At 33.9% G+C, this 119,755-nt stretch overlaps 3 protein-coding genes and 2 pseudogenes across 10 annotated transcripts; 3 read left to right on the forward strand and 2 right to left on the reverse strand.

The window, feature by feature from the left end:
• Positions 1-9,578: 9,578 nt before the first annotated feature.
• Positions 9,579-11,513, reverse strand: LOC148598255 (serine protease inhibitor Cvsi-2-like). Its single transcript, XM_088561438.1, has 3 exons — positions 11,356-11,513; positions 10,354-10,488; positions 9,579-9,727 (listed from the first exon to the last, which is right to left on the reverse strand). The coding sequence occupies exons 1-3, from the start codon at positions 11,393-11,395 to the stop codon at positions 9,639-9,641; spliced, it is 264 nt and encodes an 87-aa protein (XP_088417564.1). The 5' UTR covers positions 11,396-11,513; the 3' UTR covers positions 9,579-9,638.
• A 965-nt stretch (positions 11,514-12,478) lies between these two features.
• LOC148598256 (C-type lectin domain family 17, member A-like) lies at positions 12,479-19,518 on the forward strand. Of its 3 annotated transcripts, XM_088561966.1 has the most exons (6): positions 12,498-12,577; positions 13,752-13,872; positions 14,475-14,554; positions 14,834-14,930; positions 17,840-18,065; positions 19,345-19,518. In XM_088561966.1, the coding sequence occupies exons 3-6, from the start codon at positions 14,528-14,530 to the stop codon at positions 19,385-19,387; spliced, it is 393 nt and encodes a 130-aa protein (XP_088418092.1). In that variant the 5' UTR covers positions 12,498-12,577; positions 13,752-13,872; positions 14,475-14,527; the 3' UTR covers positions 19,388-19,518. The 3 variants fall into 3 exon arrangements, with proteins under 3 accessions (XP_088418089.1, XP_088418091.1, XP_088418092.1); XM_088561963.1 differs by lacking the exon at positions 13,752-13,872 and having other exon boundaries at positions 12,479-12,577; positions 19,345-19,512; XM_088561965.1 differs by lacking the exons at positions 13,752-13,872; positions 19,345-19,518 and adding an exon at positions 18,407-18,523 and having other exon boundaries at positions 12,479-12,577.
• Positions 19,519-27,648: 8,130 nt separating this feature from the next.
• On the forward strand, positions 27,649-30,916 carry LOC148598257 (uncharacterized; annotated as a pseudogene).
• An 8-nt stretch (positions 30,917-30,924) lies between these two features.
• On the forward strand, positions 30,925-35,174 carry LOC148598258 (uncharacterized; annotated as a pseudogene).
• Positions 35,175-39,731: 4,557 nt separating this feature from the next.
• On the reverse strand, positions 39,732-98,473 carry LOC148598259 (solute carrier organic anion transporter family member 4C1-like). 6 transcript variants are annotated; one of them, XM_088559904.1, is made up of 12 exons: positions 98,154-98,473; positions 61,309-61,624; positions 59,297-59,572; positions 51,067-51,234; positions 46,943-47,045; positions 46,363-46,484; positions 45,246-45,509; positions 43,118-43,316; positions 42,059-42,209; positions 41,118-41,287; positions 40,443-40,507; positions 39,732-40,086 (listed from the first exon to the last, which is right to left on the reverse strand). In XM_088559904.1, the coding sequence occupies exons 2-12, from the start codon at positions 61,520-61,522 to the stop codon at positions 39,782-39,784; spliced, it is 2,037 nt and encodes a 678-aa protein (XP_088416030.1). In that variant the 5' UTR covers positions 61,523-61,624; positions 98,154-98,473; the 3' UTR covers positions 39,732-39,781. The 6 variants fall into 6 exon arrangements, with proteins under 6 accessions (XP_088416030.1, XP_088416032.1, XP_088416031.1 ...); XM_088559906.1 differs by lacking the exon at positions 98,154-98,473 and adding an exon at positions 76,795-76,895; XM_088559905.1 differs by lacking the exon at positions 98,154-98,473 and adding an exon at positions 70,233-70,359.
• Between the last annotated feature and the right edge of the window lie 21,282 nt (positions 98,474-119,755).

Raw genomic sequence — 119,755 nt, forward strand, 5'->3', positions numbered from 1 at the left:
GCTAGATATTAAAAATCATTTCAAATGAATTCCATCTTAATGAATAGATCGGTGCATGATGTCTAGTAAACATAAAATATGCAAAAATACCTCTTCTGTCAAGATCAAATTAATAATTGTCAATCTTTGATTTTTATCCATCAATGTTTGCAAAGAAATGTATATTGATAATCTTCTAAACTAAAAAAAAAGAGTTCGATTTGAAAATATTGGAAAAGTTGTGCAGTTATTAAATGGGTTGGATGCAATAGACCAGAATATTTGTCCTGTGGTACTGAGAATGATCAAGTGTTCTCCTGAACGAGGCCAACGGCCAATGGGGAATATGTCAAAGAGACAACCATTTGACCAGGAATAGGAAATTGAACGCTATATGTTTATGAATTGGCAGACGAGAGTTACATCTACGTTTTTACACACGAGTTTTTTGTGTGTCAATGCCAATTCAATGAAGCGCTTAGAAAGCTTAGATAAAGGTCATTATGTGGTCAGTGCAATAGACTCCTCAATAGTACATCGACAGTGCAATAGATCGCCCTGTCCTTAATCAATTTTGAAAATAGAGAAAAATATGTGTATATTTAATAACAAGATAAATCTTATAATTAGGTAATTATATATATTAAACAGAGAATTACTACTATTATTATTTTTTTATTGAGTCAATTGTTAATTTAAATATAAATGTGCTTGAACATAATCATTATCAGTCAATGTACTGTTATATATAAAAAAAAGAGACCAAAAAAGACAAAAGTGAAATTAAAAACATATTCTACATTAGTAAACAACGCGTCATTTAGAACAGCCATGTTACGCTTACCGACACAAAGGGCCAACAAAACTGTTGTCGGGAGTTTCATTTTGCAAGCTATAAATCCCTTCCGGAGCACCTAGTCAATGCTCCCAGTTTTAGTGGAGTCCGAGTTGCTCATTTGCTTTTGTTACTTTGTATGTATGATTTAAGTTACTCTATATTCTTTATTGTGTATGTCTGTTTTCCATGTCTGGTCTTTGTCCCTGGATTACATTCTTTTGGTTACCGCTATAACCTTGGTTCCCTTGATTACTCTTTGATAAGAAACTGGTTCTGCAATCTGCGATCTTGTACATTATAGGTTACAATGCGTTAACTATTATAGTCACGATTTTTGCAAACGGTCACGGAAACAAACATTTGCAAGACAAGTAAACTTTTGCGCAGTTTGAAGTATGATAAGACTGTAAATACTTGACTGAAATAACACATCTGTTAGTGGGGTGCAGGGTTGAGGGCGAGAACACAACTAATATATACATTAAAAAAGATCATTCAAATAAGAATGGTCTAATATTAATACACCAGTTTTAAGCTTTAGCTATTTAGGTGTACATATATCAAGGATTTTATGTCATTAAAATAGCAGAAGTGCTAAAAGAACTTAACGTGTATGGCTAGTGTGACCTCCATAAGATCAGACATGTTATATTCGAGGAATACACGTGTTTTTGGAACTAGATGCTTAGTATTTAAGCACTTTTATAGGACACATACGTATCTATGCAATGATTTGATGCACAGAAGCTATAACCTGCCTTAACCCCTTGACACGTTCACGTGTTTCCCATTTTAGCGTATCTGATTAGTTTATCGTGCGTTTTCTGAACGTTTTGTAACGTTTGCACATCGTTTAGAGTAAAGTGAACGAAGAGACAATTTAATATGTCAGAATGCCGTTGTTTGTTATATTATGTATTATATGAACTTGTTATTGATATTTGATGGGAGTAATAAGATTAGAGAGTTCACTAGTCATTGTTTTACCTGAGGGTTCATGGTTCTATCCAGCTTAAGGGCTCCGGGATTTCAACATATTTTACCATTTTATCGTCATACTTTGTTAGTAGTAGATTGATTTATTATGTCCGTGTTTTTCCTACGTGAAAAGATATCTTAGAGTATGAAGCGTGCAGACATGCTGAAAATGACGCAAAACTTGCATGGTCAATGCAAGGGCAACACAAAGATAATATAGATAATGCATTACAGTAAGGTATGAAGCTTTTAATGTGAGTAAAAGACGACCCAATGTCGGTACCAAGGTCCTGCCAAGAAAGCCCACAAAGTACAGGATGACATACATGTAGAGCCTAATTCATAGTTTGAATGTCAATATTGGCATAAACCAGGTCACAATATTAGTAAATGTCGAAAAAAGACTATGGGACAAGAAGAATGCTATAAACCAAGCAAGAGGCAACCTATAGTTAAAAAAACAACCAAGTGAAACCAAGAGGTCCACAATAAACAAACCAGAGAAACTACTGAAAGCTAAAAGAGTGGGTCAACCTTCAGCAATGCAAAATGAAACTGGACCCATTTTATTTCAATTAAAAACTAATCATGAAGGAATGTTTGTTAAGTCCCGTTTACATGACATTCCTATATATTGTTTGATGGACACAGGTTCTACCATGAGTGTCTTAAATACCAATTTCTTTAAAGAAATTGCCTGAATGTGACATACCATACAAGGCTTAAGATGGCCGATGGCAGTTAAGTGACCCCTTTAAGTATAGTAATCTTACCTTTGACAATTGAAAATCAAATAATCACTCAACCCATTTTGATAGCTGAAGTTGAGACTCCTGCTGTACTTGATTTCATTACCACCAATGAATGTATTATTACATAAGACCAGTATACTTTACCTGCTATGAGTGAAATAAGTGTCAAATCTGAACGTATTTATGGCATCCCAGAAGGTACAAACACTATAATTGACAATACAACAGAATCACTCAAACGCAGAGGTTTAGTAGTTGTAAAAGCCCTTTATAAAACAAATTGTGATGACTTTCTAGATATTTTCAATGTCAGTGACAACATCAGATGTTACAACATAACTTCCATGACAGCTACTGCAGAAATTTTTCCTGGGAGTAGCATCATGAATGAAGTAGTAAAAACAAACTTAATGAGAATTATGCTGAAGTGTTCAATGACATTTAAGATAATTGTAAATCAAATCTTACCCAAGTACAGTACGAAAAAGTGCAAAGCTTTCTTGTAAAATATAAGGATGCATATCAAAGAGTAATCAAGGGAACCAAGGTTATAGCGTTAATCAAAAGAATGTAATCCAGGGACAAAGACCAGACATGGAAAACAGACATACACAACAAAGAACATAAAGTAACTAAAATCATACATACAAAGTAACAAAAGCAAATGAGCAACTCAGACTCCACTGAGCATGGACCAGGTGCACCGGCAGGGTAAGCATTCTCTGCTTTTCTAGAAACATCCGCCGAATTGCTCATAAAAAGTCTAGTCCGGGGTAGACAAACGAGGAAAGGACCCGTCTAATAAATCAGTTTTCATGGTGCGGAATAATACACCATAACGCTCCACGAGTTCAAGATGACGACCATAAAACTTCTGTAGTGATGTCTTTAATCTTGTAGCAAAATAATCTTATTCCAGAAGCCTATTTGTTAGAGTTCTAGGGCGATACAAAAATTCTGCGTAGTATGACATTCGTTTAACACAATTAGTTAAGCATGAAATTAATACGGGGAATGCTGCCTAATTTAAAAAAGCACCCAGACGTATACCTTGAGCACAAAGACAAGAAGTGGTGGCTGGAAAAGAAAAAAATATATATTACAGAACAATATAATTCAACCAAGCTTCTCACCCTGGTCAAGCCTATGTTAATAGTACGCAAACTTGATAACTCAATTCGAATCTGTATACTGTGACTGAAAAGGATTAGTACTCTTGATTTAGATAGCAGGTATTACCAGCGTGCTATGCATACTTAATAAGTACCCAAAACTGCTTTTGGGACTGCCCAAGGTTTATTACAGTTCACGAGTATGCCTTTAAGACTAACCAATGCAGGTGCTACATTAAACATCTCATAGAATGTATTCTTACAGGATTGCAATAGAAGATTTGCATTGCTTGCCTTGACGATATACTAGTATTCTCTCAAACCTTTCACAAACATGTAATAAGGTTACAAAAAGTTATTGATGCTTTCCATCAAGGTAAACTTAAAATCGTTCCTAAAAAGTGCAGTCTTTTTTTCCAAAGCGTGTTGCTTTTAGGGCATTTTGTTGACAGTAATGAAATTGCTCCTGGTCCTTCCAAAATTTCAGCAATAGAAAATTGGCCTACCCCTACCAGTAAAGGATATCATACTATAAGCGCTGTATTAAAGACTTTGCTTAGATAGCAAAGCCATTGCACGGGCTTCAAGATGAGAAACATGTCGCTTTCAAATGGGACTATTGAATATGTTTCGCTCAGAAAAGCACTTACCTCAAGTCCAGTACTCATATACCCGTCTTTCACAAGTAGGAGATGAGGACAAGGAACATGTATACGTAGTTGCTTACCATAGCAAGGAACTTTTTAACCATTTTCACCACTATGTATATGGTGTTCATTTTACCATTCGAACAGACCATGGGTCACTTACTGGGCTGTCTAACTTAAAACAAAACCTGAAGACCAGCTTTTTCAAAATATTAGGTATTTACCATTTTACTATAAAACATATAGTTTGTCTACTGCATTGGTTTGCACATGATTTGTCGAGACGACCATGTGGTCACTGTAGTCGCAGCGACTTGAACGAAGTCTCTAAACAGAAGCTACTTGTCAAAAAGCAAGCGCAGTAAGAACAATCGCTATTGCACAAATCAGAGCAATTAGAATACCTTCACCTTATGATACTGATAATTGTTCGTTGTCGAATAACTGACTGAAGGAGCTTGGGAATGCACAAACCAATGATTCAATTATAAACACTGTACGCATGTAGTTGAATGCAGGGTATTCTACATTTAAGTAAAATTCTCAAGACATACTAGAATGATTGGGACAGACTAGTTCTGATTGGAACCAAGTTTTGAATATACTCTGAATATAAAACCAGAAACAGTCCTTTTCGCCCCCAAAGTTCAGGCCTAGTAGAAAGGTTGATCTGTACCATTGAAGATATGCCTTCTCTAAAAACCAAAAAGACTGGGATCACTATCTACCACGTTTAATATTTGCATACCGGTCTACATTATATTACTTTTCCCTCCATGCCCGTTTTTTTACGTTTTTTGCGGGTGCGGCGCAGGCAACATAACTGAACTGAGGGGCGTGGCCATCCGATAACCGGCCAACAATTTCCATAGTTACCTTGGGCTGTAGGACGCCATATATAAACAAATGCGTAGTCTACAGAAGAAAAAGAACGTTGAAGAGGAGAAATACTAAAATAGTGAACATGTGTTCATTGTACATGGTCAATCTTTCAGATTTTCCATGTATATCTAATCATATAAAAATAATGACTGTATAAAATAACATATCAATCGAAAACACAACTTCAACAAACAAAACCAGAAACCAATATAATTATGTATTACAGCTGTAAAAATACTTTTACCACATCGGCATGAAAAATAAACACATTTTAAATGTATGACAATGTCTAATATCTAAACAAATGCAAAAGGGCTATGATAAAAGAATTATAAAATGTAAAACAACAGCATGCACAAATACTTCGAACGTGTTTAAAGTGTATATGTGAATATTTCGTTGACTCCGAAAGTAAAAAAACTATTTCGTCTGAGGTATCCTGCTGCATTTTTTTTTTTTTTTTTGTTCTTTTCAATGTTACAACAGATCGGTAATAATGATTTTTACATCAGCATTGTTGGAACAACTCAAGAGCATTTTCGTTAACAGACAAAATGACGACATATAGCTTTTAATACCGCTGAGATCTGTTTGACATACTTCTTTTACATTAAAGGAATTTTAGAAAAGCTAAGCTATTGTTCGAGCGGAGGACATTGTGCGATTTCACGACAGACCTAAAAGTATGCCAAGTAAAAGTTGTTGATCTTTTACAATATCTGAATGAAGAAAACCCCATTTATCCTATTTGGTTGGATATGGGGCTGTTAGAAATAGGACAACCGAGGAATGTGCAAAGGCGACGAGAAATAAGGTGAAATTGTTCACAATGTTTTGTTTTTTTTATTTTTATTAGGCTTTTTGTTGATTTTCTTTATTTCTCTTGTTTTTTTGTTTTGTTTTGTTTTGTTTTGTTTTTTTTTTTTTGGCTTTTTTTTGGCTTTTTTTGCTTTATGTTTTTGTTGTTATTTTTGTATCATTATAATTGTTTTGTTTTTGTGTCGGTTTATCTCTGTTTCAAACAACAATGGACGCATGAGAGAAAAAAATATATTTTTGTAATTATGAGGACAAATTTTGTTCTAAAAAAATTTATAATCCAGCATTTATTTTATATAGAATACATTTTTATTTACATTTTTATAATACATTATTATTTTTTTCAAATGGGACACAAATATTATGACATGGAAAATAAAGGAATGAGACATTGTGCATGGTGAATGGGACACAGGTAATGGGACACAAGGAATGAGACAAAGAGAATGATACACAGGAAATTGGATATAAGAAATATGACACATGGAGTGGAACACCGGGAATGGAATACGGGGAGGGGAACACAGTGAATTGGATACATCGAATAGGACACCGGGAAAGTAACACATAAAATGTGAATAGGCCACAATGAATGAGACATATGAAATGGGACACGTAAAATGGTACAAAAAGGAAAGAGACTCAGGAAATGGAGAACTACGGAAGGCAACAGATAACAGACGGAGAAGATTGTTACCCCATAGAAGAGTAGAACGGAAATATCATATGACAAAGGGGAATCGGGGTTCGATTCCAACATAATCCAATGACAACGAGCGAACAAAGTAAATTTAAAAACACAACACAGAAAATACAATGAAAAACTATTACACACGCATGGAAACAACAGTAAAAACGAGAAATGACATTATTAAAATGACTACGGGAATTGACCACGTTAATCGGTAGATTAAGAGTCCTTTGCTGTTCTGGAAACCACACTAAGTAACGTCTTGGATAATTAAAAGAGGAAGAAAAATCTATTACATTTAACAATCGTTTACAATGGTGTAGATGGATGCACCATAAGGATCCACGTGTTCATGCTGACGACCGTAGCACTTTTAAAATGATGGCTATTATGTTGCGGCAACATAGCATTGTAAAACCATATGTCTGTGCTGAAGGAATTTTGTAATAACTTAATTTATCGGTGTTTATCTAAAACAAACCTTCGTTTTTCTCATGTTTATTCATTGTTAAAACATCTGCTAAATGTAACCTTTGATTTCAGTCGTCTTTTTTACGAAGCGATATTGTCTATATAAGATGTGCTCTTTGTACTCAATGGCGTATCCAGATATTTACATTGGGGTGTTCTAGAATATCAATATATACTGAATATTGCATGTCAAAATCTGCATATCATGCCATATCAACTCGATACACCTATCTCAACCCTAGGGCTACTGGTCCGCAGTGTGATATAGGTGGAGGGTAATTACGGCATGTGATACAAATTTTGATATGTCCTTTTCATTATATCATATATATCAACTATACTTATAGCGTGTTCTTAGTAGAGGTGTGGTATATTGTGTGTGGTATAGGTCCATGGGTGTGATAAAGGGTATGTGGTTTAGGTCTATGGGTTGTGGTATAGGGTATGTGGTAAATAGGTCTAGAGGTGTGATATAGGGTAGACGATTTAGGTGTAGGGTGTGATATAGGTTATGTGGTATAGGTATAAGGCTGTGATATAGGGTGTGATATAGGTCTAGGGGTGTGTATTAGGGTATGTGGTAAAGGTCTAGGGTGTGATATAAGCTTTTCGATAAAGAGTAAACAATATAGGTTTTAAACAAATGCATATACGAAAAACGTATATTTTAATCCAATTAAATTATATAATCTATATTTATTTTATATTCTAAGTTGTGTGTTTATTTCTCGATAAAGATTTTTCCCTGGATTTTATTATTTTGATCCGTTCGAATCTTAGTTTCGTTGATTACTCCTGAATTTCCAAGAATCTCTTGTCTGTTTCAGCCTTTTATAACATTATTATAAGTAGGTTAAAAAGAACAATTAGCACCAAATGAAGGAATTTCAAATACTAATTCGACTAATTATTATTATTAATTTTTTTTTTTTTTTAATTTCTAGGTGTCTATATTTTTAACAACCAAGTAATCAGAAGTAAAAGATTGTTGTTGTAAGAATGAAGCAAAATTGGTAAAACAGAAACATGCATGACAAAAATGCAACGATCTGACCACGTAAATTCATTTAAGGATACTCAGGATACTCATTAGATTTGTTTAGAAATTGTTCAACAGAATGTTGAAAAAAAAGTTTTTTTGGACAGAGTTACCTGCCCTAGAAAAGATCATTTTGAATGCATTTCAGTGAAATTACAACTCAATGTACAAACACAATACGGAAAATCTTACATATTTGTCATGGTTATAATGGTTAAAATAGTCAAAATAAACTTGCAAAATGGTTGGTTTTTTCGTGCTATGTTTTACCAACTGCCGTATTCTTACAGAAACTGACATTCGAAAACAATACAGATTTTCAAGCATTATGTCTGATGTTACCAAATTTCGTCTTCTTAAACCTATTAGATTTGAACCTCTTCACGATGAGAATGAGATATTTATACATTTTCTATCAACCAACAGGAAATATATGTTATTAACATCAGCAATTTCTTCATCAGAAAGAAGTATTTAAAAAAAACACCATATTCTAAAAATCGACGTGTTCTTATTGCCTCTTACAGCTACACAAAGACAATAAGTAGTACAGTTTTCAGCTATAAAATGATATTGCAGAATTTAAACATTGACGAATGCTTAAAATCCCCTCTAACATGCGGCTGTGCTTCTTCTCTCTTTAATTACAGTCCTTCAGGTAATGTTATCACTGGCGATTTGAATATCATTCATGTATTGTCCATCAACAATCCTTCTTTTGGTAAATGGTTACCATCAATATAGCCACCACAGCTCAAGATAAAGGAAACTACAGTTATAGTCTGTTATGCACCTTTTTTGGACCTAAATCATTTTAGCACAAAGATTTATGATAAGAGAGACGACCTTACTTTTAATATCATTAATTTTCCTTACCTGTACAGCAATATTCCTTCACCTCATGCTTATGGTTTTTATATATCAAAATTGATTCGCTACGCTAGATCAAGTACTAACTACTTTGATTTCCTTGAACGCCATTAATATCTGCGTAACAAACTCCTGAATCAAGGGTATGAAGAAATATTTCTTACCAAATATTTATTTAAATATCAGTCGTTGGTTGAAGAAAATACTCTGTTTCTTCTAAAACAATGAGTAAACCTAGATTTAACCCACCATTTTGTTTGAAGTGCCTGTACCAATTAGGACCATTGCGCTACCAGTTGCCCGATGGTCTAATATCTATTTTGCTTGATTTATCCCGCATCTCAAACAATTAAGCAATCTACCCACGAGTTACAGTGTAACCTATTTTATCTTAAAGCAGTTGTACTTTTGAAATTGTTCTTCTTTTTCCTATTTTCGTTTGGATACAAAAATTGCATCTTTCGTGGGCAAAAGTAGAATTAAGCTAAGACAAAGCTATGTTCTGTATTTTTTCACCATGTTTTATTACTCCCTTCTTAGATACCTGAAGTTCATCCTTCTTATATAATGAATGTACATCTGCAATGTCCATCAATGCAATGGGGATGACGGTTATGGTCACAATGGCATTCAGAAGCGGCTGTGCATGCTGTTGAAAAAAAAAGAATAACAAGTGCACTTGATACTTCACATATACCGGTTGAAGAGAAAACTTAATTCGAACTCTGAATTTGTAAACCCTTTATTTTGATCAACTCCCCTTAAAACATCAAATGCCTGAATTCGATGCCAAACCTTTACTTCATAGGAATCATTTAATCAAATTGCAACGGATGTACTTGTCAGGTTGGAAACTCGGTTTAAATTGCAAAACAAATATTTTCAATTGCCAGAATACTGTTTGAATGCAGTGAAACAAACCGCACCGATTTTCTTTTTCAAATCTTTGGGGGAAAATTTCATGACAGTCCGGAAAACTTATTTTGTTTTTCAAATCCATTTTTGTCCATTCATTGTTTCTGTAACCATTATTTATTACAAATACGGAGTATTTTTGGCAACACTCTTAACACAGTAATTAGTAAGCAGACATTTGAACTGAAAAACAAAATACCTCTGCCAGGATTTAGGAGGTCATACATACGAGTTGCCACAAGAGGGAAACAGTATAGAAAACTAGATCCTTAAAGGAATGTGTTTGTGTATTTAAAGGCAACTAGATCCTTAAAGGAATGTGTTTGTGTATTTAAAGGCAAGAATATGCGGTACACGTACCACTTCCACCACTACTTCCGGTTCCAAAGGTTGAGCATGTGCATTCGCCACGAATACAAGCAAGATGATGACTGTTGTCAGAACACTGAGTTACCTTACAATCGCTTGTTTGTCGGCAGTTTTCTGCCATGATAACTGAAAAAATAAATTACCTTTAACAAACAAGTAAGAGAATAGTTTACATATGTTTACATGTACGTGTAAGCTCAAATGAAAGTTACTAATGAAACGTAACAACGATTTTAGGTATACATTTACAGGTATTGACACAGTTTCGTATAAAATTTCGAAAATACTCAAAACGTTCTAGATATGGTGTATGAATGTAGTACAACATTAAAGTAGCCGTCCTTATAAAATCAGACAGGAGGTAATTCATGCACGTCAAAAACTCACCGAATTCAGTTTTAGTTCTGATTCAGAATCAGTTTCAGTCCAAATTACAATTCATTGTTTTTCATTTGGCTATTTCGCTTTTGAAATATAAATAATATAGATAGTGTATGGAATTGGCACATTGCAAGATATAGTGATTTTTTTCTGATTTGGTTGATTTTTTAGGGAGATGAATGTATGATTTCCTCAAAAATGGCAGATCTGAATACAAAAACGATTATTGTCAGGTAAAAATATACCATATGTAGACTGAAAAGGCATTGTTTCTTTGGATGGTTTTTCTACACCATTAATCACTTAACCAAAAGTAGTGTCTTTAATTTATGCAGAGTGATACTTAAATATATATATATTCTGTCAGGTTAAGGCACGTGCATTGTCCTTGATTACGAACTGTAATATTAATTTCTTTAGTAAGAAACTAAAAACAATTTAAAGGACAATCATTATTAGAAGAAAGTTGTCAGGTTTAAAATCAAATAGAGAAAATAAACACGAACGAACAACAAAAATTCTACATAAAGTTAACGAATCATCATTTTGAACATATGATACCTCATTCATATATGACCCAAAAACAAATAAAAATAAACATAATACGCTTACCGGCACAAAGGGTCAACAAAACGGCTACTTGGAGTTTCATTTTGCAAGCTTAAAATCCGTCAGATAAGAAACTGATTCTACAATCTTGGGTCTTGCCTTTTATATGTTCCGATCCGTGACCTAACGTAGTCACGAATTGTTCGAATTGTCACGGAAACAAACATATGCAAGACAAGTAAACTTTTCACATTGCGAAAGATAATAAGATTGACAATACTTGTATTAACATAGCATATCATTTGGCGGGGTGCAGGATTGAAGCAAAATATATACACATTACAAAATAATATTTAAAAATTAGTTTTGTCCAAAATAAATACACCAGTCTAACATGTAACCTAAAAACCCAAAATAGAAAGATGACCCAAGCCCCTACCCCTAATAACAAATAATGAAATAACCTATCTTACCATTCTTAATATAATATCATGTCTAAAAGAAGAAGATTTCATAAAAATTAAAACGACTTAAAGAAGATGGCATCACAAACTCCTTTGAATTATGTACGAGGGGGAGATGTGGGGTGGTCTCCTCATACATACTTAACCAAACTATTTTTTTATTCTTAAACGGGAAAGATTATCTTTTGCATTTGAAAACAACGTCAATATTTTATTCTAACAACATTAATGTTTTTAGTCAAAAACTATTTGTTTTCACAATTTCATCTGAAAATTGAAATTAACCCATTTTATGAAAAGACATTCTACTTTATAGTATAGGGTGAGAACATATATTCACGTTTCATTCGTGGCTTCGTGATTTCGTGATTGCGTTTCATGGGAAGTGTGCACTGAATAAAATATTTGATTTGAACATTTACATTCCTAAATAATTATATCGTTTAGGTCCCTGTTTTAAAGAAGATATTTGAATTAGGCGAGTATATTAGCAGTCTTAAAAATATTTTTAGAGGTGAAAAACCATGCAAAATCTCGGGCTTTGGTCAACTATGGTCATATTTGGGACTGCAGAAATATTTGATTTGAAAAGGATAAAATGAACAACATAAATAAATGAAAAACTAATTGATAACATTTAGCATTTTAAGAGGTAAAATGACAAAAACCATCAAAGCGCATGACACTTGTGACATTTTCTTATCAAATATGATATTAGATTGCAATATTTGACCTATACAATTTGTATCGTAGCCACATAATGGTTAGACAATATGTTTTGGTTCTTTCCACATTAGTGTTGTCGATTTCTAACAGTTTCGGTAAGTCCATCTTAACAGCTAAGAAATTCGTGATGTATTACACTTAGTTTTGTCTGTTTTTTTTTTTTGTTTTTTTTTTTGTTTGTTTTTTTTTTTGGTTTTGTTTTGTTCTGTTTTGTTTTTGTTTGTTTTGTTTTCGTCCACGAATATGATAATCAATGGTGTTGAGACAAACAATCTAATTTGATAATGTTTGCACTGTTCTTTAGGATGTTGGCTGATCAGATAACAAGGATTTCACTTGAGGGGGAAATAATACAAAATCTTTCGTTCCAGAAAAAAATTAAAACAAAAACTGATGGGTCAATGCGTTCATTTTTTAGATATAAGCATTTGGAATTTTGGTGGGAAAAGGATTTCTCTGGATTTTCCACTTGTTTTGTTTCAGTAGTTTTTCTTCTATTGAAACCCCTGAAGAAATAACAAGAATTTCATATAAACTCCCCAAATAACATTTTACGAGGGTTTAACGAAATTTAAAAAAAAATGAGGGTCACTGGTGCACCGTGTTGGGAAAGATGCCACGTTCCTCGCACGTTATAAAGAACCCTACTGTGGTATTCTCCCCGAGTAGGGACCATAGGGCTCCGCCACAGGAGGCTAAATTGTCCGACCCTTCCCACCCCTCCCTATTTCCAGTGGCAATCAAAATTTGTCGACCCCATTGTCCTTGTGTCCCATCCCATTTTTCATTTCATCATCATTTCATGTTCATTTTATCATCCACTTTATGTTCATCGAATGAATATAGCTGAGATATTGCTGCTCGAGCTTTAAACCCCAACAAACAAACAAACAGCAGTTAAACTTTAGAAATTACGACATTAATGGTTGGAAAACATATCGTTGTCACATTACTTTTTGGTGCAGCCAAATCAAGACAGTGGAAGTAATTACAGCAATCTCATTGACATATGAGTTGATAGATAAAACCTGCATACACTAAAGTCTATTGAGTGTTACTACACATGGAAAGAGAGTCAAATATGAAGAAACCAACGTTATGGTGTTCGTGATAGAGTTTAGTTGAAAGGTCTTCTCTTTAGTTAATTTAAATGTCGCATGCGAGATAAGCTTCAGCTTACACTTTTGGCAAGATATCTTTTCTAATTGAGAGAACGAAAGTCACCAAACTTAGATATATTTTGTTAATAAAGCATTATCTTTATAACAGGAGCTGATATTAAAAAACTGTGCCAATTAGCGTTCCCTTCCCTTAGTTTAAATCTTAGGAAACCAACTGTCTGCTGCATTAATTATTCACCAAACTGCTTCAAAGTGTTGTCAATCAAAAAGTAATGATTGTATCATCTGTATATTGGTTGCAGGCAATTTGAAAATAAGTTTTCACAAAGCAAGATTCCTTGTGGCCTTAAACTTTGATTTAATTAAGTACTAGATACAATATTCTGTAGATTCAATATACTATATTGCTAAGCAATCCGGGGTTTATTCCAATGCCTCTTATTTAGATTGAACAACTCGTTTATAGAAATAAGCACAAATGTGCGTACAGATACCGTACTTGTATTGGAAGAACTTCCCAGTATATGGTATATGTGGTGGGGGCAACTTGGATGTGAAAAATGGGAGTATGGGGATGAGGATTTTAAAAAGGATTTTAAAAATGAATTAGTTCTTAAAAGTATTTTTTAATATGAAAAATGCATAAAATTTAATTCAAATGATCAAAAATATATAATTCAATTTGATTATAACAAAATAATCAAACGAAAAAGCAATGGCAGATGGGGATGTTTCTATAGGGAATGTGGAATAGGATTGAGACTATGATGGGAAATGTGGAAAATGTGGGGGTGCTATATAGTGTAAATGGGGCGTTTGTACCATTCAAGAGCTCTCAAATTTATAATTCTCTTTTTCTGATATATTGTAGCCTGTCAAGCTGGATGGATATCGTTTGAGGGACGGTGTTACCTTTTTTCCAAAATGACTGATACCTGGGCAGGGGCATTGGTTAGTAAAATAATGAATTTTACAGTTGTTAGATGATAATAAAGTTGTTTTTAGTGGATGTTATTTTTAAGATACTCACTTTAACGTATCTAAACATTCATTTGTACGATACTGTTTGTACATATTAATAGTTCGTGTCTTCAGTTGATTGTCAATCATAGCTGTTTCATATACATGTATTAGGTACTTTTTTTATATCTATATCTAATTAATTGTAAAAAACAATATTGTGACTGTTATTGACTTGCACACGAAAAGTAATATTACAATTTATTTCAGAGCATTTGCAACACATTTCATTCGAAGTTGGCGGAACCTCGAACACAATCTGAACAGAACTTCATCTCCGGCGAGTTAAGTCATCTTAATAACCTTGGTAAGAACGTTATATCATGTACACGTATATTTGTATGTACGTTGTATAGTTTCTCATCAGATAGTTATTGTCGTACTGGAGCGTTATGTTAATAGCTTTATATTTTGTTATAGACCTTCATAAAGTTCTTCTGAGCAATACAGAATCTTCGTTTGCACACTAATATTTTGCCAGACTTTATATAAACCAGATAAACTTGGATAAACCATCACGGTTGGAAGTTTGTCATTGGACTTATGTACTATTTATTGTATTGTCTCTTCGAGGCTTGGACTATATGAGATGTATTGAATTTTCTATTCGACTCTGGGTCGGATATAGCAGCTCTATTTCCAGCAAATTCAAAGATGAAACTTGTAAATGTGAACTTCGACTGGTACAATGTATGGCCTAGAGTGTAGATCTAGAAATAAGTCTACTCGTCTTTGTTCTGTTACCGTTATCTTACGATGTTTTTTAAATACTGTTCTGTATATTGTTGTCCGTGACTTTCCCCTAGTTCAATATCGGTAACATTACTGTTGTCACCTGACAATGAAGAGTTTGAAGAGGATCATTATGCTTCTTTTATTTGTCATTTCATAAGCTCTACAGATTTGGTCACGAAATTAAAAAAATAGAATTCCCTCTTATCTTCATTTGATGTTTCTAGGGAAGACATGACTGTGGTTTCTCTTTTTTATGCATTTGAAACCTAAGCTCCAGAAGTGTTCACACAATGAGCATTGCAATGATCAGTCAGCAAAGTGTATAATCATATCCCTTTCTAAGTTGATAACGTCTATTTTACCACCAGTGCAGAGTGACCGCCAACTTTTTTAGATACTTTTCACGATAGAAATGGTGCAATAAAAGGTGCGAGTTCTGCAAGAGATAATGGTAACAACACAATTACTAAATTATTTTCTTTAAAAAACTTGAAAATGGTTACCTCTCTCTGGAATATATTTATAGAGGACGAAGTACTAATTACGGTTTTAATGCAAATTTAATTCATAGCTTGGAAGCACTGGGGGCACGTCTATTGGAGCTTCCTACATTGTATACAAATTAAGTTCGAAGTACGAACGCTAAATAAGGGTAACAACAAAATTACCGAACATTAATCCGATCCGTAATCAAGTCGAGTCTTGAATAATTCTGAACATATAGATACTACATAACCGGAATAGCTTGTGCCGCAATTTTTCTGACTTGGTACTAGGCATTTCCAACGAATAATGGGTTAAATCTATATTTTTAAGCGCGTCAACCCTTCCCTTTCCATTTTGGCATGAATATACCGGTGGTAAATAAATATCATTTACATGACATAGTGTCATAATCAGTAAATTAGAGGTTATATCAATACAAAGAATAAGTTACAAAATCTGTCATTACTCGTTTTTTGAAGAATAAACTGAGTATTTTTCAACCAAGGACTGATATTTCAAAAACAATTTAAACCCTTTAAAAAATAACTAAAGCCTTGGAGACACATTTTCTAATGCCCCGATTCAGGAGAGTCTATTACGCAGATATTTATGACGTTCAAGGAAATCATAGCAGTGAGTACCCGCTATTGCGTAGCGAATCAAGAACTTTCTGTGAATTTCAAATCTTAATCTCGTTTTTTAATTTAGTAGCACAAAAATGTTTATTTTATTTATTTACTTATAGCATGTATATATTCCACATTCCGTAATCAAAAAGACATTATGATTCAATGCTGCTAAAAAAAGCCACAAGCTTACTTTTAAGAAAGCTCTTTCTGAATTAAGGAGGTAGACTGAGGGTAAGAGACACAAGTCTTACAAATCATTGGAACGTTTGTATTCACCATTTTACATCGATCTCATGTAAGCATTAAAGTAACTCAGACTTATTTCATTTTGTTTCAAAACTTGAAAGGCTTTGGTGAAATTGAATATGAAACAAACATATCAATGATTTGAAGAGATATTTCCCTTACTTTAAGTCTACCTCCTTACAATAACAAGTAAACAAACAATAAAAGAAATTTCTTTGATCGACCACATTTTTGCCAAATATGATGGATTATTGTTTCCACAGAAATATGCATCAAAATGTTATCATTTGTGTTCATAAACTGGTCGATTTTTTCTTAACACTAGTTAAAAAGCAAGGTCGAATCATAATCCATCCAGTTGAACACGAAATGGAACATACCATCAATATCAGCCCTTTTCATATATACCGTTAATTATGTTCTTTCAATATCACTGAATAACCCTGTATGCATTGACTGATTTTATCGCATCGAACAAACAGATAAAACTTTGGACACAATGTAAGCTATAAGTACATTGGAGTGTGTCTTATCATTACTTTCATTTCGAAACTGACGAACGGTGAAACATTTAAACACTAAATTTAGTCACAAACTCGACGTCATTGAATTTGTATTGGCATTTTCCTTTCCTACGTAGTATCATTCTGGGTACCCCAGCGTGTAGAGTGATTGTCTTCCAATACATTCGTTTCGTTGGCAATTGCGATAATTACACCGGTTTTCGAGGTGCGATTCGATGATTCCATTTTTTCTATTTTGGCAAATGGCATCCTTCTGTCAAAGGTACTCAACCTCTTACTCTGGACTTGCCCTTCATCGAAAAACACCCAGGGTTTCTTGCAAGAAACAGAAATCGGTTACCTTTCCGGAGCTTCTACGTTCGCTCCAAGATTTCAGTACGATTTGTTCTGTTTGTTTTAGATAAGCTAAAATGGGTTGTGTAACTTGTTAATCACGCGTTTATTTTATTTATTTTGTTTTATTTACATTGTTTCTCTTAGTATTTTCTATTGTTTGAACATTTATATCGCTATAATCTTATTTCTGTCGTATAAACAGCAATGTTCATTGTTAAGTAGTTCAAGTTCAAGTAATCCTTCTCAAAAGTATTTTGCAGGAAATTTACAATATTGGCTAGGGATATCTGATATCCCTGTCGAAAACCGATGGGAATTTGCATCTGATGGCGAAGAAGTTACTAATGGCTTTTGGGGCCAATCTGAACCCAATGGTAATCTAAATGAAAACTGTGTCGTTGCTGAATTAGCAGATGGTCGTCATGGGGCCTGGGCTGACTATTCATGCAAGACAAATAGGCACTTCATTTGTGAAAAACCTGAAAGGTGAATATTATAACTGCATCTTCGTTTGAATAAAAATAATTTATTCATTTATTTTTTTTTCTATAATCACAAAGGAACTACGTACTATCCTGGTCACAAGTGTTATCAGTGGTAAATATATACTTCTTAAAATCAGCAGCAACACGTGATATGTGTGTTACACGAGCGATGTACTGTTACCATTGCCACAATTGGAAGCAAATATAGTTGTTCAGCATATTACAAATAGACCTTTCTCTGTCAATCCACTGTATCTGTATCTCACATATAATTATAATTATCTGCTTGCTAATGAAATTGTGCTACAAAATGTTAGCGTTTAAAATACTGTATTTTTGTAGTGGGTCTACTGAAGTCATTGGGTAGACAGCTGAAAAGTCTTGCAAGTTGTTTATACGACTCTGAGTGACACAAAACCAAATCGTTGAAAAAAAGTAATAAACATCGGTCAAAAAGAACTCTGTCTTTAATTCGTTACCTGGATCATGACATCAGAGATATGAGTTAAATTAGAAAAAAAGAATTACCCCTATAAAGTTACAGGCACGTTCCTTAAAGATGGGTATGTATAAGGTATCCTTCGTTTCAATCATTACTGTCCCATTTTTTTTCTCATTGAGAACATAAACTTATTATAAGATAATCATTAAACATTATTTCACATGACCTAAGACATGGAGAATGTGGGTATAAATTCCTGTCGATATATTAAGAACAAATAGTTTGCTCTCTTTGTGTTGATTAGGTGATAAACGATGTCGTTTTTACCAAAATTATATTGATATTCCTGGTTGTAGCCCGTATATTATGGTAGGCATACACAGAGATGGACAACTTCTTAACAAATGGAAGTAGCCTAGGTTACATTGGCAAAGACTCACCATACAATCTTAAACTGAAATTTTCTATAAAAAAAATCCCTTACTCTAATATGATCAATCATATCCTTCCGATTCAGTGGGTATGTGGAAATTGTTTATGAAAGTAGGTTCTGGTCTAACATATTTAACTGCTGGTGTAGTATTATTGGTTGTTTTAATTTCGATGAATTATTACAAAAAAATGCAATTAAATGTTATTCCTCAGATGCTTCTGACCTGAATGAAGGGTCACCCATTTCGTGTTCAGTTTTACGGTGGACAAAATGTCTAGACGACCTTTCGTCATCATTTACAACCATCATCGTCTGGAGTCATTGTTTGTCGTCGATTTTACTTACTGTAAAAAAAAACTCTAAATCCCTTCGTGAATTGTATTTTTGGGTCGTTTTTTTTTTTAGGGGATTATGCTTATTTTGCGTAGAAAAAAACCGAGAATGCTGATTGGTGGGCAAGATATATTTCTACATATATCCTATTAACTACCAGAGATTATGAAAGGTATTAGTCAGAAGAGAACGTTTTCGTTTTGGTCGACGTCGTGTCAGTTCTTTGTGGAAGTAGTATATTTTAAATTGTTTCTTCTATTTAGACTAAAACAGATATAATGAAAATTAAACGTTTAACAGTCTTTTTGATAGGTCATTCGAGTGTTTACTTCAAGGTGCATTACAAATGTTCCAACAAAAGCCATAACTGAATTAGCTATGCCTTTAGTAGTATATCTTCGCAATCGTTTAATATAGATAGGAGATTTTAAATATACAAACTGGTATATTTTCCAGAACCCACAAAGAAGGTACTACATGCAGATATATACACTTGTCAGAAAAAAACTTTTCTTTAAACAATAACAAAATGGCTATTTTTTATCGTTATTTTCTTCGCTAAAACGTGCAAGTGTCTTCATTAAAGAACAATTGTACTGAACTCAGACTTAAAAGACTAGGTTACGTCTCCAAACCCTCGAGTTTGTTCTTTTGTTCGGAATGACGACCCCACGCATCCAAAAATATGATATACATTTTGATATTCTTTTGGCGACTAATTAAATGACTTTACTCAGCATTGTCTTAAAATCTACAAAATCTTCATTTGTTATGGATAATGTGTGATGTTCGAAAAGCTTCGTCGTATGTGCGAATAAGTTAATCAACTTATCATTACAATCAATCAATTATACATTAAACATATTTAAAATTCTATTTTTTTAATCCTGTTTGTTTTCTTACTCAAATTTAGAACGTGAAGAAGTTCAAATGTGTACTATTTCCTTATGGATTCTCTCTGTAGAAACACTAATCGTGCTAATCAAAACATAGTTCAAGACAGGGTATTTATTAAAAATTATTTAATTATTATTTATTTATTTATTAAATTCTTTAAAAAGTACATGATGTCGATCATACATGGATTGTTTAAGTACGTGTTGCGATGTCTTTTGTTTTTCCTTATCTTCAGTTTTTATATGTAATTGATTTTTTTTTCTGTTACCTACATAATGCATGTACAGAGTAGATCGTCCAAGATTCATTTCGATGCTTCGGTATAATTTTCTCGACATTTAATAATTGAATTGATGAAATGCAAGAGTGATGCCGCGATCTTCTATATATCATTAAGTGTGACTAAACCTAAACAGTTACCATGTGCAAAAACAGAAAATTTATGATCCTACCATTTTTTTTGTAATTTTTACAATTTAAAACAACAATATCCATGAACACTGACGACCAACAAATGAATGGGCACTTATAGTAAAAATAAAAATAGCCTAACCTTTAAATGAAGGCAATAAAGTTCCAAGAAGATTCAATGCATAATAGAAATATAAACCATTATTTATTCACAAAAATATCAACATAACAATTAATCAAACAACAGGTGTGCTATCCGATTGAGGTTTGGGTGTACTTATATTATCAAACCGATTATTGTCCGGGCTTTTTATTAGTTCTGTACACGTGACCTTTATTGGCGGCTTATACACTTTCTACGCCAATGAGATCATTAAAGCTGTAAAAACCTTAAGGCAGACTAAGTTGGCGCTTAAAGAAGCCTTTTTATAAATGTAACACGATTCTTTACCGCCACAACCATTCTCCTGCCATGCGAGCCACGTACTGTAAATAATAGCACCAAAAATATTGCACCAGGACCAGTGCCTATAAAAATAAAAATCATAATAAGTAATATAAAACCCTTTGTCGGATACATTTTAACAGAGATTTCATTCTTAAATAATAAGACATTTAAATCCTTTTAATACTTTTGGTACGGGACGGTAGCAGACATGGAATTTTCCAGCGGAATTATAAAATATTCTATTATATTTAGGTTCCCAAAAACGTGTCTGCTCCCTTCCGTTCCAACATTGACAAACTCCGCCCACTTTGGTCTCTATATATGTACTTACGATTCAAAGTGTCAACAAAACAGGTTCTCTCATGTAAAATGATCAAAACTTCAATAAAAAAAAAGATTTTTTTTTCGGATACAAATATTGCAACAGTATGCAGGAAAATAGTTCCGGAACCGAACTAGGTAGGTGTGAGATCCACGATTTAAACCTGAAGGCCGTAAGAAGCATCTGAAAAGCAATACTCCGCGATACCGCCAAATCTTCAACTTTTATTGTTTTGCACATCGTTCTGACATATTAATATCCAAATAAAAAGAGAAGGTTTGCAGAGTCAGAGGAAATTCGGGGTCTGACTAGGGTCTGCGCTACAACATTTGAAATCAATATTTGTCACATTTGATTAGAATTTTGATACAGACAATGAGAATAGATGATAGTAACAAAGTTAAATACCAACCTAATAATCAAGTATAAACCACTTAATATCCAGACCAAATGTCCTATGAATGTCATTAATGCACCTGCAATGTATGTACAACATACATATAATTTATATTGCTACTTGTTTTGTGCTACAATATTAAAATCATCACTATTTAAAGTTTTATCATGAACTCGCGGGTTGTTATGGCGTATCCTGCTGCGCTATAAGAGACGTTTTGTTCATTTTCAAAGAGGATTTTTCTTTCTTATATCCGGACGTCAATCGACCGGTGCTTCTAGAAAATTATGAGATTTTTTGCAAGATACAAAAATACTTGTCACAAACATTCAAGTTGTTTTTGGACTGGAGTTGCTATTCTATTGTTTCGTGTGGTTCGGGCAAAAGAAAATGTATATTTATGTCAAATTTCCCCACCTGACCATTAAAAATGTAATTAAACATGCAACTCCATTGCTTGATTCTTCTAAGCATCTAAATACTTGTTATTTTTCACATCTTACCTAAGAGTAGCTAAGGCAGAAGGTGACTGTATAAAACGGAAAAATATGGCAAACAATAACGTTGGTAGAAATACGTAGAATAGGTAACCGTCACAATTGCAACGTCTAATAGAGGCAGTTATCTCTATTTGGGCATAGTGATGGAGGCAGGTACAGTTGGTGTAAGTCTATAAAAGATAAGAGGGTTCTTTTAAGTATTTCATACGAGCATTAAAAGGTAATGTAAATTTTACCTTGTCTCATCATTCTTTAAATAGTGTTATCAGAAAGGAACTGTAAAACAGTCAAGAATTTCAATTCACATACTCACACTGACAGTCAAGAGCCAATACAATTTCCTTCCAGTCCACTCGAGAATTTGATGTATAGACAGTTTATAAAAACTAATTCATCAAACGTTTCTAACGCATTTCACCTCTGAACAGTTACTGACCATTATTCAAGCAAAAACAAATTTTAATATCAGGTTCGTACAATAATACTCAATATGGACGACGTGTTTTCCATGTTTCATATCCATGTATTTATTTTGAGCGAAATGTTGTTTGGACACATGTACATGTATAAGAGCATTTTCTCACCATTCTTTCAATTATATTACACCAGCATACAAAGCCGAAAACAAGATTATTTTTTGGTCTGCAAAACGCTTTACATCCAATCTTTGTTATCAGAGGTGGACGTAGAAAAGAAAAACAGTGATAAAACCTATACTGCTACCACAGTCTCCAAAGAAAAAATTGTGGAAAACCACAAATTTGTGCTATCCTCTTTTTTTCTCTCTACCAAGGACGATGATTGTGATTTACTGTCTATGTACTAGAATACTGAACTCCAAAAGAATCCATACAAACAACAATTCTGCTGCATCTGCAAAATGTACCACCAAACCTCTTCAAAACTTTTAACTTCTATACTCACAACTGTCAAAGAGGGTCTGCAGTCCTACCACAACACTTGTTACTCGCGTAGTGGTATCAATTCAATGTGGATCCTGAAAAATTCGAAAGATCTTTTGGAGACAATCAGTTCAAGACTATTATCTGAATATAATAGCGTTAAAACCTGTGATTTTTCAATAATGTATACTTCTTTTCACCATACCCAGTTAAAATCCCGAATTAAAAAATATACATCGTTGTTTCTTCCAAAAAAGATGGTACACCTAGGTACAAATATATAGTTCTTGGTAGAGATTCCGTATACTTTGTAAGGAATAATTCCAAATCATCTTCTAAATATACAGAGGAAGATGTTTACAAAATACTGGAAGTTTTAATCGACAACATATTTGTCCATTGTGGTGGACGTGTTTTTCAACAAACGGTCGGCACGCCAATGGGAACAAATTGTGTTCATTTGCTTGCTGACCTACTCCTTCACTCTTATGAGGCTGACTATATAGTTGATCTGATCCAAAAAAAAGAAAATCGTTTGGCTAGATCTTTTCATCTCAGTTTCCGCTATATAGATGACGTATTATATTTAAACAATCCTAATTTCGGGAATATGATACATCGCATCTACCCCAAAGAACTTGAGATAAAGAATACTACAGACACTATGCAGTCAGCCTCATATCTTGACCTATACTTAGATGGTAAAGGAAAACTATTGACCAAAATTTACGACAAACGTGATGACTTTTAATTCAGAATTGTCAACTTTCTTTTCATTTGTGGCAACATCCCTTCAGCACCTGCGTATGGAGTGTTCATATCACAAATCATATGTTATACCAGAGCTGGCCGAAACTATGCAGACTTTTATATCGCGCTAGAACTCTAATAAATAGGTTTATGCAACAGGGTTATTTTGCTACAAGATTGAAGTCATCACTACAGATGTTTTATGGTCGTCATCATGAACTCGTAGATCGTTATGGTGTATCCATCTACACCAAGAAAACAGATTTATTCAACAGGTCATAGTTCCTCGTTTATCTACCTCGGACGACTTTTTATAAGCAACTCAACGGGTGAAGAGCAGAGGACGCTTACCCTACCGGTGCACCTGGTCCATACTCCCAGTTTTCAGTGGAGTCTGCGTTGCTCATTTGCTTTTGATACTTTGTATGTATGATTTTAGTTACTTTGTGTTCTTTCTTGTGTATGTTTGTTGTCCCTGGGTTACATTCTTTACCTTGGTTCCCTTGATTACTATAGCACAACATTTGCGATTACTCTATAGCCTTTATACACACATGTACATACAGCATGAATTTCTTACAACCAGCAAAATTTCATGAAAAATATTTTACTGTATTATCATCTGTACAAATTGGCTTATAAAACTCAGAAGTATACATACAGTGGCTGTTACAAGAATGAGCAAAGTTTTGTGAAGACAGCTCACGGAAACAAATATTCAAAAAAATTGATAATTTGAATGTAACAAGTATGAATTTTATTAAAATAAGAGAGGCGTTATCTTCTTGTATCAGTGAAGCGTCTATATATAATCTAGATCAATTGCTTTTGTGTTTACATTGACAACTGTTGAATGTCCATTTTTTGCCATGTGACAAGTGTGATTTCCCGACCGAGAATTATAATGTAGATATGTAATATACTGAGAGTTTTTGTCAGCAGCGCAAGCTTTATCGAATATGACATTTTTATTATATTTTAATTAAACTCAGTCTTACAAATGCATATGGCTCTACAATTTGCAAAATTTCGGTTGAAATTTTACGGGTTTTTTTTCAAGATATCCTTTACGTTAATGTATGTCCACACTGCTTTATTAGTAGCATTAATTCAGGTGAACTGAGGCAAAAGGAAAGTTAAGAAGGTACATGTATAAATGTATAAACGGCGAACGTACAAACTGTGAGGAGTGGTAATTATGTTTTAGCGAATGTCTAAATCTAACTAAGACTCCAATTACTGTGATGTATTGTACTCAATATTAACCCCTGCTACTGCAACTTGTGGACACCGTAGTAATTCCAATACATATATACCATGGCCGCCACACAAACTAACATATGAAGCTTTTTAAACATGTTTTAAAGATTGTCATAAGCCTGATTGATAGGCGCATCCAAGGGAGGGGAAGCCATTCAATTCTAGACCCGGCGTTTTAGATTGCTATAGAAAACCGTTAAATTTGCATTCAAACAAGAGAGGAATGAAATGGATAAAATGGTTGAAAACTCTTTTCCTACTAGTATATGCCATCTTCTCAATTAAAGCTTCTGGTGTAAGGGAAATAACAATATTTAGTTACTTTATAACCTTTACAAATAGAAGGTATTTTTCATTGATGATTTGCAGTACAATGCATATATGATACGGTATTTCAGGGTATTTCCCTTTAGCTACATTTCACCATAAACTTCATCTACTGGGACTCATTTTAAAAATATCATTTGCCACAAATGTGCTGGACAATTGTCTGAGGCAAACTTTGCCTCATTTACAAGTGAAACCAGATCTACATGTAAACATTTGTTTTTTTGACACAACTTCAAGAACAGCTGTATGAACCAACTTTGTTAATCCATCATTGACAAGGGAGAACTCCTTTCTGTCGTACATACCATCAAGCATAGATGCCCAAGATGCTTTTATTCCAACATTTGGTATCAATTTTGGCATAACTGTTGTGATGCCTGAAATAGCAAGTCCTCCCTCTATTCCAGCCAGGGTCGTCAAGACAAATGTAGGATTTGAATTGATGGTACATAAACATGTGTAAACAAACCGCCCCCAGAAAGTGAATAAAAATATTTAATATATTAAACCAATATTAACATTTTTGTCCTTTACTTTAATGTCCACACTGCTTTATTAGTAACATAAATTCAGGTGAATTGAGACAAAACAAAACAAACTTCTGTTTGAAGTTCAGTTTAGAGAGTTTAAAAAAAAACACAGATCCAAACATATGCATGTACAAGGCAGACAGGAATTGTTTTCTGAATCCATATATCTTGATTCGTACTTATTTAATTTATTGATAAAATGGAATTAAGTCATGTTAACTCGATTTGTTCACACGCAAATCTTGGAAATGGAATTCATACCTAAACGATTCATATGTTCATTAAAACTGATTTTTTAACGTGTCATAGTTTTACTTTGCTCTTTCGTCTACCCCGGACTTGCCTTTGTATGGGCAACTCGGTAGGTGTTTCTAGAAAAGCAGGGGACGCTTACCCTACCGGTGCACTTGTTCCATGCTCCAAGTTTTCAATGGAATCCTGGTTGCTCTTTTACTTTTGTTACTTTGTATGTATTATTATGGTTATTTTTGTTCTTTGTTGTGTGTGTCTGTCTTCCATGTTTGGTCTTTGTCCCTGGATTACTTTCTTTTGATTTCCGCTAAAATCTAGGTTTCCTTGATTACTCCATCAATATATAATTTAATTCAAAACTATACATGCAATTACTTACAATCGCCCCTTTTTACATTTTCATCAATTTGACCGTACTTGCCAGTGGGAAATTCACTATTCAAATTGAACTACTAATTATGAATGCAGGGAACAGAAGATTGTAACACAGTTTTTTTCATATTCAATCTGGAATTAAGTATTTTGTGGAGTGTTATTACTTTTCAAAATTATGTTCGTTTCTGTGTCTAAAGTGAACTTAAGTGAATAAAATATAATAAATGTCGAAAATAAAAGTTTGATGGGATTTATTAGTGAAGACATTTGTCAAGGATCTATTTTGTGAGGAAAAATCTGTTTCATTGTTGCGGATTATGGACCTTCGGTAATTTATCTCTTTAAATTGATCTAAAAAAAGAAAGGTTTTCTTTACACGTGTCAACTTTTGTCGCTGTGTAATATGTAAATAAGGTTTACTTTGAATTATATTTGAAAAACCCGGGCGTAGGGCTAATAAGATATTCGTATAGCAAGTTGCATGTATCTCTATATCCGAAACCTTTATTTAGATACATTTTGATTTGCATGTTCCAGTATTACATTACCATACCTATCATATGCATGTATTTTTAACGATACCATTATGGGTGGTCTTGAAACCTATAAAGTGTTATTACAAAAATATAAATAACTTGTATATACAACTTTTTTTTTACCAAATTCATATATTTCCATTTACATAAATAATTCAAAAATTGTTTTGCTTTTACCCGTAACAGATTGATTATCTATAATGTAGCATTTACATGTACATTGTCGAAAAAAGAAAATATGTATACCCGAATACCAAATTTTTATCGATAAAAATATAAGATAAGTACGTGGACATATGTGAATTGAAATTGTATTTTTCGACTAAAATTGGAAATTTTAATATATCCAATTTTAAATATCATGAAAATAGAACGTATACTATTTTTCTCATTTTTACGTATAAAAGCAGTCTTTTGATTATTATTTGTTTTACTATTTTTAGTAACCCAGTATTTACAAATCATCATGGGTAGAACACAGAAAGAATGTCGTATTTTTGGAAAGGGATTGGGTATCCACAAGAAAATTAAACCTGAGAAGCATGTAGGAAGACCAGTTTACCAAATCAAACATTAAAAAAATCAGACCACCTAAAAGTTAAAATATTACAATCTGGAAAATGCACCGATTCTACATCAACAAATTGAAGACCCCTGTTTCAAAATCCCCATTGTATGCCATTCTTTCATCCAAAGACAGTCTGAGACTTACCATTAAGGAAATAAAAAAATTTAGTCCGAAAGAATACCGATTCATCAACCTTGGAACTTAGCAGACGCATGTATCGGAAATAACAATGCGTGCTTCTGTGTGCCCAGCTGCATTTAAGGTTGCAAGTGAAAGAAAACCTCCAATTAAGCTTGAGACAGAAGTAAGGTCTTTAGGGTTGGCTATTGTGATTTTGGCTAAGTGCCTAGACTGTATGAAGTCCTTCGAACATCAGTCCAGCCCAAAAGTGCCTGGTTCACGCCCATTTGACGTAAATGTTCGCGTCGTGTGGGGAAGCATGGTTACTGCTAAAGGTCCAGCTCACCTAATCGAGTTTTGGGCTACAATGAACTCGCCAGGTTTGTATCAGCCGTTTTTTGCTGTCATCGAGGCTGATATTGGTGAATTGTGGCTAGATATTTTGCAAAGGGAAATGCTCTCTGTTGGGCAAGAAGAGAGAAGGCTTGCAATGGAAAGGAATGACTTTTATCAGGAAATCCCTGCTATAACAGTGCTAACCGATGGTGGATGGTCTAAAAGAACCCACAAACATTCCTATAATGCTGCAGGTGGTGTTGTCATATTTATTGGTAAAAGAACAAAGAAACTTCTACACATTGGGGTACATAATAAATACTGCTATGCATGCAGTACCGGCAAAACTACTCCTCATAAATGCTATAAAAACTGTGATCAAGACAGCCAGTCCATGGAAGGAGATATTATATTAGAAGGCTTCAAAACATCTGAGACAATACATGGCTTAAGATACATGCGAGTTGTATGATATGGGGATTTGTGCAAGTGTGACCGCTCAAACCTGGAGAAACTTGTCACGGACAATCTCCTTTATAAAGGTAAGCACAATCTTACTAAAACTATCCGTGTCCGCTTAGTATGCGCCCTTAGATGTGCCATCCGGGTTACAGACAATAAGCGATAATAACAAGACCATTTAAGAAAAAACAATAAAATTTTTATTCCCTTAGCTTTCAATTGGCAGAAATATGTCGTTCGTCGCAACCGAAAAGGATGCGAATATTGCCGTTTTTAATATTTTATACAGGAATTTTAGACCATTATTGAAATTAAAACTGTTTGCAACTTAACAATATATAGAAATAAGTCATTTTCAAGTAATTGAACTGAAATCAATACGTCACAGCCAAACATATGATGTCTATTTTGACAAGTTTTAAATTTTAAACCATAATATAAGACCATAAAGGTAATTTCAAGTGTTAGCACTCATTCAATTTGCAAAAAAAATATCTCAGTTTAAAGAGTTTGGTCTGCAAAATATGTATCACAGCCATCAACATAATAATGATATAGACAATTTTAACGTTTCTTACATTTATTTTAGACTAATAGGTATATTAAATGTGTCATCACACATACACTTTGCAAAAACATGACATTTTGAAGATTTTTGACTGAAATATGAGTGTCACAACCACCAACCGATACTAATATTGCCATTTTAAATATTTTTAACAATAATTTTGGACCACTATTGAAATTGAAATTGTTCACACGCTTACAATCTGCAGAATTATGAAATTTTTGCGAAATTTGACTGAAATTGATGTGTCAAAGCATCACACATGATACTTTTCTTATCATTTTAACATTTTAAACAATAATATAAGACCAGAGAGGATATTTTAAGTGTTCGCATTCATTCAATTAGCCAAAAAATGTCTCATTTACAAGAATTTGGTCTGAACAATATGTATTACAGCCATCAACATAATAATGATATAGACAATTTTAACATTTCTTGCATTAATTTTAGACTAATAGGTATATTAAATGTGTCATCACACATACACTTTGCAAAAATATGTCATTTTGAAGATTTTTGACTTTAATATGAGTATCGCAACCAGCAACCAGATACTAATATTGCCATTTTAACAATAATTTTGGACCATTTTTGAAATTAAAATTGTTCACACCCTTACAATTTGCAGAAATATGCTATTTTTGAGAAATGGGATTGAAATAATGTACCACAGCCCATATATAATACTTATTTTAACAATTTTAACATTTTAAACGATTAGTTAAGACCATTAAGGTAATTTTAAGTGTTGGAACTCATTTAATTTGAAAATATATCTCATGTTCAAGAATTTGGTTTGAAATATATGTATAACAACAATCAACGCAAACCTTATCTGGACAATTTTAACATTTTTAAAAATAATTTTAGAAATCAAATTCATTCACAATTTACACATATATCTATATTTTTTAAGAATATTGTGCATGATTATTTCTCATGCAGCTCGGAGTGTCGATAATACATGTAAACAATGCAAATATCGCGTGATTTCGGTAATTCTCAAACTTGCAAGCGAGATTCTAAAATCAATTTTGATTGTACAAAACTTTTGCATCCTAATCCATTATATGTGTGTTTTATAAAACATTTACTTCACTTTTTCTTTTCGGAATGGGGAAAGGCATTTGACGACGGGAAATAAATCGATGCAATAGGGGATGGAGCAATGGGGAATGGGGTTATAGGGAATTAGGTAATGGGGCTATGAGGGATGGGGCAATTTGGAATGGGGCTATGGAAATGGAGCAAGGGGAAATGGGGAATGGGGTATGGGGCAAGTGGAAAGTTTATCCCATACAGGGACTGTAGATCATAGGAACTTTCCGAAAATAAATATGACAGAAAGACAGCTGCTAAAAAATTAAGTAAAGACATACAAAATTAAGTTCATCACGTATTTGGCAGACATAGTAATTGTTCTGATTTTTGTAGAGCGAACGATCAAACATTCACTACATGTACAAAAATTTCAAGTGATATACAATTAACTGATGATTTGGATGATGAGACAATAAATGAACAAAGTGAATTTCGGACTGATGGTTCTTCTTTAACATCACAAGAAGAATCAGGAAACGGTACAGATATTGAATATAGTAACGTTGAGCAACATATTATTACATGTCTTCTTTTCAAAGGATAGCTGAAATGTATGATCGAGTGATTAATAACAGCACCACAATTGCAGCAATCGTCGTACTAGAAATGGCATCCTTCAAGAGGACACTGCAATTGAGGAATACAAACTGAAGAAGGCAAAGGAAGATGAAAATGTCCAGGTCAGACGCTGTAGATTAGTCATTGACCCAACACACAAATTCTTAGCTGGAAGTCCAGATGGGATCGTTTATAAAACTGTTGAGGGAAAAACGGAAATAGGTCTAATTGAAATAAAAAAAAATGTCTACATTCAACACCAATTACTCTATGGCAAGCAGCGAAAAACAAAAACATTCTGTTTTGAAATTGTTGATGGAAAATTACAATTGAAAACTAATCATCCATACTTCTATCAGTGTCGTGGGCTATTGAACATATGCGACAAAAAAGGATTAATTTCATAGTCCGTACTCTTAATCCACACCAATGTTTATTAATTATTAATTGAGAGAATTAAAAGACATTCCAACTTATGGGACAAGACAATGTTACACAAGCTCGATGCATTTTATTTCAAAGTTATTTCTACCAGAAGTAGCTTCACCAAGAGATGGACAAAGCCCTGGAATAAGAGAAAATGTTGTTTGGGAGAGACTTTTTTTTATATATTTACCTGTTTGTAAGTACAGGATCAATATATTCAAAATTTCAAGTGAAAGGTCAGTCACGTACATGTAAACATGAAGAAGAAAAGATGTGTATGAAGAACAGTATGAGAGCATTTACAGAGATCTAGGTCATTTTGCGCCAAATGTTTTCTGAAACTACAATTACAGATTACAGCCATATACAGATTACAATTTGTAAAGCTTTTAATGTTGAAGAAGGTATACTGACCTATTTGCATATACATGTAGCCGTAACGGCTAAATTGAAAGTAATTTTGATTGAACATATTTTGTCATTGAGAATCTGCAATCACATGCCGTTAATTTGGAAACAACCAACAAGACACTCCTGTTCTGGTTCCCTACTTTGGACAGGTGCAAAAGAGTAATCAAGGGAACCAAGGTTATACCGGTAATCAAAAGAATGAAATCCAGGGACAAAGACCAGACATGGAAAACAGACATACACAACAAAGAACATACATACAAAGTAACAAAAGCAAATGAGCAACTCAGACTCCACTAAAAACTTGGAGCTCGACCCGGATGCACCGGTAGGGTAGGCGTCCTCTACTTTTCTAGAAACACCCGCCGAGTTTCTCATTAAAATTCAAGTCCGAAATAGACAAACGAGGAAAGGAAAACTATAACCCGTTGAATAAATCAGTTTTCATGGTGCAGATGGATACACCATAACGATCCATGAGTTCATGATGACAACCATAAAACTCCTATAGTGATGACTTCAATCTTGTAGCAACATAACCCTGTTCCAGAAGCCTATTTGTTAGAGTTCTAGCGCGATACAAAAAGTCTGCGTAGTTTCGGCAAGCTCTGGCAAAATGTTGTTGGATTCAACTAGTTTTAAACATGTATCAGGCCAAAGTTAGTGTAGTATTTGTTTCCCCTCCTTATCTGACCCTATGTCTTTGAAATTGGGTAGGTAACCATGTTTTGTGTATATTGTATGAATTTGATTATCTGGTTCTGTAAAAAAAAATAATGGCTGCTTGAACATTTTTTATGGGTTTGTAGAGTAAGAGGAAACAAACTTGTTAACAATGTATTTTATATGAATAATTCTTTTTCAGTATACTCCAGTGAACCAAAAGAAACACAGAGCAAAGCGGCGTCGTTCAAATTCTACATCAACTTAGTCTACCTCTAAGAAATCAAAAACATTGACCATAGATGCACAAATTGAAGATGGACCACAGGCAGAAGTTCACATTAATCGGAGGTAAGTAAATACAAGCAATCAAATACATGTCATGTGTATAAGGAAATAAAGTAGCAGTAATTTCTATAGGAATCCTATACAATAACCAATGATACAGTGTACTACATGTTATGTATCAAACTATACAAATATATACATTGTATGTACAGCTACACCATGTACATTTATTAGAACATTTGGAGACACATATTTTGAAAATGAATCAATTTCGTTATTTGTATATACATGTAAAGATATTATGTGATGTCCTCCGAAAAAAATTCCAGTTGCAAGTCGGTTTATTTCTTAGGAGTTTCCGGATGATAACTTGGAGAAAGAATAAATGAAATCTTATGAAACTTTGTATAGTTGTTTATGAAATATAGGCTAAGTTACATTTACAGTTTAATAAACAAAAAAAAATATTTTCAATTTCGACTTTATATTCACTTTTTGCCATTTCCTTTTTTCAACAAAAACTTAGCAGGGTATCAATAATGCCCTATTTTTATAATATTGAACAGTATGACACAAATTTGTTTATTTTTACAGTTTGCCTCAAGAAAACCTCAAAGAAAAGCGGAACAGTTCAACATCTACTTGTAAGAAGTCAAAGCCATTGACCATAGCAGCTAGAACACAAGTTAATCCTAAATAAACAAATAATGTCCAGCTGTTTCAGTTCCAGTATAACTATTTTGATCAAATGCATTTTCCAATAGATAGAAACTTATTTCTACACTTGTCTGAACTGAAGGTCACTGTTGGTTATTGCAATCACTTGGCATACAGTTATCGTCATCATGAACTTTTTCTAAAATCTTTTTCTCTGAAACTTATTAACTGATTTAAGCAAATTTTACATCAATAATCATTAGGATATTTATATCAAACTTGAGACCAATCATTACTTTTAATGGAAGAAAGGGATGACACTGTATTAGCATTGACATTGGTCCCAAACACACCTATCAGCAGTACTTGCCATTTTATGGGATTTTCATTGTACTGAAAAGGCAATCAATGCACAAATTGTATTTTTGTTTTTCTACCAAATGCATTTTCAGCATTTGATATTAACTGAAGGCAAAACTAAATAAACTTTTTCTTAAAAAATGCAAGGAATATTAAAACCACATCTTATTAAGTTTATTCTCATTACATGTGTCAAGTATGCATATTCTGCATGCATCTTTGTCTTTTGTGTGAAATGATAAAATAAAATTTACCAATATCTTATTTTTTTTTTTTTTTTGACAGTGTGTATTCAGAAAAACCAAAAACATCAAAAAGAAGGCAAAAATGTTTAAAATCTTATCCCACAGAAACTAAAATATGCCCAGAAATCCCATTTCCTGATCGCACAAGGTATGTAAATTACATGTTATTTGGCTTTTGTTATACATAAACGGATGAGCTAATGAAAAGTATAAACCATTTTAACTTTTAAATGTGAGGACGGGAGTATCAGCCTCTCATATCACAGCTGTTTAGTTTGATTTGTAGGTCAGTATGGTTGTCAATGGTCAAGGTCAGACAAACGTTTTCATACATGCATATGCAGAGGGTGCCTAGATTATCTTCATGTTTGGTATGATGAATGGTACATGTTTGAAGATTTAAATTATATAAATTCATATTCTGTATCTTTTAGAAGATCTGAGCAGCAACTGAGTTTTTGGGTAGAAGAATCTGTCATGAGTGGGTAGTTGATGAAGAAACAAATACGAAAGACTGGTTCGAAGGCACTGTTTTGTCTGTTACCTCAGGAATTGACGGGAAATTGAATTCTACATATAATGTTTTGTATTAAGGGTACGCTCCAGCATATACAGTAGACAATTTAGTTGAGGATTTCCAATCTGGATCCCTACAGTTCTAAGACTTTTACATATAAACAGGTGTGATATTTTTTAGCCAAGTTGAAACAAAGTTGAAGTTTGGTATTGCGATACTGAAATTACAGGGAGCGGACATGCTGACATAAAAAATTGATTGAATTTTACTCAACAGTTTTCATTTGATTCAATCAACATCACATCAACAAAAACTCTATTGATTTTTCTTTCAAGGCCACAGTCACCTAAAAAAATGTTTTCGGGTCAATAACTAGAAAAATAGGTTTTCAATCAGATTTCTGGGACAGGTATCTCCTAGTTTTTGAGTAATAGAGGATTAAAGGGACAAAAATATTAATTCAGTTTGGTTTTTTTATATGATTTGAAGGATACTTTTGTCAAAATGTAGAGTAAACCAAAGGCTTTGGGACATTTAACAAATCATTTACTGTTTTCCCATTTAGTGAAAATTATTTGATAAGAGGAATTTTATGTAGTGATAAAAACATAGTTTTACTCCACTTCTTATTTTGTTCATTCTTTTTCAGACGCAATTCAGAAATAAAGATCCCACTGCACCAAACTTTGCACAACCTGGAGATGAGTGATGAGACCATCCTACCTGGTGAAAAAATAAAAATATGATATGCGATTTTTTTTTTATATTCTTGAATAACATTATGGGCCTCTAGTTTGAAAAAGCAATTGATTAGATTTTTTTTTTTTTTTTTTTTTTTTTGCATTTCTATACATGATAAAGGATATATGTATGCATTTTATGTTTGATTTTAACTGATATTGTTTTTGCTCATGTTGCTGGTTACACTGCTGGTTTTCCATAGTAAATAATAGGTTGTGAATGTGAAACTGAAACAGGAAGTTACTATTTATAGAAAAAGTAGTTCCAATCAATCAAGTCAAATATGGCTTGTTATTTAGCACCAAACATATTGTCTAAAAAACCTAATATGATTAGATTTTTACTTTTTATTGTGAATAAATGCTAGCTCCCACTAGGTATGGCCTTCATTAATACTCCTGTGTTATTTTTACAGGGAAATGTTGACATAGGAAAACTGAGGATTTTTTCTTCACCAGAGACCCTTTTAGGACATAGGATAGATTTACAATAACTTCCATATGCTTGTAATCAGGACAAAACTATTGTACTCTTTATAAGGAAGATTTTGATTATAATATGACATAATTTGTGAGAATATAATGCAAAAATTTAAGTTTGAAAATTTATTTGTTTCTTCATTTAGCGGATCCTTAAGCAAGCATTATTCCACGTTTTCTAAAATTGGTCTTTATAATATGAATTGAACAGGTACCAACAAAGCACGTGATTATTCCCTTTATAATTGACCGTATTAAGAACATGCCTAGTTGGAAAGACAAAAAATACCTCGTCCTAAATCCGTAACAGATGTTGTTATGATTAGTTTAAAGAAAACCAATGGAAAATATTGAGAGAAAATTGATTATCAACAAATAGAATGTCTTTTGGTTCGTTTTATATATTTTGTTATCGCATTCGACTTCATGACCTGAAATTTTCACACAATTTCTTGCACCAAATTTCTTCTCACTTTTGAAGTTTATACAATGTTCAAACTTTTGTAAATTAATTACATATTCTACAATTTTCATATAAATTGAACATTAAGTTTAATATAGTATAAATGATCATTTTCACAAAATTTCTGAAACCAATATTTTTTTTCTTTTAACAACATTATTTTCCACTTTTAAATTTCATATAATTTTCACATTTTTCTAAATTTACATACATTCTTTCAATGTACGATATTTAATCAAACATTAAGTTCTTTGATATACAAACAATCATTTTCCTTTATGAAACATTTATATTTTACCTCTTGGACATTTTGCTTTCACCTCACTCTGTTCGTGTGGGCGACGTTCTCCCTTTGCTGTTTGACCTTCTCACGTTGTTTTTTTTATCCGGAATTTAGATAAATCCTATTGCCCACTGGAGCTCTGTTTCCCCTTTTACGGTCACCATTCCTTTTCCTTTGTTGTCCACTTTTCCTCCTTTTCTTTGTGTCTTTTCCCCGTCCATCTCCATTTACTTGTTATTGAGTTTGATCATTTACATTGTACTATTTATCATCAATGTTTTAATCTGTTGATCTTTCTTGATTCTTGGGTGGTGACATTGATATCTGAGCTTCAGTTTGCTGCCTACCGGTTTATTTTCTCTTTTGTCATATTCTGATCCTGAGTCTCTACAGTTGTCTCTTCTTCAGACTTGGACTCATCAGATCTTTCTACTTCGCTTCCCGATTTTGACCTTCAATCTTTGTTTCTGTTAATGTTCTTGAACCCTGAGCAGTTCATCATTATGTGTTCAGATTGTGAGCACAATTTGCATATGCAATCATTTTGGCATTTCTTGATATTGTGACCATTTTCTTAACTGTTATTACATAGAAATACACTAGTGTCCTTCAGTTGTCCCTGATGGTAAATTTTAGCTGTATATATTCCAATTCTAAGAGTCTTTGAGAGTGGCACAGCAAATGGCCGACAAAATAACCATTCTCATTCCCGTCCAACAGTTTGTAAGTTTGATGTCTACCCTCATGTACTTTTTAGTATATTCAACTATTTCGATATATCTCAAAGACAATCGTCAGCGGATAATGGGATACAGTATACTTTGCCGAATATAAGGAGGTCATCCAGCTTTCTAAAATGCCTATGTCGCACTATCATTACAATCGTGCCGCGTATAGTGACTACCTCAGTTAATAACTTGTCCCGATCATCTTTGTTGTCTAAATATATACGTATATATAATTTTATGATTCTCTGAATACCGTGAATGATATGCGGTTTGATTTTGTTGCCAATTGTTTGTCAAATTCTAAATGGATGAGCCAATCATTTTTGTGTGATTTTGTATCGCCAAACACATCATATTCTCTGCGAAATATCGGTTTTACACCAGATAATTCAGTATTGTTCTTTGTTTCGTTATAGTGTTTACCGGCAGTCCCGGCCTACGACGCCATTTTAACATTGTTTACATTTTGTTGGTTTGGATTTTTTCCACTTTTGTTTAGAAGTGGTTGTTCCTTCATTTTGCTGTTGTGTTTGCTTCTGTTGATCCTTATTGATGCCTCTATCGCTTTCTACAGATGTTGCCATTTCACAAAAAATAAATTACATCTCGAACTGTTCTGTCATTTGGAGAAATGACCAATACATCAGCAAAGGCCGACCTCCCGGTTTTATATATAAATACTATTGTTTAACGCATAGTTCAAAGTTATTTTGATGTTACAAATTAAATTTTATTTAAGTTGGGAATCAAAATGAAATTTAATGTTCTTCTCTCCAAAAGTGCCGACAACAGGGAAAAAAACTTTCTAGTACTTAACAATAAGTGGTATTATAAATACCCCCTAGATCACGTGTTTTTCGTTCTTTTGTTTTTGAATAAGATCAAACGAACACTTACTATAAACTCTGGAGACCGGCTGACGTCACGCGTGTTTATATAAACTGTCCGGAGTCATTCAATTCAATAACAAATCAATACAATAACGTAGTTCACTGTATTTATTAGAAGCCGTCCTTGATCTTTATATTAATAATATTTCTGGACAATAATCTCAAATGTCAGTTTCTTTACTCATGTTACTTTCATTTATACGTTGGTCTTCTTTTTATAGCAAATAATCAACAACTGTACGGTAGTTTAACGCTAAACACGGTATTTCTACGATGAAGTGTTAATGTAAATCCATATATAATCTTGTGACACATGAATATTTGTACCCTCATTTTCAGAATTAAAAGATATTAAAAGTAAGTCCAGAATCAGGCGAAATGAAAAAGATCGGAAACGTGCATGCCAAAAACCAACCAATCTGAAAATATAATTTCACTCAATGATAATTTCTCTATTTGAAAAGACTATTATTTGCTCTCTAAATATGTCTCACTTGATTTGCTCAGATTATATTCAATAGACTGTTAGAAAAATGAGGTATTTGACAGAGTTGTCTGTCTTTTTTAAAGTTATTTTTCAGTGCATTTCAATGAAATTATTACTCATTTTACCAAAGTGATATGGAACATCATGTTTTTTTTTCCTTGATTTTGATGGTGGAAATAGTCAAATTAGATTTTCATATTGTGGGGTTTATCATGCCATATTTCACCCACTGCCCGATTCTTACAGAGGCTGACACCTAAGATGCAACAATAGTAACTGGAAATGTGTCAACTAATATACAAATGTAATGTTACATTACAAAATAGCCTAAGTGTAGACAATTATTCCACGCCATAACCGCATCTGTGGTCGTGTGGTAGCGTGGACAAAACTGTTCAGATATTAATAATGCTTGAAACTACATTTAAGCTTGTTTTAACAGGTTAAACGCTTTTGCTTAGCCTTCAAGAGGAGGCCGTCGTAACCTGCCAATCCCCTTGCCTGCGGCGGTTAAACGTTTGAACAGATTTTATAATGACTTGACCGCTGAGTTGATGTCTAATCTTCTACTGATATTATACCGTCCGAATCAGAAAAAAATTCGATAGTTGAAGTCATATGTCTTTTCCTTGTAAAAATGGAAATTGGTTTTGTGCTTATGCTTTGAAATGCTATTTTTGAAATGCTAAAGGTCCAAATGTGTAGTATTCCTTTGAAAAGCCTCCATGTAGACAACAGGATATTCATTACATTTCATGCTTACCCTACCGGATCATGTAATGTCACTCATGGATCGATTGAAGTGCATATTGCAAATGTTTTTTTTATTTATTTTTTTTGTGCAATTTCATGCTTTCCTTATCTTCAGTTTTTATATTTATTACTTTTTTTTAAATCTATTTCCTACATTACGCATGTACGCAATGTAGATTGGTACAATTTAATAAATTAATTGATGAAATGCAACAATAATGCCGTGATCCTCTATACTTCAGTTTGGTAAACAATAAGAAGTGTTCATATAACCCAAATGAAAAGTGACTGAGGAGTAAACATTTGTAGCTTTACTGTTTGAAAATCCTAATTCGTGAAAACCATACCAATATATGAACATTTACAATAAAAACACATATGGCCTAACCTTTCAATGAAGGCAATTAAGTTCGAAGACCAAAAACGAAAATTCAATGCATAATACGAATATAAACAATTATTTATTCACAATAATATCAACTTAACAATTAATCAAACAACAGTTGTGCTATCCGATTGAGGTTCGGGTGTACTTATATTATCAAATCCATTACTATCCGGGCCTTTTTTTATTTCTGTACACATGACCTCTATTGGCGGTTTATACACTTTATACGCTAATATGAACATTAATGCTGTAAAAACCTTAAGGCAGACTAGAATTATGAAAAAGTTGACACTTAAAGAAGCATTGTTATAAATATAACACGATTTTTTATCACCACACTCATTTTCCTGCCATACGAGGCACGTACTATCAATAACAGCACCAAAGAATATTGGACCGGGAACAGTGCCTATAAAAATAAAAATCATAATAAATAATACAAAGATCCTTTGCCGGATACAGGTTAATAGATATTCTACATTACTAATATATGTATTACAAATATAAATGTCTGCTATTGTAAGAATACGAGGCAATCAGTAATAAACAAAAACAGCAAAAGTGGCTTTTGTGTATTAACCAATATAACATGTACAAGGACAGTAAATACCAATACATTGTCGACATCATCACCTCAAATAAATATTGACTTGTATGGAGACCTAAATCAACCATGGAAAAATACATCAATGAGCTGCAACCACTATTTAATTACTCTGATATAAACAATGACAATAGATGATAGTAACAAGGTTAAATACCAACCTAATAATCGAGCTATAAACCACTGAATACCCAAACCAAATGTCCTATGATTGTCATGAATGCACCTGCAAATATTTATAAAACGTATATGCAGTTAATATAGCAATTTTAAGTCATCACTAAATCAGTTTTATGGCAGATATCGTGTATGGTGTAACTTTCTGAACTACAACAGCCAATTTGTTGATATTTTCATGGTATTCTTCTTTCATATATCCGGACGTGGTAATTTAAAGCACACTGATGGGTGTTTTTAGAAACACAGGAGAATCATTAAAACATTAAAAACATACTTTTCGCAAATCATTGAATTTGTTTAAGCCTTTGTATTAAATGTAAATAGGTAATAAAGCCTTCAAAAAGTTATTTCAAGTAGGTTTGTGCATGGTTCGTGTGCTTCGTGCATTGGTAACATGTACATGTCGAATATACAATTCAAAACTGAGCTTATCAAATATAAATTACCAATGACCATATTCGTATAACCATATTTCTATGGAATATTTTTTTTATTTTTGAATTTTTTTTTCAGATTGCTCCCCTTTGTGTCAACTGTAAAAAGCAGGGTCAAATCGGTGATCCCGGTTGAATTGGCTAATTTGCTTCAAAGAAAACATTCAACTCCATAAATGGATTATCCTAAGCATCAAAACTTTTCCTTTGTTCACCACTTACCTAAGAGTAGCTGATAAGGCAGGAGGTGACTGCATAAAACGGAAAAATATGGCAAACAATAACATTGGTAGAAATACGTAGAGAAGGTAACAATCTGATTTACAACGTCCAATAGAGGCCGTAATCTCCCTTTGGGCGTAGTGATGGAGGCAGGTACAGTTGGTGTAAGTCTATAAAGAGAAGAAGTGTATTTTAAGAAGAAAAATATAGTTTATCTGGTAACTTGTCTCATCATTCGTTAGTTTTATCATAAATGACCAGCAGACCACTGAAGAATTCCATATTTGTTCTATTTACACTGAGAGTCAAGAGCAAGTACAAATTTGATCTTAAAAATAGTTCCTAACAAGTTATTCGCAAAACATAGCAAAAGAATTGTACCTCTGAACAGTTACTAACAATTATTCTTTAAACTGAGGTTTTTCCAAACAAAAACAAATTTTAATATCAGTTTCGAACAATGCCACTGAATACGATTAACAGCAGGAACGACATGTTTTCCTACCTGTAATAGTTCTAGAGTGGTTGCCCTTTTGCATATAATGGGCCAGAGATTAAACTTTAGTACTTCTTGACTTAAGTGTTAATGTCTAAATAGATTAATAAATGTTTAATATACATGTACTAATTTTGACCGAGTAATCAAGGGAACCAGGATTCTAGCGGAAATCAAAAAGAATGTAATCCTGGGACAAAGACCAGACATAGAAAATAGACACACACAACACATATAATGAAGTAACTAGAATAATATATACAAAGTAACATAAGTAAATGAGCAACTCGGACTCCAGTAAAAACTCGGAGCATGGACCAGGTGCACCGGTAAAAAATGTGTTTTTGACACGTGAATAAAAGCATTTTCTCAACAAAACATCAGTGATCCAACACAATATTTGCAATAGTGTCGGTCTCACATAACTACGCCATCGCCTACGTACCTCTCCATTCAGCATGGATTTCTTACAACCAGCAAAACATGGTGAAAAGTATTGAACTTTATTATCATCTGTACAAATTGGCTCATAAAACTCAGTAGAACACAAACAGTCACTGTTACATGAATGAGCCAATTTTGGTAAAGCCATCTCACTAAACAAAAATCATAAAAAAACTTATTTTCTTTATTAACATGAAACAGGCGTTATTTTTCTTGTATCAGTGAAGGGTCTATATTAAACAGAACAATGTTTTTTTTTGTTTTACCATGAAATGCTGAGAATAAATGCAGGTTAATTTTTTTCATTTTTCCAAGACATTCTTTGCTTTAATGTTTGTTCACACTGCTTTATTGGTAGAATAAATTATTGTGGGTTGAGAAAAACGAGGCAGTTAAGAAGGTATTTGTACAAATGTACAAATGGTGAACGTACAAACTATGAGGATTGGTGTTTTTCTGATTATGTTTTATTGAATGTCTAATTCTAATACTGCTATCATTATGATGTATATACATGTATGTGCATTAAACCCTATCATTCTTCGAGGTACATTTCAGAAACGTTTTCATATACATGTATGTTAACGAAAATTTGTGTTGAAATCATTTATAGATACAAAAATTATTTATAATTCATGTGTTGTCTGATACAGACAAAAATACATTTCTTGGACAATCCGAAATGTTTTATTAATTCTATGGAAAGGATTAGTTATTCTTTAGTACAGTGTGCTTAATATCTGGATACATGTATTCCTAATGGTACATGTATTTTTGAATGTATAAACATGTATCTGCAAATGTATGCTATGAGGAGGCAGATATAAAACTCGTTAAAAGAAACGTGTCTTTATTTGACTTTCTATTACAATAAAAGAACAATTTTTGAAAAACATTGATTGTGGAGAGACATTAAAATTGGTACCAATGTACATGATGTGCATGTAGGCCTAACAATAGTTCTGAGCAATACATTTGAAATGACCTGTCAAGGTAATATAAATGCAAGTCTCTGACCATGGGTTTCAAAACCATAAAGACATCATTCGCATGTACTTACTGTGATATATTGTACTGGATATTAACCCCTGCTACTGCATCTTGTGGACACCGTATCCATACCAACAAATCCAATACCATGGCCGCCACACAAACAACTATATTAAGCTTTAACATGCCCTGTATTTTTAACTTCCGTCTTTTACAGACGAGACCACCAATAAATTGCCCACCTGCTGCGCCTGGGACAGCCATTAAACCTAAAATAAAAAAACGACATATTTCAAAGAACGCCATGAGCCTGAATGGCAAAATAAAATAAAAGTGTATTCAAAAATTAAATTATAGGCGCATACAAGGTAGGGGTGACCCTCCCCATCCCTCTGGAATCGATAGTTGAGGTTGTTAAGTAAAAACGATTAACTGGGCATTCAAACTAGAAAGGAAAGAAATGGATAAAAAAGCAATCCATAAGATGTTGAAACCTCACTTTTTAATCATATTTATTCTTTATGCCATCCTCTTATTTAAATATTCTGGTAAGGGAGGTAAAAATATCTAATTACTTTACAACCTTAACAAATTGAAGGTATTTTCTTTTGTTTTCAATACCTTTTGATGGTTGGTTAAGTTCTTATTTTGTAATCTTTTCTGTATATTAGATGGTACACCTAGATACAAATATATAGTTCTTGGTAGAGATTCATCATACTTTGTAAGAAATAATTCCAAATCATCTTCCAAATATACAGAGGAAGATGTTTTACAAAATGCTGGAATTTTTAATCGACAACATATTTGTCCAGTGTGGTGGACGTGTTTTTTAACAAACGATTGGCATTTCAATGGGAACAAATTGTGCTCATTTACTTGCTGACCTATTTCTTCACACTTATAAGGCTGACTTTATAGCTGATCTGATCCGAAAGAAAGATTATCGTTTGGCTAGATCCTTTAATCTAAAGTCCCACTATACAGATGACGTTTTATCTTTAAACAATCCTAATTTCCGTGATTTGATACATCCCATCTACCCCAAAGAACTTAAGATAAAGGATACTATAGACACTGTGAAGTCAGCCTCATGTCTTGACTTAGAAATCGATGGTAAAGGAAAACTATTGACCAAACTTTACGACAATCGTGATGACTTTTCATTCCAAATTGTCAACTTTCCTTTCATCTGTGGCAAAACCCCTTCAGCACCTGAATATGGAGTTTTCACATCACAACTCATACGTCATGCCAGAGCTTGCCGAAACTACGCAGACTTTTTGTATCACGCTAGAACTCAAACAAATAGGCATCTGGAACTGGGTTATGTTGCTACAAGATTGAAGTCATTACTACAGAAGTATCATGGTCGTCACCATGAACTCGTGGATCGTTATGGTGTATCCATCTGCACCATGAAAACTGATTTATTCAACGGGTCATAATTTTCCTTTCTCGTTTGTCTATCCCGGACTTGACTTTTTATGAGCAACTCGGCGGGTGTTACTAGAAAAGCAGAGGACGCTTACCCTACCGGTTCACCTAGTCCATGCTCCCAGTTTTTAGTGGAGTCCGAGTTGCTCATTTGCTTTTGTTACTTTGTATGTATGAGTTTAGTAACTTTATGTTCTTTGTTGTGTATGTCTGTTTTCCATGTCTGGTCTTTGTCCCTGGGTTACATTCTTTTGATTACCGCTATAACCTTGGTTCCCTTGATTACCCTTATATCTGATTCATATTTTAGGTTATTTCCCTTTAAGCTTCATTTTACCATAAACACCATGTACTAGAACTCATATTTAAAATGCAAATGTACGATTTGCCAGAAAGGTAGAACGTTTTGTTTTAAAAGAAGTATGATGGCTTTGATGGTAGATTCTCAGAGGTTATAATGGCCTCATTAACAGACGAGACCTGCGTCCAGTTTCATAAAACATCTGAAATTGAGATTTTCCTCAAATCCTTCCTCAATTCGAATTTCGACCATTCAGATCACTTAAAATATAAGATTCCAGGAAAAGCAATGGACTAAAGAAATTCTCAACTTGATATTTTGTTTTTTAAACCCAGGTCAGTAGGAAGTTATGTAACAATTTTGGAGAAGTTTAAGCTATGCTGTATATGCCATGATATTCACTGATTTTCTGTCATCTCTCGATTATGGACAGTGAAGAAATCTTCTGTTTTGTACCTACCACCAAGCATAGATGCCCAAGATGCTGTTATTCCAAACTGGTTTTGTATTAATTTTGGCATAAATGTAGCGAAGCCTGAAGTAGCGAGACCTTCCCCTGTTCCAGCCAGGGTTATCAAGACAAATGTAGGATTTGAAATGATGCTCCATGTTGCTTTAGGAAAATCTCGTAAACTTGTGTTGGTGGAATCTTTATCAATCAAGTCTTTGGTGTCTTTTCCACCATGGACTTGGGACACTCTAGTTGCCCGAACATGTTTGGCAGCTGAAAAACATTTACATTATGATATAGATAAATATATAGTGAGACGTGTATAAACAAAACTCTAAATATACCGGAAACTTGCCTAAATAATATATCCACATATATCCTTTAAAATCAGTTACACTGATACATATTTAATTGATTCGTGTAACCAAAACGCCCACCTAAACTAAATAACAAATACTTCTGTTTGAGATTCAGTTCAGAGAGGTTTCACTACACACAGTTCAAGAAATATGCAGGTACAATCTAGGCAGACGACAGTTCAACGTGATAACCGTCTGGCGTTGTCATTATCTGTAACAGTCTTTATGAACGAAAATTATTAGGGCAGTTGTTTTTCTGAGTCCATATATCTTAACTTTATTGATAAAACGAAGTAAAGTCATGTTGACTCGATTTGTACACAAGAAAATCTTCAAACGGAATTTATGCAAATAGAGCTTCACGTGAAATTCGCATGAACTTCACATGGCATTAATATGCATCAAAAAATATTTTACAAGAACACTCGACACACATGAACTTTGTCGCAAGTTTTATTTGCTCCCTTCTGATGACATTTACTCATGTGAAATTGACGTGAAAAAATTGGTAAGAATTGTTTACTGTCTATGAAATTCATGAGAAATCACATACACTAACTAATAACTGACTGAGTTTACATAACAACCACACGAATATTATATAAAGTTAGCATGGATATTATTATCAACGTAATGCTTTGTGTTGTTTTCAACTTAATATCATGCGCAATTCATGCAAGTGAGTGGTATGTAATTTACGTAAAAACTGTGAAAATATTTGCTAAATAATGTATATATATTCATGATATAACAACATGCTTACTTACTTGGGAGTTCTTTACCGAAACCAAATAATGGAAAGGAAAATATCATAAACAAAACAAATGAACACAAAAAACCAATCCACCAAGCCCCGACCCAGCGGGGATCGTCTGCACTCAGACCAGTCCTGAAAAACATAAACCATTCGAATTTTATTCATCTTGCATTAACACATGTTTGCAAACTACACTAATACCAATTTTGAGTCAAATGAAACTAATGTTACACGAACTAAGATAAACCTGACTACACCGAACCCTGAATAAAAGCAAAACTTTTTAAAACCAGACACATTTTGAACTCGCTTCATATTGGTTTAAATGTGTTTGAACTTGAGTAAATAGAACATCTGTCTAAAGCGGATAATTTGTCCAGCCAATGGAATTCGGTAAAGATAGGCTTTACTGTACTTGCACAGAACTTCATTTCCTCGTAGAGCAAGCTTCTGTTTCTCCTACATTTGTTTCTGCTTATATTTTCTCTGCGCATGATTTTTTTCTTCATTAATAATGTAGAATTCTCAATATGACAAGATTGTTATTTTTCACGCAGTGTGTATTCATTGTATTTATTCTCATTACGTACCCATCACTGTCTGCAACATGGTAATCGACATAAATGTTCAGGAATTGACCTCCAACTATATAACCTAAGGCTGGTCCAAGTGTAGCAAAGGCATACAGCACACCTAAAATAAAAAATATATAGTTCTACAGTGCATGTTCTACAGTAACATGAACATGTGTACAAAAAAAAATGAACGGGTAACAAACAGCATGTCTCGTTAACTAAAATTGAGATTTTGATAAAAATTAGAATTTGATCTTTATTTCATAAAAGATAGCAGAAATGCATCCTTAGATCTGTTGTGAAAATAGTAGTTGCTACATGCATCGGAAAAAAAACACCGAAGATGCAAACGGACGGACAGATGGACGTCTGAAAATCAAAATTGAGGGTAACACATAATACAATGTATAGCAGGGTATATAAGGTAATATAATCCGAGAAATATCGGCTTTTAAACTAATCATCACTTTAATGAGTTTCATATATCTCTTTTCGCGATAATTTGCCTTATTCAAAAAACAATTGCATATATATTTAATAGTTATTTCGATGTCAATTTTATTCAAGTCGGAAATCAAAAATGAAATTAAATATTCTTTCCTAAAAAAAATACCGACAACAGGGAAAACAAAACTTAAAGTTCTCGTACTTTGACAGTAAGTGGAATCACTAATAACCACGAGAACTAACTGTGTGTGGGTTTTTAGTGTTTTAGTTTTAAAATGATCAAAAACCAAACACTTAATATAAACTCTCGTGGCTAGCTGACGTCACGCGTGTTTATATGAAATTTCCGGAGTCATTTAATGGCAAACAACTTACGGTGCAAAAGTTTGAACAGGCTTGATAATATCTGACTCACGAATTTACCGCTGAGTTGATGTCTAATTTTCTACTGATATTAGACCTTCCATATCAGATAAAGAATTCCATAATTAAAGCTAAGTGTGAGGTTAATTAGAGAGACAATCATAATTGACCGAGTAACCAACATGAATATAACCTAAATCATTCATCTAAACCTTGTCCTATACAGCCAGACTGTCTGACTTTCATATTCATTAAGGTCAAGGTTATATCAACAAATTTATCAGTCCTGTTGACATTCTAATGTACAGGTTCATGTAAGAGTTGTGCCCACTATCGGCATGGAAATATTTTCTGAAATCGGTGTTCGCGTTGTCGTGTTAGATATACCCCCTCTCATCAAAACTGATATCAGGCGGAGTGTGGCAATAACAAGCAAATAGCTTATATGTACAACGTCAATTGATTGATTGTGCTTTGTCGTCCAATGGCAGATGTTACATGCATTTTAGAATTGTTAACCCTCCTGTATTATTCTTGATTTCCGATGATATACTAGCATCTATTAACGATACAACATGAAGTTGCACATGCAAATGCGCTATGGGTATATCCCAGCTCGTGTAGGGCATTGGTATTAATGCATGACAGCTACCAAAAACCGCTAACAATTTATGTACCATATATATAAAACCACATACCAAATTTAAAATCAATCCATTCAAAAGGAAACAAGACAGCTGCGATGAATACCGGACGGATGGACGGACGGCCTGACATGGTGATTCCCTAGCAAGAAGTAAACACTGCCCTAACATTTTTCGTTCATAAAGACTGTTACATTTAATGACAACGCCAGACGGTTATTACGTTGAACGTTTAATTTACAACAATGTCAATTAGTTTAATATTAGAAGAGACATTATCAATTTCACGAGTTACTGTCAGTTCAATTAAATCGTAACATCGTCTTTTTCTGCGCTGCAGTGACGGGAGGAGTACAATCTAATATGCAGAGGTCATTGTTTTTTATTCACTGTCATTTAGGGATTGTAAATTAGGATAACCAGATCAGAACAGTGCATCGGAAAGGAGCATCGCGGATTAATTAATCATAAAATTTTACATCCCTTATATCCAAGTAAATAGTTCAGCGGAGTGATACATAATAAATAGGTAGCGTGTCATCAGCTCTGCATAGCTAGTCATTTAAACTACTAAAGAACAGCGATTCGTACAAAAACAAACCAATCATTGAGAAAAATAAAGCCTAATTGGATGGAACCCTTGATGATGGAATACAGTGATTTAAGAGAAATTGCTTCATAAATAAATTAAACCGCGACATGTACCCTGAACAAGAACGAATGGGTTTATTGACGGTATTTCATCACTTAGGCTATGAAAATTGAGTATTACCAAATTATGAGGCTGACTTTTTATATAATGTTTGAACAATAAATTGCGTTCTAATTATGTTCTCGCTGATCACAACATAGATCATCAATGTCGTACTTAGTTAATAGCATTTCCAACGTTTTCGACCCAATTTATCGCGGTACATTAGGTTAACTTGTCTGCTAGGAAATTCATCGTGAAACGCCTTTTATTTTCCGAATCCAAACTTTCTGGGAAAGTGCATCGGTAAAATACTATCAAATGCATGTACTGCATGTTAAAGATTTATTATTCGTAAATGTAAGAAATATCCATTAGTAAAACTAAACACAAATACTTTAATGTTCAGTGTTCTAGGATTCCACTTTCCCGTTACCCGAGGCAAATGCAGCTTGGTGCGGGAAAAAAAATATTATGCCCCTCTTTACCTTGGACAAGCATAAAGCTTGAATTCTTTAACGAGTTTTTTTAAGTTTGGGAAGCAAACTTCAAGTGTAGGAAAGTTAATCTTCATTTAAAATCTAAAATTTTGAAAAAACCTAGAATACTGCTGTTGGAGCGACATCTAAGCTCAATACACGAACGAAATACATGTAGAAACAAACGAAGCCATGAAAAACGGAAACGAAACATAAAATTCGCATATAGGTCGGAATACACGCGATGAAAAAAAGTGCAAAAACACATGAACATGTATTTACATGGAATACTATACGTAAGGACCGACAAACACTGGTATTTACATGTAACTACACTTTGTAGTAGAAAATACATACATTTGTACATAGATTCTACATTGTACAAATATCCTATTCTAGGCTTAATGTCCCAGACTATACATGGATTGGATATACCCAGGTATCTAATTTAACTATTGGGAGAAAGGTTATGTGTTTGTTTGAAAAAAGGGGCAATTATCACCACTAACAGGTTTTAAGCAATTTGCAAGTATTTTCAATTGTTTTTTGTTTTCCTCTTTATGCATGGAGTGCAAATCAAAATAAAATACCAAGGCCGTTAAACTACTGCATACATCGACAGTCACTGTATTTAAATCAAAGACTAACGCATGTGATTATTTTTTTTTAATAGCCCATAAAAAATATCGGCGAGACCATTTCAGAAAATCCAAATAAAACTATGTGTTAACTTTACCGTCGTGCCAATCATCTCGCCTACAGTTTGGCTTTATAGATGATAATGCGTGCCAACAACCAGTAAAGCTAATCCCTTTTGGTGTAGAATTAAAGACGCATCCTAAACTTAGTGCAATAATCTTTACATTTAACGACCGTAGGCCCACTTATTGCATATTTTTATGATTTTTTAAAAACAAGCAGCGGATAGCGTTGAACACGACATCGAAGTAAATCAAGTAGAATTATAAATCAATTTTATAGTTTCTTCCTCCTAAATGTCGAGCAAATATCAAGTTTATACTTAAAACATGCATAATTGATACATCAAATTACATTCTTGGCTAGAGCATGTTATATACGTATATGGTCTCCATATTTGCGTTAACGGCTTATGACATGGCAATGCAAATTAAAAGCTACTCAAAATTCCCAATCATCCAATGACTCTAGAGACACGTGACTTAGAATGAATTTACACTGTATCTGGCTCCTATTCTTTAAGTTTCCAGTGATCAAATTGATTGCTTAATTGAGCAAATATTTATTAAAACACACAAATTTCACACGAATGAAGCTTCATGTCATTGTATTTTATTGACCAACAAAAAGTGGGGTGTTCTGGCGACTGAACTCACTTTTTTGTTGAAAAATATGATTTTCAACCAGTTACAATGTAACTGAGCCCTAATTTTAATTCTTTGTTGTGACCACACCGGTAAAAATGAGTTATGTAACTTATGAAATTAAAAAAGAGTAATATATACATGTACAAACTCTATACATTGTAACACTTACCTACATACATAGGCGATGAACTGGCAGGGACACTGTCATCCATTAGGGCTACACCTACAATGTACAGTGTGGTCCCGCCCACTCCATGGAGAGCCTGACCCAGTAAGAAAATATATAAATAGTTCTGTAATTGGGAATCGCTTGAACATTCTAATTCGAGGTTTGGATCTGAAAAAAAAAAGAAAATGTATTAATGTATTAAGTACCAGTCCATATAAAATTCAGACATAGCTTATGGTAAGGTGATTCATGGAGCTGAAAACCCATGGATCAGATGATGCTTATTTGGTCTTCATATGCTATATTTTATGTGACAATAGTCCCTTTCTGTATTCAAATCTGTACTCTTGAGAAATCTACACTTCAACCTCCACTAAAATAAACCATATCAAAGCGAATCAAGAACTATAACTCTTGCAAAGTGCTAATTTCATGTACAATCTGTATACATTTTACCTTAAAAGCGCAATCCCCAAATGAAAAACTAAGACTGATTATGTAATTTATAAAGGTTTCTGAACAAGAAAAAAACTGAATTCGGTAGGCTTTTGACATGCATTAATCACCTCCTGTCTGATTTTTTATAAAGACTGGTACTTAATTGAAACAAAAGAGAACTGAACAAAATGTTATTTGAAATTTTACCTCAAAGAATAGTAAAGCTCAACGCGGTTAGCATCTTTCCTTGAAGATTTGTTTTCTTTGTCAGCAAGTTACATACACAATCAAGTTCCTTAAGTTTCAAATTATTGTTCCTATTGTGACAAACTGATCTGCCAAAGGCCAGGAAAAAAGCCTTTCATGCAAACAGCCTGTGTGAACCACTATATATATATAAAATGCAATAGCTCACCAAGGAACGTGAGATATTGTGTTCCCCCTCCCATTAATTCCATATTTAAAGGGAGTTATGTAATCGTTTTCTTACCAATACAATAACGCACTACAAAACATACTTTTTTTCTCCATTTTCCCACATTTTAAGAAGTGGCTAGTAACTTTGAAAAACTGTTGGACAATTTATTATATTTAAACAATTCTCGGTGACTACGTGATGTTACAGTACAGCTCTCTACAAAATAGATTATTTTGCACTTTCCTTTAAAAAATTAGGTCACTCTCTATTTCAAGAGATCATTTTCCTTTTGTTAAACAAGACCATTAAAGGAAGATCAGAGAAATACTACATCATCATCAACTCCGTTAAACCCTAACAACTGTGTTAATTCTTAAGGAAAGGGAATTAGATCCCGATACATAATGTTATTTTATTACCCTTAATTCCAACATTAAAATGTGTCTTCTTATAAGCTAAAAGCAAAGTCTTTTGTCTATTGTAATCATAGTATGGTAACTTAAGAGGCGAATCACCGCAATTTTAATTAACTCTCTCTCTTGGCTTTTTCGCAACGTTCATTGATACTTTTAAGTATAGGTCTTTATAAATAGCAGACAAGTGATACATGCATGTCAAAAACCCACCAATAAATTCACTTTTAATTCCTATTCAGATATTGTTTAAGGAGGTAGACCTAAGGTAAGGGACACAACTCTTAAAAATCAGTGGAACGTTTGTATTCAGCATTTTACATCAATATCATGTAAGCATCAAAGTAACTTGGTTTGATTCCATTCTGTTTCAAATGAAAGCTTGATATGCATTGGTGAAATTGAATATAATACAAACATATCACTGGTTTCAAGAGTTATGTTCCTTAACCCAGGTTTACCTCCTTAAATACTATTTACATGTGTTCCACGTGTGTTTTTTTTACTCGTACGACAGCAGGAGGTTTACATTAAAAGATGAAATAAACGGGTGTCATTGAACTTTCTGTAATATAGCTGAGAAACGTTAAGACTTCGGTTCAGAGGTTGCGAGTTATTTTAATTGAGACGGTTACGAAGTCACACGATTGAAAAGCAAGATTATATCGCAACTTCGCTTGGGTTCGTACCATTTCGGACTCACTCGAAGTTTGCTGATGTTAGCCAATTCACGATCTATTGCGTTAGTTCTAAAAAGTATATTTTCGAAAAAAGGATATACACTTATTTTGCTGGTAATGTACAAATATATGATGTCAAAAGATGAAAAATATATAAAAAAAAAATAATGAAATGTATAGTATCAATCATCATCCTTGCATAGGCTTCCTTCTTCTTCAAGCTTCAGCTCACTAAAATTAGTGATTTTTTAAATTCTCTCCTGAACTAAGTCGATAGATACATCAACACCAGGGTTTATGGTGAAAATGAGAAAATCACAGATTGATTGGGAGTTAAGTTTAGTAAAGCAATGAATTCGATTGGTTATTGAAAACAAGTCAACGTCTATGATGTCACTTGTTACACTTCACATGTGCCTTTTAACCATCAGAAATAACCATCAAAGTGTTTGTAAAATTAACCTTTTTAAGATATTGATCGGTCAAATTTAGTTAAAATGCACCATAGAAAAATGGCGGGAAAATGTTCCCGCACTACTTCCCTATATAAGCAGTCAAAAAATATCTATGTCACAGATGCTTCAGAATAATCTTTAGCTTTTTGGTTGTTATCTAGATGCAGTGAATATATTTTAGGCAAAAATTACTAAATTGGGGAAAATGATGTGCCACCCATTGCCTGATTCTTACACAGAATGGTGCTTAAATTCCTTATTTGATAAAACCACTATCACACATGTTCCTTTCTCCTAAATATCATGTGTCAATTTATTTTATCTATGTATTTATTGTTTTGTGTTGTTCTTTTTGTAATTTATGCATGTATTGTCAATGATTTATACCATCTATTTTTATCATTATTTTGTGCTACTTTTGTTAGGTACCGTTTCACAAATTAGTATCTGTGAATACCATTGTTCCAGATGCGGATTGTACACAAAAATGGCACTTTGCAGAGTTGTCGTACTTGACTTTATTGATTTAAGATGGAGATGGACATATGTTTTTTTTCTCTGAAAACAGATCTATCCGCAAAAAGAATTATTACGTCTACTTAAAATTATGCCGCGTGTACATTAAAAAAGCATCGTTCGTTCGGTCGGTTTGTTAGCACCATGGATCGCCTCTACCTTAGGCACTGTCAGCAGTTTATATGGACTAGTACTTAAGTACAGACAACTCTGTTTTAGAAACAGGCAAAATCTTATGATTAGTGATTCATGCATTTTTGAATTCCACACATTTTTTTTTCTATTGGAAAGCCTTTAGTAGGCCTCAAAGAAACTGTATTCAAAAATAAAAGAGCAAATTAATGTTGCCCACTGGAGATATGAACACATGAAATTTGGTTACTCTCTACTACAGAAAAGTACGGAAAAAATTCCAGCCATTTTTTCAGACTACAACCAGTCCAATAATATTTCATGATATACACCAGATCCAAGGAAATGGACATAGGACGAGCTGTTTTGCGATGTAAAATTTGGGCAGTTTCGTTAATAACTAAGTACATTTTATTTTGAAATATGATAAATCACCCCTGCCTGGTTTTCACACAGAACAATTCTTAAAAGCTTAAAGTCTGAACTATTATAGTCTAAATATGGATTGTCAAAAGGTAATTTACAATTAAAAGCGTATTGATTGGAGAGATACGAAGACAGTGTACGTGCATTAGGTGGCATCATAACTGTATATACAGAGTACATTGTGCATATACGTGAACAATTACAACCATTATTTCTAATTTTAGCAGAAAAAAAAATTACATTTACACGGCACTTGTAAAAGCTTTCTAAAAACCAGTTTTAATAAAGTAAAGAGAACGAAAATGGTGACACTTTAAATGCTTTTGAGCTTATTCGTGTGACTACCAATTAAAAGAGTAATCAGGGGAACAAAGATCCCAGCAGAAATCTAAAGAATGTAATTCATGCACACATACAAGACATGGAAGACAGATACGCACAAAAAAGCATACAATAACCAAAATAATACATACAAAGTAACAAAAGGTAATGATCATCTCGGACTTCACTAAAAACTAGGAACATGGACTAGGTGCACCGGTAGGGTATAACTAATAATTAATGCAAAGTATACGTGAAATTCGCAGCATTAGTAAGTACAAGTGTACCAATCGTGTTTTACTCATGTACATGTACGTGTAAAGTTGATACATGCTTCACGTGAATAAAGTGAAATTTAATTGAATATTACATGAATATCACACAAATTTCACATGACTATCACATGGAATTTCCATGAGTGTTACAATGTACATATAAATGACGTTCATGAGAACATCAACATGAATTTCTAAATGAAAAAAAAAACTAACAGTTCAGAATTTATTCAAAAAGTTTATAGTTACATGTACATGTACAAATATGTACCTCCATTAATTTATCATCCTATAAACTCAAAGTGCATATATATGATGTAGCTGTATTTGGCTAATAGTTTTCTATGTTTCAACTGACTAACACCTAAGAAACAAAATCAGATCATGTTCAGTTACTCTACTTGTACGGTTTAACTTCCCATTTCTATGATACATATGGGATGGGGAATGGAAAATGGATGAATGGGGATGCGCAATAAACATGTACATGTACATGTATCATTCAGGGCATCGCTTCACAAAGCTTACGTAAGACTTACATGTACGTAAGTCCCATTAGTTTGTTAATGATTTACGTGAATGTAAGTCATACGAGTGCCAGATAGCCTGGGTAACACGAAGGAATTTCCTCGCGTACATGTACATTGTAAATGTAAATTGGGCACGTTCCATGCATGATCATTGACTATCCCACAAGTTAGGAAGTAAAAGGTCTATACAAATACAGGTAAATGTCTAGTATACTCTTTTAAAGCGGTATATATATTACTCCTTTCTCAATCTGATTTTTTCTTTAAAGAAAAAGAGAGACGAACAAGGCAAATTATTTCCTAAACCACCAAACGCATTAATAAAAGCAGCTAAATAGTTTACCAGAACAAATCAACAAATCAAATTGTCAGAACGGACAGACGGACACCGACCCTTCGTTTATATTAAGCGACTTATTAATCAGCGTGAATCAGAATATTGTTCTGTACGACGCCTACGGTTATTTGTCACAAGGACCCTCCTCTGACATATTGATTTTAGATAGAAATACAAGGCAATATGTAGAAATATTGGATAAAAACAAAAGACAACCGAGTGGTGATATTTAATTCAAATAAAATTATGGTAATCACCAATCGACGTTCTTTACAAATCGATCTAATAATGACGAACGTACAAATTTTGTTGCTTGAAATACAATAGGCTCGAATCAAATGTTTACTCTTCATTTACACATTGCATTGACCTTTCCTGACTTTAATTTGTATGGTCCTGATACTGCACGTACTTATACATGCAATAATAATGTTTTCTTGTTTTTTTTCTTTCATTTATTACAAACCAAACTTTTCGAGAATAAAGGGTCATCTCCATCCCCTTTTGGATCCTACTACGATGTATAGTAGGATCGTAACAGAATCGTACCATGACTGAAACTCTTTATTGTCTTTCTTCCAATGTAAAGTATTGAAGTAAGCTGACATACACTGTGCATGTATGTATTGAGTTAAACGTAACTCGAAAATAAACAGTAAAACACCAGACTCATTCTACTCTATGTTTCATATAAGTGACATTGGACAATTTTAAGAGAAAACGACACGTTCAATAATCTAATGCATTATGCATAATTATATCAGAATAAAATAAAAACTTTGACAGTCAGAATCAGTGATACGCTTCAGTTCTAAAATTCAAATGAACCGCACTTTGAACAAAACTAAACTTACAACAAACAATGCAGTGATTCAATGACGTCCACTTTGATTCAAATTGTCCTATATTTCTAAGTATAGTTCAGCAAACTGCCATGACTGAAACTACTCAAGTTTAACTAAACCTTTGTGCACGTGCCGTGTACTGTTGTCCCAAGCTCCGGACAGCGTCTGAAGTTCGAAATCCACTCTAGATGCTGCAGCTGGTAGAGCCCTCTCAGAAAATGCAAGAATCTTGCAAAGTCGGGAAAAAGTTAATTATTTTACGCGACGTTATCCAATTGTCGAATTTCGAAAGGCCTGTCTGCAGAGGTTAGTGAGAGACAAAACTTAGCTGCGTGGAGCTTGCCGTTGTCCGTGAACTTGTGTACCATAAACCGTGTGCTATGAACCGAGTTCTGTGTGATTGGGAACGTTCATTGATTCATGGAATGAACATGACTTGTATAATCGTCTTCCATGTGATTGGGAACGTCCGTTGAATCATGGAATGAACATGACTTATATAACCGTTTTCCGTGTGATTGTGAACGTTCATTAATTCATGGAGTGAACATGACTTGTGTAACCGTGTTCCATGTCATTAGGAACGTTCACTGATTCATGGAATGAACATGACTTGTATAACCGTGATCCATGTGATTTGGAACGAGTACACAATTTATATTCTAGTTTGTACTTCACTATAAAATTATATATGTATTCAATGTATTTAATTACATATACCTTCCAAGTCAGGGTATTGAGTCCACCTTCGTTTGAGGGAGCGAAGGTGGATTCAAAACCCTGACTCGGGAGGATGTTTCATGACATATTGTAAAACATATACGAAAATCTTGCAATGTATGTATTGATTAAACCCTCTCTTTATGATATTATGATTAGAACATGCACTTTTATAGATGATAACACTAACAATGTATTGACTACATGTACACGTATGCGTTTTGTTAAATAAAAGATCGTTCAAAACATCATACAATGTACCACCAAGATGAGACACCTTCTATATAATATGCACAGTACTAGTTGATCAATGTAAGAAAAATTAAATAAATGACTAATTTCACGAGTTTGCACAATGTGAAACGTAGGTGGCAGCGCTGTGACGACAGCATTAAATCAAAATTAAACTTTAATTTCGATTGCTATCTGACTCAGACGGTACAGTAATGTGTGCTATTTTGGTTGAGAATAGCACATCAAATGATACCCATAAATTCAACTCGTATCGACTACAATGACTGAAATAGAAGTGTTTGTGGGAATTCCTTTATTTCTCTGGTGAAAATGGTTAACGAGAGAGTCACAAAGTCCTTTGCACCTCGTCGCATTGCATTACACTTCGACTTTTAAATACAGTCTCTTACTTTGAATAAACAAGCCATGCGGGACTCCACACTTACACATTTTAAGTCAATTTTTGTTTATACAGTGGATATAAATATAGTATAATTAAGATACAACCCACTCCTTCACGTTCACGTACCCCAAAACAGAGTGGGGAAACGCTCTCGGACCCACGTTGGGTCTGGGGGAAGACCAAAGCGTCAATAGAGCAGCCCAGCTGCAAAGATATACTATGAGTTTTTCGGTCAGGTATCCCGGAGGCTGCATGGGCTTCGCTATCTCCAACTACTAACAGACATCTACTAACACAATCCCCGTAAGGGGCGGTCGTGCGAGATCCGTAAGGATAGTTATGACTGTAAAAACCACCAATCGGTAATACAACACACTTATTGTTTCATTCTGTCACTGCACTGCACTTTACGTATACCGGTATGGCCGAATAATACTCATCTGTACTTTTCGTTCAAATGACCTTTTCTGATCATTGGATTTCAACTTTCATGATTGTGGAAACCTTAAATGTACATGTAAGATCGATACAAAAAAGCCCGAGGATTCTGAAAAGGTCATCTGAACAGGTTTTAGAATACAATGTAATTGAATTATTCGTGGAGTGACAGAATGTGAACAATCAACTTGTAGGGCGAACTTGAATAGGACTGCTCAAAGGCGGATCCAGGCCCTACGCACCGGACACGTACGCTCCCGTTTATTTTCGGTAAAATATGTTTGAATTGAAAGAAAATCACTGAAAAGTGACGCAGGTCTAAAAAGCATCAAATCTGCTTTTTATTTTGTTTACCAGAATAAAAAAAACCCAACACGATAAAAAAAGGAAATCAAAATCGGAAGAACAACAATTTGAAACTTATACATGGGTATTAATAAACACTTTTTTACCCTTTTTTGACCCTTTATTCTAAAATGGTAGGGACCGCAATCTCCAAATTAAAGAACGTTCCTTTAGTGTTAGTAAAATCGTATCAAAATTTCATAACAATTGATTAACCACATCTGAAGTTATCACACGAAAAGACGACGACTGCGCTAAATCATTTTACGACCGCATAAATAAAAATAAATAAAATTATTCTTACCTTTACATGTTTCCGCTTTATTTTGACCCCATTCATAAGGCCCCGTTGTGAAGTGTGGTAAAGCCATTAGAAAAGACCCAATTGACATCACTACGGCGGCTATGGCTATCAGCCTAGGTTTATTTTGACCTGATCCGAAATAACTAATCACAATTCCCAAAATTGCCGCTGAGACGTCATAGGCACTTGAGATTGTTCCAACGCGGGAACTTGGAAGCTCAAATCTCCTCTCAATAGTAGAGGTGTTTACATTGTTAATACCATTTACAACAAAACCTATAAATAAAGATAATAAAAGAATTACAATAAAAACTTTGGTAAGAACGGTTTCGCAATGATGATTCCGCAAATTCATGATTTATATTATTTTGTTCAGTTCCGTGTAAATTTACATGATACATGTAGATACTTCATCATAGTTCAGTCAAAATGAGTATATGTCGTATGTTTTTACCGCTATGAGCTACATGTCGGTATAAAATGAACGATCGAGACTACATGTATTTACGAACAGACATGAGGGCAATTCAGTATGTGTATACATATTTATTATAATTAGAACTACTCAGTCCTTCTCGCTATCTAAAGCAAATACACTGTTTCCACTAGTAGAAGGAACAAAAGTAAAACCTCCTATGCATTGAAGAATTTCTCCAGAATTTATCCAATCCGGTTCTAAAATTATAGTTAAAATAGTTCCTTAAGCAAATATTTTTCTTTGCTTCTCTGATTGCGACGAAACACTAAACTATACTAGAACTTTAAGCGCTTTTTTGTTGGATGGAACTTAACATCTTTTGACAGCGGATTACTACATTTCCGACAAATACTTTCTAGTAAGATGGATATTTTTTTACATAGAATGAGGCGGGAATGGCCGGGTTTTCCAGATTAAAGATATTCTTTAGAATATTGTTTTAACATTCCAATACATGTATAATCTTGAGAGTGATACATGTATGAAAGCAAATGAAGAGGGAAGTAGAACAAATTAGGTTTGTTTGTTTGTTTGTTGGGGTTTAACGCCCGAGCAGCAATATTTCAGCTATATTCAGGCGATGAACATGAAGTGGATGATAAAATGAACATGAAATGATGATGAAATAAAAATTGAGATGGGACACAAGGATAATGGGGTCAACAAATTGTGATTTCCACTGGAAATAGGTAGAGGTGGGTAGGGTCGGGCAATTTAACCTCCTGTGGCGGAGCCCTATGGTTCCTACTAGCGGGAGAATACCACAGTAGGGTTTTTTTAACGTGCGAGGAACGTGGCATCTTTCCCCAACACGGTGCACCACTATGGTTTGCGATCAGGTTTTTCGTATTATAGCCTGACAACCCCAGCATGTAACACACCAGGGGTACCCCATTCCACAACCTGGGGCACACAACCCAGTTGCTCTGTGGGCAGAGCGCCCTAGCCTCCGGCTAAGGTTCTGGGCACTGTTTAGTCGCCTGTTACGACAAGCTTAGCGCTGCTGCAGGCCTATTCTTATAACACCCGGACGTGCACGGGGCGAACAAATTAAGGGTACAATTTATAATAAAATATATTTCGATACAAGTAATGTTTTGAAAATGAAAAAGTAAACAAAAGCTTAACAACATGTGACATTTATGATCAATATCATCTCCTGTTAATAAAAAAAAAACAGAAAACATCTTGTACATGTAATTATTTTAATAAATTCTTAACAAGATTTCAACAAACCTTTTTATTGAAAACATTCAGTTAAAAGGGCAGACGTAAGATCAAAAAGCTTGACTGATTCGATTTTTTCTGTAAAATGTTTCCTCAGCAAATAACTTCTTAGATAAGTTAAACCATCAGAAAGTAATACTAAGCCGTTATTTTTGCATGACGTCAACAAATCTAATTTCTAGCAATGCGTACATGCCGCCAGATATGATTTGCTGAAACTGACAAAACTATTTTCAATATGTTATATTTGTTGCTAATTAACCACACAGTGCTTAGTGGTGTTTCAACACATGACGTCATAGCTTACCTTGCACCATGGATAAACAACAAAGGAAAAATAGTAATGACTTCGGGTTGTTCCAGTACTGTAACCAGTCAGGAGAGAAACTGCAATACCCACACCGGATATCTGGATCTGAAAACGAGGCTTGGCGGTCATTATCGGATCTTTCTAAATAAGGTAGATTTTCTTCGTTCATTTTTTCCCAACGACCATTTTGTTTCGCCGATTCGTCCGTCATGTTGTCGGGAGAAATGTCGTATCCTGCAGTCAAGGGAAGTAATTCTACTCGTTTGTCGCCATCTTCAATGGAACCCACCTCCTCGTCGCTGTGTAACTTAGTCTAAAAGATATAAATCAGAGATTAAAAGCCCGAATAAACGTTTCAAAGCTCAGTTACCAAAACCCTCAAACTCTTAAGTCTTCAACAACCTTCTACGTTGTAGCATTTAAACATGTGCCAACTCCTTCTTCTTTCTTTAATTTTATTTCTTTCGTTCCTCAATTTACTGATGCTAGGTTGAGACAAACTAAAGGTGTTGTTTTATAAGACATATGCAGGTACATAATTTGGTCAGGAGGTTGGTGCAGATCCCCAAAAATACATGTACCGGGGCATCGCTGATATGCATTTATTGAACATATACATTTACATGTAGTATAATATAATTAGGATATTTGAGAAATTGTCTTGACGGTAAAAATATTACACGATTTGTTCAACATTACTGATGTAAATGGATGTAACAGAAATCCCATAATATTGAGAATAAGAATAAAATACATTTCGTAAATCATTCCCGCCAAACAACATTGCAGTGATTGCGTACTACACATGTACACTGTATAATGGACGGCTAAATTTATTGCATGCAGAAACTAGTACAATTGATGATAACCTTTTTATACTAACTTCAAAGCTGGTAACTGGACAGAAAGCCAGCGAAAACTATCTTATCTTAGTCCTTTCAAGACGGGGCAATTAATGTATTTTCGCCTAGTGTATGGTTTACTAGGGACCTAAGGACAAGGGTCCGTCGTGCACTAACATTTATTGGCTCGATTTCAGTTTTATAGTTTTTATTACACGTTATTCTGCGTTATAAGACCTTGTTTAGCCCACCTTTCATTTTGAAATGCCGGTACCAAGTCAGGATCTTTCCGGTGGTTTCCAACTTTCCGATTTTTAACCCTAATATTGTCATTGGTTTTATCAGTTCGATAATTTTATTTTTACCCTACCTGAAGGCGTGCTGAGTTTTAGGGTCTGTTTTCACCGGTTCGACAGTCATACAAATGCAGACCTTTTTTTTATCATTATTTATTAGCATCCTCAAATGCAACACTACATGTACATTGCCAGGTCTGGTTTCATACATGTAAAACATCTCAAATATAGAATTTAATTTCTTAAATTAAAACACCAAAATACTTTGACAAATCAGATACGTGAAACTCAGGTTTGAAGAAATTGGGAAAATTCAATACACATAAACAGTAATGTATATCTGTACTGAAGTGAATATTTCCTCTTTTACTTGACGAATGCTGTTTAAGAACTCTTTAAAGGATTTCCTCAAGAGGAATGTGATATAAATGATACTATCAAAGTTTATTCTAAGTTCATTGTACATCATTGACTGGGGTTTAAGTGAGCGCATCTTTGATTTACAGCAACAAATACATGCTCAACTGACCGAAGGCCAACGAGCTGTCAGAAAGGCGAATCTCGGTGAGCAGTCCTGTAAGAGTAATCAAGGAAACTAAGATTATAACGGTAATCAAAAGAATGTAATCCAGGGACAAAGACGAGACATTGAAAACAGACATACACAACAAAGAATATAAAGTAACTAAAATCGTACATACGAAGTAACAAAAGCAAATGAGCAACTCGGACTCCACCAAAAACTGGGAGCATGGACCAGGCGCACCGGTTTGGTAAGCATCCTCTGCTTTTCTAGAAACACCCGCCGAGTTGCTCATAAAAAGTCAAGTCCGGGGTAAACAAACGAGGAAAGGAAAACTATGACCCGTCGAATAAATCAGTTTTCATGGTGCAGATGGGTACACCATAACGATCCACGAATTCATGATGACGAACGAGGAAATGTAAGATAATGTGATAATAATGCAATTGCCCTGTGGTCTATGCAGAGACATCGTCAATTCAAATTAAAATTAAGTAGCACGAGACAGCCCCTTGACCAACAACGGAATTTGTACAGTTGATCGAAAGGGCAGAGTGCAGTACACACAGTGAGCATTGTAAACAACTAAATCTACATATTTTAACTAGAATTGGTCATAATTATCACGCCCCTAAATACTCTCGGACATTAAATAAAACGATATCTTTAATTCTATGGCTGCAAGACATAATTTTGTATACCAGTCGGAAACACAAGATATATTTTCAACTCGTAACACGATTATGAAGTACATTAAGTTTATCATACACACTTAGTAGTTTATCAATTTGGGTTACACCCCAAAACAAAGTGTATTTTAATTGTTTTAAAGGTATCCATCCGTGTAACAAATTAGTGAATAAAATTTTCAGTTAGATTAAAACTTGACGGTAATAAAAAATGAAAAATCCATTAAAGTATCCCAAACAAGTTAATAAACTAATCAGGAACATGCCTGAAGAATTCGGGAGTTTGGTAAATAAAAACAAAAGTGTCGATGGCACAAAACAAGTATAGACTATAGTCTAAGAGATCAAGGCACTACATAAAATAAAAATATGTAACAAAATGAAACATGGTTCAAATAACATTCCATGGTCTGACACCGTTTCAAAATAGCAGCTTACATGTATTTAATTGTCACATGGAAGTTAACGTAAAAAAAAATAGTTCACCATTTTCGCAGTTTTAATGTCGGTTGAGCTGTTCGTATTTTTGCCCATTTAAAATGTGTAAAGATTGTTCAGATTTCTGTTAAAACTCAAGAAAATGGTTTGTTTACATTTGTGTAGGTTACACGTGTATGAAACGCATGTTTAACAAGCCACAACAAATTTCTAGTGTAACTTACCGAAGCCATTGAGTTCATGGTCGTGATTTTTTTATTGAGAAATATTTTCACTTAATCATTCTCTTTTCCTCACGTAACAATCCATTCACAAAAGTAAGCACTTAATTGATATGTCTCGAATTACATAATTCAACCGTTAAATATTCAATCATATCGCCATTTTAAATATACACAAGCTGGTGGTTTATTTTTAACACGTGGTTAATAGCTACAGGCGTGTTCTGAACGTAAGGTCGGTGTGCATTGATTACGCTTTCGGATCGATAGTGTCACTAAAAGATGACTATAAATGGCCTGGAGTTGCGCAATTTTGAAAGATATTTTTTTACGATAAGTGATTTAGATAATTTCTTAATCGGGACATTTCCGGATTATGTTGACAGATTTTCACATAGATAAACATTGGCGAGTTTTTTTTATAGAACTTCCAAAATTGCATAATAAAATGTTGATGGTGTATTATATAAGAGTTTATGAATTTTATTACTGCATGTGGTATATGTAATTATGATACTAATAAATTGATGAACATTACACAGAACAATGTCGTACTGTTTACATCGGCAGGTCAAAATATTTTGAAAAGGAGCAATTTCTCATTTCTGTCCAAATTTTGCGTAAAATTAACCAAAAAATTAAAAAAAGACGTTCAACCCATGGAACCCACCCTAGATTCTTTTTAGGTCCACCAATATATGTCCCAAGACATAAATAAGTGTGTTACATTTACATGTATATGCAATACAATAGCATTCATTATCATAGTATACATGTATATATATTTTATTTTATGAAAATATCGGTTTTATGCATACAAACATTATTCACATGCACGTTATCAAAAAAAAAAAAAAAAACTTTCGTGGAACAATAAGTGCATTTATGCGACAATTCTTGGCAGTGCGGTTCTTATTTTTATTCATTTTTTTTACATATATTTAATTTTTTGGTTTTTTGTTTTGTTTAGTTTTGTTTTTAGTGTTGAGGTGTGCACAACTTGTAACAGATGAACAGATAATGGGTGACAGTCATTCCTATATAGTCTACCTCAAACATGACGTTCCATAACAAAATTTGGTCTATGAGATTATAGACACATTTTGTTCATCCAATCAGAAAACGTGTTACTTGCCAAATAATAAAATAACTGCTAGTTACTTGTTCTGATCACAGAACAAAGAATCTGCTTTATTGTTAATCCCACTCATAAATGTATAAACCGCTTAAGTGTATCAATTTGAAACCACAACCAATTTCCTTCCTCGTAAATCGCCTTTTATTACAACAATATTTATTTCAGAAAATGCATAATAAAGTGTTTTGTCATCATAGTTCACCAATTCAGAACTTAAACATGATATTCACAATTTAAGGGGACTCGAGTGGATTATCCAAAGGTCCGTTTTTTTTTTTTTTTTTTTTTTTTTTTTTTTTAAGAATTAAACTGCTCAATAATTAGTTAGGAACCCCCTTTTAAAGATCCGTCACTGAAGCCACCCTATGTTCAAAATCCGGTAAAATACATTAGAGATATATGTACGATACATTTGTCTTTAAAAATTTTAACTCAAGCACACATTGAATCCTGATTTCAAATCAACATATGTTATTGTAAAGGAGTCTACGTACTTTATAGCTAGAAAGTATCTACACACCGATACTCGGATAATTGAGGTATATGCACTACAATATAATTAAAAATTAATTTATGGCATGATAACGCATCGATATATCTAGATCTTGGCACACGTATACATATATACACTTACATGTACATATACAAGCATAATACAGTATGGTTTGTACGGACAGCACCGTTGTATTTCATACGATAGTGCAAAATTAGCGTTGTGATAATTTGTGTCCCTTTTCCCAAACACGCATATCCGCCTTCCTAATTGCACAGCAAAACTGACATTATAGAATTCCCTTACATATTTGTAAATTTGCACGAGGGTTGAAGCTTTACGACTTGGAGACAGAACCTGCACCAAGCGCTACGTGCCACGCGCACACTCCTTACAATACTTACGAACTTAATCCCGTGTCTGTCCATTGATTTCCTCTGATTAAAATGCATTTTTGTTAAGAAAATGACCAAAACGGATCATACATGTTCATGTAAACAGTCCAAGTATAAAAGGAAGTTTACAGTGTTAAATGTACGTTACACTTGAATGAAATTATGTTAATACTGTACATGAATGAGGAAACGTTCACTTTTGTATTCAGATATCTAGAGCACACACACTGTTTTATTTAAATGTAAGCGTTATAATAGACCCTTTTGTCTTAACTGTATGTAGTCGGTGTGCATGTCGCGAGGTACATGGGATAAAACAAAATAAGTATGTACTGGGCATGCACCAAGATTACCCCGTTTTTAAATCTACTGGAAGTGGTTAACTTGTTGAGAAAAAAAAATTCTCCTACATTGGACTGAGAGACGGTAAGATAGTTACAGCAATATAACGTACGAGTTCATTAAATATCAGATGTAACGCGCTTTCTGATTGGATAAAAAATTGTCTATCATCATATAGATCAAATTTTGTTATGCGACTGTGACGTAATCGACCTTTTTGATGACTCGTTAATATTTGATACTAAAATAAAATTACAAGGAATGACTGATATATTTTTTCGGTCTATTTGAAATAACCTCAACCTTTTGGTATCGCGCTAGAATTCTAACAAATAGGCTTCTGGAGCAGGGTTATGATGCTACAAGATTGAAGTCATCACTACAAAAGTTTTATGGTCGTTATCATGAACTCGTGGATCGTTACGGTGTATCCATCTGCGCAATGAAAACTGAATTGTGCAAAGGGTCGTAGTTTTCCTTTCCTCTTTCATCTACCCCGGACTTGACTTTTTATGAGCAACTCGGCGCGTGTTTCTAGAGAAGCAGAGGACGCTTACCCTACCGGTGCATCTGGTCCTTGCTCCCAGTTTTTAGTGTAGTCCGAGTTGCTCATTTGCTTTTGTTACTTTTTAAGTATGATTTTAGTTACTTTATGTTCTTTGTTGTGTATGTCGGTTTTCCATGTCTGGTATTTGCCCTGGATTACATTCTTTTGATTACCGCTATGATAATGGTTCCCTTGATTACTCAATGCGTATAATAACCGACTCTGCGGGTTATTCATAGTGTGCACCATGGGCACAGGTATTATTTCTTCATAGACCGAAACATTATCACAGTCATTCCTTAAATAATCACTCCGGATGAACCGAGGACTTTTATAAACGTTAAATACAAGATACCAATACATTTATAATATATAAACCGTGAAAGAGGCTGTCGGAACATGCATTAGTTTTGTGTATGTGTTCTGGGGGAGTGCTTAACATTTTCTAGAATCAAAATACAGATTACAACATTTTGCTGGATAAACGATTTATTTTCGATTGACGTTAGCAGGGGCAAACTATTTTATTTCCCTAATGTGTTGCGTTCAAATTTCAAAATAAACATTGTATTGTTTACTTTGCAAACTTAAATAGGGTAAGGTATTCCTGGTTCATAGATAAGGTTTATGAAATTGACAGGAACAATGTGAGTATGGTTCAGCTCGAATCAAGTTGCAGATCCAGAGATTTTGAAAAAAAGTAGTTTTAGTTTCTAGATTCTTTACCAAATTTTGCGCTTAATTTAAAAACAAAACAGGGTTCCCAGAGAAAGCGTAACTATGTCAGTTCTGTTTTTATTGTACACTTACCTAAACCTTCCTTAATACTTTGCAAAGTAAAACAGATATGAACAGTAAGTATTGATAAATACGGAACCATTTCCAACTTCATCTCTTCGTACATGCTCCCAAGTCAGGGTTTTGAGTCCACCCTCGCTCCCTCAAACGTTTGACTTGGTAGGATGCTCTCCGTGCATCAAACGTTTTTGTTTAACTGACACATAATTATAAGTACCAATTAAGTAGACATTTACGCGACTGATTAAAAAGTCAATAAAATCAGTGTATCATGTACACTGTACATGTACAAGTGTCTTTAAGTACAAATTCATATAAAAATCAGACACTGCCTATTGAAGAGGTGATTCAGGCATGGTGTAGAAAAATCCATAGAACAAACGAAGACTCTTCATATAATTATATAGATTTACGTAACGACAGACCTTTCTGCATTTTTTTAGAAAGTCATACATTCATCTCTAACTAAAAATCGACCAAATCAAGAACGATAACTCTAACTTGCGAAGTGCCAATTTCATATAAAATCTATATTACTTGTATCTCGAATTGCAAAAACAGAATGACTATCTACATGTATGACTCGTTATGTGGACTATAATATTTTTCTGAATTAAACATAAAAGACATGCATGGCTCATCTCCTGTTGGATTTTTTTAAAGACTAATACTTTGAAGGCAAAACAAAGTACTCACGTTATTGGCCATAAATGTACTGTTAATTCCGGATCCGTCGTCAAATATAAAATATTTAATGTTTTCACGCAAATATTTCCAAGTCGAGAGAAAATAAACAGTTAAATGTACTACGGGACGAGTAACGTCACTAAGTCAAACTGTTATACATGTACATGTATGTACAAGTAATGCACTGTTTGACATGTACAAGTAACACGCATACTTCGAGGACGTCGATGTATATTGGACAGGACTTTCGGAAATACCTGCAACGGATTTTATCTGTGCCCAAAAGCAAGACTATTCCTGACTTGCGGACCAACATTTTGTCAACATTTATCTCCCTTTGGAGCAAGTAGGGAATTATAAATCAATCCACGGAATTAAGACCCTGTTATTATATGAACATGGACAAAGGTGAATAATAAGACATAATGTGTTAAATTTCTTCTCTTTTTTGTATTTTATACCTCCTAATCTTTATCTTGAATTTTGTATTGGTTAGTTTGTCGTCAAATATTAAAAATATTTACATGTATTCGCACAAAAAACAGAAAAAATATATATCCTTTTTCATGTAGTTTTGGGTGGTTTGAATAATTTCTCCACACGAGATGGTAAATGACATTTTTGACATGCGAACTTCAGCAAGCATTTTAAAACTTCCAATTTTACTATTGACAGTGGAGAAATAATTCGTACCACTCGTTACTGAAGGAGAAGAGCGACAGCTAGGCATGCACGTGCCTCACCTACCGATAATATCAGTTCTAACCCCTCAGGGGAACTGTCTGAAGAGTCGTTTCTAGGACAGTTCTAATAGTGTCATAGAACAGTTCTTATGCCAGCTCTTCTGACAGTTCTGGCAGTGCCGGCTCCACGACAACAATTTTATTATTAGAGCCGGCTCTACTGGTAGAACTGTGAGAAGAATTGTTCTTCTGACAGTTGTAGGAAAGTTTTGTAGAGTAATCAAGAGAACCAAGATTCTAGCGGAAATCAAGAGAATGTAATCCATGGACAACAGACAAACACAACGAAGAACATAAAGTAACTAAAATAATACATACAAAGAAACAAAATTAAATGAGCAGCTCGAACTCCACTAAAAACTGGGAGCATAGACCAGCTGCACCGGTAGGGTAAGCGTCCTAATTAATCTCATCTGTACACAAAAAAATGTTGGCTCTTTTCATATTGACTCTTCACGTTTCAAAATGGTTTGTTTGACACAATTTCTGAATTAAACAATATTGTGAAAAAAGAAACTGTTGTGTCAAACAGACAAAATTTGAACGGTCCTTACGTGTCTTAAGAGTTCATATGAAAAAGTGCCAATGAATTGTGTCTACTGGAGCCTCATACGTTTACTGTAGTAACGTTCTGTAACATAAATTTGTATATAAAGCTTTATTTATTTCTAAAAGGGATGGGAAGAAAATATGTTTTATCATCTTTACCACCGAAATACAAACAAGTATTCTGGAAAAATAAGTTGCATAAATTGTAAACTGGGCCTACCTTTTGACTCTTTTGGTAACATTCTTCTTTCAATTACTAGAAGGATTATAGTATTACAGTATGTTTACAAGTTTTTAAATCTAAAATTAACGACGTGTGAAGGAATAAAACAAATTCAAGTGTTGACTGAAGGCCAAGGCCATTAAAATGACAGCGATGTTATCGTTCGCTTCGTTCATAGATACATGAACAAGATAGTGTCTCTAATAAATATTGTCTTTAAAATTACATGTTAGAGGTTTTATCGGAATACATACTTATGTTTGTTTAGTGTTACATTGAGGTTTTCACTTGGGTCATGGTTGTGTTTGTTTGTTTGTTTGTTTGTTTTTTTTTTTTTCAAAAATAAAGACAATCGCTGTAGACGATATATTCCCAATAGACCCTTTTGTTGTAAGTTGATGAACATGTCAATATACGCATCTGCAATGTATGGCTTAGGTATACGTAGAAAAAAAAAGAATTTTCCTCGGAGAAGTCTAAATTGAGCTCATGCTCTTCACCTGCTCATCGACTATCCCCTTCCCGTGTTCATCACTATTCGACAGTTAGCATAAAAGGCCATATTTCAAAGGTATATTTTTCTGACCCTTATATGCTAACTCTTCCCTGTGTCTACATGATCCGATGATGCAGTGTAGTGAATAGAAACGTCACATTCTGAGAGGTATGGTGTAACAGTCTTCTTCATTTTTTTTATTATGATCACGTGATGCAAGGGATATTTCACGTTCATGAAACCTACGTTTCTATGTATACACGTATGTATATTGACGCTATACTTCTAAATTTAGATCCGGATATAAACCGTGCCGTTCAGTTCCGTAATTACTCTCAGCCAATCATGGAGAAGCGAAGTAGACAAAAAGAATACATTATCTACACATGCAATATATAAATTAACGACTTTCACTCAGTCATTATAAATTGACCTCGAACTTCGTCCCAGCAATATAACCTGAACAGATCCATACATGTATATGACGTCCTCGGTCAATACAATCTGAACAGGTCCGTATATAATGTATGTCCACGCTCTAGATTTACGAACGAGGAAGTATCACTCGGTTAACAAAATCTATATTTTATATAACCTAGTTGGTCTCAGTATCGTATTAATTTTCCCATAGACTTCTATAGTGAAGTGCATATTTTTAGGATTTTTTAAAAAATATGTAAATTGATTCAATAAAACTTTCACTTATGTAGCATTTGTAAGGACATGTGAAAAAATAATTTCCCGCAAAGAAAATAGGGTGAGTCCACGAAGATCGGACAGAAAAGTAGTCTCGAACTATAAATAGCCATTTTCCCTACTTTCACTTTCGTTTTTCACTCACCAAACCAACCTTTTCAGTGGAACATTTTTATGATATTATGTTAGATTTTCTGTTAAAAAAGTTCTTCATCTTACAGTGTGATGTTTGCTCTATTTTATAAGTCATTGTTCATATCTTTTGACAAAATATTAGTTTGTAGAGAGGCAAAAAGAAAATGCACTATATTTTTATAGCATCCATGTTTTGACGTACACCTGCTCAGGGATATGCAATACGATACTGGTACCAGTTGGCCAAGCGGTCTAGAGCGTTGGACTTTCAGGCGGTGTTGCCATAGATGTCAGAGAAGAGAAGGTTTTCGAATCCCGCTTAGGACTGTTGAATTCGAATGGTGAGCTTATGCTTATCACTCTGTTTTAAAATAAACTGTGTGTATGCATGATGGATGCTATAGATTAACAAAAATAAAAATGGGTTCTTGAAGCCTTATCTTCGTGTGGGATTATTCAGTTTGATAGGGTTTAAGAGATGAACTGGGACCGATGCATAGTTAATTACTATCTATATATAGTAGTTTTGGCAAATAGACCGCCCTTATTATCATAAAACCAAGTCATCTGCTTACTGCAGTGTTAAAGTACATGTATTCCCCACAAAATCAAGAAAACCTTCAAAAGAAGTACATTGTATACAGTGTATGCAACATGAAAAAGACTTGTATCACTAAATCAGATTCGACAATATTCAACTGGACGCGTTTTTTTGTTTTGTTTTGTTTTTTTTTCGGTTTGCATAGCTGATATTTTTTTTTGGGGGGGGGGGGGATGTGATATTTTTTGGGGTGATGTGGTTTGTGGGTATAATTGTATAAACAGTGAATGCTGAGTCTAACTTTTCAAAAGTTCATTATTATACCACCTCTTACAAGTGGATTTAATTCATATTATTGAATAACTCTGTCCATCCAATTTCGTAAACAAAGTCTAGACTCCCAATGGATTGATTTGTTTTATACATGTATGCACGTTTAAGTGAGCATATTAAGCTGTCATCAAAAGAAAGCCATTTTGCTGTCCCACATCGACTTCCTAATTTATGGAACTTTCCCATTTTTACTAAATGATAGAGAAAGATTTCTTCACAAAAATCTCGGCTCCCACGGGACGGATTGCTTTCAAATGTAGCTTGCTGCTTTACACAGATGGGGCATGCGTTGTTAGCGATTCTAGTTGTTGTCCGATGTCAACTCCCCTGTACGGCGTCGAGAGCATTGGAATATACATGTACTTCACATGGCAACGCGTGCAACTCCGTGTTAATGAAAGCTTGCTTGGAAATTTTGTTGTCAAGAGTAGACTTATCAACATTGCCAATACACACAAGCACCGGGAGAGCTAAGTTTAACTAATTACCAAAAAAGAAAAGAAAGTTTATTCAAAGTGATATCGCTAAAGTAACCCAAAGAAAAAAACGAAAACAAGAAAACAAGAAAACAACAAGTAAATAAATAATGAAATTGTAAATTAATCCTACCTTTTGACTGTGAAACCAGTCTAGTTCTATTACTAGATATGTTATTTGTTCAATTTGAAATTGAATTTTAAATTTAAGTTGACTCAGACCGATGATGTGTGAAGATACCGGTTTAATTTTTACATAAGCATTGCCCTTAGGTCAATGCTAGTAAAATATTATGGATTTCTAACTGTGAAATGTTCGAATTCATGTATTTTATACATGTGCTTGTAGATACAAATATACATGTACATGTAATTTAGATGATCACATATGATAATCGATTTCTTTTCTGTATATAGATTTTCTCATGAATATTATTCTTTCTTTCTTGATTTTTTTCCGTCAATTTATTTTCCTCTCTTTCTTTCTCTAAAATTACTTTGCGGGAAGATTGTCGTTTTGTTCAGTTTTTCTTACAAGTTCCATTGTATAGTATGAAATTGTGTTCAAGATATCGATCACTTATTTCACTTTCAATTTAACTTGTTGACTTTCACAGTGTGCACAATTCGACAAAATCAAAGAGTTCAGTTTCTCACGGGATTTTATGTTTTCTTGACTGATTATATACCCTGTGTATATATTCAATCTACGAATTTCAATTCAGTGAAGCAATTGAAATTCTTCGAACCACGAAAAAATGATACAAATGTACAAATAACGTTATCAGAGGCGGATCAAGAAATTTTCAAAAAAACTCTTTAAAAGTCCATTATTATACCAGCACTTAAAAGTGAATTATATATTTGAATAACTCCGTCCTTCCGATTTCGTAAAAAAATAATCTTGACTCCAAATGGATTTATTTCCCTTTATACATGTATACATGTATAAGTGAGTATAAGCTGTCATCAAAAGAAAGCCATTACCTCACAGGGCAACGCGTCCAACTCCCATGTTTATGAAATTTTGCTCTGAAATTTTGTTGTCAAGTGTAGACTTATCAACATTTCCACTACATCCAAGTATGAAAGCTTATTTGGGTCATTTTAACCCAAGGGAAAAAATAAACAAGTCGTGGCCACGACTTAACAACTAGATAGATAGATAGCTTTATTTAGATTGAATATCAACATACATTTTTACTATTACATTCACATGTTATAAATGCATCCACATCACTATATAAATGACTTTATATTATAACAAACACATTCATGCATTACTGAGTCACATTTCTAGTGATACTTAAAATATTGATACAGGGAAGATATATAAACGTATAGAAAGGTCTGAAAAATTCCCAACGATGTTAGAACTGTCAAATTCGCGATGCAAATTTTTGGTCGTTCCCTCCGCGGGAGACGAACTCGTACTGCTGTGACATCTATGGCAACACCGCCTGCCCAAAGTCCAGCGCCCTAGACCACTCGGCCATATAAAATATGTCTGTCAATTTGATCTGATGGAGCAGTGTAGCAAATAGAGTCGTCATTTTCTGAGACGTTTGTATAATATTGATTTGTTGTGACATGCATCATTAATTTGATCCTCTATCCCACATATTGACATCTAAATGAACTGTCCCGTATTACCATACATCGTGTACTAAGTTACAGCCCTAAATTAATCCTACGAGGAGGAATGACTCGGTCAGCGAAAGCTATATTTTTTATACAGCCTAGCTGGCCGAGTGGTATAGGGCGCTGGACTTTGTGCAGGCGGAGTTGCCATAGATGTCACAGCAGTACAAGTTCGAGTCCCGCGGAGGGAACGACCAAAAATTTGACAGTTCTATAGCTATATGTTTTATATAGCCTAGCTGGCCGAGTGGTATAGGGCGCTGGACTTTGTGCAGGCGGTGTTGCCATAGATGTCACAGCAGTACGAGTTCGAGTCCCGCGGAGGGAACGACCAAAAATTTGACAGTTCTAACATCGTTGGGAATTTTTCAGACCTTTCTATACGTTTATATATCTTCCCTGTATATATTTGATCCGATGGAGCAGTGTAGCAAATAAAGTCGTCACATTCTGAGACGTATATATATATATTTAGGCCAAATGTTTAAAATCAAAGTTTTAGCTATACAAGTATGTGATAAATGTTGATATTTAACCTAGGATGGCCCATAAAACCTTTACCGCTTATTTCCAACGGGGTCATCTATTCCCTACTTGCGGAGCTCGGGATACAGCCATTTTTTATCCTGTTTTTTGCAGAGTTACCTCCCGTAAGAGCAGGTTTAATTTCGATGTCTCTCTAATCGATGTTCGGATTCGGGTGCAGAAAAAAGAGGTAACTCAAATGAAAATGGAATCCCCAGCAGACAAACACAACGGTGTTTCTAAAATTTACAGGGTGTTTCATTTTGTTGGTGTGTTACATAAGGATGATTTTCCTTTGTATCCCGGGTAAAGAAAATTTATGGCAGAGTCAGTAGAACGAGAAATTCCCTTTTGAATTTCGAGATTTTCTAAAGTATCGTCGATATCGAATGGAAAACCTTACGTGTTCCGAATAGATACCTGCTACAAAGGGAGATAAATTTTGACAAAATGTTGGTCCGCAAGTCGGGAAAAGCAATTAAGGCTAAAAATAGAAATGAATAATGTGACTGACACATGATTTAGGCAGGACTAGTTAAATATAGAAACTTTAATAATAAATTTACATGATGAAGTCACTAACAAAATTTTCTTCATTTGATCAAAAAGATACTGTTTGACACCAGTTTTGAAATTATTAATATACATGTATTTGACGTTTGTTTTTTAATTCCTGTGGCACAGACTTCCAATCTCTTATAGCATTGTAATAAAAAGTATTAGATGAATGACAGTTTACAGATGAAACAAAAAAAATTACATTCACTGTGTCTGGTATTATAAGTATGGACATTAGACATCTTAACAAAATTGTTTTTCACATAACTTGGACATTTGTTAATATATGTTATATGTGTATGGTTTCTAAAGACGCATTTGTTTAACTCTAAACTCAATCCAGTATCTACAAATAATGGATAATCTTTCATCTTCTTATTATCACAACCTTTAATATATCTTATTATTTTGTTTTGCAGAATTTGATGTTCTTTCTTAAGGGTTTTATTTACACCAATATACCCAGAAGAACAAGCTGGGTCAAAATGATATTGTATAAGAGCCAAGTCAAAGTTTTTCTAGCATTTTCTGATTATTTTGCATTTCTATAAAAAAAATTCAATCTAGCATTTGCTTTTTGTATAATTCTTTTGACTATAATGTCACCAGAAAGAAATTGATCAATATTGATTCCCAGATATTTAACACTATTTTGAGCTATAATTGTGTGTTCATTACAACTTACACTAAACTCCTTTATTTTGCGAGGTTTTCTTTTAGAACCAAAAATTATACGCTCAGTTTTGCTATGATGGAGTGACAGGTTATTTTCAACTAACGATTCACTACATGATTTTAATTCTTTTTTTTAAATTTATTAGACATTATATCAGTATTTCTGTGCGGAAAAGGTATTGCACTATCATCTGCATAGAGAAGCAGTCTGCAGTCGGACCCCACACTGGTTGACAAGTCATTAACGACTTTAACGACTCGTGGCCACGACCTGTTTATTTTTCCCTTGCATTAAAATGACCCAAATAAGCTTTCATACCCAAGCACCGGAAGAACTAAGTGTAACTAATTACCAAAAACAAAAAAAAAACAAAACAAAACAAAACCACATGTTCATTCAAAGTGATATCGCTACAATAACCCCAAGTAAACAACGAAATCAACAAACAAGTAAATAAATAATGAATTGAAAATAAAGCCTACCTTTTGACTATGAGAACCAGTCTAGTTCGATCACTAGATATGTTATTTGTTCAAGTTGAAATTTAATTTTAAATTTAAGTTGACACAGACCGATCATGTGTGAAGACACTTAATTTTAACATAAGTATTACCCTTAGGTCAATGCCAGTAAATATCGGGAATTTCTATCTGTGAAATGTTTGAATTAATGTATTTTATACATGTGCTTGTAGATACAAATATACATGTATATGCAATGTAGATGATCACATGCGATAGCCGTTTTCTTTTCTGTAAATAGATTTTTCCATGAATAATTTTCTTTCTTTCTTTCTTGATTTTTTTTTTCGTCAATTCATTTTCCTTTCTTTCTTTCTTCAAAATTACTTAGCGAGAAGATTGTCTTTGTTCAGTTTCTCTTACATGTTCCATTGTATAGTATGAAATTATGTTTATGATATCGATCATCGTAGTTTCCGTACGAAAACTATCATAACCTATTTCACTTTCAATTTTTAGTTTCGTGAACATGTGTATCCGGGAGAAAAGTAACTGGCGAGTGATGTTATTCAAATTGTAAGAAAAGTTTCCACACTTATTTGCAGGTTTAACGGCAAATTTCAATCATTACATTTTTGCAATAATTTTTATTGTTTTTTTAACAAAAGAATTAAGGTAAATAATAATAAGGTCAATAATTTCTAGATGGGAGATAGGTAATGCTACAAGAAAAGCCAGTGTTACCAAATGTATATGTACATGTATATACATGTATGCATACTAAGCGAAGAAAATCTGTTTTAAGGCCCTTTCGTGCGCATGCTCAGTTAGTACTTCCGTGAGGTAAATGCTAACATATTTACGGGAAAGTGTTTCATATAATGCTCTGAACTACTGAACTACCACACATGCCCCAGAAAAATAGCACGGACGGGCCTAATGATCTTTTCGTGTAACTGTCAGGGTAGTCGATGAGTATGCGTGACAAATACTTCAGTGAACCAGGGTAGAAATAATGCATTACGTCGTATGCTCGTTGAATACCTTACAGTAAACACGAAAGTTTCTATGTGCACGTGTTTATGTTCGTGACGTTATCTTTCTTTTTTTTTTTAATTTACTTTTTCACAACTCTTTTTGTTAAAAAGACTCATTATGTAGAAGAAGATTTATTCAACCCATTGGAGCCCTTGATATAATCAATGAAGAAATCCTACACTCCTTGAAAACTTCACGTTTCCCATTTTCGCCTTCGTGTATCGTTTGCCGTGTGTTTGCTGAGTGTTTGTGCGCGTTTGCATCACATATAGCTTTGCGTTAAACGCACAAAAATGCAATTTATCGCATTAAGAAATTAATTAAGCAAAAGTTAAAGCATTTTCGAAAGTATTTATTCCGGAAATATTCATAGTTGTCGGAACTTGGGTAAACCTTAGATTACAGATACGTTTGATGTCGACGTTCTCGTTCAAAATCATCTTCAATAAAAATCCCCAGCCATCTCAACACTTGGTCTAGATGAAACCGGCAAAAAGTCAGCGAAACCCATCAGCAATGTCACAGAAGCCTCCACAAAACAATGAGAAGCGCAACAAATTGACGTTATATGCAACAAGGAGACGTGACGTGGGAAATGATGAAACGCCAGCACAACCACAAGGTGAACTTTCTCATCAAAACTCGTCTGTTATACTCGCCGCTAATCAATCCACAACATCCACCAGTTTGGCAATGACAAAAGGACCACAAGAAATTCCCACGGGATGGCCTGCTTTGACCGGTGGCGAACATGAAGCATTGACTGGAGTCCAAGTGGTAGTCAAATTGAATGTTCAAACCCAATCCCCAAAGCAACTAGAAAGTCAGGGAGCCACTGCTGATGGAACAATGAAGCCCATGGCGAGTCAGGTGTCAACACAATGCGATCCAAATATGGGTAGTACAGGTACGTTTCAATATACAGCAATTTTGGAGGAAGCACAATACAGGGGTCACCGGGCCGGGATGTCATGAATGTAATGTAAGCCAAACACCAGATTACGCAATGGATGTATTTGATCCCATCGGTGCTCATATTCCAACAAAAATTAAAGATAAATATGGGCGCGCAAATATAAAGACATTTCTATTTTATTAAAATCTACAAAAGATTCGGCTACATACCCTCATTAAAATGTGAATAATTCAATAAATGGGGACCAACTCACAGAACAAAAGCACGCCCCTTTGACAAACATACATGTATCGACCTCGGCATTTAAGACATTCATGGGGTAATGTTGGGAAAATGGCCTAACAAGGGCCAGGAGCTTTTGTATATACAATGTTCGTCTCGCTGCTATAAGGCGCACACCACTCGGTTGGGTATCATACGACGAGCAGTATATATCCTCCGTAAGGTCAGATTTCCACAGTTATCATGGGGGATTATTGGTATAGAACTGTTTGTACTTTATGTGTGCACCACGTCACTCGTCCATCAATGGCAAGATCCCAGTAGTAATAAAGGGTTTCGTTCTTTTCGCACCCGCTGGAGCTCGTTAAATAACTTCATTGACCTAGAATTTTGTCCATTGAGATACTCCAATGTTGATGATGCGGTAGAGATGATGAAACGTGAAACGAATAGGGAAAGGCAGAAAATTAGCTTTGATTATGACCAGTTCGGTTTTGTTTTTGAGGGAATTTACTACTCCGACAAATGTTTGCCGATGGGTGCGTTCTATTTTTATTATTGGCTCTATATTTTGAAATTGTCCGCGGCCCTTCATTGGTGTACTCAAACACAAAGTAAAAATGAAAATATAATACACTATTAAGATGGTTATTTTCTAGGAGCAAAACACAAATCTCAATGTCAAACCACATTAGATACTTTCAAAAACGTTTGCGATTCATGAGGGGTCCTTTTAGCTTACGACAAAACCGTGGAACCGACATCTATTAGGAGTTGAATACGACACCGATAAACTGGAGCTTTGACTTCCGGAGGAAAAACTTAGCGAATTAAACTTACATTATATAGCACTAGAGCATGTTCCATCTGCAAAAAAGGTGTGATTTCGCCAACTTCAATCTCTAATAGGACAGTTCAATTTCGCATGTCAGGTAATTTCACGGGGTCGGGCTTTCTGTAGGCGGTTGACCGATGCGACCTCTAACGTTTAGAAACCCCGTCAGAGAATTAGAGTTTCAAACGCCATGTGCGAGGATACTAACAGTTTGGAAATCATTTCTATGTCAGTATAACGGCGTTACCGTCATGCTCGATTCGTCTTGGACACGGACCGACTCTATAGAGATTTACAGCTAAAGTGCTGGGGGCAAAATTAGTGGTTTCGGAATATATTTTCAGAAATGTGCACAGTCTCTCTGGCCGCAATATTGAGTTGAAAATGGTATCTTTAAGGACACTACTTGTTTTGAGTTATTTGCCGTATTGGTAGCTATGCATATTTGGGGCCATCTCTTAAACAAGAAAATTATTTTTAATATTGATAATATGTCTGTGTGTTGTATTTACCAGGAATAAAACGTTTAATTCGCCTAGCGTCATGTCTCTTGTTAGAAAACAGATTTTTGGAACTCTTACATTTAACATCATGATTACGATAGAACATACATGTATCCCTGGTTCATTGAATGAAATTGGTGATTCTTGATCTCGTTCGGATTGCCGAAATTCTGAACCCTTTGCCCAGGAGCAGACGAAAATGGAGAGGAAACTCCAGACCATCTATGAATGCTCTAGATTCGGAAATCAATAATTTGAAAAAAAGGTCGGTGGCTACTAATACCTGGAAAGTTTACAAAACGGCAGTCGAATCTCTCAAACTTTTAGAATCCTGTGTCAATTAGACGATGTTTGGCCAGTACCCCTTAACCACATACTGCACTTTATCACATATCTTTCTAATTGTCAGTTTTCCGCTTCGACTTCTACATACATATCCGGCATCAGTTATTTTTATCGAATTAACGGATATAGCGACAATAGCAAATCGTTTATAGTTCAGAAAATGTTAGAGAGATTCCGAATGAAACACCTATAAAACCCGGATATATATGTGTCCTCATTGTGATCGGTCTATTGAGTCGATTAATTTGCTCTCTCCTGAGCGTTTTTCATTCGATATTCGAATCGACACTCTTCTCATCAGCCTTTAGTTTAACATTATTCGCCATGCTTGGTGACGGAGAGATCGCAACCGATAGCAAAGCGCGAGACAACTCACAAGGAATACTGCATACGATTCGATATGATGTATCATTTCAAAAATAAAATTACACCGATGCATTACATTTCAATCATTACCGACCAATTTTCCTGTTCAAAAAATCTTATCATTTGAACACAGAGAAACCATTTTATTATTTTTTTGTCCGTTAGGACTATTAAAACGATATTAGAAATCTGTAATTGTGTGCCACAAACTTCAAACCTATATGTACATTTCGACGAGAGCAATTTGACACGTTACCAATATTCTTCCATGTTGTCAAAAAAGAAAAAAACATGTGCCCATACATGTATGCGTTCTCAAAAACGAACGATAGACGCGTTCATTAAATCTCACGACTGGAGCGTACAATGTACGTATACAGTCATAATAGAAGTGTTTTTTCGCCTCTGTTTCATGTGTGTCACGTTCAGGCAATGTTTTGGGATTTTTACGTATTTGAATCATCCCACTGCTGACACATTTTTCATAATTAAAGAATGTGTCAATATTTGTAAATGCACATCACGATATTAGGCTTATAATCAAATTATATCAAAATAATTTTGGAAATTTCGTTTTATCATTTGTTTTATCAATTATAAAATGATATATACAAATATATCAATAGACGCCGTGTTTCAGCACCTAGAGTTCTCATGAAATATAAAACAAAATGTTCATTGACCCGGTTAGGTAGAAGAAAAAATATACGTTCGATACATCCGCACAATTCTAGAATTTCTGTGTTAGGAATTAAAAAAAGCACCACGGATGAAGATCTTTTAAATCATTTTTTTTTTCATTCTTGAGAAACTTATAGGACCTGTCTTTTTCTTGGGTGTAAAACGTCGAAATTACCATTACAAAATATAGGGGCAAGAGGCCGTAGGCCATGTGAGCTATTGCCATCACTTTGCGTCCGTCGTCGTCGTCGTCGTTAACAATTTCTTCAAACATCTTCTCCTCTGAAACTATCGAATAGATTTGCATGAAACTTATCATGTCTGTAACTTAGAATATCCTGCACAAAATGACCGTTTGGATTTTTGATCGGTTAAAAAACATGACCGCCGTTTCTAAAAATAGAACATATGGGTCAGACAACAGATTTTTGCATATGTGTCCAAAACCGTGAGGTAAAGCCAAATTCTGACATGGTTAAACGTATTTAGCATGATGAGATCTATCTGCAGTCAAATTTTGGTGAAAATCTGTTGACCCATGTTGGAGTTATTGCCCTTTTTGGACGTTTTTTTGCTGTTTTTGATGTTATTACTTTCAAAAATCTTCTCAAAAACTACTGTACAAAATTCAATGAAAGTTGGTATTTTTAGTTTCTAGGGTATCCTTAATAAAATGACTGTTTGGATTTTTGATCGGTTAAAAAATATTTCCGCCTTAACCAAAAATAGAACATTGGGGTAGTACAGTAGTTTTTTGCATATATCTCCAAAACCATTCGGTTTGGCTAATATCTTTCAATTGCTGAAATATCCTTATTATAAGGCTTACAAAAGGCTCCGAGGGATCAAAGTCGTCAGACGACTCCATGTAAGAGTTATTGCCATTGAAAGGCAAAACCAAATACGTATTTTTTTGAAGTTTTCAGTCAATATCTTGAAAACTATAATAGATGGAATAAATCTTTCGATTAATCACATGATCCTCATGATAAGTCCTACCAAAGTCTCCAGGGTTCAAAGTTGTCAGACGACTCCATATAAGAGTTATTGCCATTGAAAGGCAAATAATTACGCTTTTTTACAGATTCAATTAATATCTTGAAAACTATAATAGATAAAATGAAACTTTCGATTGATGAAATGATCCTCATAATAATTCCCACCAAAGTCTTCATGGAGTCAAAATTGTCGGACAACTTTTTGTTAGAATTATTGCCCTTGAAAGGCTATCATTTAATCAGGTGGGCGATTCAGGCTCCTGTGAGCCTCTTGTTTCTAATTCAGTTCTAATCCCTGTCCCATTCCCTCATATAAACCAAATGGTAGTTTCAGCCTAATTAAACTAGCGAAAGAACTATAAAAACATGCATAATGAAGGGATTGTTATTTTTGTTTTAATCAGCGAGATGTAAGAATATAAAGAAAGACAGACAAGTTGAAGTACAATAACATAATTCGAATTTTTTATTCATATGTATATCGTAAGTGAAAACGGACAGTAAAAGCGTTCGTTTATCATGCGTTTAAATGCACTCTACGATCATTCGTCTTTCGTGCGTTCGATACAAATTGCACTACAGAATATTTCTTTTATCGTGCCTTTGGTGAGCGTATTTCGTGCATTTTCGGAGCGTTTAGCGAGCGTCTAGGTCCATGTAGTGTGCGTGCGGAAAACTTAAACGTGTAAAAGAGTGTTATCGTTAGATAACAACCTTAAATACAAAAAAATACCAGTTTTATATACATGTATTGTAAATTTCGATATGCTGCACACGTGTTTCAAGGAGTAACCTCTCATCAGAAGCATTAAAATCAATTATGTAGGAAGATAATAACCCAAATATTAGTTGTATACAAGAAGCACTCTTAATCAAAACTATCGAAAGAGGAAGCCAAATCCATCACCGAGAGGTTCTACCATACATGTATGCAATGCAAGGGATGAAGCCTCGGTGTTTTACGTATTTTTAAAATCATGAAGAAATCAATTGACAAACCAAATAAACAGAAGTAACATTTGCCTACCTGTTGACTGAAATGGTGACTGTTCGAATGACCACTGGTTATAATCAAACTGCAAGTTATATTTTACTTTTGAATATGATATATATACTATAAATTAATCCTAAAACACTACATATTTTGCCATAAATAACCTATATGCGACTACAATATCCGGGTTCCCACTATCACGTAACATTTATACGTTGTACACTGTATGAAGGAACGTGCAGGGATTTTATAAGTTATAAATATTATATAGCATGTTTTGTTAAATGTATTCGTAAAATGTACATGTAGATACATGTACATTTATTCTCAGCGATTTTTCTTGTCGTTGAAGAATTTTTCTTTTGTGTTTTCAAATGTATATAATTTTCTATTTGCAGATTTACTTTTTGCAAAAGTGAAGTCAGACACAGAAAAAGTGTTTTAGTGAAGTTTAGGTTTCGTATAATGTTTAATAACATCGAAACTAATGATTGAATTTATAATTTTTTAATTTATTATTCTATTTTTTAATAGCAATAATGAATAAATAAAATGAATTTAAACTGATTAACTCTTTAATATCCTTTCGAAAGTTCTGTTCAAGGTGTACAGACTAATGGGTTGCCTTGAGGGGATTCACATGTGTACATGATGTACATACTGATGGGTGGCTTGGGTCATTAACATGTGTACATGATGGATGTACACACTAATGGGTTGTCTTTGGGGGATTCACGTGTGTACATGATGTATACACTGATGGGTTGGATTGGGTGATTAACATGTGCACATGATAGACACACTGATGTGTTGGCTTGGGGGATTCACATTTGTACATGATACACACACTGACGGGTTGGATTGGGTGGTTAACGTATGCACATGATAGACACACTGATGGGTTGCCTTGGGGTATTTACATGTGTACATGATGTACAGACACTGATGGGTTGGAATGGGTCATTGACGGGTGCACATGGTAGACACACCGATGGGTTGGCTTAGGGGATTCATATGTGTATATGATGAACACACTGATAGATTGGCTTTGGGGATTTACATGTGTATATGATGTACACACTGATGGATTGGCTTGGGGATTCACATGTGTACATGATGGACACACTGGTAGGTTGGCTTGGGTCATTAACATGTGTACATGATGTACACAATGATGGGTTGGCTTTGTTCATTGTCATGTGTATATGGTGTACACACTGATGGGTTGGCTTGGGGTTATACATGTATACATGGTGTACACTTTTACATAATCAGTTTCTTTATTTCTGTTTTATCAAGGGACTCAGACTTCTTTGAAATTATTTTAGGTGTGTTTTCACAGTGGCCAGGTTTAGTGGGCGTTGTGATTATGCCAAAGTACGTGTAACCCGGCCGCACTTTTTGCATCTCTCCCCAGTCAGGAATTTCTGGCCTCTGTATGTCTTATTTTGTTTTACTTTCAGTTAAATTTTCTTCATTTCTTTACGGGCAATTATTTCGCTGTACCAGTGTATAATTTTATATTGGGACCAGCTGTAGCCTGTCCTGTGGTATGACGATTTCCTCGTCGTTCATTGAAAAGCGATTAGTGGCATTGATTTGACATTATTTTTATCCCGCTGGGGTTTTTGTCACTTTGACATATTCGCCAAATCCATTCTAGTTATATATACAATGATATTAATTTTACATGTAGCAGACTAACAGAATCCATAAAGGTATCTGACATTTGCAACTTATACATGCATACACTATATGCATCTTCTATGGCAAAAACTTTGTATTAGCACTTTATAAATATTCATCTAACGAAGTCACATCCGAGATAGCATGCCTACGTTGGATCAACATCCAAACTTGCTATTGCATTTCATATTTCTCTTTAAAGAATGTATTTATAAAAGCTACATGTATAATCATTTGCAGATAAGTGGATTTCCATTTCGATTTTGTTTTATCAAAACCATGGTATTGGAAGAGTAATCAAGGGAACCAAGGTTATAGCGGTAATCAAAAGAATGCAATCCAGGGACACAGACAAAACATGGAAAACAATCATACACATCAAAGAACATAAAGTAACTAAAAGAATACGTACAAAGTAACAAAAGCAAAGGAGCAACTCGGACTCCACTAAAAAACTGTGAGCATGGACCAGGTGCATCGGTAGGGTAAGCGTCTTCTGCTTTTCTAGAAACACCCGCTTGAGAATTGTGGGTTTCCACGATTGTCCAACGTAGAGCAAACGTTAAATCTACACATTGAATCAACATTGAAAAACATTGCAATGAAATGTAAAAATCAGTTAAAGCTGCATTCAAATTATTTGGAAAGTAAATATAATTATGGTTGTACAACATGTATGTCAAGTTGAAAAATTCACACAATAAAAATGCCAAAAGTAAGACATTTCTAGGAAAGTACATGTACATTCTGTGTACGATTGTTACCCGGGCCAACGTCGGACTATTTTTCGGCCAGCATATGGACACCGTTGGGTCAAAGTTGGACATCCAACGTATACCCGACCTATGTATGCTGTCCAGCGCAACCAACCTAAGACCTTACTCTTTAAAATGCATACCGAGTGCAAAAGTTTTATCAGTGTAAGGTTGCACTGTACAGATGCAATTGAACTGCTCATTTTCGTACACAAAATTGACTCCGTATAATTTAGTAAAACTTAAACATAAAAGGTGAATTTTGTGGAAATATTAATGGTGGGTAGTAAAGCATTCGTGTATTAATAGATGCCATATTTCTGAAGATAAAGTGGTGTACAATGCATGTTTGAAGCTTTCCGGAAATATTCAGGTCATTGCCGCCATTGGTTCTCTCCCACTGTGTTCTCTCCTCTGTACCAGCTCGCTGTTTTTTTTTTTGTTTTTTTTTTCAAAAATGCAAAATTTCGCACGAACTTTAAGAATTAAAATCATGAACAAATGAGAAGAAAAAGTTACTTATTTTATATATGTTTTACAACAGAACAATCACTGTCTTTTGACAGATATTTTAGGGAAGGCACCCACAATTTGCATTTTAACTGATATCTTTTTTCATTATGTTGCTATACCTACAGATGTTAATGACAAAATATGAAGGAGTATTAATCATTTTCATGAATCTGTATAATATGAGGATTTGAAAAACATACTTATTACAGAAAAAAATGTTGTATTTCCTTTCTAATTTAAGTTTGAAATTTTTATCTTTGTTAATCCCCAAATCGCCATTTTAAGAGTTTATATATTATATTTGACACCAGACTCTGCGGAATGAGATTGGAAAAATAGATATATTTTTATTGTGATGAAAGTAAAAATATTCTTTAAATTTTGAAATAACAAAAAATGGGAAAATTAATTCCAATAGGAAAGATTGATTCTCATTTGGAACATCGACTTTCTCATTTGAAAACCAGTTTTGCCACTGTAAAGTCACATTTTCACAAAATGTGATAAAATTATCTGCTGTGGCATATCTATAGAGTGGAATCTAACGTACGTGAAAAAAATCTTACCGGAAGTTTTGGTAGTATTTCCGACTCTTTTAAATTAACGTACATGGACAACATGGGGTGATTATCGTCTCTTCCTGGGCATACTTGTACATACATGTATATGTATCGTCAAGGACATACGTGTGGGCAAATCGATCGATTTCACTAATTTATATAACACCATCAGGCTGTCAAATAAATAGTAAACATCTGCATGCATGCAGTTATTAATGCTTCTAATGACCTCATGTTTATCGTGCGTGGAATGGACACTTGCACTGGCATTTGTTCTTGTACAGAAAGATCTGACCTAACTGTGTATACCCCTCCCCGTTTAAGTTGGAAAATAATAACTACTTCGTACAACATATGGACTAAAATCAGCAAATGATAGCATGACATCCCTTTCAAAAATGTCTGGATCAGAACCCCCAATTCGTTTCTTTCCCAGCAAATGTGCCCGTACATGTATATACATGTACAATGTAAATGTACAACGTGCTTCCAATTCACTTAAATAACTTCCTATATTGTATCCAAGCCCTTTTCTAAATCGGACATATGCTTAGAGGTAATAGGAGTTTCGAATGAGATAAGTAACCATCATGTAGGTAGGTTTAGTTAAATCTAAAATTTTTATTTGTACTTTGTGTTCTTCCTTGTTGACATAAACTTTCACACTATCGTGAGCTCTCAAGTGACGGTCATACATACATGTACATGTACGATCAAGATCGTGAACTGGACATGGTCACTTTGAGGTACACATTCAAAAGTCCAAGGCTGTAATCAAGGAAGATTGTATTGAGTGCGCTTGAACGACTTCTCATAATATAGTGCTACATCAAAAAGAATTTTTATAATTTTTCCGATGAAACATCGTTCGTAAAATACTTACCTGGACCCCTGCAATGGCCTTACCCTTGACCCATTGCATGCCTTAATAGCCCCGGACCCTCGTCGTTTTATTGTGCACCTTATCCCCTAGTAAAGCCTGTCCCGTTACTAAGCCATATCTTACACTGTTTTTTTTCATGATTTTATAGAGAAAAAGATGACAGTGATGTTAGGGTATATTTATGTTTCTCACCAAGATACAGAAAATGCATTTTATAAAGAAGGTCTACAGTAAAATTTAATTTGGAAATGTGCATGTATATGAATGATTATTTTTTAATTACTTATCATGATAAACATATTCTTGACATTAAGGAGGTAGACCTAGGGTAAGGGACACAACTCATGAAATCACTGATATGTTTGTATTACATTCCTTTTCACCAAAGCCTCTCAAGCTTTCGTTTGAAGTAGAATAAAATGAATCCAAGTTAATTAGGAGCTTACATACGATTGATGTAACATGCTGAATACAAACGTTCCAATGATTTTTTAAGAGTTGTGTCCCTTACCCTAGGTCTACCGCCTTAAATGAATATCGATCTACTACATATTGCAAAATTGCCATTCTGTGACTGTCACGATAATCAAATACACGTCAGGTAAAGGATGAAACGTGGTATAAAAACAACCACTTTGGAAGTGTTCTTTGACTATTTGCAGCTTGAGAATTAACAAAATAGAATGTTTTTTTTTACATACAAGTTTCTAATTTTTCCTATTGTACCCGATTCTTTCAAATACTTAAGTAGCTGTCCTTGTAGGTTTTGTTTTATTATATTTTTTATTTTCATTTTTTACAGGTCTATATAATGAAATGTATAATTATTCATTCCAATCTGTCTGCCCTTAGAATATAATCCACATTGAAAATCCAGCAGTTTCTATTGTGTTTTAGTGTCATTTACAGAGTAATCTCCCTTAATTTTGGATTCTACTGTGCATTCTATATATTTTTTATCTCCTAAGAACATAGGTTATATGAAAAACTAAATGTTATTTTTTTTTACTGTGGCCATTTAAACAAAATATAAAAATAAAAATATGTAGGCTTTTCAACCATGAATCACATTTTGCATGATTCTTTGGTGGAGTGCTACTTAATACTTACACTTACCAAATATTAAAAACATGGTAGGCACAACAAGGCAATTTTCACTATTAGCTACATCACCATGACAAAAGTGAGTCCCATTTAACCATATTATAATTAGCACATTTGTCAATAACGCAAAAAAAAAAAATCAAAATCACTGTAGTGCTCACTACAGAATTTCTTGGTCCACCAAAAGTATTTAGTGTACATGTACTATGCATCCACCATTGGTTCGTGTATTTACCATGCATCGAATGTTAAAGGTTAATGCGGACAGACAGTATAAGTCGTGTCAATGAAATCATCGAGTTGAAACAATTCGTCTTTAGCAAATTAATTATGCATTCGACAGATGACAAATATCCAAATCTTAATGTTTCTGTTTTACCAGACAACAAACCACTTTCATTGAATTACAAATTTATTTATTGTAGAGCCTTCTGTGCTAAATAAGGACATTCTTTTTTTTCTGATATTGACAAATATTTCACGTTCCATCTATTTATTTGAAGTACATCAATCAAGTAAATGATTGGGTCCAGACGATATTATGTCATTATTGGCACACAATACTGGTATCATCAAGACCCATGACTACTGGTCAATCGGAACGACTAGGTCATTTCCTCCACACTAACATAATTGTCTTCTGTGTAACAAGATAGGCTGATCCAACCGTAAATTTTCCCTAACAACCATTTTCTCATCTCAAATTTAAAAAAAAAACGCTTAGATTACTCGGTCCCAGATTTCCCATTGCTCCCGTCCTGTGTGTTTGAAATTGTAATTCACCGATCCATTGAGAATAGCAGCCTCATTCCAAACATTGTAATTGTGGTTTCAAGGACTCTTCCCCATTAACACTAACATGTGCAGTACATGAATCCCCCGCTGTATTTTCCTATATATGCAGAGTAAAGTAAAACCTGTCTAAACTGAACAACGAATAAACTGACGACCTGTCCAAACCAAACTGAATAATCTGACGACCTGTCCAAAACAAACTGAATAAACTGACGACCTGTCCAAACCAAAATGAATAATCTGACGACCTGTCCAAACCATACAGAATAATCTGACGACCTGTCCAAACCAAACTGAATAAACTGACGTCCTGTGCAAACCAACCTAAATAATCTGACGACCTGTCTAAACAAAACTGAATAAACTGATGACCTGTCTTAACAAGGGTTCGAAGTTCCTTCATATAAATTTCAAGTAATTTTGGACCTGTATTAACCGATCACCTCCAAAAACCGAACAATTTCTCTAGCCTCAAAGAGGGTTGCACTGCAATGTACATAATACGTTTTTAAGTATCTGGGCCGAGGCTTAAATACATATATGTATGCATGCACCAGTCAAGGCCACCTTCTACAAATTTCTATTTCTAAATCAGAATGTCAATGACAGCATATAATTCCCCCATATCTGTCGCCCGAAATCTAAGTTTTACATTAAACTATTCAACCCGCTTCAAAACGAAGGACAACCGCTTTCCAAATTCTATTTTCTATTAACACAATCTTGTCAATGACAGCTTTTAATTTTTTTATTCACTGCAACATACATCGAACAATTAGCCGATGTCAGTTTTCAATTTTCTCCTATTTATATCAATTCAGCACTTGAAATAAAACACAAAACATCGCATGTATAGCATTTCATCCTAGCGTAATGGCAATTAGTAAATTCTCATCTGGTATTGACAGATATTTCACGTTTCAAGAATAATCTTCTAAAATTCATTTTCAAAGCATTAATCAGAAATATCCTTGGGTTTTTGTTAAGTGCCATGTATTGTCAACTCCACGTGTTAAATGTGTTGTTACTGAACTCTGGATTACATGTTATGCTTTGAAATTGCAGGTACAAAAACGTGTCAAGGATCAACTTTAACGCTTTACTTGTTAGTGTGCTTGGCAGAAATGGGAAGAAAATTTCATTTCTTTCTAATTTTCTAATATTTAAAAATGGACCGGATTCTCTACAAGTTTGCAAAAATGCAGTATCGGTGCTTGAAATTCATCCTTTTTTTTTTTACTTTGCGAGCTATTCTGTTTCTCCCTTAGCAAAATACTAGTAGTGCTAAAAAGATGAAATTTGATACATGTATTGTAAACACCATGTGCCTATATATTTAATGCTTGCATTGCAGTACATTTGTACCTGTGTGGGATAAACTTCTTGTATGGGGTATGGGTATTCTCCTCTGGGGGTAGGAGAATAGGACAATAAGGTATGTAGTTTTGAGGAATGGGGCAATGAAGCATATGGAATGGGGACTATAAAGAGGACGATTGGGAATGGAAAAGAATAATGCTCCACTTTTGTATCTATTAATTACAGTTCTATGATAAAGCATCTATATATGTATTTCACTTTCCTTACCAGAATGGGGGATTAGATATTGTACAATGGGGAACGATGCGACGCATTTGGCAATGGGGCATTGGGCAATGTGCAATGGACAATGGGGTGCATGCACATTGTATAGGGCAGGTGGGAAGTTTATCCCATACGGGAACTATAAATAATTACAATGTACATCAATGAATGTTTCCTACCAAAACGATTCAAAGTAAAACGAAGCTAGTACAAAATCAGCTAGAAAACAAACTGTGTACAAAGCTCAGTAGGAGATACCCATTACAGAAACCATAGTACACAAAAATGATTTAGATAGAAAAAATAAAATAGGAGATATTGTATTGTGGGATAAAGATTGTGTGCAAATTTCATCAAATCTTTTCAGCAGATTCAGGAGAGTTTCAGATTGGAATTGGGAACAGACTGAAAGATGAAGGAAGAAATACAATTAATGAATTGTTCAATATTGTTTTACAGTGAAACATGCGAAAGATGTTTTTTTTCGGGGAGGAGGGAGGACGAAAACATTGTTTAGGTTTAGGAATGTGTCCGGTTTATACAGGTTCAAAATGTATTGCTACTGAATTGAGGGACTACAGACATGTCAGAAGAAATATGGAGTAGACAGGTTTCCGAATTATTCAGGATCCTGTTAAGACAAGTTTAACTATGGAAATTAAGTGTTAGTCTCTGTAAGAATCAGGCAGAGGGTGAAACATGGTATGAAACAAAATCATTTTGATAGTGTAATTAGACTATTTGCACCAACAAAATCAAGAAAAAAAGACAATATTTTCCACATCATGGTGCATTGAGTTATAATTTCATTTAAATGCACTGAAAATGAACATTTCAAGGGCAGATAACTTTGTCAAAAACCTCATTTTTCTACGATTCTGTTGAAAACATTTCTGAGCAAGTCCAATGATGCAGAGATCAAATAATGGTCTTTTCAAATAAAAAAAGCATCCTTTAGTGGTATTTTATTGTCAGATCGGTGGGGTTTTGACATGCACATTTCTGATTTTTTCAAATTTTGCCTAATTCTTACAGATACTTACACTTCGGTAAATATTTCATATTTCACAATGTACTGTTTTTTTTTCTTCTCTTTTCTTATTAAGATAGTGGCACAAAATAAATAAAGTCAATAACTACCATATTTCAAATGCTTGTCATTCTGTATGCATTTAGGTCTAAACCTTAATACTTTTTTTGGCTTGTATACTTGTATATTCGATCGATCATAAAACAACAGAATATTAAAAATATCCAGTCGGTATGTAGAAGACAAATAATGAAATTGCTCTTGGTGTAAAAAGTCTAGCATTTCGTCTATGAAATATAAATAATTGTCACCATAAAATCGACAGCGCTTACAGAGGGTACTCACAGGGAGAAATCAGTAGACGAAAGAAATATCGGCACTTTAACGGGCCAATAGACTAATAAGTAGCTGTCTTTGTAAGAATCATTCAAAATCTGAAAAATGTGATACACCCTAAAAAAGGCTACATATTTTTATTTTTGTAATTAAGTTGTTTTATGGGTCTATACTATGAAATGTGTAATTATTCATTCAAATCTGCCTGCTCTTAGGAGATAATCCACATTGAAAATCTAGTAAATTCTATTGTATTTGAGTGCCATTTACAGAGTTATCTCCCTTAATTTTGAAATCTACAGTGCATTCTATATAATTTTTATCTCCTATGAGCACGGGTTATATGAAAAACCACATGTCAAATTCTGTTTACTATAAAAATTAAAAACAATTAAAACAAAATATCAAAAAAACTATATAGGCTTTCCAACCATGAATCACATTTTGCATGATTTTTAGGTGGAGTGTTCAGAAGAAAACAGGAGAAGCACGGACACTATTGAGACTGGTGATCAATATTGTTTACTATTGCCGCAAATATCTGAAACTCTTTCGTCATTACCATATAAATCTCAGCTGTTCACCCTCCTGTATTTCATTAGACAAAAATGCATATACTACATGAACTATGACTTTTAAATTGTCCTGATTACATGTACATTTTAACTGTTATTTATGCATGTACATCATTTACATTTACAACATACATTTAAAATTAAACAAGTACATTTTGCACTTTATCACTTTTCCTTTTATGGATTAAGCATAATGTACATATATATACTTAATGTAATCACACATATGATGTATCAATTTTGTACGATTAGTTCTTAGTTTTTATGAATTAAATTAAGTTTGTAAAAAAAAATACTGAATCAACATCAAACGAACGCAAACTGCAACTAACCATAAACCAAGTATCAACACGTTTCCAAAATAACTTTTTTTTAAAATTAAAATCTGCGCTGGTAACGGTTACGAATATTACGTGAACACGTACATGTATACAAAATCTGATAAGTATGATATGTACATATAGGGCTACACATTTAATACAGCAAAGTCGAGAAAAAAAAATACAAAGCAGTTCAAAACGAACAAAACACAGAAAACGAAAGATATAACATAACTATACACATGTAAGTAACCCGCACTCATAACAAAAAAAACGAGTTACATGTATGGTCAACGTTGCATTTGAAAAGAAGGGGTGTTAGCCTATATCTATATTGTTGTTTTTTGTTTTGTTTTGTTTTGTTTTGTTTTGTTTTTGTTTTTGTTTTTGTTTTTTTTTTTTTTTTGGAACTATACATGTTTAATAGCATGAATGTTTGATCCACTTCACATGAAGCAAAAATAAAATAATAAAACGAAAATGTAAAACAAAGAGTGAAGAAAGGAAAAAAAAGAAAAGAGCAATCAACGGAAACAAGACTCAAACGGCAACTAAAATGAATGCAATCCAGGGACAAATATATACAGTCGACAGAGCCAATGAAATGCACAAACTACATTCCCGTTGTTGCATTTTTGTTGCACATGTAAGAAGTAATGAAAAGTCTATTACTTTTGCACCACTGGCTTTTAGAAAGCTACAAAAACTGTTTAAATCGAACCAATTTGTTCGGTTTACCAATTAAAATTGATTTAAAGGGACTTTCAGGAGTGTCCGGTTTAGACAGGCTTCCAGTTTAGACAAGCTTTCGGTTTAGACAGGCTTTTGGATTATTCAGGATTCAGTTTAGACAAATTTTACTATACAATGTATTCGAGACGACCGTGAATCATATTTCACGTCTTTGCAAATGGACTGAATTTTCATGGTGAGTGGCGGATCCAGAGGTGGGTACAGAGGGTTGGCACCACCCCCTCTTTGTATTGGAAAATTTGTCATTTTCAGGTATAAAATTGTCTAAAAGTTGCAAATAATGTTCTACCACCTCCCTTTTTCTGAAGAAAATCAGCTGGCATGCCCCCCTCTCCTTTTCAAAGTGTATGGATCCGCCCATGCATGGCTGTGTGAATATTCCATATAAACAGAACACTCAGTGTGGCGTTTAATTTTAATTTTTATAAATGATTCAATAGTTTCGGTTTACATTTACAACAATAAATCATTAAATGAGCATGGATACACAAAGTGAATTTTATTTTGCTGATGTGACCGCTGATTTACCGATTATGACGCTACAGCATGCAAATGCTATTTAGTTACCACGAGTATTCCCGCCGCAATGGAAGAGGGAGGTTTAGCGCTGTAAAAGCTTAATTTAGGCCACAATTTCGTTTAAACTGCCTGTACCAAATCAGGACCATTGCGGTACCTGCTGCACCGGTATTGTTATTTCTATTTTGCCAGATTTGTTTTGGACGACTTAATTATGGATCGGATAAGTGCTTGGTAATTTTGTTGTAACCCTTATTTACTAATATCTATTAATACGAAGCATGTGCGTAAGTAGCACTCTACAGATTAAGATGTGTGTAATTTTGTTCATGTTTCGTCAGTGCTATTTTAAGTAATAAATAATTAAAAGCAAAACAAAGCAACCAGATACATATTCAAGGGTTCCAGGGGTCGGAACCAACCTTTTGTTGGAGAATGTTAATTTGTGCATAATTATGGTAAAAATGACCGAATAATTGGCTGAGATCCCCCTTTTTCTCGACTCTACCCCTTTCCAAAAAGTCAGAAGTCGACCCTGGTTAATAACAAAACAAAAAAGTATAAATACAAAGAAAAAAAAGAAAAGTATTTAACTTTTAAATTTGATAGCTATTGGCCATGGTTTTGATTCGAGGTGGACTGTTATTTTCCCCCGAGGCATATGCCGATTTTAGCACATTAGCATTATCATTATTAATCGTTCATTTCTGTTAATTCACAATAGTATATACTTCACTAAGTTGACAGATATTTATAATGTCTATTGTCAAGTGTTATTGTTCCTTTTTGCCACAAGTATGTAACACTTTCGTCACTATCATTCAACTTGGCGAAATCGTTTCCTGTTTTTCATTGACGATAATCTACTACAATGTACATTAGTTTGTACACACATATATATTCATGTACATCGCTACGACTTTAACAATGTACAAAAGTACTTTTACATTATACATACGATGTATGCATGTTACAGATGGATAGTTTACTGGAAGAATCATATATACATGTACATGCACGGGTAACCTTGCGTTTGAAGTCGCAAATAGGATTTGCATCTGATAAGATAAAGTACTTGTGTACCCATTCATTTAATATACATAAATTCTAAGGCCGGTCCGTTTTAAATTAAAAAAAAATACAAGTAAATGTATCTAACGTCTTTTCCAGCGATACGTTCGAAAATCAAGGGATACCGAGAAAGTATAAACAGAGAACGACAAAAACTAAATATTCTGATAATTAATAAGGAATCCCGACTTAAAAAAAAACAAAAACAACAAAAAAACAACTATATAGCTATAGGCTAACACCCTTCCTTTTCAAAGTGTTTGCATCCGGCCCTGAAACAAATGGTGGGTAAACCCGGTCGAATGAATATAAAACACCTGTCCAATGCATTTCTTCTCGTTGCAAATCTGCCAACATGATGAAATAATGGAACTAGACCAACCATTTCTTACAAACACAATTGACCTATGACCGCCATGTGTCAAATGCCACTTTGACAAGTGCAACAGGTAATACCACCTATGTTGAAGTTCCCTACTCATATATTGATGCTTATTTTGCAATAAAGCAATGCACGATTTTATATTGTTCATTTAGCCATAGACAACATGATTTAACAAAAATGTAGCGGAGGTTGTGCTAGTATACTTCTGGGTGCGTACCGTCCTCCATAGTTTTGATGTAGTATGCAGAAGAAATTTTAATACAGGTACGTGCATAAAGTAGTTACATATATACTTATGGATAGAACCACCTGTCGTATGGATCCGCCCAGACTGCAGTATTAATCCAAACTATGGTTAAATCAATGATTATAAGCAAACATTAAGTCGTCTGTGAACTAAAATAATGGGTAGAGTATGACGACCCATGTGGGGCTGGGGTGGGTGGGGGGGGGGGTCTCCGAAGGTCTGAAAAAACCCTTTTGTGCTAATTGTGGGATAGTCAATGAGCACGCGTAGATCATGCTCAATATACACCTCCGCGAGGAAAGTGTTTTTGTTCTAACCAAGCCCTACCTTGCGGAAGTGTATACTGAGCATGCTCATCAACTTACCACTAAAGGGTCTGTTCAACCGGACTTTTTTTCAAATTCTTTAAACCCGCGTTTATTTTCTTTAAACAACACATTGTCAGTACTTTAATATATGAATACATGTATGTTATTATATTATGGTGTGACTTATTTTAAAAACTATTTCAATACATAACGGGATTTCCTAGATTATTACAGGGTCGGTAAATGTATAATTATAAATGTAACTTTTATAAAACGACAACATGCAATCTTCAATTAGATGTTACATGTACGTCAACCTTAATTCACACAGCGCATATTTCGGTTAATATTATTGTGCATCTAGTTGCATTGATATTCAGAATCATACACGTTTAATATGGTTCTGAAAACATTAAATCAGAACAAACACTGTCTTTACATGTGCATGGAGTTACAAGAATTTCGAACATTTTTGGCAGCAGTTTTTAGCACAAACTAGTAAATATGCATACACTGTCTAACTGGCATGACGCTTTACTATATACAAACTTTGAACATAAAAGTTTTTTACTTAAAATTACACTGAAATTCTAATATTTAATCCAGTATTGCAAACCTATTTTAAATATTAATGTTGCGTTTTTATTTAAATCAGATTATTCATTCTTATCTAATTCTTAAATATAACTAATTAGTATGTGCTGCACATCTTGTGGTACACGTGTGCATAAACTGTTCATTGTACCATATATAGTATTACAAATGTGTTAATACATCTATAGAGCTGAAAAGTCAATAACATTATTTTTCGTCATTTTCAAACTATGCACGCGTACATATGCACAGAAATGTAACAAAATGAATATATATTTCTATTACATGTACCCAACCTTATCTATCTAAACTATTTTACACTTATTTGCATATATGTATTAGTTTTGTCCTGTCAAAATACATTGTTTTATTCACAAAGGCAAAAGGCCGACACAAAATATGCAACTCAAAATATAACAATAAAACAATTTCCATAGGGAGATATTAAGATTGTCAACACTTACCACAAAAATATTGACTGTTCAAGAATTAAAATCGTTTACAGTTTAATCCATCATCACACAAAAACAATATGTATTATATCTGTATACATCCCAGTACACTATAAACATCCTTATGTGCCCGGAGGGAAAGAATGACATGATCGTACAAATGAATGTCAATCATTCTTGTGAAATCGATTAGGACACTCCATAACCGTACATTGTACAGTTCGATCTGATTTTTTGCCTCTTTTTGTATTGTGTTTGCTAGAATAATTGGAATATGGATTCTGATTTAGCTTAGGTTTAATCGCCCATCCCTAAATTGCTCAATTCCCAATACGTGTCACTTTATCTAGCTTCTTCGTCCCGATTAACGATATATTGTGTGAATTAGGATAGGAAATCGACACTAAAGTCTCATAATACACAACAAGGCGTTTACAATCTTAAATATATAATTTTACAAAATATTTCAACCGTCTCGCTTCCGTTTATTTCCAAAATTCAGAATTGTATACGGATATGCAAAGGCACTAATTGTCTTGTTCATCTACGGGATTTAAAAATATGGGCCAAGGTTTTGGTTGACCGAGACTATTTAACATACATATGTAAAAAAAATGCCTTGACCCTGGATTTACAAAAAAGAGAAATAAACAGCCCTAAAAACAACAACAAAACAAACAAAACAAAAAAATCAAAAACAAAAAAGACAAAAAACAATAAAACACAAACAAACAAACAAACAAAAAACAAAACTAAACAAAGCAATTTGAAAATGTGCAATGTTTTTTTAAACTAAATAATATGTATTAAGGAAAGAATAAATCCCTGCTATGTAAACGATACTGTGCCTATCAATTTACATGTTAGTGAATAAGACGTATCAATTGCTCCATCCTGTCACTGCATGTAGGATCTGACAACACTCCGTTCTACTTTCGGTTCCGTTTCTTATGACTTTTCTAATCAGCCAAGCAGATTTTATCTTTCATGATTTTGACAGCATTATTCAAATGGGAAAACCCTGAAAACTGAAAAGTTTATCTGAACAGAAAGTTGAATGTGGGCGTTGTAGTTTTGATACGTCTAATTTTAATTAAATTAAGTGTTTTAATGCCATATTGACATTGATGACGGTCCTATACATTTCTTTATTCATTTATTTCATTACCGCTGTAGCCTTGGTTCCCTTGATTACTCTTTACTAATTCAAACACTAAATTGTGAAAGAAATAACTGTTCTCGGTCGTCTCGACATGCATTTTTAACTAGTACCGTCTCTGGGCTGCACGAAATCATATCCCATTTCAGAAAATTCGGGTATTAAAATCAAACTCAAATTTCAGACAATATAGCTGAAAATGCAACCCTGTGTGTTGGAACATATTACCCGAAAGCATAATGTGCCTCTGGTGCCATTTTACATATAAATATTTGTTTTAACAATAGAAAATATTTTCCTTTTAATTACGTGACGACTATGATAAGTTATGTGTGTTTTAAGTTCTTGTTTAGTATTGAACATATCCTTTCGATCAGTATTTGTTCTCTTACCCAAGACTTTCGGGCATGATAAATTGGTTCGGTTTACACATGTGTTCTGTTTAACCAAGTTCAAAATCAAATCAAAGTAAGAATAATCACTATGAATAAGTGAATACAGTCACGTTTAAGTGGGGTAGACCTAGAGTAAGGGACATAACTCTTGAAATCAGTGATATGTTTGTATCATATTCAAGTTCATCAAATCCTATCAAGCTTCCCTTTAAAACATTATGAAATCAGTTACTTTGGTGCTTACATGAGATTGATGTAAAATGCTGAATATAAACGTTCCATTAATTTATAAGAGTTGTGTGCCATACCCTAGGTCTACCTCCTTAAAAAGTAAAAAGGAACTACATACACATACAATATAAATAAAACGTGAGCAATTAAAGAATATGGGTCCAAATTTTCGGCCTTGTAGCCTTCGTTAGGGGCAAAAGGTATTGAAAAGAAAACAATTGCTGATTAACACCGCAGAGAATCAAAACACATTTAAATTCGGTTTACACAGATTTCACTGTATGTATTTATGATAAAAATCCTCCTTTCGATAGGTTTATGAATTTATCGCTTTGAATGTTGTTCCATCCAAAGATGAAGGCGACGAATATATAATAGTTCTGAAGTGTCAGTCCCTCTAAGAATCAGGTAGTAGGTGAAACATAAAAAATCCCATCATTTTGATTGTGTAATTTGACTGTTTGCACCACCAGAATCAAGGAAAACAGACAAGATTTTTCAAATCATGCTGGACCATTGAGTTACAGTTTCATTGAAATGTACTGAAAATGAACATTTCAAGGGCAGATAACTCTATCAAAAACCTAATTTTTCTAACATTCTGTTGAAAAATTTCTGAGCATAGCCAGTGATACAGAAATCAAATAATGGTCTTTCCAGAAAGCAAAAGCAACCTTGAGTGGAATTATATTGTCAGATTGGTGGAGTTTTGACATGCATGTTTCTGATTTTTCCCAATTTAACTGATTCTTATTAATACTTATACTTAAACTACAATAGTGCAAACAAGATAGTTAATTAGTGTCTTCAATCGCAATCAATAGAGTTGAAATATTCTCTGGAAGCTTCGAATGTAATAGCTTAGTCGCTAGGAGGACATACTCTGACAAAGGTATACAGTCACGCTATCGGAAGACTAGGCATCACCATCAACGTAAGTTAGATACCTCGAAGAGCTTACTACAAGAATCCCTTTAAGGGACGACCAGGAAAAAACCTCAATACTTGTAAAGTAGTGAAGGTTGAGAAGCATCAAACTTATATGTCACATGGGGGAGTGACGAACAGACAGACCGACACATTAATATTGTATAACAACCAAACCTTGATGCAGATATATAGAAGGTAAACTGACATTTCAAAAGAAATATTTTCCTCTATGATTGACCCTGTGTTTTTGGTTTTGTGTGACAAAGTCAGGTTAAGATGTGGTAGTACATCCCCCTTGAGCAGATGGAAGCATAAAATATAAATGATACAATAATTGCATCCTACTTCGCTGAGTTGTAAGGCCATAATTTGAGCTTCACGAGAAATGTACACAATGAGTCAACATAGAATTCATTGGCATTTACTGCATATGTATTTAAATATATATATATATTATAATGAAACAAAATACGTTAACATGTCTATACGAGAGCCAGGAGAGCTGATTCTGCTAGCAGAATGATGAAAGCATGTAAATTTACCTTGAACATCTTTAGTATATGAACAGAGATTGATGCCATTTCTTGTATGACTGCCACTACTATATTTCCCTTCAAAAAAAAAAATACACGAAAAATTCTAAGGTGAATGATTCAGAATAAAAATGTCATAGTAAGAGTAATCAAGGGAACCACGGTTACAACGGTAATCAAAAGAATGTAATCCAGGGACAAAGACCAGACGTGGAAGAGTAATGAAGGGAACCAAGGTTATAGCGGTAATCAAAAGAATCTAATCCAGTGACAAAGACCAGACAAGGAAAACAGACATACATAACAAAGAACATAATGTAACAAAAATCATATGTACAAAGTAAAAAAATAAATGGATAACTCGGACTCCACTAAAAACTCGTTAAAAATACAATACGGCGGTCTAAATATCAAGCCTTCGATCAGAACAACAATTTATGTTTTTTTTATATACACAAGCCTTGATACTCTTATATTAAATGTTAAAAACAATTTAATGATTGTAAAAGCTGACCTAATTAAGGAATAGATGAATGAAAAGGGACGTCGGCCGCCATTATTGTTTTTGTTTAACCTTGATCCGGTACAAATGTGAAATTCTTGGTCATGCATCCATTTAATCATCATCTGAATTAAGTGTTGCCCATTTATTTTGGTTACTTTGTATGTATAATATTGGTTATTTTATGTTCTTTGTTGTGTGTTTCTGTTTTCCATGTCTGGTCTTTGTCCCTACAATTTTGGTATCTTTGATTACCCTTTTAATTCATGAACGGATTTTTCGGGTGTACTGTAAACCATAATGGCGAACTGATAAAAAGACAGTTATACCATATATGAAATGTTGAGCTGATCTGAATATGTTAGTCAACAACTCTTGACCTGACCTTGATGATATAAACGGAATGTAAGCCTTTATAGCCGTCGATTTCACGATAAGTAAGTGCATTGGACTCTTTTGAAAGGACCATTAAATTTTACATACATGTAACCTTCAATTTATAAATTTGTTTACTAGTCTACGTAATAGTTTTATTTGCATGGTCCCTATTGGTTGAATCTGAAAGCTGATGTTTTGTCATAACTTTTCGACCAATGTTTGTGTACGTTGTTAACCAGAAACTATCCAAATCGATATTTCACGGGAATCATAGTCAGGAAAAAATTAATTATCACAGTCGCAGCAGTAAATTGAAATGCGAACCAAATAACGACAAAGACACACCGAAGCATTGAGAGAACATAATTTCGTGTTTTCTGTAATTCGGAATATACAAAAAGAAAAGCAATCATTTGAAATATTAAGTTCATTAAAAAAAAATCGAAATTTTGAAAGTGTTGTCAACGGTCACTACTAACTAATCACTATAAAATAAACACAAACGTTTTAAATGTGAAAATTGACTGACTTAAAATTGCAACAAGATATCTCGCATTCCGCAAGTAATAATTTCTGATTCTACAGTATTTAAAAGAAATCAAATTAAATTCTTCAAAATGCGTCAGCTCAAACATTTATTTTGGCTTATCCATACAGGACTTGAATCTGCACTGAAAAAAAATATCTGCGATTCTGACAATACAACCATGTTAAGATTTCATCATTTCTACATTTGTTGTTGGACAAATTAATATTTTTCATTGCCAATAACACTGTAATCTTACTCTGTATTCCGTCTTTCGTAAACACATCAGCGTCGGAATTAAATTTTCAGTCTTTCCTATATATTTAGGGATGTGGTATTAGTGGAAAAGAGATGCGGCAAAATCGAATGTTTTTTTATGTGGTCCACAAACCATTGTTAGAAAAACAAAATGACTTGTTAAGTCCCCCCCCCCACCCCCCTTCCCCCGGAACGTTAACACCAGTCTATGCTTGACACATCACCGCCCTCACACTGTAAAACGAGAAAAAAAATCGTCAAAATATTGATATGTCAGGTATTGCAGCTTGGTCGTGAGCGAAGGATGTTAAATATACGTCAGGTATTGCAGCTTGATCGTGAGCGGAGGATGTTAAATATACGTCAGGTATTGCAGCTTGATCGTGAGCGGAGGATGTTAAATAAACGTCAGGTATTGCAGCTTGATCGTGAGCGGAGGATGTTAAATAAACGTCAGGTATTGCAGCTTGATCGTGAGCGGAGGATGTTAAATAAACATCAGGTATTGCAGCTTGATCGTGAGCGGAGGATGTTAAATAAACGTCAGGTATTGCAGCTTGATCGTGAGCGGAGGATGTTAAATATACGTCAGGTATTGCAGCTTGATCGTGAACGGAAGATGCTAATGATCATGAATGTAGATGTTTCTTTTGTCGAAAATTTAAGCCAATCTACGACTTTTTCTTATTTTAGGACAGCATTTAACAAAAACAGAATATTTCCCTCTATAATAACCAATTTGCGATTATGTAAGTGTATTGGACTCTTTTGAAAGGACTTTTAAACTATTAATAACTTCCAATCGAATAATTGATCCATTAGGGTACTTTTTTTTTTATCTTCATGATCCCTAAAGTTGAATAATTTGTACCAATTTTCAAGCCAAGTCTACGTTTTTATAAACAGGTTCTTTCCAAAAAAATATATCTAACAAAACACAAATGAGAAATAAAGAATAAGCGTTTTCAAAGTCGAAGCAGTAACTAGTCTAAGAAATGTGGACCAAATAAAAGGAAATAAATACCGAACTGTTAGTACTGAGATAATTCAACAGACATGGATAGAAGATGAATTCAAGTTTTATGTCTAATTATTCTATTCAATTGCGTTAGCTCAAATATATGTCGTTTGGCTTATTTCTACAGCTCTTGGATGGTATAAACTCCCCACTTACACCATATACCATCCCCCATTTCTCATTCAAAATTCCTCATAGAATAATCCCCATCCCCCTTTGAATCCCCATTGCAAATTTCTTATCAAATATTTACATTATCAAATTAAAGTTAATATTTATAAATTCTCTAGTATTCAAACTGATATTTTATATTTTAATATTTATATTTGAATTTAATATATTTTTCATGTCAATCAAAACAAATGTTCCTATCCTCCCCATTCCCCCATACAATCTCCCCATCCCCATCCCGTTCCCTCATGCACCAGAGAATGTGACATTTTCCACATACAAGTACTGCACGGGAAAATCATTTCGACTCTATTCTGCGAAAGCGTACAGTCGCGTGCTCTCCATGTTTATGATCTAAGTACAACCGTGAAAGGTTTTTTTTTATTTTAACAAGACGAAAATTATCGCAATTACTTTTCCAGAAATGCCACCACTTAAGTATAGCAATATCATTCTGTAAGAGTAATCAAGGAAACCAAGGTTATAGCGGTAATCAAAAGAATGTAATCCAGGGACAAAGACCAGACATGGAAAACAGACATACACAACAAAGAACATAAAGTAACTAAAATCATACATACAAAGTAACAAAGGTAAATGAGCAACTAGGACTTCACTAAAAACTGGGAGCATGGACCAGGTGCACCGGTAGGGTAAGCGAGACAATATAAAACACTGCAGTACTCCTATTATATCAAACTCAATTATTGCAAAACAAATAAGTAAAATAAAACTTTTGAGATGAACGTAACAATATACAAATTATTTGTGAGGCCAGTTCAATAACCCACCTTCCCCAAAATAGACAACCCCAGGATTCTGTATCATCTTCAACCCAGAAAGTCCTAATGGCAGTTTTTAGTAAACAGATTTCTAAGAAAGAAGAGAAATTAATCATGTTTTATAATGATTTTTTTATCAACACGTTCTGTTTTGTTGACGAATCAATATCATTCTATAAAATAGCAACTAATGTGGATTTGTTTTGTGACCTGATTGTACGGAATTTAATAGGAAGGTCTGACCGTATCAGAATGTTGTAATGTTTTGAGTTCAGAGATTACTATGCATATTAGCATACTTGTTCGCTATGTAATAGTATTTTTCCCCAATTGTAATTCTCGATACCGTGCTTTGTTATTTGTGCTAGTAATATATCTCTTTGTCCTTTAGCGAAAGAGTTAGTCTAAAGTCCATGAGACCCCTTAATCGACCTAAACAGATACTTTGCGCATTTTTGGAGTGTAACGTTCTCTCTTGAAAATAATTTGTTTTAATGAAATTCAAATTTGGGTTGAAAACTTAAAATGAAAAAAAAAATAAAAAAAAAATAAAAATTCAAAGACGAAAGCAAGCAATACAAAAAATATAAACAAAACAAAACAAAACACGAACGAAGTGAAACTATGAAACCTATTTGAACTTTGTGTGTGGACTGAATAATTTATTCTTTTGAAGTCGATGTTATATTTACACTAGTTCGAAAAGTTTTGAAATTGATATCATGGGACCAGAAGATATTTGGTTCAAGTTTGAAATGACACGATTTAAAGAAGCTAAGCCATAACAGTTCTTAAATATATACATATATACTACACGTATATATGACTTAACCGTACAACAAGTACCTGAAACACTATTTATAACACACTGCAGAGGTTGGATCATTAACTATTAGCTATGTGTGCATTTTTGTTTGTTTGTCTGTTTGTTTGTTTGTCTGTTTGTTTGTTTGTCTGTTTGTTTGTTTCTGATTTTGTAATTGCTGTCTGCTGTCAATGAATTTTGTTACTTTGTATGTATCATTTTGGTTATTTTATGTTCTTTGTTGTGTATGTCTGTTTTACATATCTGGTCTTTGTCCCTGGATTACATTCTTTTTATTTCCGCTAGAAGCCTGGTTCCCTTGAATTATCTTAAACAGTTTAATTGTTGTTCCATATAAAAGCGGTCTCTCGAAAAGGCCATTAAAATGTCCACTCGGATGTAATGTTCCTATTAAGAATTCAATAATTTGGACAATAAATCATTTACTTTATCACAATTTATCGTTGTACACTATATTAAAAAAAAGACAATTACACTTGTATCATCTTTAGGAGGAAGGTTATATGCACGTACGTAGTAGTCGTTGTCAGAATAATGAAATTCTGTAATACATGTATGTGATTCAACCCCAAAAAGGCTACACATTTTTATTACAATTGTTAAGTTTCTTTATAGGTCTATATGATGAAATGTGTAATTATTCATTTCAATCTGTCCGCTCTTGGGAGATAATTAACATTTAAAATCCAACATTTTCTACTGTATTTTAGTTTCTTTTGCAGTAAAACATTAAAGCTTTACAGCCATGTATCGCATTTTTCATCATTTGTAGCTGGAGTGTTACTCTAAACATTGATACCCGTTATATGCCATGTATATCTATAGTCTCGTCGGATTTAGTTTGGATTTTCGATGCATCTTATGTGTAAAAATACTCCATTGTGGTAGTCACTTGTGAGCCAGGCATAATAATCAATGTGTAAACGATTGACATGTGTAGGCATATTTAGGAGCAATGTTTATAAACAAAAAAGGCAGGAGGTGATTCATAAATGTCAAAAACTCACTGGTTTCACTCACATTTCAAATCAGAAATACAGCTAAATGTACAGGCCACATAACAAGTCTTAGTTTATCGTTCGAGGTGGATATTATATGGCATGTGTGTACAATTTCACTTCAAAAGAGTTATCAATCTTGATTTGATCAGAGATATTTTCATTGATTATTTTTATAATATAATTTAAAGCTTGATTTGAGCAGGTTGTATCAATACTTAAGCCAATAGAACTGATTTAAGTTTACGTTTTTGTAAGAATCGGGCAAAAAAAAAAAAAAAAAAAAAACAGAAACATGCATTCAAAACACCTCGCTTATCTGACAATATAATTTCACTAAAGGATGCATTATCTATTATTGAAAGGAATATTATTTAATCTCTCCATTACTGCATTTGTTCAGAAAATTTTCAATAGAAAATGTGATTTTTATTGATACCTGCTATTGAAATGTTCATTTTCAATGCATTTCAATGACATTACAACTCAATTTACTAAAGTCATATGGAAAACGTTGTCATTTTCACTTGATTTTCAGTGCGCATGTAGTCTGCTTATATTTTCAAAACCACAAAATTTTTCATTATTTTGTTTTGTTTTTGTTAAAACATCACACACACACACACACACACAAATTTTAAAAAATGTACTTTAGATTGATACTATAAATACAAAATTCTAGTATTTTTTCGTTTAAACATATTTTATTTATTAATATCAAACATGTGTACAAAATAGATCAAAGTTTAACAAACAGGATTCGGAAACAAGCACTAAACTTTTATTAATCCGTCTCCTTATCAATACTGACAATTTATATATTTCAACATACAACAAGCATGCTTAGGAAAAAAGAAACATCATGTACCTGTACTACTATGTAATGTAGAATCTGTCCTTGCCTTGTCCCTGTATAATAATATTTTGGACATGTATTTTATGTGTCTCTAGTTTTCTCCTAAGTATGCATAATAAACCAGACATTCGTGTTTCCAATGGCAAACTATTCCACAAGCGGATTGTAGACGGCAGAAAGTATTCACAGTACAAGTTTGTGCGTGTACGAAAATTAACAAAATTATAAACTTGACAAGTGAAGTGACCGTGTTGATCACCAACTGAACTAGGAACAAGGTCACATAAATAACTTGGAGTGTCCTTGTTTACCATCTTATATAACAAAATAAGTCTATGTTTGTCCCTCCTGGAGGAAAGTGTCTCCCAATCCGTATCTTGATAAAGTTTTTCTAATGACGTTAATTTTTCCCCTCATGTTATGATGCGCATAGCTTCTAACTGAACACTCCCTAACTTGTTTACTAGATATTGGGTGTGGTTTTGCCAAATGACGTCACCGTATTCAAGGATAGGTCTGATATAAGTACATTTTCTCAAAGACATATCTGTCAAGGACAAAATGCATCCTACGCAAGACATTTACTCTTATAAAAGCTTTCTTAACAATATATTCAATGTGATCATGCCAGGAACCATTACTTGAAAAATAAATGCCCAGGTGTTTATGAGAAGCAACCTCTTGAATGTTATGGTCATTCATAGAAATAGGCGGATGTACTGGCTTAACGGTTTTACAGGATATTGTTATTGTTTCCGTCTTGTAATTGTGGGTTAAATTGAAATTTAATAAAAAAAATATATTTATTTATATTTAAATGCGAACAGCTTTTCTCAAATGAAGGTAATCAATACAACACAATTTCTTAAATTTTTATCAAGGCGTCTCATATTTGAAAAAAAAAGGTACTTTCAGTGGATGTGAAAACTATTAATATGTTTAAAAATCCATAATGTATGTTCTTTTGCGCTGAAAATGTCCACTTTTACTGATACAAACCTCAGATTTTATTACATACGCTTAGATACATACATTAATGTGTTACATGAAGTCAATGAGTATCATTTAAAGAAAGCGATATAGAAATGAGCGATTTCAAATACAGATGCATATAGAAAGCGAAAAGTGAAAAGCAAATTATCATAGAATAGCAGATATTTTTATAATGAACACAGAGACTTTTCAACACATTCAAGTTGCAAAAAAAAGTAAAACACCCATTTTGTCGCGCTTTCGGTAATCATAATAAGACTTTGCCAAATGCTTTTGTCTTAGATTTTAACAATGACAATTTCACAACTAAAAATACATGGAATTCGTCGCCATTATATTCGTTGCAAAAGGAGCGTAATCTTTTAGGTTTTGGCATGTTATACTATCTTCCTTTTTTCCATTGGTAAGTGGAGATTACAAGTACGTTATTTTATGATCAAGATTATACTATGGTAGTTTAACTATATAGTTTTTATTACCAAAGGATGTTTTAAATAGCGAGCAAAAATCGCCTCTGGTTGAACCAGAAATAAGGCTTTACCAATATCAAATAAGTTCATCAAGCAAAAATTGCCTGATAATGTAAACATTCACATAAATAAAAATTGATTTGTAAAAATTGTACTCATACCAAATTTCAAATATTTTTTTAGTACTCAATCTGTTTGAATTTAAATGTTTTAGTGCCGTGCAGCTTAAGCATCACTAGATAAAGAGAATTACATAATTTGCTTTCATTTTGAACCACCCTAGCCACAAACTAAATCACGCATACTTTACCCTACCGGTGCACCTGGTCCATGCTCCCAGTTTATAGTGGAGTCCGAGTTGTTGCTCATTTCCTTTTGTTACTTTGAATGCATTATTTTAGTTAATTTATGTTCTTTGTCGTGGTTGACTGTTTTATATATCTAGTAGTTGTCCCTGGATTACATTCTTTTTTTTTCCGCTGTAATCTTGGCTCCCTTGATTATTCTTTAACAAGAACTTGCAGAGGAAATCATCTAAGCTCTCTTTATACCATATAAATTGGGATAGTTTTTTAGAACAAAATCTTATCTTAAAAAATGTCAAATAGGTTCGTTTAATTACATAAATATTTTCAAAGCCCATGATTTCAGTGCCGTATAACATATTGTGTATTACTTTAAAAATTTCTCCTTGTTCTCGCTTTTTTTTTAACATCGTTCATATCCCATCTCTCCATACGGTGTCGCACGCCATCCGGAGGTCAACGAATGTGCAATATATTTGTCAATGTGTAAAGTAACATTCCATCAGTGCATGTAAAGTGAAAATCCCCTCTTAAAACCTGAGTTTTCAGAAAGATTTGATTCAATGATTGTTGGGGTTTGACGCTCGAGCAGCAATATTTCATCTATGTCATGAACTGGGTGATAAAATGAACATGAAATGATAATGGAATGAAAAATGGGATTGAACACAAGGATAATGGGGTCGATGAACTTTGATTGCTACTTGAAATAGGGACAGGTAGGAAGGGTTCGGTAATTTAACATTCTGAGGTGATTGGAAGTTTAATAACCATATCTGTCCGACTTCTTTTATTGTTTCTTGTACCTCCATCTCAGTTATAGTACCATTTAATAATTCATAAAAAAAAACAGAAAAAGAAAAGAAAAAAACACGGATTACCGTGCACACCGTTCACATCTATATCTATTTCAGTAAACTTGCCGACTGCGTTCAAGTTCTTGAAGTATACGTTTAAGGTTTCCATATCTAATTCAGGCGATTATTTGTCTCCCTGCGAATACTTATGCAAAATCTTGCAAAATGACTTATAGTTATGTTTTGAATTAGACCTCAACTCATTAGCACATTTATCAGAATACCTTGCAGAACTTTTGCTTAGGACTTGGCGATATGTTTTCGCCCTCACATTCATTTCAGCTTAATGATGCATAAAATGTGTTGCCTTAAAATTACCACGGACGGTATGGAATTCATTGCGCTTTTCCCTGAAAAATTTATCAAACTAATGTTTAGTTTCATTTTCTCTATTCCTTGAAACTCGATTTGAAACTCCAAAGGTATTTTAGCAGTATCAATTTAAACCTTACCTATATCATTGCTGTATCAGTCACGAGATCAGTTACATGGTCAGGTGTGATCAAGCAATTATCAATATAATCAAGCTTGGACTTGATACCGACCAAAACATCCTCAGTGTTATTTATCAAGAAATGCCTATAATATACACTTTTCCTATTATCCCACTTAAAGTAAGTGATATTTCTATGTATCATATATATATATAGATTACAATATAACATTTTTTCTAAATGCATTTTAAGTGTTTGTTAAAACCTTATATCATCTTATCTATATCGCATACCCCATAGCACACCCCAAGACTTATAGCACATAGCCTACATTACACACATTGACTTATATTGCATACCTATATCGCACCCCTTCTAAGGCATTATCAATATAATCAAGCTTGGACTTGATACCGACCAAAACATCCTCAGTGTTATTCATCAAGAATTGCCTATAATATACACTTTTCCTATTATCCCACTTACAGTAAGTGATATTTCTATGTATCATATATATATATAGATTACAATATAACATTTTTTCTATATGCATTTTAAGTGTTTGTTAAAACCTTATATCATCTTGTCTATATCACATACCCCATAGCACACTCCAAGACTTATAGCACATAGCCTACATTACACACATTGAGCTATATTGCTGACCTATATCGCACCCCTTCTAAGACTGTAGCCTACATTTCACACATTGACCTATATTGCTGACCTATATCGCACCCCTTCTAAGACTGTACTTGCAGTATGTTTAAGGTTTATAATATAATGAATATGACACGTTAAAGTCTATTTCACATGCTGTATCAATCCTTGACTTCTATCATCCCGCAGACCGGTGATATAGGCTTGTTATAGTATGCGATACAGATTTTGACATAAAATATTCAGTATATATTTGATTTGGATCATTATTTTAACAGATTTTATAGTCAAATGCAAAGCAGTGTATGCATCAGAGTACATTGGGTCAAAATCTTTTATTTGAAATTCAGTAAAAATATATAACATAGATTATGACATAAGTAAATAATCGACGAAAATTCCGTCTTTACAATCGGTTTTACTCAATTTTGTATCTACTCATATACGACCATTTGCTATATGCAATAAATTCTTTTACAAAACCCAATAAGTTTATGACCTTAATTATGAACTTGATTTCTATCTCACGAATGTCTTTCTACAGGAAATCCTGCTTCTACCAGTTTATTTCTAAATATGCCAGTATCGTGCAAAAAGTAACATCTTCACTTATTTCTGAAATATCAAATAAATTCTCATCAAAGTCTACAAAATCGCTCATGTTCCCACTTCGAGCGTTGAAAGCACCAATTAATGAAATATGACAATCTTTTGAAAAATTAACCATTTGGCTCACAATTTCTTTAAATTCTTCATCAAAAGAATGTTTAGAACTTTCTGGAGATATATATACATCCCAAAAGTACCTTTTTGCAATTTTGTTGTCCGTGTTAGAAATTTTTATTTTAAAAAGTTTAATATTTTGACAATGAATTTTATATACAATAGTAATTCCTCCATATTTTCTTTACATCGTATTTCTTATTTTTGACAAGGAGCTATAATCTGAATGGATCTAAAGTTCATCAAATTCATCTAGTTTAGATGAGATAAATACATGTATTTCATATGATTTTATTAAGTTAATGAAGTCAGTGTTCAGTAGTTTCTATTTCAAACCGCACATTTTAAGACAAGTGAGGATTATTTACACACCAAAACACATACAAAGAAAGACAACTCCATCTTATTCTTAAATTCTAAAATACAATCAATAGCAAATAAAGACAATAAAAAATGATAAATAAATATAATAATATAATATATAATATTTATATTTAATAAAATATAATAAGTATCTGACAACAAATATACTTTAAAAAATGACGAAAAAGGTAGTACCTAATACTAGCAATATACGACAAAAAATGACAAAATGATATGATGAATATGAATGAAACTACACGAATTAAATAGACAAGACACAGAGCAACTCAAAGATATAAACTTAAAATGCATGCAAAATGAATGCACATGCAAAGCACACATACAGCTTACCTCATATGAAATAAAAAGTATTTTTTTAATAAACTAAGTAAGTCTGGACCGACTGGCTACATGGTCAAAATCTGCACAAAATAAAATGTAATAATCATAGGCCCAGGTGAAATTATCAAAAGATAAGTAACTACACAATAGACATAAACATAAATTTAAATATGAATAGCACGAAGTCTTCACATTCATTCAAAAACCCATAACTATATCATATCTCTCAAATCCAGGTTGCACCGGTAGGGTAAGCGTTCTTTATTTTTCTAAAAACACCTGCCAAGTTGCTAATAAAAAACAAGCCAGGGGTAGACGAAAGAAGTAAGTAAACTATGGCACATTAAAGAAATCGATGCTCATTGTGCGGGTAGATACACCGTAACAATATGACAAGATCTGAGACATTACAATACCCTTGGAGATGCGATATATAAAATCCCCAAAACAAGGATTGTTTAATGATAATACGTTATCTATATAGTGTAGCGGAAACTTCGATCAAAGGATCTGCCCAAACGTTGTTTTTTAGATCAGATTAGCTGTAAAGTCGACCTAATAAGAGTGAAAGGATAGGTCAGCGAGTAGAGGACGCCGACTGCTTGTTGAAAAACGCGTCCACCAGACTGGACAAATATGTTGTCGATAAAACAAATTCCAGCATTTTGAAAACATGTGCAACAATAAACAAGTTTAAATATTAACAGTCGTAACTATCAATGTAAAATGTAAACAATTCATTAATTGACCAATAAGAAACGTTTGTTATTTTTGAAATATGTTAAAATTTACGTTATAAGATTCACGTTATACGAATTGCGATACACGATGTTCGATACACGATGTAAGATATACGAAAGAAAAGTACGATATATACGATATGAGTACGGTACCACTGAGAAACATCAAAACAGTTGTAATCATGAATAGTAACCCAATCTATATTGATTACTAGAAACATTTAATGTAGTTGAAAAGGTTTGAACAAATTGTTGTTTAATTGAATTTCGTAATAATCAATGCAGTAATCACAAACAAACTAGTTGGTAAATGAACATTGCATCTTGCCGGTTTTGATTCGAGTTTAGCCCCCCAAAAAAGGAGAAAGCAATACTTTTCTTCTGTTAAAAGGAGAAATCATAGAAATATCCGAGCAGGGTTGTGATAAATATTAGCATTTTGATACAAGGATGGGAAAACTTGTATGATATTTATAACATATACTGAATAAATCATAAAACCAAGTAATCATTTACCTCGAAACATTAATGGTACTATAATATCTTTACCTGTTTTTCATTCTTTTCTGTTTAAGCTACACATTTGATTTGGAAACACACTTTGAACAACAATATTTCATTGTGACAAGAATACGTGTGTAAGGCATAATAGCGTCAGTTTCTGTAATGTCATTTCTTGAGATATAGAATGTCTGACCTACCTCTTTGTCATATGTATGCTTTGTGTGTGCTGTATCGAAACGAAAGCTTGATTTTACAGAAGCCATGACCAAACATTTAATGAATAAGAAAAAAAAAACATGATACATTTTATGTGCACGAAATACAAACTTAAGTGCACGAGATACAAACTTAAGTGCACGAGATACAAAGTTGAGCCACGAGATACTCGCCTGCAAGTTAGTAACTGATGCACACAAGTTAGTTATTCGTGCGCACAGATGTAAATCTTTATTTCTTATTCATTAAATGGTTCGTCAGGTCTTCGTACAGATAGATTTTATTTACAACAAAAAAAATAAAAGATTGCACCAAGGAGGTATGTGGTACCATGCCTGAATGTTTAAATATACATAATCAATGAAACTTTTTTACTATTTTTACTCGTACCATTATAGTGAATATTGCATATTGCTGATTTGAAATAAAGTCTGAAACTAAGCAAAGTAGGCAGTCGAAAATAAGGTTCTTTCTCTTTGTTTTATTCTTGTGTTTTATATTTTATGTTGTTTTTTTTTTTTATTATATAATAGGTCGCTTAACAAAAAAATTCCCACCTGGGAGATTGCAGAAACAATTGGTCATGGTTTTAAAAAAATATCGTTTTTAGTTATTCATATCATCCTAGACTAGATTTAGGGGTACATTAAAAGTATTGCATTATGTACTTCATCTCATTACCATTTATTTTTACAGTAACGAAAAAAGTACTTATTTGATGGATTCAAACGTTAAAGAAAAAACATAATGTTATTTGCCATTTGAAATATAAAAATATTCCTACGTAATAATTGACGAATGCTCATAGCAAACTGACTCAATGATTCTTAATTTAGATCAATTTGTGAGTCCATTCTTTTATTCGCAACGTTATTTCGAAGAAATTTTGTAAACATTACTAATATTAGCTGTACTAAGTGACTTTAGTGCTAAGGGATACATGCAAAATGCATTTGTTTTGTAAACGCCATTTTTGTTTAAATACGTTATACAACAGGACGGCGGGCATTAGACTAGACAAAACTACAAAACTTATGAGAAGAGCATAGTAAAGGATACCATGTGTCCCAACAAAAGTAAACTTACAGTCAAAAAAAGAAGAAGAAAAAACGTCAAATTTGATGTCACTATCTGCTGAAAGTGTAAACCACAACATTCCGAAATGGTCAGTTTAACTTTTAATATGATTATTTTAAAATACACTTATTGTTGAATAACAAGACGATCGGAGTCCTGATATGATCTGAAACATCAACAATAAAGATTTTTTATGGTGCATCGAAAATCCGATCTTGACTACATTTGTTACAGGACATTAAGGAGGTTTGTTTGTTTGTTTGTTTGTTGGGGTGTAACGTCCGAGCAGCAATATTTCAGCTATATTCAGACGATGAACATGAAATTGATAATAAAATGAACATGAAATGATGAAGAAATGAAAAAGGGATGGGACACAAGGACAATGGGGTCGACAAATTTTGATTGCCACTGGAAATAGGGAGAGGTGGGTAGGGTCGGGCAATTTAGCCTCCTGTGGCGGAGCCCTATGGTTCCTACGCCGGAAGAATACCACAGTAGGGTTCTTTATAACGTGCGAGGAACGTGGCATCTTTCCCAACACGGTGCACCACTATGGTTTGCGGTCAGGTTTTCCGTATTATAGCCTGACAACCCCAGCATGTAACACGCCAAGGGTACCCCATTCAACCACCTGGGGCACAAATCCCATTTGCTCTGTGGGCAGAGCGCTCTAGCCCCCGGCTAAGGTTCTGAGCACTATTTAGTCGCCTTTTACGACAAGCTTAGCGCTGCTACAGGCCTATTCTTTTAACACCCGGACCTGCACGGGGCCATTAAGGAGGTAGACCTAGTGTAAGGGACATAACTCGTGAAATCAGTGATATGTTTGTATCATATTCAATTTCCCGAAAGCCTCTCAAGCTTTCGTTTAAAACAGAATAAATGAATCCAAGTTAATTAGATGCTTGCATAAGATTGATGTAAAATGCTGAATACAAACGTTCCAATGATTTGTAAGAGTTGTATCTCTTACCTTATGTCTACCTCCTTAAACATATCAACATTTGTCTCTTTAACAACCACCATGTACCCACAACAACTGATCAAACATGATTTATTATATGCATGAATAAGGGCATTATAAAGGGTATTCAAAAGAAAAAATACCGAGCTTATAAAATCTTGAGACTAGTCAAAAGGAATTTTCAAAAGAATGTCCGTTTTACAAATGGCATTATCAGGGTAAAAACAGGAAAGTTGGACCTGTCTTGGTTCATGCATTTCCAAAATGAAAGGTTGGTTAAACCAGGTTTTATTTCCAGTATAAAAGAAATAAAATAAAATAAAAGGGTAATCGGGGGAACCAAGCTTTTAGCGGTAATAAAAAGAATGTAATCCAGGGACGAAGACCAGACACGAAAAAAAGACATACACAAAAAAGAACATAAAGTAACTAAAATTATACATACAAAGTAACAAAAGCAAATGAGGAACTCGGACTCCACTAAAAATTGGGAGCATGGACCGAGTGCACCGGTAGGGTTAGCGTCCTCTGCTTTTCTAGAAACAACCGCCGAGTTGCTTATAAAAAGTCAAGTCCGAGGTAGACCAAAGAGGAAAGGAAAACTATGACATAATGAACAAGTCAGTTTTCATGGCGCAGATTGATACACTGTAACGACCCACGAGTTCATGATGACGACCATAAAACTTTTGTAGTGATGACTTTAAACTTGTAGCAACATAACCCAGTTCCAGAAGCCTATTTATTAGAATTCTAGTGCGATACAAAAAGTCTGCGTAGTTCCAGCAAGTTCTGGCGTAACGTATAAGTTGTGATATGAACAATCCATACGCAGGTGCTGAATGTTGCCACAGATGAAAGGAAAGTTACCAATTCTGAATGAGAAGTCATCACGTTTTTCGTAAAGTTTGGTCAATAGTTTTCCTTTACCTTCGATTTCTAAGTGTAGGTCAAGATATGAGGCTGACTTCACAGTGTCTGTAGTATCCTTTATCTCACGTTCTTTGGGGTAGATGCGATGTATCAAATCCCTAAAATTATGATTTAATTTATGTTAATCCAAGCAATGAGCTACAAAAATGTCTTGAACTTCGGTTCATTTGTAGATATTTCTCTTTGTCAGAAATACGATATTTTTTTTTCAAAAGCTATGATATTTCTGAAATGAAACTTTTTGGGCAGCGTATCAGACGTTTATGGTCCAAAACCTGTCTCTAAGGCAACTGTGGTGTCAAAAGCTTCAGAATAGTCATTAATAGCTCTGACATAATTTAACAATTGATAAATATGACTACCATATTTACAGGGAACTGGTATATTACTACACAAAAAAGTGAAATTAATATTTAAAAAAAAGAGAACAATATTGTCTTGTTTGTCATATATTTGGTTACATGTATATCATTGCAACTGACGGTTGAAGTAGTTGGTAAATGATTGGTAAGTCTAGGTCATTTCTACATTTCTGTGGTCATCATCATGACATGATTGACCGCTGTGAGCTGTACACGTACCGATCGACATTTCAGATAACCTAAGTTCAACTCCATTTTTTATGTGTGTGTGCTGTTCGTTTGTCTTTTATGTGTGTATATATGAGGTATTCTTTGTTCGTCGTGTGTTGTCCATTGGATATGCATGTAGTTGTCTTATTCAAGGGTTACCCTTGATTGCGCCGTTGTATCAAAATTTCCTTTTTTTGCTAGTATAATATTTTACCTGATTCTGTTTGTCATGCCATAGCTAGATTGTTTACATGATTGATTGATTGATTGATTGATTGTTGGGGTTTAACGCCCGAGCACCAATATTTCATCTATATTCAGGCGATGAACATGAAAGTGATGATAAAATGAACATGAAATGACGACGGTAAATTGTTTACACATAAAATGATGAATAAGGGTAACAACAAAATAACCGAACAACAATCCAATTCATAATCAAGTCAAGTCCAAAGTAAATCTGGCAATGTAGATATTACACCATCGGAGCAGTTGGTACCGCAATGTTCATGACTTAGTACAGGCACTCCAGACGAAATGGTGGATTAAATCAAGGTTTTAAAGCACGCCAAACCTCCCTCTTCCATTGCAACCTGACTATACCGGTGGTGATTAAAAAGCATTTACATGGTATTGCCATGATCGGTAAATTAGCGGTCACATCATCATGAAGAACATTTTACAAAAAAAAAACAAAAACAAAAAACAAACAAAGCAAAAATAAACACAATCATTACTCATTGTTTTCGAAGAAACTTAGTATTTTTTAACTGAGTACTGTTATCTTAAAAAAAAAGATTTTGTAAGAGACCTTTTGAGACGCATTTCCTGATACCTCTGATTCAGGAGTCTATTACACAGATATTTATGGCGTTCAAGGAAATCAGAGTAGTTAGTACCTGCTCTCGCGTAACGAATCAATTGTGAAATTTAAACACCATTTGCAGGAGATGAAGGGATATTGTTTCACAGGTAAGGAAAACTTATGATATTAACATTAAAGTCGTCTCTTTTATCATAAATCTTAGGGCTGAGATGGCCACTGTTGTCTAATTCGAGTTTTAGGTAAAAAAATGCAGAACAGGCTTTTCTGTAGTCTCCTTTATCTCGAGCTCTGAAGGATATATTGACGGTAATCATTTACCAACAGAAGGGTTGTTGATGGACAATACATCATCAATATATCTGTATGTAAAGTTTAAGGATTAATATTTTGAATATTTATCCTTTACGAGGTTCTGAAGAAATTCAGTCTCGTATGAATATAAAAACAACTTGTCTAGGAGAGGAGCACAGTTGGTGCCCAGTGGAATGCCAAATTGTTGTTGAAAAATATCTCCTCCAAATGTAACAAATATGCTATCAATTAGGAAATCAAGCATATCGCGAACCTGATTTTCTGTGTAGCACACTTTGTCCTTCTGTGATGTTTTAGAAAAATATGTGGATTTGTAACCAAGAACAACATAATTTTTTGAAACGGCAAAAGATTTACGAATAAGTCCTTTCAAAGGAGATTTTAACTTATTATGTGGCAACGTAGTGTGAAGAGTTAAGTTAAAAGTTTGGAGAGAACTAATTTACGAAAAACTGCCGGATTTTAGGTTTTGAAGTAAATCTTTAGAATTTTTAAGTATTAAGTATCCACATATGACTAATGCCTTATTGATGGTGGTATTGCAATAAGCTTGCTGTCCATCCTTCACTGCGGTAGGTATCTTTGTGAGATGAATTTACATCTTCTTCGTGGAGCAAGATGGGATCCTGCAATTTACCTTTCCTTGTATGGATTCTTAAGAAATTTGGGAATCCAATACCAGCAAGGTAAGTCCTGACATTTTGTTTCGATGTTGAGAGAAGACATGAAGAACTTGTGGTTGTTTAGGATTTCATCT

Source organism: Perna viridis, chromosome 14, assembly GCF_037379345.1.
Source record: "Perna viridis isolate PV_CMFRI_1.1 ecotype Kerala chromosome 14, ASM3737934v1, whole genome shotgun sequence".
Classification (NCBI taxonomy): domain Eukaryota; kingdom Metazoa; phylum Mollusca; class Bivalvia; order Mytilida; family Mytilidae; genus Perna; species Perna viridis.

Excerpts from the sequence above, each read along its gene's own strand:
- LOC148598255 (XM_088561438.1), bottom strand. The coding sequence starts at position 11,395 with ATGAAACTCCAAGTAGCCGTTTTGTTGACCCTTTGTGCCG. Across the intron at positions 10,489-11,355 it reads TTTGTTGACCCTTTGTGCCG|TTATCATGGCAGAAAACTGC; the intron begins GTAAGCGTATTA and ends TTATTTTTTCAG. Across the intron at positions 9,728-10,353 it reads CGGAAGTAGTGGTGGAAGTG|CATGCACAGCCGCTTCTGAA; the intron begins GTACGTGTACCG and ends TTTTTTCAACAG.
- LOC148598256 (XM_088561963.1), top strand. The coding sequence starts at position 12,517 with ATGGTTAGACAATATGTTTTGGTTCTTTCCACATTAGTGTTGTCGATT. Across the intron at positions 14,555-14,833 it reads ATACCTGGGCAGGGGCATTG|AGCATTTGCAACACATTTCA; the intron begins GTTAGTAAAATA and ends AATTTATTTCAG. Across the intron at positions 18,066-19,344 it reads ATTTGTGAAAAACCTGAAAG|GGGATTATGCTTATTTTGCG; the intron begins GTGAATATTATA and ends TTTTTTTTTTAG.
- LOC148598259 (XM_088559902.1), bottom strand. The coding sequence starts at position 66,403 with ATGCATTTTAATCAGAGGAAATCAATGGACAGACACGGGATTAAGTTC. Across the intron at positions 40,508-41,117 it reads GCCTTATCAGCTACTCTTAG|GTGCATTCATGACAATCATA; the intron begins GTAAGTGGTGAA and ends AAATATTTGCAG. Across the intron at positions 40,087-40,442 it reads GTTTATAGCTCGATTATTAG|GCACTGTTCCCGGTCCAATA; the intron begins GTTGGTATTTAA and ends TTATTTTTATAG.